The sequence below is a fragment of the Mercenaria mercenaria genome, chromosome 15 (genome assembly GCF_021730395.1).
Source record: "Mercenaria mercenaria strain notata chromosome 15, MADL_Memer_1, whole genome shotgun sequence".
Classification (NCBI taxonomy): Eukaryota; Metazoa; Mollusca; class Bivalvia; order Venerida; family Veneridae; genus Mercenaria; species Mercenaria mercenaria.
The window spans coordinates 21,742,272-21,858,080 of record NC_069375.1 but is presented as its reverse complement, the minus strand read 5'-3'; the positions used below and the strand labels follow the sequence as shown (position 1 = coordinate 21,858,080).

The 115,809-nt window shown below is 35.7% G+C and overlaps 3 protein-coding genes and 1 long non-coding RNA gene across 5 annotated transcripts; 2 read left to right on the top strand and 2 right to left on the bottom strand.

Moving 5' to 3' along the window:
* Positions 1-18,780: 18,780 nt before the first annotated feature.
* Positions 18,781-32,077, bottom strand: LOC123548065 (uncharacterized). The gene is made up of 11 exons (XM_053524761.1): positions 31,977-32,077; positions 31,593-31,607; positions 29,530-29,571; positions 28,909-29,039; positions 26,861-26,932; positions 26,427-26,488; positions 25,623-25,675; positions 24,978-25,087; positions 24,688-24,756; positions 19,981-20,170; positions 18,781-18,922 (listed from the first exon to the last, which is right to left on the bottom strand). The coding sequence occupies exons 2-11, from the start codon at positions 31,594-31,596 to the stop codon at positions 18,861-18,863; spliced, it is 795 nt and encodes a 264-aa protein (XP_053380736.1). The 5' UTR covers positions 31,597-31,607; positions 31,977-32,077; the 3' UTR covers positions 18,781-18,860.
* A 3,203-nt stretch (positions 32,078-35,280) lies between these two features.
* On the top strand, positions 35,281-56,101 carry LOC123548056 (serine/threonine-protein kinase Nek7-like). The gene is made up of 8 exons (XM_045335289.2): positions 35,281-35,404; positions 39,120-39,293; positions 41,049-41,111; positions 43,455-43,565; positions 45,452-45,668; positions 45,959-46,053; positions 46,703-46,816; positions 48,401-56,101. The coding sequence occupies exons 2-8, from the start codon at positions 39,120-39,122 to the stop codon at positions 48,791-48,793; spliced, it is 1,167 nt and encodes a 388-aa protein (XP_045191224.1). The 5' UTR covers positions 35,281-35,404; the 3' UTR covers positions 48,794-56,101.
* Positions 56,102-64,615: 8,514 nt separating this feature from the next.
* LOC123548038 (scavenger receptor cysteine-rich type 1 protein M130-like) lies at positions 64,616-83,954 on the bottom strand. The gene is made up of 10 exons (XM_053524117.1): positions 83,637-83,954; positions 82,609-82,783; positions 76,032-76,204; positions 75,021-75,195; positions 73,800-73,998; positions 72,506-72,654; positions 71,804-72,115; positions 70,360-70,665; positions 69,624-69,938; positions 64,616-64,913 (listed from the first exon to the last, which is right to left on the bottom strand). The coding sequence occupies exons 1-10, from the start codon at positions 83,952-83,954 to the stop codon at positions 64,906-64,908; spliced, it is 2,130 nt and encodes a 709-aa protein (XP_053380092.1). The 3' UTR covers positions 64,616-64,905.
* A 19,617-nt stretch (positions 83,955-103,571) lies between these two features.
* LOC123544837 (uncharacterized) lies at positions 103,572-108,697 on the top strand. 2 transcript variants are annotated; one of them, XR_008367382.1, is made up of 3 exons: positions 103,572-105,712; positions 106,762-106,942; positions 107,267-108,697. It is a non-coding gene; the product is annotated as an uncharacterized LOC123544837 (long non-coding RNA). The 2 variants fall into 2 exon arrangements; XR_008367381.1 differs by having other exon boundaries at positions 106,748-106,942.
* The last annotated feature ends 7,112 nt before the right edge of the window (positions 108,698-115,809 follow it).

Sequence of the window (115,809 nt, the reverse complement as noted above, 5' to 3'; positions counted from 1 at the left end):
ATTAATTCTTCTCATTTGGGCGCTGTTGAGGCATTATCTTGGTAATTATTTCATGTATTACAAAATGTAATGCAACGAAGTTCAAATAAGGCTTTTCAATTATCCAAGTTAGAAAGCTCCAGGATTAATTCAAAATGAAAAAGAATATATTTTTACACTGCATGCAAGGTGCAGCTCAGAAATCACTAAGATGTAAGCTTCACAAATGAACATTGCAGATAGTAAATCGCAAATTTTCAGTGTTCAGAATACCGGTAATCTGAACTATTCTATGCTATTAAGATAAAAGTTACTCGGAAATCAAGTTCTTGCTTCCAATAAAAAATAAAAAAATGTACAAATCCTTCCTGCATGAAGTGTACTTCAGACTTTTACCTAAAAAAATTCAAAGTATAAACACCAAAAGAAAATGAACAAGTCCCTCCCGCGTATATGAAGTTTACTTCAGACTTTAACTTATAAAAAAAAACTGAGTATAAATGCCAAAAGAAATTGTACAAGTCTTTCCCGCGTATATGAAGTGTACTGCACAAATTTCAAAGTATCTGCGGTGTACATGCAGTGTACTATTTTCTTGTACAAGTCCCTCCTGCGTACATGCAGTGTACTCCTTAAATTTTCAGAGTCTGTGCTGCGTACTTGAAGTGTACTAGTGACCTCCTGCGTACATGCTGTGTACTCGTCGAAATAGTACGCGGCATGTACGCGGCATGCGGTGCATGTAAAATGTACTCCTCTGGCGTACTACTGTGTTCGCGGCATATACACAGCAAATACGCAGCATGTACGCCACAGAGGCTTGCTTTTGTAAGGGGTCATACAAACGATGGTGTCTACTTGTAGCAGTGAGCACAATGCTCAACTTTATAGTGCTGCCTCACTGGAATATCACGCCATAGACACGTGGCATGATACCCCACCCAGTCACATTATACTGACACCGGGCTGACCAGTCCTAGCACTATCCTCTTAATGCCGAGCGCCAAGCGAGGAAGCTACTAGTACTATTTATTACGTCTTTGGTATGGTGCGGCCGGGGATCGAACGCACGACCTCCCGCACTCGAAGCGGACGCTCTACCACTAGACTATCGAGGCGGTTTTAACTACGGTTGGTTCGCCGGTTCCGACGTTTCGCCGGTTCCGAAGAATTCGGTATTAATATCGAGTAAACAATAAGATAGCCTGGGAAGCCGTTGATAATATTTGTGCTTTGTCAGAAGAAATCATACCTAATACCTATGCATTAAAGATCACTTAATTTGCGCTAATTAGTGTTAATTGGCATTCATCGAGTTTCTGATATTATCAACGCCTGGGGAAATCTGAAGGAGTTTCCGTGTTACTACTGATTATCGATTTTCTATAATTAGCCTAATTAACATGTGATCAGATTTGCTCTTGTTTGAAACGGAAACGAGGCAATGATGCCAAAAAATCGGCAATTTCCGTAGATCACTAGGTCTGCATTAATATAACTTCTTGACAGCTATGACGCAAATTTAAGTTTATACTGATACATTTAAAAGTTGTTACAACTTGCTGGAAAAGCTAAGGGAGGTACAAACTGATATTTGTCTATGTCCCGGAAATGTTCGGAAACCTTCGGAAGTACACGATTCCAACCTGTCTTTCCCGTGAGAATTCCGTTTCTATTTTTAGCCATGGTATATTGCTTTCAGAGGTTATCGTTCTTTATCAAACACCCGCATATTTCGGGTGTAATATAGGTGGCGCTGCGGTCGGAAAACAGGTTTCCCCAGGCTGTCAATTTGCAGGTATTAAAAAAGTTAGAAATTGTCAGACTGGATTCCCAGGCTAACAATAAGATATCAATGATCAAACTATTGCTTTTTTATCCTCAATTAACAAGTAACTATTCCTAGAAATTTCATCTCTCGAAGTTGTTTTTGACAAAATCTGACGCTTTGTCTTATATGGTACTGAAAATGCCGTAAAAACTTGGAAACTGGTGATATCAAGCTAAAACCTTGTATTTCTTCATGCATTTGGGTTTCTTGTACATTTCAAATGAAACTGGCACACTGTCAGAGAAAAAAGTTTTTCTTATAAGATGACATTGGTAAATCAAAGCCTTGAGATGTCTGGTGGTTGCGGGTTTTGCTAGGTTTATTTTCATTTTAAATGCCAATCTATAAATATACATGTATAAGAAACAAATACTAATATGCCTTGATCTAAGATAAACTCTGCCTGACCTTACATGAACAGCTGGAAGTCAGTGAGGTAACCATGGGCTGGAATACCCAATCATTGACAAATATTATATAATCTAAATGGCCAGTGTGAATGGATATAGGATGAATAAGAAATGCTTGATCATTGATAATTCATCCGCATTGTTCATGAATGGGACTACTTTGTGTAGCACATGAACAAATTCCTTTAGTTGTGATTTGGAATCAAATAAAGATGCTACATGATTGTCAGAATTACACTTAACTTTGTTTGCGGGATAAACCCGCAACCAAAAATGAAATCTGGCCAGATGATGGTGGGAATGGGCTAGTTTGATTAGAATTTGATAGAAAATGACAAATTAATTGCAATTTTGTTGAAAATGAGGATGAAACCCAAAAATATCACATTTTCACTGTTTTGGGTGTATTTTTTTCAAAAACTGCATATTTATAGGCTACTGATTGCTATTTTCTGGCCATCAGAGGTAAAAGTGAACATATATAACAGTTTAAATGTGTAATTTGCATGCAGGTCAGAGTAGAAAATGTCAAAACAGGGCAAAACAAGGCTGAATTTAGGGTAACTGCTTCCAAATTATGTCGCGACAGCTATTTTTGACAAAATCTGACGCTTTGTCTTATGGTACTGAAAATGCCGTAAAAACTTGGAAACTGGTGATATCAAGCTAAAACCTTGTATTTCTTCATGCATTTGGGTTTCTTGTACATTTCAAATGAAACTGGCACACTGTCAGAGAAAAAAGTTTTTCTTATATATAAAATATGAATTATATTGCGCCAAATGTGTGTAAATTGACGGTGTCCAAGTCAAGTGACGCGTTTTGAAAGAAAATTTTACACGAAGCAGTTATTTTTTGTAAGAAACAAATTCCATTTCTTTTTTTTATCAAATTGTACTTTTATTTTGTCTGTATTTAACACAGAAAAAAATCTTGGAAAAAAATCTTCAGAAGTTACTAAACATGTGTATCGATATTTTACAACGTATCTCTTTTCTCCAGTTCCGACGGATGTGTTGATGAAATGCCATATGGAAGAGGTATCCAGAAGGGGGATAAAAAAAACAGCTGATTCCATTATTCTTTGCAAAGCATATGTTAAAAACATTCACTTGCCTTCTTGAATTAAATACTAATGAGCCAGTCTGCTTTCAAGCTTGTCTGTTTGTCTGCCTGTGCAATATTTACAAATGTTAAAATTGTAATATCACCTGACATATATAAATAATATTTGCTATGCTACTATAGGCATTGTAACACATTTGTAATATTTTTAGTTTGTTTTAGATGTCATGTCCAATTGCAGCAGAACCCCTCACCCTCTACACTGGTCTGCACAGAGTATCATTATTAAAGCTACACAAAAGAAGCCATTAAAAGTGATAAAATCACATTGGAAGGCTGTCAGTATTGATTTTTAAAAACAAAGAAAAATATCAAACAGGGAATGCCACGCACCAAAAGCGCAGCCTCCTTAAAACGAACCCCTCAGCAAGCAAACGCGTGCAACATACACACACACACACACACACACTCAAAGCTTACACATCAGGACAAAACGAACAACACACACACACACACACACACACACACACACACACACACACACACACTCAAAGCCAACACATAAGGACAAGACGAACAAGAAGCATACACACACGCGCGCACACAAAGTCAACACACAAGGACAAAACGAACAAACAAAGGAACACAGTGGGGCACCGCCTTGGAACGGTCAGTGGCAAAAACACCACTGGGGAGCTTAAACCGGTTTATGGTGCGCACCCAACCTCACTCTTACCCCCACCATGTTCCAAAGACATGGGACAGTGTAAATAATAGACTAAGTAATCCCCTCCAGGTGAATCTCTAACACACGTAATGGAAACAAAAAGGCATGGCACGTAAAACACAAAAATGCTCGTGTATAAATATATAAAAAGCAAACCTTAAGAACCAAAAACGTATGTACTCAATGCCTTTTCAGAAGACAGAGCAACAAGAGAAACACCCTTAAGGGCCCGACGAAACAGGCCAGAAGACAAATATCAAAACAGTTCAGTCCTGGTAGGATTTAAAAAGTGCTCATCATAGAGTCCTCCCCTTCTTCCGTCAGACGCAATCAAAGAGGGAAGCGTAGTGTCCAACTGTAAACGGGTTGAACACTAAACATGCGGTATGTCTCAAAACAGTTGGGTCGTAACCTCTTTTAATAGAACGTTTGATAATCTTTTCAAATACATTTGGAAAATTACCATGACCCAATATCTTACGAAGTTTGTAAACCACATCCCCACAAAAAACGGGTTTAGAAATACCTTCTCGCAGAAGTGTCTTTAAATTACTATTGAATTTTAAAACTAAATCAGAATTACGATAATAAAATTTAGTAAAATATTTACGCAATCTGTAATAACGGTAACCTTGCTGAAGAAGTTTACTTGTAATATATTGATTACGTTCATTGAAATGCTTGACATTACTACACGCTCTGGCAAACCGAATTAATTGAGAAATATATACCCCATAAGATGTAGCCTGAGGTACATCCCCATCCAAATGGGGAAAATTTACAATACTAAAATTAAAATCATCCCTCTTGTCATATATTTTGGTATGTATAATATTGTCATAAATAGAGAGATGTAAATCTAAAAATGAAGCATCAGTATCCGAATTGTTAGTTTTAATTAACTGAAGCTCCCTAGGATAAATAGTACCCACCAAATGACCAAAAAACGGATTATCCATATTAAGAATATCATCCAGATAGCGTGATGTATTATTAAATGCAGTTATAATATCTGCTTGCATATCTGGAGAAAGGCTCAACATAAAGTCTCTTTCATAACAATATAAAAACAAATCTGCGACAAGGGGTGCACAATTTGTTCCCATGGGAATACCAACAACTTGTCTAAAAACTGCATTCCCAAACCTGATGTAAATGTTGTTCAATAAAAAGGAAAGGGCTTTACAAACTTCGTCACGGGTCCACATAGTATAAGTTATATATGAATAAATTTCATGATGGTAGTTTTGTAACTATAGCATCCAAGGATATAGACTTCCATGATTTGAGATTTCTGAGAAGACTAGGTCTAAATGATGAAGTATCAGTAGAAAATATAAATTGTCAAGGACCTGTATTTCAATGTTTTCTTGAAAGAAAGAAAAAATGACATTATATTTGTTGTTTCTCCATTTTATATATTACCATATAGGGATTTCCATTTAGATTGTGTTATTTCCATTTGTGATGACATTCTAGCCAAAGTTTGTTTCATACTACATTAAAAAAATTATTCATGCTCTATAATTTATACCAACTTTGCTTTATGTAAATGACACTGTCACAGGTAGAATTTTAAACATGTTTTGCTGTAAATGATATGTATGAAATAAAGGCATACACATGTAAAACAAGTGGTTTTTATTCTTGAAATACATAAAACATTGCATCCTCAGATTCCAAAAACAGCAGACTAAAGCCATCTTCATAGCCCCCATGTTCATGAGTATCTGGTTTATTATTAAACATACTTCAATTAGCATTTCATAGACCATGGATGAAAGCTCTGGTATGACTGTTGCTTCTCATTGGACCTTTTTTTACTGACAAAGCCACCATATCCTTATTTAATATATTAAAATTCACATTTGAACTGACAAACAGGAATTGAAGTGTTTAAAATTTTAAGCTTCAGCTGACAGTCTTTATTGAGCTTGGCCTTCCATGCATGCTTGATGTGAACCCTTTAATAGCTGGCATCCATACCAAAGCAAAACAGTATTATCTTCATACATATTTGTATTAGATATATTACAAAAAAAAACAAGGAAAAATATCAAACAGGGAATGCCACGCACCAAAAGCGCAGCCTCCTCAAAACAAACCCTCCAAACCTACCTTTCACAAAGTGTCCATTGTTGCTTTTATCTAATAATAGTCTTACTGTATATTCTTACAATTTTTATTGTCATCTCAAACATAACTTTCTATGGGGTTGTTTTTTTCCAAGATGATATAATAACAGAACAGGCTTTCATATATATTTTGATGTGTACTTTGATTTGTATTTTGCACTTCTGAACACTTAAGAGTGTTGAGCTATCTTAAATAATTTGTAAGTTTCCCTTCGGGTGCCCCTCGCTTAATTTACACGGAAGTATAAAAATACGAAAGAACCGGCGAACACACAACGGAACCGGATAAATCGGCTGCAAGTAACTTCTTCTGTTTTTTGTAAATACCGATATATTTGACAATAAATAAATATTGATTTTAATAAAGGACTTAACTATGGGCGGCGGTAACCGCCAGAATTAGTAAATATACAATCCGTTCATTAACAAGTCAGTCAGTGCAGTGCATTTCAACGCCGCCTAGTCTAAAACTCCATCCCGTCCAATAAATCTGCATTCAACGCATTGTATTTTGAAACCATTTAATACAAAACTTCATTCCATCCATCTAAACATGGAACGATGCATTGAAAAACTTGTTGCGATGCACCGTAATATGAAATCATCTAACAAAATATGATACCATGCAGCTCAATGTGAAGCCGTTTAACACAACATGAGTACGTGCAGTGTAAAATGAAATGATTTATTACAACTTGACGCCGTCTAATGCATATTGAAACCGCTTTGTGTAATTAAGAGCGGTGTATAAAAACTTGATGCCATGCAGTCCAGTATGGAATGATATTTAGGTAAATATTACACAATGCCTGCTGACTGTTACAATTTACTCACTGACACTCCCATTGTGCTTACTGGTATAGTAATCATGCATGCTGGCACCTTTAACACGCTTGTTGACAATGATACCACGCTTGTTGACAATGATACCATGCTTGCTGACAATGATCCCTTACAAAAGCAAGCCTCTGTGGCGTACCTGCTGCGTATTTGCTGTGTATATGCCGCGAACACAGTAGTACGCCAGAGGAGTACATTTTACATACACCGCATGCCGCGTACATGCCGCGTACTATTTCGACGAGTACACAGCATGTACGCAGGAGGTCACTAGTACACTTCAAGTACGCAGCACAGACTCTGAAAATTTAAGGAGTACACTGCATGTACGCAGGAGGGACTTGTACAAGAAAATAGTACACTGCATGTACACCGCAGATACTTTGAAATTTGTGCAGTACACTTCATATACGCGGGAAAGACTTGTACAATTTCTTTTGGCATTTATACTCAGTTTTTTTTTTATAAGTTAAAGTCTGAAGTAAACTTCATGTACGCGGGAGGGACTTGTTCATTTTCTTTTGGTGTTTATACTTTGAATTTTTTTAGGTAAAAGTCTGAAGTACACTTCATGCAGGAAGGATTTGTACATTTTTTTATTTTTTTTTGGAAGCAAGAACTCGATTTCCGAGTAACTTTTATCTTAATAGCATAGAATAGTTCAGATTACCGGTATTCTGAACACTGAAAATTTGCCATTTACTATCTGCAATGTTCATTTGTGAAGCTTACATCTTAGTGATTTCTGAGCTGCACCTTGCATGCAGTGTAAAAATATATTCTTTTTCATTTTGAATTAATCCTGGAGCTTTCTAACTTGGATAATTGAAAAGCCTTATTTGAATTTCGTTGCATTACATTTTGTAATACATGAAATAATTACCAAGATAATGCCTCAACAGCGCCCAAATGAGAAGAATTAATAGCTCTCACTGTTATTTGAATACTCTTAAGCAAAACACCATTCTATCATGTTTTATAAAGGCTTTAATGCTCATTATGTTAACTCATTAAGGCCTCACCAGATTAAAAAGTTACTCATCGGATTTGCCGCTCGTATATTTTCAGAACGTTTTTGGCTAATTGCGCTCGCCCCATTGGAAAAAATCAATCCACAATTTTTGGTGCGCTACTTTTTACGGACGTAAAAGTGTATAAATGCTTATATAATTCCAGTCCTAGATTGTTCTCAGATGGATTTTAATCAAAATAAATACATACTACGCACACATCGTCTATAATAAATCATAACACTTATATTTAGTTGCATTAAAGTTGTTTCCCCTTGATGCAGTTACGCCATTTTCTTCAAATGTTTACCAAATTACATGCTACAAAAATTGATTTATTTCATTGAAAAGTGGATGAAGAAAAGCATACTAATTTATTTGATAACATCAATCTACATTATTTTGGTAAGGGTAAATACTTATTGATGCATGTCACTTATCTTTTTTCTGTTTTTTTCTGTCCAAATGATCAGCATTTGCATACAAAAGTTGGTGGGGTAAGGAATTTACATTATCACAGCAGTTTCGCCACAGAGTACACAGCATGTATGCAGCAGGAGTACACAGCATGTACGCCGCAGGACTCGGGCCAGGAGTACACAGCATGTACGCCGCAGGAGTACACAGCATGTACGCCGCAGGGGTAGTACACCGCAGGCTCATTTGCATGTGAAAAGTGTATGTGCCGCGTACATGCTGCGTACTATTTCCCGCATACTAAATTCCTCCAGCGTACATCCTGTGTACTATGTAGTCCACAGCATGTACGCAGCAAGTAGTACGCGGCAGAGCTCATTTGCATGTCAAAAGTGTACTACAAACGTACTATCGGTGTATGTGCGGTGTATATCCTGCGTACTATTTAAAGCCCTTGATTTCAGTACACATCATGTACGCATCATATACGCTGTATGTACACAGCAAGAGTACGCAGCAGGCCTTTTTCTTCTGTAAGGGGATACCATGCGTGCTGGAAGTTACAACTACTTTGCTTAGACCCTGATGTCTATATCATAATTTCATTTGGCAAAATGACAGTGCCGTGTACCGTATTGGAATATTACAACATGCCGGGACTGTTTATAAGCAACATTGCACAGTTACAATGCTCACAGAAGAAAATACACGATGTGACCACACAATATGAAAGATGTAATCAGCCACTAAGCAAGTTGAAAGTAAGCATAATGCAAAGTGCAACATTGCACGTCACATTTTGATACCAGGGGGCGCAAGTTCGTAGTTTTCACGAAAGGTAACGGGAATATCCGGCCTATAACGGATTTTAATTAGCTCTTGGCTAAGTGTCAAAACAGTCATCACTGACTCAAGTTCATATTCTACATGTTCAAAATGACAGTTTGACACATTATTAGCAATCTGCAAAATTCTGTCCTTAACAGCCAGTTTAATTTGTGAAATCTCAGGAATTTCAAACTGTGAGTCTTCCATTTATATAACACGTCACCTGTAAATATACGCAACATTAAAAATAAATTAAGTTAAGACAAATGGCGATTTGCAAAAAGGGGAAGTAACTATACATATCTATACATATTCGGATATCCTCGATAATCTTTCCGGCAAATAATTATTCAAAGTACGGACAAGGCAGTCTAAAAGACAGCTAAATCCCCCGCCACTGCTATGGATAGCGAAAGGGTAAACCTTTGACCTTTAGCTGTGACCTTGACCTTGAACTGACATGGCTGACTCATGAATTCTGCACAACGTCTTAATGAGGTGATTATTTGACCCAAGTTTCATAAAAATCCTTCAAGGGGTTTAGGAGATACAGAGCTCAAACCTTTGACCCTGAGTTGTGACCTTGACCTTGAGTTGACATGGCTGACTATTGAGTTCTTGATGGGGTGATCATTTGACCCAAGTTTGATGAAAATCCTTCAAGGGGTTTAGGAGATACAGAGTGGACACAAAATGGAAGGCTCAAACCTTTGACCCTAAGTTATGACCTTGACCTTGAGCCGGCATGGCTGACTCATAAGTTCTGCACATCGATTTGATGAGGTGATCATTTCACCAAAGTTTTATAAAATTCCTTCAAGAGGTTTAAGAGATATAGAGTGGACACAAAATGGAAGGCTCAAACCTTTGACCTTGAGTTGTGACCCTGACCTTGAGCCAGCATGGCTGACTCATGAGTTCTGCACATCGCCATGATGAGGTGATCATTTGACCAAAGTTTAAAATGAATCCTTGAAGGGAATTAGGAGATACAGAGCAGAAACAAAATGGAAGGCTCAAACCTTTGACCTTCAGTTGTGACCTTGACCTTGAGCCGGCATGGCTGACTCATGAGTTCTGCACATTGCCTTGATAAGGTGATCATTTGACCCAAGTTGATGAAAATCCTTCAAGGGGTTTAGGAGATATAGAGCGGACACAAAATGGAAGGCTCTAACCTTTGACCCTAAGTTGTGTCCTTGACCTTGAGCCGGCATAGCTGACTAATGGGTTCTGCACATCATCTTGATGAGGTGATCATTTGACCCAAGTTTTATAAAATTCCTTCAAGGGGTTTAGGATATATAGAGCGGACACAAAATGGAAGGCTCAAACCTTTGACCTTGAGTTGTGACCTTGACCTTGGGTGGACAAGGCTGACTCATGGGTTCTGCACATCGTCTTGATGAGATGATCATTTGACCCAAGTTTCATGAAAATCCTTCAAGGGGTTTAGGAGATATGGAGCGGACACGAAAGTGTTACGGACAGACGGATGGACGGACAGAAGGACGGACGGAAGGACGGACGGAGACCATTCCTATAATCCCCACCACTTGTGGCGGGGGATTAAAAAACACGACCACTTGAACATAGCGCCCCCTGTTATCAAAATGTGACATATACTTTTGAAATGACATTATGCTTACTCCTATTTTGCCTAGTGCCTGATTACATTTTCCTTACTGGTTGATCACTTCGTGAATTTTTGTTCTTGGATGCATTACAGATTAACAAGTATAACCATAGCATATTGAAATATTCCAATACGGTACACGGCACTGTCATTTTGCCAAATGAAATTATGATACAGACATCAGGGTCTAAGCAGCAAAGAAGTTGTAACTTCCAGCACGCATGGTATCATTGTCAGCAAGCATGGTATCATTGTCAACAAGCGTGGTATCATTGTCAACAAGCGTGTTAAAGGTGCCAGCATGCATGATTACTATACCACTAAGCATAATGGGAGTGTCAGTGAGTAAATTGTAACAGTCAGCAGGCATTGTGTAATATTTACCTAAATATCATTCCATAGTCCAGTTTGAAGACGTTTAACGCAACATGAGTTCGTGCAGTGTAAAATGAAACGATTCATTAAAGCTTGGCACCGTCTAATGCATACTGAAACCGTGTTGTTTGATTTGGAGCGGCGTATCAAAATTTGATACCATGCAGCCAAATGTGAAGCCGTTTAACGAAACACGAGTACGTGCATTGTAAAAGGTTGTTAAGACTATCAGTTCATAAGTTTGCCCTGTTATAAATATAGGATCAGTTTTACATAAGAATATCTTAAAATTTGTCCTAAAACCGACCTTGTGGTAAAAGGGACCTTATTTTCGTGAAACATCTTTCTTCTTAGTTTAAACTTTGTCAGAAGTATATTTCGTGAAACAGACTCAGTAATAGAAATAATATGACAAAATTAACAAACACTAAAAATTTCCCGAGTTATTTATTAATCATATAAAATAAATGTTAACACGTTTATGTTTTTAGACAGTATGTGAAAATTACATGTACTTCACTGTACAGTGCAATGTTTGTTTTTGTTGTTGTTATTTTCGGGGGTGGGAGAGGGGGGAGGGGGGCGGAAGATCTTATGCCATTTTTAAACAGTATTTCATTTAAGCTGGACAGTCAGTTTCTTGGATTTCATACAAGTATTAACTTTATCTCCACAAGTATCTGCTACGCTCGCTCGGTTCACAAATCCCCTTACAGGTCGTATGAAGTCCAGGAAACTTACTGTCCATCTTAAATGAAATACTGTTTAAAAATGGCATAAGATCTCCCCCTCCCCGATCCCTCTCCACCCCCGAAAAAAAAACCAACAAACAAACATTGCACTGTACAGTGAAGTACATGTAATTTTGACATACTATCTAAAAACATAAACGTGTTAACATTTATTTTATATGATTAATAATTAACTCGAGAAATCTTTAGTGTTTGTTAATTTTGTCATATTATTTCTATTACTGAGTCTGTTTCACGAAGTATACTTTTGACAAAGTTTAAACTAAGAAGAAAGATGTTTTACGAAAATAAGGTCCCTTTTTGATATTCAGATAAATCACAGGAACAGTGTAAAATTAAATGTTAGAATTTTACCACAAGGTCGGTTTAAGGAAAAATTTTAAGATATTCATATGTAAAACTGATCCAGAATCTATATTTATAACAGGACAAACTTATGAACTAATAGTCTTAACAACCTTTTACAATGCACGTACTCGTGTTTCGTTAAACGGCTTCACATTTAGCTGCATGGCATCAAATTTTGATACGCCGCTCCAAATCACACAACACGGTTTCAGTATGCATTAGACGGCGCCAAGCTTTAATGAATCGTTTCATTTTACACTGCACGAACTCATGTTGCGTTAAACGTCTTCACATTGGACAGCATGGCATCAAGTTTTTACACACCGCTCTTAATTACACAAAGCGGTTTCAATATGCATTACACGGCATCAAGTTGTAATAAATCATTTCATTTTACACTGCACGTACTCATGTTGTGTTAAACGGCTTCACATTGAGCTGCATGATATCATATTTTGTTGGATGATTTCATATTATGGTGCATCGCAACAAGTTTTTCAATATATCGTTCCATGTTTAGATGGATGGAATGAAGTTTTGTATTAAATGGTTTCAAAATACAATGCGTTGAATGCATCGCAACAAGTTTTTCAATGCATCGTTCCATGTTTACTAATTTTGGCGGTAACCGCCGCCCATACTTAACAACTAATTAATATTTATTGTAATATTTACAGTGCAAATCGCTCTCATTAATTTACGCGCATTGTTATAAAATGTCCGTCGGAACTGGCGAACCAACTGTATAAGTGTTTGCTAATATGTGTATATGTAGCATAAACGTGCAATCCCTTACAAAAGCAAGCCTCTGTGGCGTACATGCTGCGTATTTGCTGTGTATATGCCGCGAACACAGTAGTACGCCAGAGGAGTACATTTTACATACACCGCATGCCGCGTACATGCCGCGTACTATTTCGACGAGTACACAGCATGTACGCAGGAGGTCACTAGTACACTTCAAGTACGCAGCACAGACTCTGAAAATTTAAGGAGTACACTGCATGTACGCAGGAGGGACTTGTACAAGAAAATAGTACACTACATGTACACCGCAGATACTTTGAAATTTGTGCAGTACACTTCATATACGCGGGAAAGACTTGTACAATTTCTTTTGGCATTTATACTCAGTTTTTTTTTATAAGTTAAAGTCTGAAGTAAACTTCATATACGCGGGAGGGACTTGTTCATTTTCTTTTGGTGTTTATACTTTGAATTTTTTTAGGTAAAAGTCTGAAGTACACTTCATGCAGGAAGGATTTGTACATTTTTAGCTCACCTGTCACATAGTGACAAGGTGAGCTTTTGTGATCACCCTTCGTCCGTCGTCCGTCGTGTGTCCGTCCGTCCGTCAGTCCGTCCGTCAACAACTTCTTGTCTGCACGATACTGGTTTCATTTATGATTTTATATTAACCAAACTTGCACACAACTTGTATCACCATAAGACCTCGGTTCCTTTCTTGAACTGGCCAGATCCCATTATGGGTTCCAGAGTTATGGCCCCTGAAAGGGCCAAAATCAGCTATTTTGACCTTGTCTGCACAATAGCAGCTTTATTTATGATTTGATTTTTACCAAACTGGCACACAACTTGTATCACCATAAAATCTTGGTTCCTTTCTTGAACTGGCCAGATTCCATTATGGGTTCCAGAGTTATGGCCCCTGAAAGGACCAGAATTAGCTATTTTGCCCTTGTCTGCACAATAGCAGCTTCATTTATGATTTGAATTTAATCAAACTTGCACAAAACTTGTGTTGCCATAAGATCTCAGTTCCTTTGTTGAACCGGCCAGATCCCCTTATGTGTTCCAGAGTTATGGCCCCTGAAAGGGCCAAAATTAGCTATTTTGACCTTGTCTGCACAATAGCAACTTCATTTATGATTTGATTGTAACCAAACTTGCACACAACTTGTATCACCACAAGATCTTGGTTCCTTTCTTAAACTGGCCAGATTCCTTCATGGATTCCAGAGTTATGGCCCCTTAAATGTCCAAAATTGGCTATTTTGGCTTTTGCAGCAATATAGAGACTTCATTTATGGTTTTATTTGATACAAACTTCCAAAATATCTTCAACAACAATAAATCTTGGATTCCATGACAAATCAGATCCAATTGTAGTTTCCAGAGTTATTTTATATCTGATTACCTCCCCTGATTGTAGTCAAAATGAATTTATATGAGTAAGTACTTACAGGACTTATTTGAAATTTCATTATTGTCATTAGTTGGACCGATCCAATCAGGGTAGATAACTATGGACTGATTTTATGTCAAATTACCTCCCTTTATTTCAAATTAAAATGGGTATATCTCCGTAACTAATGAAGATACTGATCTGAAATTTCATTTATGTCAACAAATTTATTTGGCAGATCCTTCTTTTGTTAACTTACAATAATTTTCTTTTGAATTACTTCCCTTTTACGTTACTATAAATAGCCTATTTTTAGTAACTTTTTTATTATTGGCCGTAGGGAAAAACCAAGTCCACTTTTCTGTGGTACAACATGGATGGTACCTCCAATTTTTATGTGTATTTTGACATATCTGTACCTTGTAAGAATTTTGTTTTTCTTTTTGGTTAAATTTCTTTCCTTTGTTGTTCCTGTCCTTTGGACTTAGATATTTTTTCTGAGGACCTTCTTGTCCTCAAGTGCAATGATAACAGGTGAGCGATATAGGGCCATCATGGCCCTCTTGTTTTATTTTTTTTGGAAGCAAGAACTTGATTTCCGAGTAACCTTTATCTTGATAGCATAGAATAGTTCAGATTACCGGTATTCTGAACACTGAAAATTTGCCATTTACTATCTGCAATGTTCATTTGTGAAGCTTACATCTTAGTGATTTCTGAGCTGCACCTTGCATGCAGTGTAAAAATATATTCTTTTTCATTTTGAATTAATCCTGGAGCTTTCTAACTTGGATAATTGAAAAGCCTTATTTGAACTTCGTTGCATTACATTTTGTAATACATGAAATAATTACCAAGATAATGCCTCAACAGCGCCCGAATGAGAAGAATTAATAGCTCTCACTGTTATTTGAATACTCTTAAGCAAAACACCATTCTATCATGTTTTATAAAGGCTTTAATGCTCATTATGTTAACTCATTAAGGCCTCACCAGATTAAAAAGTTATTCATCGGATTTGCCGCTCGTATATTTTCAGATCGTTTTTGGCTAATTGCGCTCGCCCCATTGGAAAAAATCAATCCACAATTTTTTGGTGCGCTACTTTTTACGGACGTAAAAGTGTATAAATGCTTATATAATTCCAGTCCTAGATTGTTCTCAGATGGATTTTAATCAAAATAAATACATACTACGCACACATCGTCTATAATAAATCATAACACTTATATTTAGTTGCATTAAAGTTGTTTCCCCTTGATGCAGTTACGCCATTTTCTTCAAATGTTTACCAAATTACATGCTACAAAAATTGATTTATTTCATTGAAAAGTGGATGAAGAAAAGCATACTAATTTATTTGATAACATCAATCTACATTATTTTGGTAAGGGTAAATACTTATTGATGCATGTCACTTATCTTTTTTCTGTTTTTTTTATGTCCAAATGATCAGCATTTTCATACAAAAGTTGGTGGGGTAAGGAATTTACATTATCACAGCAGTTTCGCCACAAGAGTACACAGCATGTATGCAGCAGGAGTACACAGCATGTACGCCGCAGGACTCGGGCCAGGAGTACACAGCATGTACGTCGCAGGAGTACACAGCATGTACGCCACAGGAGTACACAGCATGTACGCCGCAGGGGTAGTACACCGCAGGCTCATTTGCATGTGAAAAGTGTATGTGCCGCGTACATGCTGCGTACTATTTCCCGCATACTAAATTCCTCCAGCGTACATCCTGTGTACTATGTAGTCCACAGCATGTACGCAGCAAGTAGTACGCGGCAGAGCTCATTTGCATGTCAAAAGTGTACTACAAACGTACTATCGGTGTATGTGCGGTGTATATCCTGCGTACTATTTAAAGCCCTTGATTTCAGTACACATCATGTACGCATCATATACGCTGTATGTACACAGCAAGAGTACGCAGCAGGCCTTTTTCTTCTGTAAGGGTAGAGACTGTCATATCATGATTGATTTGGATGCAAGAGTTATAGGAACAAACGGCGAAACGTTATCACAAGTTACTTTATTAGTCCCCTACTGGTTGAAAACCAGTTTCGGGGACTATAGGAATGCGCTTTTCCATCATTTCGTCATTCTGTCATTCCGTCCGTCCGCAATTTTGTGTCCGGTCCAATACTCTTTTATCCATGAATTTTAATATTAATATTACTTGGCACAAATGTGTCCCATGATGAGACGACGTGTCATGCGCAAAATCTAGACCCCTAGCTTAAAGGTCAAGGTCACAACTGGAGGTCAAAGGTCAACAGGGCTTTTTTCCTGTCCGGTCCATAACTCTCCAATCCATGAAAGTATTTTAATATCACTTGGCACAATTGTACCTCATAATAAGATGATGTGTCATGCACAACTTTGAGACCCCTAGCTCAAAGGTCAAGGTCACACTTAGCAGTCAAATGTTAACATGGCATGAACAGGGTCTGTTTCGTGTCCGGTCCATAACTCTTTCATCCATGAAGGGATTTTAATATTACTTGGCACAAATGTTTCCCATGATGAGACGACGTGTCATGCGCAAAACCCGCACCCCTAGCTCAAAGGTCAAGGTTACAATTTGAGGTCAAAAGTCAACAGGGCTTTTTTCCTGTCCGGTCCATAATTCTCCCATCTATGAAGGGATTTTAATATCAGTTGGCACAATTGTACCTCTTAATAAGACGATGTGTCTTGCACAACTTTCAGACCCCTAGCTCAAAGGTCAAGGTCACACTTAGCAGTCAAATGTTAACATGGCATTGAACAGGGTCTGTTGCCTGTCCGATCCATAACTCTGTCATTCATTAAGGGATTTCAATATTACTTAACACAGATGTTCCCCATGATGAGACAACATGTCATGCACAAATGCCGGAGCCCTTGCTCAAAGGTCAAGGTCACCATTGGGGGTCAAATGTCAATAGGGCTTTTTTCCTGTCCGGTCCATAACTGTGCCATCCATGAAGGAATTTTGATATTACTTAGCACAAATGTGCATAATGATGAGGCAACATGTCATGCGCAAAACCCGGACCCCTAGCTCAAAGGTCAAGGTCACAATTGGAGGCCAAAGGTCAATAGGTTTTTTTTCCTGTCCGGTCCAGAACTTTGTCATCCATCAAGGAATTACAATATTACTAGGCATAAATGTTCCCCATGATGAGACGACGTGTCAAGCGCAACACCCAGAACCCTAGCTTAAAGGTCAAGGTCACACTTTGAGATCAAAGGTCAATAGGATTTTTTTCCTGTCCGGTGTATAACTTTGTCATGCAAAAAGGATTTGAATATCAGTTGGCACAAACATTTCCCTGGATGAGACAAGATGTTGTGCGCAAAGCCCCGGCTCTAGGTCTAAGGTCAAGGTCATACTAAGAGGTTAAAGGTCAAATTCAAGGATGACTTTGTCCGAACATTTCTTCTTCATGCATGGAGGGATTTTGATGTAACTAATTTAATGGCAGAAATGTTCACCACTATGAGGCACACCTTTTTTTAGAATTATGTCCCTTTGTTTTTACTATAAATAGATTATATTGTAACTTTTTTATTACTGGCCGTAGGGAAAAATTGAGACCACTTTTCTGTGGGACAACATGCACGGTACATCCAAATTTTAGGTGTATTTTGATCTATCTCTACCTGGTAAAGAGTTTTTTGTGGACTTATATTTTATAGATTTTTTTTTTAGGGTTAATTTCACTTTGTTGTTACTATAAATATCTTTTATGATAACTTTTTGTATAATCGGCCAAAAAAAAATTCCAAATGAAAACAACTGTACGTTTTTATATATGCAAATTTTAATCCAAGTGCTTTGTTATATTATATTGTATATATAGTACAATATTGTTTATACATCATTGACAGATATCAGTTCATTATGTTATACTGCAGAAGAGAAAATTAGGTGCCTTCCAGTAGGGGACTTTGTATTGCATGGCAATACTTCATTCACTTGTTATCTATATTAAAAGTAGTTTTACTATTAAAAGAATATGAACAAAGTAATAATATGTTTCAAGAATATGTGTGATGTTAAGAGCAGGTTAAAAACAGTCACGCCCCCTTCTGCATGCCATTGTACAACTATTGACCAATTACATGTATAATAATTATAGAAACCAAAGTTTGGAGACTAGGGTCTATGGTAAATAATTTTAGAGGAATGTAAAAAAAAAAACAAAAAAAAAAACCACACATTTATTTCTTATATAGTATTTTGTGGTAAAATTGACTATAATAAAAATTAAAAACTCCTTTCAGTACTATATGTACTACTTTATTTTCTTCTAGAAAAGAATGTCAATGACATGCATATACATGCAACAGCTCCTTTATGATATTTATGTAGGTTTCAGTGTGTTCAAGTCGAACTTCCCATTAAATGCCAGTGTAAATACCCGTTCTGAAAATGAAATGAAGATGTTGAAAACAGTATAATAAATTAATAATGCTCAAATTTAAAGTGTTTAGGCCGAAAAAAAAATCTGTTCCCGGTCACATGCTCAAAAAATCAGTGTTGGTATGTCAGTTATTTTTTTTTTTTTTTTTTTTTTTTTTGAATTTTTTTAATTAAGTGAGACTTTTCGGAAATTATTTTTGTGTAAAATAATGAATACAAATAATGGGGTTATGCCTTTAGAGCATCAATAAGTTGATTTCTAACATCACTGAACATGTTTAAAGCAAAATAAGTCCAGGTTTGCAATTTTTTGTTAAAAAAGTTGAGAAAAAAACATTCTCCAAGCCCATAAGAACATTAAGGGTCGGGCCAAAAATTTAGGGTAGTTCGGGATACCGGAAACAAACATTTTTTACGCCTTATACTATAAAAAAAAGTTACAAATCTTGGTTAGTCATCGTACTACAAAGAAATTTCCCAGTAATAGTTTTCTATTAGAAATATGTCCATACTGGCATAGCCTTAATTAAAACAAAACACAGCACGTACATTGCCATGAATGGACATATCATCAAATGATTATTTTCAAGTGAATTTACACCATGTTGTCTTTGGCCATTAAAAAGAAAAAGTCTATGCAATTACCATAAAAGACCATAAAATATTAATGCTAACCTCATACTAATAAATTTGATAATGTGGCAGTTGAGTCCAATATGTCCAGGGATGTTCAAAGATAATCCGTCATAGATCTATTGTAAAGCAAATATTGGATTTACCTGTATTGGAAAATATTCAGTGTCGATTGGATTTAGGTCAACTGCCACATTATCAAAGTTTATTAGTATTTACCACCATTTTTTAAAAATAAAATTCCAAATTCTTTTCCAATTGACGATTGTTCATACTTCATATCTCAGTAGTCAAGTTCGGTAAACAAAACGGGTTATTCCAGTTTATTTCAATTAAGAATAATTATCAAAGTTCACAACTACATCATGAAGAAAACGCCTGCATATCATCTTCAACACCACCTTAAGCAGAAAAAAGTATACATGTACCGTTTAATTCTCGACATGTTCCGTAGTTACAACCGCCGTAATCGCAGCAGGAATGACATAGATCTGTTGATCGTTTGCCAATGTTTCCACAATATTCAGCCTGTGTTGTTCCAGGCTGAAGCGGCGCAGTGTCGTTGGCCGTACAGACCCTATAATATTCGTATGCTTGTCGCATGAGAATTCCGCATCGCTGAAGATATTAAAATATATAAAAAGACGTGAGAAAACCATGAAACCGAATAAAAAGTTGTTAGTTATTCTGTAATTCTATTTCTGAATTCCGGACACTATGAAAATATCGCTCTTTCTGTATACTTGTATAACCATACAATATGAATTACAACTGAGCTGTTCATGTTTATTAGAGAATAAAATAAATTTTTGTGTCACTTGTGATCAAATAAATGCCTTATTTTTGTGTCCTCCCCCCCCCCCCCCCCCCCACCCTCTAAAAATGGTAGGGGTGGCACTTGGAATTGCCCCGGAATTGCCCTTGCCCGTCCGTCTGTCTGTCCATCCGCATTTTTGTCGTGCGTATCTCAAAAAGTATTCGAAACAGAGCCATCAAGTCTCACGGGTTTATCATTCAGCGCGAGAAGTTGTGTACCTGATGTTATAATTTGGATCTCGTATAGGCAGACCAGAGTTTTGGCCCTTGACTTCGTCACATATATGCATAACAAGAGGACCAAGATGGTGCTAGGTCGCTCACCTGAGTAACACACCATAACAGTGTAAACATGTTGACCTAGTGACCCAGTTTTTGACACCACATTACCCAGTTTCAAACTCCGATTTTTCAAAGAGATAAACATTCTGACCAAGTTTCATGAAGATTGGAGCAAAAATGTGGCCTTTAGAGTGTAACCAATATTTTTTTCGATTTGGCCTAGTGACCTTGTTTTTGAAACTGCATGGTCAAATTTTTAACCCCTCCGAGATTTCATGGAGTCAAATATTCTGACCAACTTTCATTAAAATTGGACCCAAAAAATGACCTCTTGAGTGTAAACAAACATTATTTTATTTGACCTAGTGACCTAGTTTTTAACCCCACATGACCCAGATTAGAACGCGTCTAAGATTTCATAGAAACAAATATTCTGACAAAGTTTCGTGAAGACTGGGGCAAAAAAATGGCCTCTAAAGTGTAAACAAGCTTTTCCTTTGATTTGACCTAGTGACATAGTTTTTGACATCACAAGACCCAGATTCAAAATCTTCTTAAACTTCACAATATCAAACATTCTGATCAAGTTTTATGAAGATTGAATAAAAAATGTGGCCCCTAGTATGTAAACCAGATTTTCCTTTGAACTGACCTGGTGATCATGTGACCCAGATTTCATGGAGACAAACATTCTGACCAAGTTTCATGCAATCAGATGAAAAATATAGCCCCTATTGGACACACCAATTTTTTCTTTGATTTGACCGAGTGACCTAGTTTTTCATTCCAGATGACCTATATTCGAATTTGACCTACATTTGATCAAGACAAACAATCTGATCAAATTCCAGTGAAAAATGCAGCCCTTATTGCGTACACAAAGTTTTTCTTTGATTTAACCTGGTGATCTAGTTTTTGACCTCAGATAAAACATATTCAATCATGACCTAGATTTTGTCAAGACAAACATTCTGATCAAATTTCATGAAGATCCAGCGAAAAATGCAGTCCCTATTGCATATACTAAGTACAAGGTTTTTCTTTAATTTGACCTAGTGACCTAGTTTTTTACCAAATAACCAATATTCAAACTCGACGTAAATTTCATCAAGGCAATCCTTAGGATCAAACTTGCAGGAAGATGAAGATCAAGTAAAAAAAATGCAGTCTCTATTGCATACATTATCTAAGTGTGAACAGACGACAGACGCTGGACGCCGGACATAGAGCGATCACAATAAGTCACCTAAGCAATACTCGGGTGAGCTAAAAAGGGCCTAAGTTTATGTCGCATGTATCTCAAAAAGTACTTGACCCAAGATTAAAACAGAACAGGCATATCATTGAGCATGTGAAGTTGTGCACCTGGGGTTTTGTTAGAGATATCACTCAGTCAGAGTTATGACCCTTGACATAGTCAAAATATGCATAAGAAAGCTTAAAGTTGTGTCGCACATATCTCAAAACGTTTTTGACTTAGAGTCATAAAATATTAGGGGATTGTTATATAGCATGTGAAATTGCGCACCTTGTGTTCTGTTGGGATTTTACACAGCCAAACCAGTGTAATAGACTTGGTGAAAATACACATAGAGTGCTAAAATGTTTATATTGTATATATCTTAAAACTATTTCACCTAGAGTCATAGAACCATATCGGAGTATTAATTTTCTGTACCTCAGTTTTTTTTTATTTCACTTTGCATGACCAGAGTTATGGCACTTGACTTAAGTCAAAAATTAAAAGATCGTACCCCATGTACATCAACATGTACTGATCTAGAGTCAGAAAACATTAGAGGATTAATATAAAGCAAGTAATAATAATGATAATAATAATAATAATAATAAAGCCTTTATTTAACGAGGAAAACTCATTTGACGAACAACATCAATCTTCCATGAGGCCCTCAAAACAATACATAACATATACATCTAAAATATTTACATGGTACATTGCAACATATAGAAGACAGACAAGTGCATTTAAATACCAGTATTTTGTTTATACTTTAACTATACGAAGTGCAATATTATAATTATTAAATATTATGATTGTGTGTTGCGCCAAGCTATGTATAGTGATTTGAATTGCCTTACTGATGATGCTCTTTTTATATGACTTGGTAAGGAATTCCAGATAGCAGCACCAGAATATGTAAAACTTTTTTTAAATAGTTCAGTTTTCGGTCGAGGAAGGTAAAGCTGCAAATTAGAATCTGACCTCAAAGTTCGAGCATGTATGTCATGTATATCACAGCTGAATGTAAATGAATTTCTGAGGTAAATAGGTGCTTGATCATTTAGACTTTTGTACATTAAAACTGCTTTTTGAAATATTACCCGCTCCGGAAAAGTCATCCAGTTTAATTCTCGTAATAATTCAGCAGAAGGGGTATCGAAGTCTTTATTAAGAATTAAGCGAGCTGCTCTTTTTTGAAACTTAACAATTTTGTCTTCTAATGAATTAGAACAGCTTCCCCATATTACACAACAGTAATCGAAGTGAGGCAGTATGTAAGAGTTATAGAACATTTTCCTCATATGTACAGAAAGATATACTTTGATGCGAGACAACAGGTATAAAAGTGAATTGCATTTTTTTCAAAATATTATCAACATGTGTATTCCAAGACAAATCATTTTCAATAGTAACGCCGAGTAACTTTTCTTTCGTACTGCAGTTTCATCTCTGAAATGAATAACTGGAGGATCGTCACATACTTGCTTGACTTTATGTTTTGATGCAACATACATTACTTTGGATTTTGCAGAGTTTATCTCCATTGCACAAATGAAGTTGTGCACCTGGTGTTCTCTTTGGGATGACACTCAGCTAGACCAGGGCTATGGTCCTTTACGTAGAGAAAAAATACACATAAAGTGCTTAAAAGTTTTGTGTTGCGTGATAACGATTTTGTAAAGTATAACATTATTTTCGAATGATGATAGTAGAGAAGAGTGTAACCTTGCAATTTGATTTACTCAAAGGTCACAATATCACACTTTACTGTACTTTAGAGCATTTCAATGATGTAAAAAGCATACCTAGTCAGTAAGTTTAACATGCCTTCGTATCAAAAATAAATAAAAAAAAATACTGAAATGTTTTGATATATACATTTGTATTTATAAGGAAATCTAATTAGAAAAAAACACCCTCTATGTGATACTTAACCTTTAGCCTGTCGACCGCAAGTGATTCTGTCTTTGCGACCAGTGCAGACCATGATCAGCCTGTTCGCTATTCAGTCAGCAAATTTTCCGTGAACACCTCTTTGAATAATAAATGGTATTGCCCAAATTGAATGATAGACCAGTCCATTTTAGAAATTTAGCAGGCTAAAGGTTTTACACACATACGAAGCTAAAGTTGGCCGAGCGTACCTACTTGTCGACGCTTATAGCTCTCTGCTCTTATGGGTCAATCACACTACACCGTATATAGTGTTAACGGACGTCCAACGTATAACACAATCCGTCCGTGTTCGTTCGCATGCGTTTCTTCTCCGTTTCTCATGCGGCGCCTGTGCTCCTTGTCCGGCGATGTTCGTTCTATCCGGTGGAAGGTTTTGAACGTGTTCAAAATTTGGAACGTACACCACCGGACAAAGTTGTCCGTTAGATGTACGGTAGCAATGCGCTGGTATGTGTTTTGTTTGTTACTCGTGCGTTCCAAGTTCTGTACTTGTCCTGTTCGCATCCGTTCTTGTCCGGTAAACCTGATTCACGGCCGGACTACTACCGGACATGCAACGGATGTAACGTATGTTCAACGGACGATAACTGACAATACTTGCGCTTACGTTTTACGCGTTACAAGTCCGTTTCTAGTACGGTGATGTCCGTTTATTGAACGTTGTTCGTGCTGTATATGGGTTGATCTTGCGGTCATTATGTGTTTTGTCCGTTTTATGCTCCCCATTTCGTCACCGGATCACTTTCTGTCGCAATTTTTCTATACGTTTGGAGTCCGTTAACGCTATACGATGTAGTGTGACTGACCCATTAAGAATGAACTAGAGTTAAAAACTTACCAGTTTGCTCATACAACCATAGAAGAACGAGTCTTTGCCGCCAATGTCGGCCTGGTTGGCGTAACACATCTGTAGTACAACTGAACACATTTATACACGAATACAAATTGTTTTTTTTTTTCTTTTGGAAAATAAACAACAGAAAAATGATATGTATTTTTATATTAAAAGTAAATTGCAAAATAAACAGTTTCCAAAACTTTCTTCAATCCTGATTAATGAGAATAGAATTAAAGAAACAAAGCAAACTATTTGATACTGGAATGGGTACGTCTACACTAAAACTATACCTCGTTGGGCTGGCACGTGTCTAATGTGACACATTTCTTGGGGTCCTTCACTTCAGATTGCTCGGAAGTTCTGTGATCGCAAGAATAACATTGAGACGAGTTTATAGTATCTGAAAAGAAGGCAGATTACTGCACAATCAAATGTAAAATAGAAAATCGATTTAAGTTTTTGTATTTTTACATTTTTTTCTTTCTGAATCGTATTCTTTCTGAAAGATTTGAGGTATATCTACTTTAAAACAACAAATATGTGCCAGTCCTATGCTGGTCGTGTTTCAAGTTTGTATATCCAATTGATACTGATTTCTTTCCAATAATTTGAAAAGCAGCTTGTTTACCCAACTGATCAGAACAGTCGACTTCGGTAACGCGACTCGACCCTATGATTTACCCTTCCGGAGTCATATTTTAACTTGTATATCAAGTAACTTATATATCAAGTAGTGAATGCGAAAGCGGTCTATTTAAAGTGCGTATAAATAAAGAAGCTATTTTTGCATTCAACCCTCGATTTAGAAAGTGACGTGCATTTGACTAACTTCTCAAACGCAGCTTCTTGAAGTTCTGTTAATGAATGATTTCACGTATGAAAATAAACCAGTTACAAGCGCGTTCAGGCGTTTGACAATAGGATACTTATCTTACCATCTTTTATGCCACAAAGACGTTTGTTACAGTCCTCGTCAAAATCACAACACCTGAAAAATGATTGTTGTTTTTTGTGGGTTTTTTTCAGTTTATTTTTGCTCTTACTGGTTTTATTACTTCAGTTTTTATCGCAAACTACTTCTTCATTTGATCTAACAAAATGCGCATTTACTCGTGGCCGAAACATGGAATAACTTCTTTATATTACTCGGGGTGTTCAGCAATAAAATGATTACTGCAGATAGTGTCTGAAAAAGTTATTTTGAAAAACTACCCGCAGACGTTTGGGGGAAAGTTTCGACACTGGGGGACACTTTGAACCAAGTACAATGTAAGCCTATTCATTCGTTGAACCTAATCTTGTCATAATCGCAGATACCTGGGGTTCTAATAGTTTGAGTTACTTTCCTTTGTTTCTAAGTCCTTGTAAACCTTCATAAACTTTACATATTTTTAATTTTTTTTTATACCAAAAAGTAAGTATAATTTTAGTTCAAATGAATTAAAACCTGATTTAAAAATACCTAAGAGGTTTAATGTGAGTCCATATAGATTATTTTTGTCGATAGAATAGAAATTACCAAATTTAGTTTGTTAAATTGCTACAAGATACCAAACCTTTCTTAAGCATCAACTTTTTGACTAGAACATTCTAGTTTAATTGGTCTGGACTGGTAAATAAGCTACAAAGCCGGGAATCACATATATACCCGAGTCGAAAGTTGATGCTTTTGAAGGGTTTGGTATCTTGTAGTAACTAACCATATATAGAATACACATTTATAAAAAAAAGTTGAGTACCTTGAGCAAGCTACTAGATCGCCTCTCCTCCCTCTCCTCTTTCTTCCCGACTGGTTACATACCTACAAAGTAATAATCACCTTGCGATTATAAGGAATTCAATGTCATGTGAATGTGTTACTACGTCATAAAACTGAGATAGTGTTCAATTTTATGAGAATTTCACATTTAACATTTTAAGTATTTGACAAAAAAAAAAATCACTGAAACAGTAATGTTTCTGTTCCAGCTTAATATCTGAAGATAGAGTTGGTTTTTTTTATCATATGACCTGGGTGAGACTACAGAATCAAAATTTACAACTCTCATTGTTCGCTAGATGTATATGATCTTGGCAAAAGTGCATTTATTTTCTCGGCTGCGTCTTAGAGAATTTAACTTTTAATAATTGTTTATTTTATATGGTCAAAAAATAAATGGAAAAGAAAACTTACGTCTTTCGCTCTGCAGCCACCTACGTACACCACCGTAAGCTGATCTGTAATCAACTCGTCCATAAAACAGTCCTAATGAAAAAGATACACATGTTACAGTCCTAATGAAAAAGAAACACTTGTTACAGTCCTAAGTAATTCTGAAGAAAATACATCAACATTAATTTTGTTTTTAAATTGGATCCATATGACACATGAGCTTATGTAAACCATCATATCCAAGACTCCGCGATACAATCACATCACACCAGTCCTGAAGGAGTTGCATTGGCTTCCGGTTTAGCACCGAATTGAGTTCAAAATCTTGGGCCATGAACAATGAATCTCCCAAGTACATTATTGATATGCTGAACGTGTACAAGCCTCGTAGGCAAATGGGCCAGTGTCTTTGGTTGTTCCGAGGTGTCGAACAGTAAAGTATGGTGACAGAAGTTTCAAGCAACTTTGGAATGCCCTCCCAGCAAGCATCAGAGATTCAAGCTCGCTGCGTGATTTTAAAAAATCTTTGAAAGTACATCTCTTTCACACATATTATATAAAATAACAAAATCTGAAATACTGTTGAAAAATGGCGTGGAACCCAAAACGAACAAACAAACAAAACTATAACAAAATCATAAAAGGTTTGTTTCGTGTTGAGAAAAGGATTGCTCTCCTTTAATAGTGTATGTAATGTGATTTAAGTTTTAATTTACTATTCCTTTTAATCTTTTACCAATGTAGTTACATGTATATATATATATATATATATATATATATATATATATATGTTTGTATGAGTTCTTTAATGTCTTTGTAAAGCACTTTTGAATGCACATATATTTTGTATGAAAAGAGTCCTATATAAATGTGGTATGATAATAATAGTAATAATAATAATAATAATAGTAATAATAATATTTTACAGACTGGACAGGAAAATATCATTTTCAGAGTTATGGACAAAAAAGGAAAAGAAATCCTATTGACCTTTGGCCTTTGACAATGACCTTGACTTTTGAGTTAGGGATACGACGTTGTCTCATTTAGTATGGAAACAATTATGCTAAGTGATATTAAAATCCCTTCATGGACGACAGAGTTATTGAACATACAGAAGAAAAAAACCTATCGACCTTTGACCTCCAAGTGTGACTTGACATCTGAGTTAGGGTCTGGGTGTTGCGCATGACACATTGACTTTTCAGCGGGTACATTTGTGCCAAGTAATATTAAAATCCCTATCAGGATTGTTGAGCTACAAACCGGACAGGAAAAAAAAGCCCTGTTGGCCTTTGACTTGTAAAAGTGACCTTGGCCTTTTAGCTAAGGATCCGGGTTTTGCGCAAGGCACGTTGTCTCATCCAGGGGAATATTTGTGCCAACTGATATTTAAATCCTTTTTGCACGACAAAATTATGGACCGGCCAGGAAAAAAAACACTTTTGACCTTTGATCTTCAAGTGTGACCTTGACCTTTAAGCTAGGGTTCTGGGTGTTGCGCTTGACACGTCATCTGGTTATTGGGAACATTTCTGCCAAGTAATATTGCAACCCCTTAATGGATGTTAGAGTTCTGGACCTGGCACGAAACAGACCTTATTCATGCCATGTTAACATTTCACTGCCAAGTGTGACATTGACCTTTAAGCTTGTGCATGGCACATTGTCTTATTATGGGGAAATTGTGGACGGACGGAAGGGCGGAAAAGCACAAGTCTATAGTCCCCGAAACTGGTTTTCAACCAGCAGGGGACTAATAAACAGATGCAACAATCGTTATGAAAATGAACACACGCAGCAGTTCCGATAAAAATCAAAATCTGTAACAGTCAGAAGAAGATAGAGTAGAAGAAGAAGGACCGGAAGACAGAAGAGAAAAAGATGGATCAGAAGACACATTAGACAATAATTGAAAGGAAAAGGTAGTAATGACGGGATATAAGATATAACTAAGGAAACAAAAAATAAAGAAAACGTAGTTGGACAAGACGAGAGGAGAAACAGGGATATGCAGGACGTGTAAGGAAAAGAATATGATTTTATCATTATGGATGCGCAACACTTACCTCCAGAGTACTATCACATGTGACAAGTTTGTTACAATCTGAAAGGGTGTTAGCTCTATTACATAGCCGACATCTTATTATATTAGAGGGTGTTGTGCCGCTGGATGCTGTTGTGGCGTTCTGAGCGTACGCTGATTTAAAGAAAAGTCAACAATAACAACATTAAATTCAACATCAAGAAAAAGCTTAAGCACGTGTGGAAATAAATCAGAGCAGCTGTATGTGATACCAGATTGTATTTTTTACAAGACTGTCACTTGGAAAAAGTGTGAAGATTTGAGCGTAAGTAAACACATTACCAGTTAAGTGTACATACACAGACGTATGCATGAATTTTCACTATAAGAGGGTGTTTTTTGTTGTTTTTTTTCACGCGGCTTTTTGCAAAATTCACCCAACTGTTGTCCTTAAATACTAGTTAAAAACTGTCGCTATAACAAGGTTATTTATTTCAATTTACTAAGATCATACATACAAGACATAATTTATTGAAAAAAAAATGTATATAGGTAATGGTTTTATTAGAATACTTTATAAGCATGCATTCAACAGCCAAAATTTGGAATTTAAAATGTGGATGAAAAGAAAAAAATGTTAAGAAGTATGGAAGTATTTACATACCTGAGAACGCACATACTGATATAACGAAGACTGTGAGTTTATCTAAAAAGAAAGAAAGACATAAAAGTGAATTGTCTGTTTCAGTCTTAAGATCGAAATGAGCCGCGCCATGAGAAAAACAACATAGCGCACAGTCTGGTCAGGATCCATGCTGTTCGCTTTCAAAGCCTATTGCAATTAGAGAAACCGTTAACGAACAGCATGGATCCATGCTGGTCGCAAACGCACTATGTTGGTTTTCTCATGGCGCGGCTCAGTCTTCCACCGATTGAATGTTAGATGTAATATTTTTACGAGTGGCGCATCAAACAGTATAAACATGAAAACCTGGGTTTTTACGAGTGAAAGATATTTCCATCTTACTAGTAAATATAAACAAGCAAACTTTCTATTTTTCATTTCATGTCATTTCAAGGTTTTTACTACATTATACTAATTTTTCTTTCGCAACTTCACACTCATGACGTAACGTCACAAGTAATAGCATTACATGAAAAAATCATTTTTATATCTCTTTTAAATTTTATACGACAGGGTGCATATCTGTATGTTCATTTAGTGTTTTCTCTACGTTTTGGAAAGCCTTGAATTTCCGATCAGTAATAACTCCTACTCTTTTGCGTACAATTGTACTTTCGTAATAGTTTTCACTGAAAATCTCACTGTTTGAAACAGTGAATGTTACAAATATAATCACAAGTCGAAAGATTTCCTGCGGCCAGAAGTTATACAGACAAGAAATTGTTATTGATGTTTGTGTGACCACAGTCTAAAAAGTAATATATGGGTGAATGCGAGGTTGGTTTTTTTTTTCATACCATTACGCTTTAATGTAGGAAATATTACTCCATCCTACATGTTTTACAAGTAGAATTATGAAATATGTATTTCCAAAGAAGTATGAAATACACAGAATCGCAACAGGACATAATATATTTTTAATCTAATCTAAATTTATTTTTATAGCTCTTTGGTATTTCCTAATTCTGACAGTCATATTTTTTTAGCAAAAATAACTATATTTCCCTTTCATGTACAACATAGCTTTTAGCTCAACTGGTCATCACATTCCTTGACTATTGAAACACTTTACTAGAGCTATCACAAATGTGATTCATGCCTTCACCAGGACGTCGTTGGCATATAGAGCAAAACAACACAAAACCATAATCCAGGAAATTAAAGGTCCATTACTAAGGGAAAGTGAGTTGGCAATTTTTTTCATAGCCAGTGCATAGACTTCTGCAAGACACTAAATAATGAAGATTGGCAGGTCAAATTTTACAGAAGGTCTTTGGAACTCAAAGAAATGTATGTGTATTATGTTGAAATTTCAATGAATCGACAGAATGACCCCCCAGGTCTTTTTAACTTTCTTCATACTTCATAGAAAAATAATTGTACATATACTGCGATTTATTACGAATTTCTACATACCAACTTTCATTTTCCAATAAAATGAAATAGTTTCTGTGCTTTTTAAAAGAAATTAAAATGTTCACTTTCCTTAGTATTGGACCTTTAAAGAGCATTTAAAACATCTCTTATGCACAACTAAGTATCAATATTGATCATTGCTAAAAGTTTGAATAAATTATATGAAAAAATGAATGAGGAATTCAGATCACAAGCATTTCTCTATATATCATATAGCTTGCCAGCTGCATTGCGAAAACGGCGTTCCATAAATGCGATAAACCAATCACATATCGGTAAAAAATCACGTGATATCACCCATATTCCCCATGTGCTACGCTATACTTGTTGCATTCAAATATACCTGCGGCCTTCAGGTAATTTAACTAGATAAAGTTGGAAAAACTTCATGATTCACGACGCAAATACCTAAAACTATGCTTTGAACTCTGGCGTAGGTGCGATGTCAAAGTTGGGGGAGAGGAGCAAGGGGAATGGGGCGGGGGCAACCAGCCAAGCCTACCCACATTTTCCTACAAAATGTTCTTGAAAACAGACATCATATACAGTTCATATATACCAGTATATTAAAATGCTGTCTTAAGTATCCTTTTTAAGTATGTGAAATTTAAATATTGTTTACTTACACATGTCAGCGATCCCTAAATGAAAGAGAAAAGACACTAAAGATATTCAAATGTATTTAAAAAAATAAACACTAGAAATATATATTACAGGATATATTTTCATTAATGTGACATAAGGTATGCATGCTTTTTACAAATATTCTTAAAAGCTACGAATGCGGACGATAGTGATAGTGTCCCTTGAAGTCGGAGATCTTGACTCTTAATTAATATTCCCTTATTTAAGCTATTCTTTACAATATGAATTTTTGTTCTTCAGTGCATTACATGAAACTTTCAATACATTTTTTCCATTTTTATGTATCCGTTTGATTCTGAAATACTGAATAATACTCTGTTTGTAACTTTTCTTGTTTTAAAACTATATTAATTATTTCTCTTTACCGTCTGTATTCCTGCAGTGTTACCAGTAAACTCCTTCTTATCTTGTATACGTAGTGTCTCCTAGTTATATATCTGAGGTAGAACATGTGTCTTTTCACATAGATAAGACAACAGTTCATGTAGAAGTCTGCATAAAAAGACGAAATTTTCTAAATTGGACATTTACGCAAAATCTTCATAATATGTCACACAAATACAGGTCAATTCCGTTAAAACTTCAAAACAACAGTGTGGTTCAGAGGCAAACAAGTGCAGTTTTGTAAAACCATGAATTTAAAGACAGTGTGTACTATTTTAAACCTAATGCATAGTACTGATAATACACATAAACTTGTTAATAACAATATGAAGTAATTGTTCATGTTTTTGAATTTGAAATTTGGATCTAATATACCTTTAAAAAAGAGCTGCACAATTTGGATGTAAATTAGGCAATAGCTATAAACTGTATTTATATACAGGCAACCCTTTTGATTAACTCCCTTTGTTATATGGCTGTATCTCCAAATTATGATGTTCTCAGTGTATTGGTTGAAACTGTATTTTGAATTAATCAATAATTTGATAATGATTCAATCTTTTTAAGTAAAAAAAAAAGTTATGAAAATAAATTTTCGATTCTATCATTTATCTATGTGGTGCGTTTTGAGATTCAATAAAAATGCGAAAATTATGCGAAAGTCCATTCTTAATTCTCTTGCAATTCTCGCATTTTTATTGTATGGCCATAAGGTAAATGGACGTTATGGCGATATTCCAAGCTAACAGGTATATCGTGTGATAATGCACGAAATTCCATTGCCATTTGTGGTGCGATTTTCGCATATTTATTGTAATGCCATAATGTAAAAGGCGAAGATCTAAATCTACATTTTTGTCTTTTGTGTTTTGGTGATTTTTTTTCACTGCATAAATTAATGCGACAATAAAATGGCTACGATTTCTGACAATTCTCCACCGAAATGTGTATTTAGTTTTCCCCCTATTTTTTAAATACTCGACCAGGCATTGATAATTGCTGCAAGCTTTCATCGAGTTTATGAAGTGCTGATATTCTCTACAAGGAAGTGTAAAATAAAGGATATTCAAGTATTAAAGTCTTTCAGATATGGTACTAAAGATAACTTATCTTCAGACACAATTTGACCCTTAGTCAGAAAGAAATATAACGACAGACCTTTGCCGAAATACATTTGGGGCAATATTACGGCTTTAGGGCGACATTGCGGCTTTTGGGCGCTCTCAAAATACCTGTCTTGCCAACCATTAATCATGTGGAAAACATTCAATTTTACTATGATAGGGTTCCGCTTAAGCTGGTGCTAGTGGGCGTGAGGATGATGCACATTTCGTTACCTCTCTTGAACAGACTCATTCAAACTGAGTCTGCTGTACTTGCCACTCTGATACGGAGAACGAGTCCCCAAGTCAGCTCGTCTCCATTTTGGTCATTTCGTATCCCTTGGCGATTTCAAAAATGGTCATTTCACACACACCCTTTCGGTTCTTCCTTTTTAGTCTTATTTTTTGTCAAAGTTTAATAGATTTATGATGTAAAATATTTGTTCTGTAAAAAAAGTTCTACATAAAAAAAAAACATGAAAATTTAACTTTAAAAACTACAGTCTTTGCTTTATAAATACCGATCGTATGTCAAAATGCAGAGTGCATGCACATTTTGTAGCTTTAAGTGTGCATTGACTAATGCGGCCGTGTATCTTTTTTAAAGATACTTCTTGTTACAAATTTAGCTAAGCTAATCATAGTAGAATGGTTTAGCTATTAGATTTGATTTGAATTATTTTGTTTGTTTTAGTACTCGTCATCTATTTGCGAAAATACCTGTAATGATTGCTTATGCTTCTATTGTTTACGGCTATAATGTGTACTCAGTGGATGTTTTGATTAACGTGTTTTTGAAATTGCTATGAATATTTTGTAACATTTGTAAACACGTTATTGCGACTGAGCTCAGGAAGATATACTAAGGAAAAAGAAGCGAGTTGGAGAGACATAGGGCAAGGTTTAGAGGTTCGCAGAGCGAGGAGTTCAGAAGTGGAGCTGAGATAAGAAGAATAGAACACTTAGATTGAACCTGCAGGAAAGCGGAAAATGTGTTACAGAAAAGGAAAAAGATAACTGAACGTATTGCTATACTAAATATAGTTCATATTGTAAATGTAGAGACTTACCCTAAGGCCTCTTTACACGAGGGAAACAATCTGTTATAGAGTGAAATTGTTGAGTGCTGATCTTTAAAGTAATTGCTACTAATTATTCATGATTTTTTCGTGCCTTATAGAGGTATAAAAAGTGCATGCTTTGCATATAGCCACTTAAGCCTACAATAAAGTTTTAGCGGAGTTGTCTCCATTTTTTCCAGATAGGCTATTGTAGGCCTACCCAGGATCATTATTTTCAGTGGGTGATTTATGTAGGGATAACGCATGTTTTTTTCGTGTTATAACATCTGTAGAATTCTGAGGGATTTGATGGTGCCCGAGCCCGGTAGGGCGAGGGTAACAACGTATTCCGAAGCATTCTGAAGATATTATAACACGAAATGAACTGCGCGGGAATGCCTGAGTTGTTTCTTCACGTTGACGGCATTTTCTTTTGAATTATCCGTTTTTAGGCCGTAATACGTTTACGCTTTGCCACGGAACGCGCATAATATAAATAAGGTGTTTTAACTGCACGTGCTCGTTAGAATCTCTGTTAAAACACGTTTTCTATCCTGTTAAAAGTTTAAACACCCAAGAAAACTGACAATTTAAGAACTACAGTTTTATGCTAGAATAGATAAAGGGAACAGGATGTGTCTAAAGGAAAGAAGGTCGGGGTGTTTTGTCTTTGTAGTGTGGAAGCAGTTCTCAGTCCAGAGGAGGGGGTATTTACAGATAAATGGGAGGCGATGGACGTTATTTGGAGGGGGATTTTTGAGGAAGGGGAGGTTTTTTTAAGGTAACGGGACGTGGAAGGGGAGAGGTAGGTAAAATGTCTCCGGGAGAGGGGGTAATTTTCTTTAAGAAAACCGCTTCCACAGGCGGGGGATATTTTCTGGAATAGCCCAAAGGTTGGTGTGGACATTGCGGAGACACTTGCTGTTTATCCTGCTTGACTGGCTCATATTTTCGTGGTTTCACGTTCTTTTAGCTGTTTATGGAATACATATATTTGTAAATGGCAGTTAATGTTTATATTCATATATATTTTGGCATAGCAGACTGTGTATTTTAAAAAGGTGCGTCGTCAGTAATTGAAAACGAAAATCGTAGAACCGGTCGTTGCCACGATCATCTGCGCATGTGCATTGAGTACTTCCGATAAGTGAAATATTTGCAGGAACAGAAAGAAAAGCAAGAAATTATTTCATTTGCTCAATCTTTATCTTTTTACACATTGTTAGTAAAAAGGAGCATAATCTGGTAAATCTGTTTCTGCAATATATGCTATGTTTATTGGTTTACCATAGATAAACCTGAAGGTCCGTGGGAGAAAATCACAAGGATCGGGTGGGTGGGGAAAGAGAACCTGTCAAAATTATTCCTGCACTGCCAGCAGTTTCAATAATGCAAATATTCTAATAGTACTTCATACCCACTTCATATTTTAAACACCAGTGCGGGCACTTAGGCCCCACGCAGTCATTCGCCACTTGACCAACTGGCGAATTTGCGATGAAAGTGGTGCATAAAAATCACGAGTTGCGAAATTGGAAATTTCAGAATATTTCTTCTGTCTATCTATCTGCCATTGATGTCAAACCCCTTGCAGGAACGTAGACGTTCTTTGTTCTAATTGTAACTTTTGTAGAATTTTGACTGGTTTAGGATAATTTGCCTTCGGTTCAGGTCGCAAAAAATCAATACTGATACCCACAAGCATACATTTTCAGGTATAACCAGATAAACAAAAAGCAAGAATTATTCAGTAATGCTGTTGCCTGAAGTTTATGGAGTGAGGGCCTCTCGATAACTACAGTTTTGGGAAAACGCGTCAAATTCTCGCAAACTTTTGGACAGATTAGTTGTTAGAACTTTGTTTGGTTGCCAACAAAAACGGGAGTCGAATAGTCTGTCAGTTAAAAACAAAAATCAAAAGCACAGAGAGATCAAGAGTACGATTCAAAAAGAGTCAGATAGTTTCAAGAGTCTTGATTTTCTGAATTCAGCTGGCTTCACACGGGCAATGTTTTGGCATGGCATTTTTAGCTCGACTATTCATAGAATAGTAGAACTATTGGACTCGCCCATGCGTCGGCGTCCACGTCCCGATTTGGTTAAGTTTTTGTATGTAAGCTGGTATCTCAGCAACCACTTGTGGGAATGGATTGAAACTTCACACACTTATTCACTGTGATAAACTGACTAATATTGCACAGGTTCCATAACTCTATTTTGCTTTTTTACAAAATTATGCCCCTTTTTTGACTTAGAAATTTTTGGTTAAGCTTTTGTATGTAAGCTGGTATCTCAGTAACCATTTGTGGGAATGAATTGAAACTTCACACACTTATTTACTGTGATAAACTGACTTACATTGCACAGGTTCCATAACTCTGTTTTGCTTTTTTACAAAATTATGCCCCTTTTTCGACTTAGAAGTTTTTGGTTAAGGTTTTGTATGTAAGCTGGTATCTCAGTACTCACTAATTGAATGGATTGAAACTTCACACACTTGTTCACTGTCATGATCTGACATGCACAAAGCAGGTCCCATAACTTTATTTTGCTTTTTTACAAAATTATGCCCCTTTTTCAACATAGAAATTTTTGGTTAAGTTTTTGTATGTAAGCTGGTATCTCAGTATCCACTAATGGGAAAGGATTGAAACTTCAAACACTTGTTCACTGTCATGATATGACATGCAGTGCAAAGGGTCAATAACTAAACTTCGCATTTTACAAAATTATGCCCCTTTTTCAGCTTAGGAGTTTTGGGTTAAATTCTTATATGTAAGCTGTATCTCAGTACCCACTAATGGGAATGGATTGAAACTTCACACACTTGTCCACTGTCATGAGCTGATAAGCACTATGCAGGTTCCATAACCCTATTTTGCTTTTTTACTATATTTTGCCCCTTTTTCGACAAGGCTGTTGAATAGTCCAGCGTTGCTGTCCTCTAACAGCTCTTGTTGTTATAAATACTGAATCTGTTGAAGGTTCTCCAGCCTCACGGATGCGATTTCAGCCTTGTATACAGGCAAAAGTGTTTATAGCTTTTATTGTCACATGTATAGGTAGAAACAAAATCAAACATACAATTTTTGTTGTTTTAGTTTATTGTCTGTAATAAAGGTACTAAAACTTGATATTAAGATATAAGAATTGTTCCTTTCTGGTGGGAAAAGGAAACCATTTGGTCGAATCATAACATAACGATTTTTGGAAAGAATGAATATTCTTTGTTTTTTGTCATTCACCGGAAATTCAAAGCGTGATACCACCTTAATGTTGATAATCCAGATGAGTGGATTTTGACTGTGGGCAATTGGTATTTTTGTCTTGCCAAAAATATTGGGAATTCCACACCCCTGCCAGGGTTTTTTTTTACCAGGAGGGGGAAGGGGCCCGGGCCTGTGAATTGGGGAAAAATAGCTCGGTATATGGGAAAAGGGGAATAAAAAACCTGATGTAAAGTCAATTTTTGGGGAAAACTGCATGATTTAAAAGAAATTTTGTGAGGGGAAGGGGCCTTTTAACGACCCCTATTATGAAGGGAAAAAAACCCTGCCTGCTCCTCCCACACCCTCCCCCCATATTGCCACTTCGCAGTTTGATATAGCCTTTTTACCAGCTGCCTCCATTTTACTAATGGAAATTACAAAAAAATATCAAAGCAGGAGGGAACACCCTTCCCCACACCTAACACACGACCGATCGCGTAAAAGTGGCTCAAACTTTTTTCAGCCCATTGTGGGCCCTGGGCACTGCTAAAATTTGATTCAGTAGTATGGCAACTATTTTATCAGAAAGACATAAATTGCTTGAAAATGAGCAGAAATATTGTTTATCAAACATTATTCCAAAGCTTAGAAGAAAACATAGAAAATGTGCTCTTGTGGAAACATATAATACTGGCATGGCACTGGATGTGGGTCTGATAACAGACCCTCAATATTATGCTTTTCCTCAGTATTTTGCACTTCCATTGTTCTTAAATTGCAAATGTTTGACCTATCAGCATGATAGTTCTGCAAGTTTTTTTTGCTAGTCATGTGGCAAGTCATACTATTATGTATGTAAATTTTAGTTAAATTTTTTTTGAAAAATTTTCCCAGTTTATCAGACCTCCATAGTGCCCATTAATTGACAATATATTGTATGATATTTTTAATACCCTTTGATAACTTAACAACTGGCAACAGCATGCCAATGATGCGATAATATGACTGTAATTGTATAACTTATAAAGACTTTATTAATTGAAATTACAAACTTCATATGAAAAGTTAAAAAACATAGAATTATGGTATAACAGTTAAGTAATAAAGGTATGCAGGTAAATGTTGTGGCCCTTTCTGGACTTGTAAATATACAACTACATCAGAACACTGTGTACTCAACTCCACATTATGTCAACTCCTACAGTTGCCTTCCCAATTGGTATAAGTTATCAACATGAAGCGGACATGCACATATTAGTGGGACTTTCATGACCGATTACTTTTTCTGGAGTTACGGTCCTGCTGTTGACTTTCTTTATTTTTCTATCAAGCATTTTCAGGGGGCTTGTGTCAAACAGTGTTGACATGATTCTTGTTCACCAAATTCATTCATTTAACTATTTTATGAGAAGGCTTTTGAAAGAATATACCGGTAGTTGTTATTTGCCAATTTTGACTATAAACATTTTTTTTTTACAACATGACAACATTTTTGATCAGGTTCTGCATAATAAGAGAAACTAATTTCAGTCATCAGTGATGAGATTAGGCTTTCTGTCAGGGAACAGTTGTCTGTCTTTCATTGCTTATATTTGAACAAGCCATAATTAAGCCAATTTAATCTTCATAGTTATCTAGAGACCTATAGAAACTTGGTGGTAATTATTCTTGTTAAGTATCTCGAGGATCAGACACTATTACAAAGACTCATTAACTTCATCAGTATGTACATGTATGTATTTTATGTATAGATGATGGCAGAGACAATGGATACAGAGGGAGGAGAGCAGGTTGACAGCAACAGTATGTATGGTACACTAGCCGCTTTCAACATTGACAAGAAGATTGGTAAAGGACAGTTCTCAGAAGTGTACAGAGTTATTTGTAAAGCAACAGGAAATGTTCTCGCTTTAAAGAAAGTTCAGGTACAGTTTGTTCAGTTCATATTCATGATGGGATCAAAATCTACTGCAAGGTCATTTTATACCAAAAATAACATATTTACCTTGTGCCTGCTGGCGGCAAGTGATTCTGCCTTTGCAACCAGTGCAGACCAAGATCAGCCTGCACATCCATGCAGTCTGATCATGGTCTGCACTGTTCGCTATTCAGTCAGTAAATTTTCAGTGAACACCCCTTCGAATAATAAATGGTATTGCCCAAATTGAATGATGGACAAGTCCATTATAGAAATTTAGCAGGGTAAGGGTTAACTAACATGTTAGATGGAATGTTAGTGAAAATTGTAACCATATACATGTATATTGACTCGGCATTGTTCTAAAGAGCATATAAACTGTTGAAGACTTGTTTTAGTTATGATTATAAGTAAAAGAAGAGAGGCTTATGCGCATAGCATTGACAGTATCATCTCAAGAATAGGATGCTTACAAACAACTTGTATTTTATTTGGCTTCATTGTATGTATTTAGAGCATGTTTGTTTTCCTTGTTGTACAATCAGTAGTCATGGTTCAGATATTCCTTACAAGTTTTATGCCATTATGAAAGGCATACCAAGCAGAATTCTTATTTAGTTGTAAAATATTATTACATACATGTATAAACTCACATTTTTAGCTCACCTGAGCACAAAGTGCTCAAGGTGAGCTTTTGTGATTGCCTTGTGTCCGTCATCAGTCGTCCGTCCGTCGTCAACAATTTGACTGTTAACACTCTAGAGGTCACAATTTTGGCCTAATCTTAATGAAACTTGATAAGAATCTTTCCCTCAATAAAATCTTGGACGAGTTCGATATTGGGTCATCTGGGGTCAAAAACTAGGTCACCAGGTCAGATCAAAGGAAAAGCTTGTTAACACTCTAGAGGTCACAATTTTGGCCCAATCTTAATGAAACTTGGTCAGAATGCTACCCTTAATAAAATCTTGGACGAGTTCGATATTGGGTCATCTGGGGTCAAAAACTAGGTTACCAGGTCAAATCAAAGGAAAAGCTTGTTAACACTCTAGAGGTCACAATTTTGGCCCAATCTTAATGAAACTTGGTCAGAATGTTACCCTCAATAAAATCTTGGACGAGTTCGATATTTGGTCATCTGGGGTCAAAAACTAAGTCACCAGGTCAAATCAAATGAAAAGCTTGTTAACACTCTAGAGGTCACATTTATGACTATATCTTCATGAAACTTGGTCAGAATGTTAGTCTTTATGATCTATAGGTCAAGTTTAAATCTGGGTCAGGTGAGGTCAAAAACTAGGTCACTAGGTCAAATCAAAGGAAAAGCTTGTTAACACTCTAGAGGCCACATTTATGACTGTATCTTCATGAAACTTAGTCAGAATGTTAATCTTGATGATCTTTAGGTCAAGTTCGAATCTGGGTCATGTGGAGTCAAAAACTAGGTCACCGGGTCAAATCAAAGGAAAAGCTAGTTAACACTTTAGAGGCCACATTTATGACCATATCTTAATGAAACTTGGTCAGAATGTTAATCTTGATGATCTTTAGGTCAAAAGGTCAGGTGAGCGATACAGGGCCTTCATGGCCCTCTTGTTTATAATAATTGTAGAACTCAAGTTTTCACAAAGCAAAGAAAAGAGTTATACTTGAGTAGATGAATGTAGTGCTATTTACATGTTTCACCTATATATTGCCATAGATTTTAGGGATAAAAACTTTTTGAAAATAATGTTTATAATCGTTTCTTTCATCTGCACAGATATTTGAAATGATGGATGCCAAAGCAAGACAGGATTGCAAGAAAGAAATTGATCTCTTAAAGGTAATATTTCTTCTAAGAATATTGATATTTTAGACAAAAGTTGATAAATAGGTCTAGTTGGTGTATTGGACAAGTTGATATGTAGGACAAGTTAATGTATAAGGCAAATCTGAATTTATGTTGAGCAAGGTAGATTATCAAAAGTACATGTAGCAAAATGTTTGGTTTATAAAGACTCAGAACAAGCTTTTATTTTCCTTCTTTGAATTTCATAAAAAAACATTCTGATAATAAGCATGTACAGAACTTTACAGTATGTTTCGTTTTTAGCTCGACTATTCGAAGAATAAGTAGAGCTATCCTACTCACCACGGCGTCGGTGTCGGCGTCGGCGTCACACCTTGGGTTAAGTTTTTCGTACCAGTCCACATTTTGACAAAGTCTTTTGAGATAAAGCTTTGAAACTTTCAACACTTGTTTACCATCATCATGGCCAGTTATAGGCAAGAGCACATAACTCCATCAAGGATTTTGGCTGAATTATGGCCCCTTTTGACTTAGAAATCATGGTTAAGTTTTTCGTACCAGTTCATATTTTGACAAAGTCTTTTGAAATAAAGCTTTGAAACTTTCAACACTTGTTTACCATCACCATGTCCAGTTATAGGCAAGAGCACATAACTCCATCAAGGATTTTGGCTGAATTATGGCCCTTTTTGACTTAGAAATCTGGGTTAATATTTCGTACCAGTCCACATCTTGACAAAGTCTTTTGAGATAAAGCTTTGAAACTTTCAACACTTGTTTACCATCACCATGTCCAGTTATAGGCAAGAGCACATAACTCCATCAAGGATTTTGACTGAATTATGGCCCCTTTTGACTTAGAAATCATGGTTAAGTTTTTCGTACCAGTTCATATTTTGACAAAGTCTTTTGAGATAAAGCTTTGAAACTTTCAACACTTGGTTACCATCACCATGTCCAGTTATAGGCAAGAGTACATAACTCCATCAAGGATTTTGGCTGAATTATGGCCCTTTTTTACTTAGAAATCTGGGTTAATATTTCGTACCAGTTCATATTTTGACAAAGTCTTTTGAGATAAAGCTTTGAAACTTTCAACATCTGTTTACCATCACCATGTCCAGTTATAGGCAAGAGTACATAACTCCATCAAGGATTTTGGCTGAATTATGGCCCTTTTTGACTGAGAAATCTTGGTTAAGTTTTTCATACCAGTTCATATTTTTTGTAAAGTGTTTGACATATGGCTTTGAAACTTTTATCACTTGTTTAGTATAATAGTCTCTATCTGTAGGAAAGAGAACATAACTCTGTCATCTATTTTGGCTGAATTATGGCCCATTTTGGACTTTGAAATTGGTTCTGTTTCCATACAAGTCCATGTTTTGTCAAAACTATTTGACATATGGCTTTTAAACTTTGAACACTTGTTTATCATTATGATTTCTATCTGTAGGCAAGAGTACATAACTATTTTGACTGAATTATGGCCCTTTTTGGACTTTGAAATTGACTCATATATTGCCATTTAGTGCAAGACTTATCGAAATAAAAGTAATACAGGAACATTGTTTGTCTAATCTATTTATTTCTTTTGTCTGAATATCCGTGGAAATATTTTGACACCATTCTTCAATCAATTCTTCGAATAGTCGAGCGCGCTGTCATCAGACAGCTCTTGTTAGCTCGACTATTCGAAGAATAGGGGAGCTATCCTACTCGCCCCGGCGTGAGCGTGAGCATCACACAAATGTTAAAGTTTGCGTACCACCCCAAATATTTTCAAAGTCCATTGAGATATTGCTTTCATATTTTGCATACTTGTTTATCATCATGAACCCAGTCTGTAAAAAGGAGTAGGCAACTCTATCAAGCATTTTGACTGAATTATGGCCCCTTTTCGACTTAGAATATGCTTATTGTAATGCTAAAGTTTTACTCATTGCTTATATTATACTATCAAGCACTGAGAATAGTCGAGCACACTGTCCACTGACAGCTCTTGTTAACACAATCCCTTCACCTTTAACCTGCTGGTGGCAATTGGTTTTGCCGTTGCGACCAGTGCAGACCAAGATCCGATCATGGTCTGCACTGTTTGCTATTCAGTCAGTTGATTTTCAGTGGACACACCTTTAAATTATAAGTGGTGCTGCCCAAATTGAATGATGGACCAGTCCATTTAAGAAATATAGCAGGATGAAGGTTAATTACATGTACTGTTATGGTTTATTTGTGTATGATAACAGGTTGAACATGTATAAAAAAAAAACTTATCAAAAAAGACTTTGTTTTGAAAGTAGTCGATATTATTATACAGCACTGAAAGTATTCTATATTATTTTACAGCAAATTAAAAAATTCTATATTTTACAGCAACTGAATCACCCCAATGTGATCAAATACCTGGAGTCGTTTATAGAGGATAATGAGCTTAATATAGTGTTAGAGCTGGCAGATGCTGGCGACCTCTCCAGGATGATCAAAGTAAGCTTTCTTCACCTATATATTGTTCGAAAGTTTTTTATACACCAGAAGGGACGTATTATGTTATACCCCCTGTGTCTGTCCGTCTTTGGATCTGTCCGTCCGTTAGCAATTTTTTGTCTGCTTTGTAACTCTTAGACCCCTTGATGGATTTAGAAGAAACTTGACACAAATGTTCACCACATCAAGACGACTTGCAAAGCGCATGTTTCTGATGGCTTGTGTTAAGGCCACACTTGGGGGTCAAAGGACTAATGACTTTGTTTCATGTCTGCTCTGTAACTCTTGAACTGCTTGAAGGATTTTAAAGAAACTTGGCACAAATGTTCGCCACATCAAGACAACATGCAGAGCACATGTTTCAGGTGGCTGGCTTCAAGGTCAAGGTCACACTTCGGAGTCAGATGTCATACCTGAACCCCTTGAAGGATTTTGAAGAAACTTGACAAAAATGTTCACCACATTGAGACAATGTGCAGAGTGCATGTTCTGGCTGGTTGCGTCAAGGTCACACTTAGGGGTCAAAGGTCATATGACTTTGTTTCGTGTCCGCTCTATATCGCTTGAACTGCTTGAAGGATTTAAAAAAAAAAAATTTACACAAAAGTTCACCACTCAAGACGACATGCAGAGCACGTGTTCTGGATGGCTCGCTTCAAGGTCAAGGTCACACTTTGGGGTCAAAGGTCATACCTTCTGGCATATATTGCTTTGCATAGTGGTGCTCTTGTTAAAGTTTTATGTTTAGTATCATTTATATGATACAGTGCAATGGCATGATACATTTCACTGGGTATTCCATATACAGTACTCATTTCACTGTGTCATCCAGATGCAGAACAATATCCAACTGTTGCTAACATTATTGTTAATGCTTTCCGCATTTTTATGTCTCCCACCAAACAATAGTGTGGGAGAAATATTGATTTACTCCTGTCTGTCTGTGAGTCTGTCACAAATCTTGTCCGCACTCTAAGTCGAACATTTCTCATTTGATCTTCACCAAACTTGGACAAAATGTGTTTGACCATAAGTCCTCAGCCAAGTTCAATAACTAGTCAAATCGGCTGAGGCACTTCGGAATTATGGCCCTTGAATTACCGAAAATTGGCCTGTTTACTCTTGTCCACGCTCTAAGACGAACATTTCTCATCGGATCTTCACCAAACTTGAACAAACTGTGTTTGACCATAAGTCCTCGGCCAAGTTCGCTAACTAGCCAAATCGGCCCAGGCACTTCGGAATTATGGCCCTTGAGTTACCGAAAATCGGCCTTTTTACTCTTGTCCGTGCTCTAAGTCGAACAGTTCTCATCCGATCTTCACCAAACTTGAACCAAATGTTTTTGAGCATACTCCCCGTCCAAGTTCACTAACTAGCCAATTCGCCTGAGGCACTTCAGAATTATGGCCCTTGAATTACCTAAAATCAGCCTTTTTACTCTTCAAAGGTGTATTTGTAGTGAGTAAACAGTATATAAAGACTGACTTACTATTTAGATGATTAGGCAGTTGTGGGAGACATGCGCTTTTCTCAAAAGCAGCTCTAGTTTTTAAATTGACTTTTATTTGGATAAATTGGGATGATGCCTAACAAAGGTATAAAACTGGGAGCATAAACAGTCATATCAACACAAGGGATTATCGTGTTGGGATCAGCTTATCTTACCAGTAAGTGAGTAGCAAATACAATATTTAAGTCCAGGATTATTGATTTAAGTGATGGCGAGTCAACCTCTGAGGAATCAGAACCGCTTCACTTTGGTAATTCTAATACTGTAAACAAAATATATTTGAAACCTCTGCTTAAATCAAAAATTGAAAAAATTTAAGCACATTCCTTGTTTGACCTGATTGTGACCCACGTCTATGTCTTAACTATTTCAGCATTTTAAGAGACAGAACCGACTGATTCCTGAGAAGACGATATGGAAATATTTCATTCAGATCTGTAGTGCACTGAATCACATGCATTCACGTCGGATCATGCACAGAGATATTAAACCAGCTAATGTGTTTATCACGGCACAAGGGGTCGTGAAACTTGGTGATCTCGGTCTTGGAAGATTTTTCAGCTCCAAAACAACAGCTGCTCACTCATTAGGTAGGTAATACATAATAAATACATGATAAATAATAATATGATACTTATCATAGCAAAATGTGCATGAAAAATTCTTTAAATACCATGTCTTACATAAATTTGAAGGTTGACTCACTGTTGATAGATTTGATAGATCTTTTACTATTCAGCAACAAATGTTGAAATACATTTTTCCAAGCTGCGTGTTTGCAAGAGGTGGCTGCAGCATCTTACAATAGTATTACCTGACTGGCATATTGTTTGTTTGAAAATATTGTCATGAGATGTTTTTTGGTGTGTTGTATTTTCAGTTGGTACCCCATACTACATGTCACCAGAAAGAATACATGAGAATGGATATAACTTCAAATCTGATATATGGTCACTTGGCTGTCTACTATATGAGGTGCTTAATTCTTAAAATTGTGAAATGTAGTATTTATTCTATTTAGAAGTTAGAGAAAATAAAGTCTGTATTTGTAAAACCTTACTAAATTTATGAACAAAACACGCCGCCAGAGTTTTGAAGTAAGAATAAACATTGATTATGAAATTCGGAAATAGATTTTAGTTTTGCGTGTTTTGTTGGCAAATAAAACACTTTTTTCGTTCAGATGCGTCTTAATTAATCATTCAGGCTGGCAAATAAAACATGGTTTTGAGTTCAGATGCGTCGTAATCTAATCCCGGAGGCCAAAGACCTGAGTGATTAATTACGACGCATCTGAATGAAAAAAGTGTTCTATTTGCCAACAAAGCATGCAAAACTAAAATCTACTTCCATTCTAACATGTTCAAATTACACCAGGAAGGGATACTAATCTGGAATCCTTTTTAAGGCAGAATAGTCAAAAAGTAGGTCATTTTGCGAAACGTGTTCTAATTGACAAGACAATACCCGGTAAAGTCACAGTTAGCAATTTATTAATTAATATCTTCTAGAGTTATATTAGAGAAGTGATACTTTAGGTATAAATGATAAATGTTGCTTGTCAATTCAGTTAACTTGCAGGAATTGCCTTATGATAGGACTTAAACGATTTGTTTATTTATAGATGGCAGCTTTACAATCACCGTTCTATGGAGACAAGATGAATCTGTACTCACTATGTAAGAAGATAGACAAATGTGATTACCCTCCACTACCCTCAGATGTCTACTCAGAACAGGTCAGTTAGTACTAATATATAAAAACCTACCATTTGTTAGGGGTTATTCTGTTGAATAAAGTGAAAACAGTGGAATGCCCCCTTGGAATTGTAAAAAAAATATGGGCAATTCCATGAAAAAACCTGTATAAGTCACATGATGTAATTATTGCATGATAACTAGCTTAAAATACTGGAAAATAACTGTTTTTTCTTATGTCATGCAGAAACTGGTATATTGTAATTTAGTTATCTAAGGCAAATTAAATTCTACAATATTTTACAAATAAATGTTATTTGTGTTGTCATGGCAAGTTGGCAACTGAAATTCCAAAGCACCCATGCAGCATGAGAATATAGAGGTGTATAGATATAAGGCCCTTGAAGAAACCAAAAATACATGGTTAAGCTATTTTTAATTTAAATCGATTTAAACAGTTTCTGAATGTTCAAATGTATGTTTATTTAATGATTTGCATATTTTGTCGCATAAATTACATGAATATACACACCATGTGCGACAACTTCATACTGCTTTCAAAACGTTCTTAACATAGTGTCTAATGCCTTTGACTTACTTAAAAGCATTGTAAGTCTTGAAAAACTGAAGATAATTGCTTCAAATTGTAAGATTTTAACAGTAAAAGAATGTTCTTCATGAGTATTTTGTTATCTCAATTTCATTATTTGTCACTAATACAGGTTTTGTCATGGAAAAGCTCATATGTTTTCAAAATTTAGCTAAAAGTATTAACTTCCAAACTGAATATTCTCTTAGGGAATGAATGTGTTATTTTGCAAGTACCTCAGTATAGAACAGTCAGTTACACTTATACAGACAAGAGGGATTTACTATTTACATTGTGGCAGATACTTTCTCTTCATATCATAAATTTATTTCGGACTTTTTTGGACATATTTGAACCTTGGACTATCCAAAGTAGATGACAGGTTTTGCACAGCCATTGAAAAGTCTTTGATGCTGATTCTTGAAAACTCCTAAGGACCTTGAAAATGACTAAACCCCTTAAAAAATTCCTGAAAAAAACTTGCAGTTTGAAATGTAGAGCTTGATCTTTAGCCAAAACTCCTTGAAAAAAAGTTCTGTCTTCAGTTGAACTTGCTTGTTAAAAGCCCAGGCTGAAGGCATTTAAACCTGACAAAAGTAAATGCATTTGTTACTCAGTTGACAAAACTGTTAACTTGACATATTATGGGGAGGGGAAATTGTACTGAAAAGACCAAAGCAGCAAAAATTTAATCAGTTTATAATGTATATATTAGTACCCGAATTTGTTAATCTTTTGAATTATATATATTTTACAATGGGTGATGAATGAAATCTTGTTGAAAAAGTTGTTGAATTTCAAGACATGCATTTGAGAAGAGTAGTCCTTGAAAATTTGCAAAAAGAAAAACATGCTTGAATTTTGCCTGACAGTCACATGATTGAAAACAAGTACATAGTATCCAGTCATAAAAAGCTTGTAATTGTGTATTTGAGAAATTATATATTAAAAGTGAGCATTCACTGTTTAGTCGGCATATTACCTATTGTATTGTTTAAATCATTTATTTTAATGTAGCTTAATATGTTTCTATTAGTTACGGAAGTTGGTGGCCATCTGTATCAACCCAATACCTGAACAGCGACCAGACATCTCCTATGTGTACAGTGTGGCACAACAGATGCATGCTCACTTCCAAGGACAAGTACAGCAGCAACAACAATTCTTGCAACAACAACAACAGCAACAGCAGCAGCAACAACAACAGTTCCAGCAGCTTACACCAGAACAACAACAACAATTGTTAGCTCAACAGCAACAGAACATTCAGGTTGTGAATGCACAACAACTTACACCACAACAACAACAGATGTTGCTTCAGCAACAGTTGCAACAGCAACAGCAATATCAGCAGCAGCAACAAGCCATGTTGCAGCAACAGTTATTGCAACAGCAACAACAGCAACCAGAACAACAACAAACTACATAAGAAAGTTTCAGTCAGTAATTGTGCCAAAAGATAGTGTTTAAATTAGTCAAAACCATGATTTTTCACATGAGAAATCCATGCGCTGCATAAAAACATGCAGTTAGCATCAAACCCTTGAGACGGGTACTTGCCCATAACGTAAGACAAAGTCTTCAGTTTGAAATGTATAGTGTGCATGCACATTTTGAACTTTTGTTAGGTGCACCAGCACTATTACAAAGCTTGATATACTGGTGGTCTGTTTAAGCTTTTTGAATACAGTAAGTATTTGTCTTACATTAAAGTTATTCAGGTATTTTTTTCACCAGATAAGATGCCTGGAATATTTATATTACCTTACTTGGTTAATTAAATCAGATAGAAATTTTGTCAAACAAAGTGACTTTCTAAAGATGTTTTATAATTATGTGATGTGTAAAATATTTCACATTTAATCATCCAACCCAAGATCTTACCATTAAAAACTAAAATTCTTGTTTTGTTGATAAAAGTTAGGTTCCAAAATGGAAGTGGGAAATTAAGCAGAATTATGGTTAAACACAAAGTTAATTGTTGTACAGCATAAGTTTAGCATGGTTGTGTAGAGGTTTTCTTAACTATTGTGTTGTTATATCACTGCACATGTGTTTTCATTACAGTCTAAACTTTCATACATGTATTAACCAGCATAATTTGTTTATTATATCAAAGATTTGATTAAAATACATGATCTGATATGGGCTGGCCTATATATCATCATCCTATCTGTTGTTTGTATTTGAGCACATTTAGTCATACTTTATATTGTGTGTTCACCAGGTTTAGGATTATATTTCCTGAATTAAGAATATAACTGTATTCTCACTTTTATTTGATTGTTTTGGTAAGTTTATTCATATCTTGAATGTGTTGATGTCATGCTACAGTAACTTTGCATATACTGATAGATATTGGAATAAGTCGAAGATAAACTGTACCCAGTTAGGCCTTTAGTGTTGTTAACATAAAAGTCAGTCGGTTTTGTAACTCTCAATCTCTTGAAAACATTGATCTGACAGTATTCCACATTTATTATTCAAGTTTCACATATCCTTGATGCAGGGCCACATGATATCATTATTACAGGGCCATGTAAGTTCATAGATACAGGGCCACATATCATTGTTACAGGGCCACATAATATGATTGTTTAAGGGCCATGTAAGTTCATAGATACAGGGCTACATAATATCATTGATACAAGGCCACATAATGTCAGAGGTAAGGGACCACATTATTTATTGTCTCAGTTTGATGTTTAACATCATTCTATTGTCATTGTATATGTTGTTTCTCATATTGTAACCGCCACACCTAGATCTGTCTGCAATAGATGTAAAATTACTGAGAAATAGAATAGTACATGAATATTTTTGTGAACATGAGTGTGAATTTAGTAGGAACAATGTGTTCTTTAATCAAACTGAGATTAATGGAGTTTTTCTTCCATAATAATGTTATATTCATTTCTAGTTTTGTGTAAAACATTATATCTGAAGTTTAGGTCATATATTTAACAACTTTTCTAATTCTATAACTTGGTTGTTTTGTTGTTGTCTTTGTCAGATGTTGACTTAATTCAATGAAAATTGGACATAGTATGTAATAACCTTTTTAAGGTAGAATTTAACAGCAATAACAGTCTGATATAGATTCATTGAACTGTGACAGTTGCAGCAAGGTCACTATAAAATAAAAATTCACAAAATGAATGCAACTATGTGCAGGCTGCTGGGAAAGAAGTCTTGCTGTCTGTCGGAGTAAACAATTTTGCTGCCAACCTTTAAGTTACACTCATCACCTTTAAAACACATCCTGATCTGGACATAGGATACTGTTCCTACATGTGTACAAAATTCTATAAAAATTGAAAAATGTCATCATTTATATACTTTTCAAGGCCACTGCATCTTTTAATGTCATGTCATTAGTGAAATTACATACCTGATCTGAAATTTATATGTTGATCTGAATGGTCCACTGCAACTTATAAACTGATACATAGTAACACTGCAACTTATAAACTGATACATAGTAATATTAATTACATAAATAACACACACTTATTCTAACTTTACTGCTCCCACTAAGGATTTACTGTTTTTGCGAGTTACTTTTGTGAAATTGTTACAGTTCAATGAATTTGCATCAAATTGTTATCTGGTCAACATATTGATGTACAACAAAACGCCAGGTGTTGACTTAGAAAACTTCTTAAGTATATTTGTATAAAATGGAACATTTTCAGTGTATTTCCCACTTAGAATAATGTACATATATTCTCATGACATTATTTTTAGAACTTCATAATAAGCAGTGGTAAAGAGTTGTGTAAATGATTTAGTTCAGTGAAGGAGAAATATGTTGTGTAAGGTAAAAGCCAGTGAATACAATCTCTGTGATAATAACTATGTATTTATTACTCACAACATTCCTATGTACATGTCTTGTGTAATAGTGTGTATGCAAGCATTAAGTGCTCAAACATTTCATAGGACAAAATGTCTCAAGATTGACAAGACTAGGAAACCATATATCATTATGCAACATATGTACACAATATTTTCTTTGCCCATATGCTACATGTAAATGTTTTAAATGAATTGAAACTTACTTTAATTCTAATCGAAGTTTTAGTACAAAAACTTTGGTTTGAGCTTTACACCTGGCTTATCTAACAGGTAGAGCACAAGATTGTGAAACGGGAGGTCTCAAGTTCGACCATTGGGTATGGTGTATGATCTTGGTAAGGATTTGATGGAAGATGATGTGTGTGAGGTTATTTGTTCATGTGGAGAAATTTCCTTGTGAAGTCAGTACAGGTGAAGAAGACTACTGTTACATTACTAAAATACTGTGTTAAACCAATAGAAAAGCAAGGAAACAGAAGTTCTATAACTGACACAGTTGGTGGTTTATTAAGTATATTTTGAGTGCATATTAGTCATAAATGTGTTTACTAAATTTGTCTTGTTTATTTAAGTGCAAACAATTCATGATTACATCATTGTCATTGAAGCATTTGAGCTGAAAATAGAAATGAGCAAAAAGATAACAAATACATGACTTAAGAATCGGTTTGTCATGGAGATAAGAAAGGGCAGGTTATTTTGAACAATCAGTTTTACCTGTATTTATATTTCTCATATAGAAAGCTCGTGTCAATCTGTTTTTGCAAGGTTTTTGGGTTTTTTTTTTTTTTTACAAAATCCAAGTTCATAAAAAATTCTTTTTTGTCCTATGTAAGAGATTCAAACTGAGTTTCTAGACTAATCAAATAAGTGCAGGCTTGAAGAAACGTTGTCATTGGTCTTTTACAAAAAAAAAAAAGTTTTGCAACAGCAAGACAAAATACCAGATTTTCAAGGTAGTCTGTGAACTTTTATAATTGCAGACCATACGATTCCCACTAATTGTAACTGCTTTTTGCTTTCTGCAGAAACATAGTGTGCCTTTATCTTAATTGAAATTTCTTATAAATTATATTTGAATTCTATACAGATATTTGTATCATAACATTGAAATAGAAAACGAGAACCACCACCTTTTTTTTCTATGAAGTACTGTTTCTCAAAATTTGTGAAATATACATTCTTGAAGTTTTGAAATTTTACAACTTGATGAAAATGTTATGGTTCACTCTTCTCAAAAGCAAATAATTGGTATCTTTTACGTTCACTAAATATACTTGGTTGAACATTGTCATTTATGATGTCTGTCCCTTATCTTCGGGCTGTTTTGAGTAAAAATCAGAGAGGGAGAGAGAGAAAGTAAATTATCCGTCCACAGGAGAATTTACATATCAACAAGGTTTTGTATCATTTTTTTTTATATAGATGATTTTGATTTTTACAGTCTTTTCTTTACACAAAAAGTGCTTTTGAAATCCATCATTTTTCTATTCTCCGTCCACGTTTTATTTATATATATCTTTATATATTGAATATGACAATAATTTTGTTGTGATGTAGATATACTATTAGGACAAGAGGTCAGTTAGTTACACAAATTATGATTCTACATGGTGTTTATCTATGTACCTGTTTGACACCTGTTGAACAGAATAATGATCTGCCTGTATAGTTAAACAATGGGTGATAAGTCATTCAATTTTTAAGTCTATTCTCTCAGTAAACTTTAGACAGGTTTTTTAGTGTATAATGTGTAATGTGTTGCAAGTAACATTATGTCTAAATTTAGTCTTAATCAGTGGACCAGAAATTGTTTAAATAGACATTAAAATATTTTCTAAAATCTTACAATTTACATGTATTTTTAGGTGGCTGCTTCACAGTCAGATACGGTCTTCTTAAAATGTTAAAATTTCAGTGGATCTGTTAAAAGAAAGGTAGAAAACAATCAAATTGAGATGTATGAATGTTGCATTTTAATTGGGGACAGGGGTGCATAATTACTCTGGTTGTCTTGTTTCATTGTAAAATTTATTGAAATTTTATACTCCACATTGTCATAAATATCATAATATTGGTGCCATGTAAAGTTTATGAGGTATTCTATGTTTGATCATTTCAAAAAACATCCATGAAATAACTGTTCAAATGCCAAATTAATTTCTTGAAGAAAACCTTTATATCTGAAACTTATTTAAGAAATAATATGAGCAAACACTAAATATATGATCTGGGTACTAGGTAAGTGGTGTACCTTGGGAGTGTTTTGCATATCTAGAGGGAAGTTAAAACTGTTCACTCTTTACACAGGATTGCTATGATTTGCAAGAAACAGTTGAAGATTATGAAGTATCATTTTATATACTAGATGATAAGGAAATAACGATTTTCTGGGCGATAGGGAAATGAAGATATTTATGTTAAAGTTTTTATTGATTTTATTAGTCCCCTAACGGTTGAAAACCAGTTTCGGGGAATATAGGAATGCGCTTTTCCAGCATTCCATCCTTTTGTCCGTCCGCAATTTTTTGTCCGGTCCATAGCTCTGTCATCCATGAAGGGATTTTAATATTACTTGGCACAAATGTTCCTCATGATGAGACGACATGTCATGCGCAAGACCAGGACCCCTAGCTCAAAGGTCAAGGTCACAATTGGAGGTCAAATGTCAACAGGGCTTTTTTCCTGTCCGGTCCATAACTCTGCCATCCATGAAGGGATTTTAATATTACTTGGCACAAATGTTCCCCATGATGAGACGACATGTCATGCGCAACACCCAGAACCCTGACTTAAAGGTCAAGGTCACACTGAGATCAAAGGTCAAAAGAATTTGTTTCCTGTCCGGTCTGTAACTTTGTCATGTAAGGCAGGATTTAGATATCAGTTGGCACAAATATTTCCCTGGATGAGACAACATGTCAAGCACAAAACCCGGGCCCTAAGTCTAAGGTCAAGGTCACACTTAGAGGCCAAAGGTCAGATACAAAAATGACTTTGTCGGGAGCATTTCTTCTTCATGCATGGAGGGATTTTGATTAAACTTGGCACAAATGTTCACCACTATGAGACGGATTGTCACGCGCAAGAACCAGGTCTCTAGGTTTAAGGTCAAGGTCATACTTAGAGGTCAAAGGTTAAATTTAAGAATGACTTTGTCCAGAGCATTTCTTCTCCATGCATTGAGGGATTTTGATGTAACTTGGCACAAATGTTCATTGCCATGAGGCACCCTTGTTTTAAGAATTACCTCCCTTTGTTTTACTATAAATAGATTATATTGTTACTTTTTTATTTTTGGCCATAGGGAAAAATCGAGACCACTTTTCTGTGGTACAACATGCATGTTACATTGAATTTTTAGATTTATTTTGACCTATCTTTACCAGGTAAAGAGTTTTGTGTGGACTTGTAATATATTTTTTTCTAATAGATTTTTAAAAAAAAAAATTTTTTTCTCATTAATTTCCCTTTGTTGTTACTATAGATAACTTACATGATAACTTTTTCATAATTGGCCAAAATAAATCCATATGAAAGCAACTATAGGTTTTTATGTATGCAAATTTGAATCCAAGTGTTTTGTTATAACATATTGTATATATAGTACAATATTGTTTATACATCATTGACATTATATCAGTTCATAATGTTATACTGCAGTAGAAACAATAAGGTGCCTTCCAGTAGGGGACTTTGTATTGCATGGCAATACTTCATTCACTTGTTATGTTATATATCCTGAAAATCTGTAAGTACACACACTGAAGGACTTTCTAAAAATTCTGTGGCATTATTTCTTATTTTGAGAAACCTTGTATAGATTGTTATGTTTGTTATTAATGATATGTTGCTGTTAGTGACTTGAAAATATAAGATATGTTAACGAATGAATGAATTATATATGTTAAAAGGTTAGTAAAGAATGTTTGATATATCTATTATATATATATATTATGTTAGTAGTTATTGCTTTGGTGTACCAGTTCTATAGGAAAAAACTGGGGCAACCATAGACTTACAATTACAATTTTTGACTTGTGATGAAAATGAAATTAATTTAAAGGTAAAAACTAGGCATAATGTAAAATTGAAGTTGTTAAGAGAGAATTTAGTTGCCCCGAATCAGTTAGCTGACAAAAGTTCTTGTTAGAAATTCAGGAAGGAGTCACCAAGATTAGTTAGCATAATAAGTATAAACTAGTATGAAATGCAAAATAAATGACGATGCTTTTTTAAAAGCATCATTTACTTGTAATATTTAACATAATCACTACAAATGATAGCAACATATACTGCTATTCGTTGATTTTTGTTGCAATTTTTCATTTATCCCAATCAAAATCAATTATGAGTATTTACATTATAGAAACATCTTTCATTCTGATTGTCACACAAAAACGTGTCTTGAACAAAATAGCCCCATGTGGTTCTTGGACGAGCTGTATATGAAAAGAATTTGAACCACTGCCTTACCCTTGCATGATCGTAAGAGGCGACTATTAGGGTCTTAACACTTGGTTTTGCAGTAACTCTGTGATTCCAGCAGGTATGCAGATTTTGATTCCATACCTCATGTTTTTATTTCGATGTAAATGAGATGTGGAACCAAAATTTGTAGTCCTGTTTGGCGCCATATAACCTATACCGTGTTGGTGCGCCGTAAAACCCAAATAAATAAATAAATTGAACAAAATAGTCTGTTCAGATAGTATGTCAGGAAATTCTGTTTCATGTGTATCAATTATTTCTTCCAGCCTCAACAAACACTTTGTTAAGCTCACCCTTTACTGGGAATGGTTCTCATGAACATCTTCACTATATATATTATAGACATTAGTCATTTTGTTTTATTTTGAATAAATATTGTTGTCACAAAGTCTTTGTTTTTTATGTTCATAATAATTTACAGTTATGAAGAAACCGTTAAGGTTATATGTCTACTAGAAGAAAAAACATGACTGGTATACAATGTATCACACTTAGACAACTCTAGGGAAAAACCAAAGCTGGTGCCATAAATCACACAAGATTGCTGCAGATAAACAAAAACCAGTGCTGGTGCCATGAATCACAATTAAGACTGCTCAAGATAATAGATCCGGTGCTGGTACCATAAATCACTATTAACTGCTGCTGAGTATTGGTGCCATAAATCACTAGACTACTGCTGATTAGAGTACCAGTGCCGGTGCCATAAATCACAAGACTGTTGCTGATGAAAGTACCTGTGCAGGTGTCATAAATCACAAGACTGCTGCTGATTAAAGTACCAGTGATGGTGCCATAAATCACAAGACTGCTGCTGATTAAAGTTCCAGTGCAGGTGCCATAAATCACAACTACTGCTGATAAAAGAACCAGTACTGATGCCATAAATCACAAGACTGTTGCTGATAAGTACCAGTGCAAGTGTCATAAATCACAAGACTGCTGCTGATTAAAGTACCAGTGACGGTGCCAAAAATCTCAAGACTGCTGCTGATGAAAGTACCAGTGCAGGTGCCATAAATCACAACTATTGCTGATAAAAGAACCAGTATTGGTGCCATAAATCATAAGGCTGCTGCTGATAAAAGTACCAGTGCTGGTACCATAAATCACAAGACTGGCTGGTGCCATAAATCAAGTTCATGGCAGCTCCAGGGAAAGTCAATGCTGGTGCCATAACTCACATTGACTGCTGCAGATAGGATCGCAATACTGGTGCCATAAATTGCACTTCAGATCACCCCAAATGAAAATCCAGTGCTTGTGCCATATTTCACACTTGAGATTGCTCCGGGGAAACATCCCATACTGGTGCCATAAATATTACTTAAGACCACTAGGGAAACACCAGTGTTGGTGTCATATAACAATATGAACCTGAGAGAAAGCTTTTGGGTGAGCAACTTTAACCTCCTGTAGTATTGTCATACAGTTACGCAGAGTCATACTTTATAGTACTTCTGGTCTCAATCTGGTAGATGGCCCTTCAAAAGTAATGTTCAAAAACTGATATACCACTTTCTCAACTTTTCTTTCCATACAGAAATACAGCAGGATAGTAAGTATTACAATTGTCAAAATATCTGGTATTGCAATCATTTCATACACCTACGAAAAAATAATAATTGTCTTCAGATGTCCAAAGTTGATGCATTTTTAGCTCACCTGAACTCTCTTCAAGGTGAGCTATTTGTATAGGTGGATGGTAAGGCATCTATCGTCCATTGTCCATCATCCTGAATAAACATTTTTTACTTTAACATCTCTGAAACTACTTTCAGAATTACACTAAATTTGTTGTGAACCATCCTGGCATGCTCCCATCTCAAATGTGTTTCAATGGTTCCGCTTGGCCCGTTTAAGAAGCCACCAGAGCTAAGAATAGAAACAAACTTTTAAATGACTTCTTCATCAAACTTGGTCTGTGTCATCATTATAAGGTTCTTTCGATTTTGTTCAAATTTGGGTTCTTGGCCCCTTACAGGTGCCATTAGAGTAAAACCCTTTGAACAACTTCTTCTCATGAACTGTTTGATGGATCTTCATGAAACTTGATCAGTAGCATCAGTGTAAGGTCCCATCTCAAGTTTAATTAAATTGAAGCACTTAGCTTCTTCTAGGGCCCGCTGGCGCTAAAAATGGAAATACACATGTACCTTTAAAAACGACTTCTCTTCATGAATCACTTGATAGATCTTCATCTAATTTGGTCTGTAGCATGATTAAAAGGTCCTCTGTCAAATTATTCAAAAGGGGGCACTTGGCCCCTTTTAGGGGCTGCTAGAGTTAAAAAAGAAAAACCTTAAAACAACTTTTTTTTCATGAATTGCTTGATGGATCGTCTGTAACATCATTGTAAGGTCCCCTCTCAAGTTTATACAGATGGAAGCACTTGGCCCTTTTAGGGGTCACTTAAGTTAAAAATAGAAATAACTTTAAATGACCTCCACATGAATCACGTAACAAATCTTCATCAAACTTATTCTGTAGCATCATTGTAAGGTCCTCTTTCCATTTATTCAAAATGAGACTATTGGCCCCTTTTAGGAGACACTAGAATTTAAACAACTTCTTTTCCTGAACCGCTAGATCATGTAGATGGATCTCCATCAAACTTGGTCTGTAGCATTATTGGAAGGTCCCCTCTTTGACTGTTCCAATGGGAGTACTTGGCCTATAGAACTTAAAATAGAAATACCTTTAAACAACTTCTCATAAACCATTTCAAGTTGATAGATCTTTTTGTAGTTTGTTTGTAGCATGATAAGGTCCTCTAAAGTTTGTTCAAATGGTTGCACATGTCCCCTATAGGGACCACAAGAGTTAAGAAAAGAAAAACTTTTAAACGACCTCTTCTAATGAACCAGATAATAGATCTTTATCAAACTTGGTCTGTAGAATCATTATCAGGTCGTCACTCAAATTTCTTCAGATGGGGGCACTTGGTCTCCATGTAGGTGTCGCTTTAGGTAAACATAGAAATACATTTAAACAATTTCTCTCATGAACTGTTCGATAGATCCTTATCAAAAATCGGTCTTTAGCATCTTATAGGGTCCTTTCTCAAGTTTGTTCAAATGGGGGAGTTTGGGCCATTATAGGTAAACATGGAAATACCATTAAATAACTTTTTCTTATTAACTGCTTGATAGATCCTCGTCAAATTTCATTTGTAGCAACATTATAAGGTTCTCTCTCAGTTTTTTATAAATGAGGTCATTTGGTCCCTTTCTGGGGCCACTAGGGCATTAATTAGGAAAGCCTTGAAACAAGTAGCTTGATGGATCTTTATCTGACTTGCAAACTTTGTCTGTAGCATCTTAGAAGGTCCTCCTTCATTGTAAGGTCCTCTTTCCAATTTATTCAAAATGAGACTATTGGCCCCTTTTAGGGGACACTAGAAATTAAACAACTTCTTTTCCTGAACCGCTAGATGGATCTCCATCAAACTTGGTCTGTAGCATTATTGGAAGGTCCCCTCTTTGATTGTTCCAATGGGAGTACTTGGTCAATAGAACTTAAAATAGAAATACCTTTAAACAACTTCTCATAAACCATTTCAAGTTGATAGATCTTCATCAAACTTGGTCTGTAGCATCATTATAAGGTCCTCTAAAGTTTGTTCAAATGGTTGCACATGTCCACTCTTAGGGACCACAAGAGTTAAGAAAAGAAAAACTTTTAAACGACCTCTTCTAATGAACCAGATAATAGATCTTCATCAAACTTGGTCTGTAGTATCATTGTCAGGTCGTCACTCAAATTTCTTCAGATGGGGGCACTTGATCTCCATGTAACGGTCGCTTTAGGTAAACATAGAAATACATTTAAACAATTTCTCTCATGAACTGTTTGATAGATCCTTATCAAAAATCGGTCTTTAGCATCTTATAGGGTCCTTTCTCAAGTTTGTTCAAATGGGGGAGTTTGGGCCATTATAGGTAAACTAGGAAATACCATTAAATAATTTTTTCTTATTAACTGCTTGATAGATCCTCGTCAAATTTCATTTATAGCAACATTATAAGGTTCTCTCTCAGTTTTATACAAATGAGGTCATTTGGTCGCTTTTTGGGGCCACTAGGGCATTAATTAGGAAAGCCTTGAAACAAGTAGCTTGATGGATCTTTATCTGACTTGCAAACTTTGTCTGTAGCATCTTAGAAGGTCCTCCTTTCTCAAATATTTTCAGATGGGTGAGCTTGTCCCTTTTTTCGGGCTGTTTGGTAAACATGGAAATACCATTAAATGACTTTTTCATGAACTGCGTGATAGATCCTCATCAAACTTCATTTGTAGCACCATTATAAGGTCTTCTCCCTGTTTTATTCAAATGGGGGCACTTGGTCCCTTCTAGGGGCCACTAAAGCGTTAATTAGAAAAAAACAACTGACATGATGGATCTTGATCAAACTTGGTCTGTAGCATTATTATGAGGTCCTCTTCCAAGCTTGTACAAATGGGAACATGATTTCTTTTAGGGGCTGCTAGAGCTAAAAATAGGAAAACCTTTAAATGATTTCTTCTCATGAAATGCTGAATGCATCCTCATCAAACTTGGTTTTTAGTATCATTATAAGGTCTTCTGTCAGTTATTCAAATGGAGGTGCTTAGCCTGTAGCATCATATTAAGGTCCACTCTTTATTTTGTTAAGATGGGAGTACTTAGAGCTGAAAATAGGAAAATAAGTTCTTCTCATGAATTGCTTGATGATCTTCATTAAACTTTGTACCGGGTATATAGAATCATTTTAAGATCATCCCTCAGAGTTCTTCAAATGAGGGCGCATGGCCTGTTTTATGCTTTTGGATACGAAGTACAGATGCTACCACTCATGATTCAGTGCGTCCTATAATTTTAAGTATATTCAAGGTCAAATAGTTAAGGTTGGGTGAGTGACTTAGGGCCGCTTTGGCCCTTTTGTCTGAAGATTTGCAGGTCAAATGACAGCAGAACACTACATCTCAGATCTTTCTCATTGGTTTAAAGTAATTCAGTTCTATGACCTAATAGGGACATTTGTACTAAGAGCACTTCGAGGACTTAATAACACTGTACATTATCATAGTACAGTTCGCCAGCATTTAGAACATTACTTCCTTATAAGTTAAAGTTACAAGTATGAGTTTTTTTCCAGCATAAGTGAAATTTTGGACTACACTATTCATGTACTGAACAAAGTGACGAGTAATTAAGATACTGTTTAGTTCATAAGCCCAAGATTTCATATAATATCCATTGCCAAGGTGTTCAGTTCATCTCCCATCCCTTACAGCTCAGCGTTTGAGCCTTGCCAAGATGAAATACGAGAAAGCAGCCGAGCAGGCTGGAGTAAGATCAGTAATTCTGTTAAGGTGTCTCCCTCTCCCTAGAATAATGCCTAAAAGGTCTCTGAAACTTATCATTGTGTTTACAACATTGTTTATAACTTTACGACATCTGTTAACCAAACCAAAATTAGCACTTTAAATGCTGTAAATCAGTACGTAGTCTCTCTATTTAAAGCTTATTATACAGCATGAGAATTGTAATCTCAAGTGCAGTTGGCCATATTTAGCTAGCCTAAAAGATTACAAAAATTGAAAAATAGGTATGCCCTCATTTAACCATACCAGGTTTTTTGTTTATTGATCATGCTGACCAATAAATTAATAAAGGCTTAAACTATTGTATAAAGTCCCTTTATACAGATTTTAAACAATTAAAAGCATAGTTATTAGAGTTATTATAGAATCGTTTTTAAAATTCCAAGCCTCCTAAATTTATCCTATAACAACAAGATCAGTGCAACGTCTAAATCTGTAGCAGTCATCGACTTTAGTTTAATGCTACTAAGGTTATACTCAATTATTTTAGCTTGATTGTGATGATAGCTAAAACCACACTCTTGAGTCCACTTCCTGCAAAATACAGTTCTGAGATGTACAAGGTGTGGTCGTGACCACAGTGGGGCTCGAGGCCCATATCCTCTGAGTTGAGCAGCCGACTACCTAACCACTAGACCAATTCATCCTTTTTGGAATCCATCTTCAAGCTAGGGGCAAATGCTCTATACATTAATATCCCTACTCCAAAAGCAGTAGGGGTCATTTATTCTCTGTAGGCAATCTGCCCCGATGTCTCATATTAGTAAGTCCTGGAATTGATCAGTTGTTAACCTTTACCTTGCTACATTTCTATAATGAACTTGTCCATCTTTCAATTTGCACAGTACCATTAACTGTACCTAAAAGATACTGACTGAAAAGGAACAGTGCAGATCATGATCAGACTGCACGGATGTGCAGGCTGATCATGATCTACACTGGTCGCAAAGGCAGAATCAATCATGTCCAGCATAATAAGGGTTAACTTACTGCAAATACGCTGTTTATTAAACCAGTGAGATCAAACAAGCTAACTCAAAGTCAACAGTGTTATACAAACACCATTAATTTCATTGACTCCAAAAGCTATAGGGTTTATAAAGTTGCCAAATGAAGAATTCATCCCTTTAAATTTCATGCCTGTGTGCCCACTAGTTTTCTACTGTTTGGAAACTACCTATCAGGTAAAGTTCAAACTGATCTTGTCCTCGGGGAGGGGAGAATGTTGGGCGTAAGAACATCAGCTGCAATGCCAACTTTAATGAACAACCTTCAATACATCATAAGTGAACACTGTTGATTTAAATTGGAGACAGTGCCTTTTATTTCAATAAATAAACACCCACAAAGAAACAAATGAGGTGCCATATCAAATTTTACACACAGGATTTCAGCTTGTAGAGGAACACTATCAAATCAAGCCTGGTCTATTTTAGGTAAAGTTTGCCATGCTATAGGACAAATGTAGTTTTCCCAGGGAAATAGAACTGCGTTACTTAATAAAAGGGTCAGAGGTATTACACTAATGGTTCAGATAAGGAAAGATGTCACAGAACTATATCTAGCATGTCATAATCTGTCATGACAGTAGTGTTGTCTAGGGCATTAAATGTGTCCTATTTTCTCAACAGAAGATTTTACATAGCAACTATTATGTCATATTTATGTAACTATGCCTATCATAAACAGTGAAATACTTCTTATTAGATTAGTCAAAATGCCGATATTGTGAGATTAAAACTCAATTAGCTCAGTATAAAGGATTTTTTGTTTCCTGCTTTTTATAAAGAATTTTGATATAATTTCATTTATACCATACATTTTGTTCAAAAGGTACTTGAATGATCCAGTTTATTTCATGTTATAAGCTTTACAACTATGAGGGGTGTTCGGAAAGTTTCGGGACTAGTGCCGTAACATTATTATTTTTTAATATTTTTTACACAATTCTTTAAACATACATTGCTCCATATACCTCTTACTCATTCTCATTTGCTTCTGAGAATGAGTAAGAGGTATATGTAGCAATGCATGTTTAAAGAATTGGGTAAAAAATATTAAAAAATAAGAATGTTACGGCACTTGTCCTGAAACTTTCCGAACACCCCTCCTATATTGCCAAGGAGATCAATACCATATATTCCCTCATTAACACCCCTAGAGGCTTTACATTTTGCGAAAGGGGGGCCTCATTTTATTTTTTGCTTTTTTGGTTAATAAAGATTAAAAAGCTAATTTAATAAATGAATTTTAATAATTAGATTCTATAAACACTTCCATAGAGCAGGTATACACCTAATGACTTAATGAACATAATTACCTTTTTTTCTTTGAAACTATTGTGGTGGTGAGTAACAGCAGAGGGTGTTGGTAAGAGAATCTATGGTAATATGATAGAATCCACGTGTATAATCCTACAAAGGGAATGGTCAAAGTGTCTTCAATAACATCATCAGTTCATTTTTAGCTGCCACAGCCCATGTGGGGGACTCATCCAGAACATTTTTAGCCATTTAAGGTGTTGAAAATGCCGAGTACAGAATTAAGGTACTCCAATTGTAACAACTTTCCCCTGCTTCTTAGCCTGATAAGATGGTAGTCTGGCATCTTACCACTGGACCAGCATCACTCTTAGAAGATCTTCAATAACTTCCAGAAACTGAACTTTTACTTTGGAAGAAAACAAACAAGTTTTTTTGAGCACAACACATTTATTTCTATCAAATTTTCTTCTTTTTTTATCATAAATATAATTTAATTATATTTCAGACAAAATTCAGGGTAAAATACAGAACGCCATGGCACATTCTTTTCTTGTTATTTGGTATTGGAATTCAGTGATTTCCTCACAGAACATTGACAGTCGGTAAAGGTTAAAGTTTGGGCCATTCAGAGGTCTTCAAAAAAGGGAATCCTGTCTTGAAAGATCTAGCACTAATTACATGAAAAGAATTTTCATGAAAATAGGTACTAGATCTATTAGTCCAGCAGAAAACTAGTCACGACAATTTTAGTAATTTTGGTATTTTGTAAGATGCCTGGTATTGTAACAGTATATTCCCCTTTGTTCTAAAGCTGGTGAAATTAACTTAAAAATTATTGATATCTAATATCTATGAAACATACATTTTGCTTCCACCAGTTGTTTGTACTGCAGCAATATGAAAGTCTGGAGGAATCTAATAAAGCTATACAATAAAGATTCTACCCTAGATTTATCTATGATTTACTTGTAACAAATGTCCAGGGTAAAAGGTTATAAAACAGAATTTGGAAACCAGTCTCAAAACCCAAATATCTGATTGGCTGGTTCTGAGCTCATTCTTGAAATTGACCAATGGCAAAGTAGCAGTCTCAGACTGGTCTCCACACTCAGTTTTGGAGAAAGGACAGGACTAAATTGACAGTAATTTTATGCAACAGAACAGAATCACTGGACCAGTCAGAGACAACTCTGTGAATGCTACAACATTTAGTTTAGTAAATGTTTCAAGCATTGCTTATGTGATTAAAATATGGATGACTAACAAGACAATAAGGTAAACAGCCTTTATTCAGTATGATATATCTAAAAATATACTGAATGATTCTTTTACCTTACACAGGCTGCTTATCATAAAGAGGGTGAGATAAATTATATTTTCAGGTGTATACTGAATACTGCCACAGTGCCGCTATATATGTACACAATATACAAAGACAACATACACACAAATGTCTTGCAGTATATTTGTTTAATGGAATGTAAAAATTTTACATAAACAGACTCATGTTTTTCCAAATACATTGTCACGGTAAGTCCTGTTATTCACATCTATGAAGAACTCAGTTCGCTGAAATAATAAAATAAAAAGTTGACACTTTTGTAGCATGTTAATTGAGAGGTATATGGTAAATCATACAAATATCTTGACGGCTGTACTCTGTACAGATACAGAATACTCTGTATCTGGAGGTTGCATGTTCAATCCCCTGACACAGCATATCTTCTCCAGCGCTATTTTACCATGATAGCTTGTAAGTCATCTTCCACCTCGGACACAAGTGAAGAAGTTGCCAATTACCTATGCTGAACAAGCAAGTGCTGGTAAAGAATCTCAGAACAATAGTTAAACTAACTTACAATTGTTAAGTTTCGTAACTAAAATACTGTTGAGAAATGTTGTTAAACTAATTAACATATAAACAATACAAACACAGAATACATCATATTAGATATTTTTGCTAGGCCAGAAGTTACTCATGCCACATAACTTTAGCCTTACTTGCCTTACTGTAAATTACTGGTCATTGTCAAGATACATATATACCGTCAAAATTGTTAAACTATATCTTTCTTTGTTACTGTACTCGATGTGTTTACAATTCTCATTTTAGCCATGAATTAGGCTAATATTAATGTATAATAGGAGTAAACATGTGTAAATGTAAGCAATAAATCTAGTATGGAAGCATGAGAGTATGTGATTTTTCCCAGAAAATGTATCAATACTTGGGTCATTATATATCTGTTTTGCATCATAGCCAATCATAAAGACCTGAGGTAGGAGGAAGACATGTTTATCTGTTACAGATGACACAGTCTACAATTAAACCAATTGTACATTATACACGTACCTAAAGAGTTTGGTTTTGAAACCCCTGCGATGTTAGTAGGAGAACTGAAGTTTAACCCACCCCTCTACCTACCCTTTTAGTGAATGGTATACAATTCATCCATGACAATACATGCAGCTATTATACAATACTTGCTGTATAATCAAATTATGCAAATATTCGAAATCAAAACATTTTTGTTGTTGATTGGTCTTTTCATATAATAGATACTTCCAGAGAATTAAGACCTGAAAAATCTGAGAACGTTTCTTTTCTTTATATATGAAAACAGTTGGCTGATGAATTCAACATCATATATCCCCATACATTTGACTGACATGGACTGGCAATAACTTTCCTTAACAGTCACATACAGTGGCATGACATTTGATAACATAATTTGGGTTTAAACTATTTTGGAGAATACTCCATTTTGAACCTTCATATTTTGTACTTTGTCTTTCATTGATTTAAAATCGTTATATTACAAAGTGCTTAGTTTGAGAAGACAGACTAAATTCTTTTCTCTGAAAAAGTCTGTCCAGAAAAATTTAAGAACATTTATAATCTAACAAAATCTAATAAAGCTACAAAAGTTTGGGATTTCGCATCAAATGTGAGCAGACAGCACTTTGAGCTATAGGTCTTACACTAATGTAAGACATTGTCTGATTGATATATTGTGCGCTTAAACTTGCACCAGTTCAGAAAACATTTTAATAAAGGAACATCTTCAAGTACTTTACAAAAGTACAGCATCAATTCAAAATAATATAATCAATTAAAATGCATGTCCTGAAAAATCATTTACATGTATAGAGGATTCATTTTCTTGGTTGTATAAATTGATGAAATTGAATCTTTAATGGACAAATAATTATCTATTAAATTTGAAATTAACAAATTCAAATTCATTGAAACCAAGAAACTTTAAGCCAACAGAATTAAACAGCAATTACATGCTTCAATAAAGATAAGCATTTGACAGTATAACATGAATGATTCATGTAACAATCATAAATCAAACTTGACCTTACAAGCATACACCATGCTGTACATGAGCGATTCATGTTAAATCGTAAATCATACTTGATCTTACAATCATACACCATGCTGTACATGAGTGATTCATGTTAAATCATAAATCAAACTTGACCTTATAAGCATACTCCATGCTGTACATGAGTGATTCATATTAAATCATAAATCAAACTTGACCTTATAAGCATACTCCATGCTGTTCATGAGTGATTCATGTTAAATCATAAATCAAACTTGACCTTATAAGCATACCCCATGCTGTACACGAGTGATACTTTTGTATACGATTTGTGAAAAGAGATGGGCGCTTGTGGTCGTCGCTTGCTTTAACATGTGTAATAATATTTGTCTGAGCTGTGAAACTCGGATTGTCGATCTAAAACCATCATCCTTTTGCTTTAAGACTTATTATCTCGAGCGCACGAAATCTATCTCGAGCGCACAAAATCTTATCTCCAGCGCTCGAAATCTTACCTCTATCGCACGATATCTTATCTCGAGCACACAATATCTTATCTGGAGTGCACGACATCTTATTTCAATCGAAAAATATCTTATCTCGAGATCATGACATCACCTCTCGAGTGCATGACTTCTTATCTCGAACGCTCGATATTTGATCGGAAAAAAGAAGTGTGTGTCCTAAACATACTACCGTATAAAAGGACATGTAAAGAATTTTTAACTTAAAGAAAGAGATATGGTGATTGTTCAGGTCCCATGTTCATCTACATTTGAAATTTAAAACTGAAGAAATTAAGTATTGCTAAAAATTATATTTGTTGATTTTACACGCGTGGCATGCGATACAACGCGCGACAATGCCAAACGACGTGTGACACGACTCTCGGTTCACGATACGACAGGCGACACGACGCGCGGCATTAATTTCCTATGAGCTAACAAGAGTGTCAGAATGTCACAATATACGCCCGTCACAGTAAATTCCTTTACTCTAGCACCTGTATTTGCAAATGGAATTTTAATTTTGTGGTTGTTTAGTAATTATTGTAATTCTTTTGTTTTTCTAAATCCACATAAAAACTCCTTACCAGAAAGAGATACCTTAAAATACACCTAAAACTTGAAAGAAACATATAGGTTGTACCACAGAAAAGTGGTCTTGGTTTTTCCCTACGGTCAATTATAAAAAAGTTACAATATAAGTTATTTATAGTAATACCTAAGGGAAGTTAATCTTAAAAAAAAAATTGTTAGTCCACACAAAATATATAGGTAGATATAAGGTAGAGGTTTGTCAAAATACACCTCAAAATTGGATGTAACATGTATGTTGTACTACAGAAAAGTGGTCTCGATTTTTCCCTACGACTAGTAATGAAAAAGTTACAATATAAGCTATTTATAGTTACAACAAAGGGAAGTAATTCTAAAGAAGGGACCTGCGCATGACACTTCGTTTCATGATGGTGTACAATTGTGCCAAGTTACATCAAAATCCCTCCATGCATGAAGAAGAAATGCTTCTGACAAAGTCATTCTTGTATCTGACCTTTGGCCTCTAAGTGTGACCTTGACCTTAGATCTAGGGACCTGGTTCTTGCGCACGACACTCCGTCTTGTGGTGGTGAACAATTGTGCCAAGTTATATCAAAATCCCTCCATGTATGAAGAAGAAATGCTCCGGACAAAGTTTTCATTCTTGTATCCTTTGAACTCTAAGTGTGACCTTGACCTTAGACCTAGGGACCTGGTTCTTGTGCATGACACTCCGTCTCATGATGGTGAACAATTGTGCCAAGTTTCATCAAAATCTCTCCATGCATGAAGAAGATATGCTCCAGACACAGTCATTCTTGAATTTGACCTTTGATCTCTAAGTGTGACTTTGACCTTAGACCTAGGGACCTGGTTCTTGCGCCTGACACTCCGTCTCATGATGGTGAACAACTGTGCCAAGTTTCATCAAAATCCCTCCATGCATGAAGAAGATATGCTCCGGACAAAGTCTGTGGACGCCGCCCGCCCGCCCATCCGCCCGCCAGGGGCGTTCCCATAATACGTCCCGTTTTTCAAACGGGCGTATAAAAAAGACTCCGTAGTATTCCGTAGTTTAGACCTAAAATACTTTTAGTACTGTGGAGAATATCGCATCGAGGCTCAAACCTTTAAATATCAAATCAATAACGTAGTATGGCGCGGCACCATTGAAAAGCAAACATGCAGTTCAGAACAGTATGTTTTTTTAAGCCCTTCCCATAATCCACACTATACATACTCACGCATGCACGCACGCACTCATCAATATAATGTTATCTCGGGTTCAAAATTATTGAAATGTAAGTTTTAAAGACAGTTGAATTTACCTTAAGTTAGTTATTTTTTTCTTCTTTTGCTGTGCGACATTTAGCGTTGGTTTTGCGACATAAAACGGTGGACAAATTCTTGCGACATTTAGCATTAAAGGTGCGACATATAGCAGCAGACGATTTTGCGACATTTAGCGGTGGCTGCGACATTTAACGTCTACCTTGCGACATTTAACGGTGGTTGCGACATTTAGCGGTGGTGCGACATTTAACGGTGCCACACATTTAACGGTGCTAACCTCCACTTTATTCAATTGTAACTGCTTTCTGCGCCGCACCAAAACGCTAGAGTTGTTTCTCATTGACAAGAACGGTCACATACCTGCATACCATTATTTCTTAAGTTAAAAACCGGATGTACATATGTGGATTTAATTTGTTTCATAAGGTGCAACTTTTTCAACAATATACATGCACTTCAAAACGTACGAAAAAAAGAATGGCATACCTTCCAACAAACAAGACTGGGAAAATCGTGTTTTCAACCGTTAAGTTTTGAAACTCTAGAAATGGGAGCAATAATTAATTGGTTGATGAGTTTTTCGCGTGTTTTACTTTATCCGGTGATATATCTACCTGATTCCTTGTAGCAGATGACACCAGCTCGTTGTGAGGTAAGGCATGTTGCGTAGTTCCCTATCACACAGTCTGTAAACGCTGTCTCATTTCCGTTGCACTTGACTTCAGTTACAAGCGTAGGCGTTCTTCGTCGCTTGTAATGATATAAGGCCACGCCCCTTTTGAAACCCCGCTCCAATGTTCGACAAAAGACGTCTGCTTCTGTATCAGTCCAGCCAGTCGCGCATATTTCCCCCCAGATGTGGTGTAAGTAGATGTCCACACTTCCGTACGTAGGGTCGGGGCTGTCGCCACCCAGCCGATACTGAGGACCTTGAAACAGAAACACATATCGAATTAAAATTCTACTAGACGAGCTCTGTGATGTGCTTCATAGATTGATTCTATGAATATGTTTTCATGACCTCATGTGTAACTTGCAAGAGTGCATCATTCAAGTGTACCCAATATAACGTTATGTCCCTGTTCAGTTTCGAGTGTTCTGAGTAACAAAATGTGTATGATATACAAAACGAATATAATTTCAGATGGTTTGGTTGATCTGCTTCAATCCGATCTTAAAGCTGGTTTCTGAACAATAATGTACAGTAGTCAGCAGTTCGACAATCTGAAAAAAAAACAACAGTGATAACAAATGGATATCATCCAAATCTCTACCTTTTTGTAAGAGTTGAGAATGCCAATAAAACAAATCTCTTGACATACATGGGTAGTGACAAAATAAAGCCCATACCGTTATCTCGTGTGTCGTCATGGCAACTGACCGCTACATACTGGGTGGCTCGGCATGCCTGGGTGTCATACTCGCAGTTCATAATGCTTGTATCATTAGGCTGACATTTAAGGTTCTTCCGACCAAGGGCCGATATATATGAACCGTATGCTCCGGGTGGCAATAAACTTCCGGTTTTGTGACCTGTTTCTTTACATACCAACACAGCGTACTCTGGCTCGAATCCTTCGCTACAAAACCCTGTCCAGGCATCTTTCTCGAAGTATTCAACAATTCCTGAATTTCCCTTTCCTCCACTTAATCGCACTATAAGAAAATATATATATGTCTTATCCAATTCTTTTCCTTCGGCATATATATAGAATTTTAATCTGTAATTAAACTATAGGAAGACATATGCCTCTTTCTTTTAATTCCGAGCATTCTCATTGACCCGAGCCTTTGGAAAATTTGCACTTGCAGCTATTTTCTGTTTCTTAATTTTATGCATGCTGTGGCAAACCATATGACAGTTATAAAAGAATAAGGTATGACGCCAAATAAATTGTCACAAAAAGGAAATCCCATTCTAGGTATAATGCCAAATAAATTGTCACAAAAAGGAAATCCCACTCTAGATATAACGCTAAATAAATTGTCACAAAAAGGAAATCCCAGTCTAGGTATAACGCCAAAATCAATTGGCACAATAAGGAAATCCCATCCTAGGTGTGATGCCAAATGAATTGTATTTTCTGTTTCTTAATTTTATGCATGCTGTGGCAAACCATATGACAGTTATAAAAGAATAAGGTATGACGCCAAATAAATTGTCACAAAAAGGAAATCCCATTCTAGGTATAATGCCAAATAAATTGTCACAAAAAGGAAATCCCACTCTAGATATAACGCTAAATATATTGTCACAAAAAGGAAATCCCAGTCTAGGTATAACGCCAAAATCAATTGGCACAATAAGGAAATCCCATCCTAGGTGTGATGCCAAATGAATTGTCACAATAAGGTAATTCCATTCTAGGTATGACGCCAAATAAATTGGCACAATAAGGAAATCCTATCCTAGGTGTGATGCCAAATAAAATGTCACAGTAAGCTAATCACATTCTAGGTATCACGCCAAATAAATTGTTACAAAAAGGAAATCCAATTCTAGGTATGATGCCAAATAAATTTGCACAATAAGGAACTCCTGTCCTAGGTATGACGCAAATTAAATTGGTACAATAAGAAAATCCCATCCTAGGTGTGATGCCAAATAAATTGTCACAATAAGGAAACCCCATCTTAGGTATGACGACAAAAAATGTCACAATAAAGAAATCCCATCCTAGGTATGACGCCAATTAAATTGCCGCAATAAGGAAATCCTATCCTAGGTATGACGCCAAATAAATTGTCACAATAACGAAATCCCATCCTAGGTGTGACGTCAAATCATCCTTACCTGTGGTCTTGTAGCACAGCACATAGGCAGCTTTGCAATCAAATTGAGGTTCACCCCACTGCGTGTAGTTACACTTCTCGATACTCGATTCTGTGCCCTTACAAGTAACGCCAACCAACCAGAACGGCAAGTCAGACGTTGTCACCGACCCAAAAGCCTCGCCCCCAATAAAGCCTTTCCCTAATTGCTTACACGTGACGTTGGCTGAAGCATCGCTCCATCTGTAGTCACAAAGTTGACCCCAAACACCGCTGTGGCGCACTTCTACCCGGCCCCAGTAATCCTGACCACCGGATAGCCGAATATCGAAACCTGTCACGGATTACAACAATTTCAATAATTCTGCATTTATTGATAAAAAGATATTACTGTCAGTAACTGAACGCTGCTACTTATCTACCACAAGTGTAAGCCAGTATCATACAAAAGAATCTCGACGCCAGCTATATCATATTGAATAAATTACAAGCGACGAAATTTATTTGCGTTGCATATGCTTTGTACTGATTTCTTACACCAACAAAGTTTTAGTGAAAGGTGACTTTAGTATCTTTAAAGAACGCAGTTAAAAGTCAAAGATTTTACCCGCACAGTTTTATTTTTCCACCATTCCTATCTCACCTTGGCAAATGGCCATTTTTATGAAATGGAAAGTTATAAAGTGGCCTGAGAGTGCCATAACTGTCTACAAACTATACTTACTCGTGTCAACATTGTCCGCGGTTGTATTGTGGCAGATGACGGATGCACGGTGAGAATAAGCACACTTTCCCCTGTAGCTCGTGTTCTTACAGTCGGTTAATTTGGACTCATTTCCGATGCACGTGTACTCGTATGATCGATCAACGATGCTGTAATAAATAATGTGTTACAGAAGACGTGCGAACGAGTATATGAAACAAATACATTATAGGCAGGTACAGTTTTCTTTTTTTTTCTTTTTTGAAGCTTTTCCTGCCGCCACTTCTCATAAAACATACAGAATGTTATGACGTTTGAGTGCATTTAATAGTTTTTTGTCCTCTTTGTTTTAAACAACACCAGTGCTTATGCAATGTGTGTCTGGTGTCAATAATCACAGCAAGATATGAAATACCGTTGCAAAATAAAATACAGTAACACAAACGTCCCGTACCAGTAGTGATTTATCTCACTGTTTTCTTTTTATTTACATAGATAATGTACATACTTTTCTAAAATTAATTATCGAAAAGTAATATTCGTGTCAGCTGTCAACGATTTCATTGCCATTATTTTTGGTATGTGCGATATCTTGATGTCTATGCTTAAGCATCAGATCGCTTAATTAACAGTATGAATTCTGTTTAAATAGTGCTAGATTCGATTACGATAACAGAAGCATCAATTACGTTCGCACTGTGGCATATTTCTGCAACGAGACAGCTTGGCACCTTTCGTGATACTTAAAAGCGAAACTTTCTAAATTTATTTATTTTGTTGGGTTTAACGTCGCACCGACACAATTATAGGTCATATGGCGACTTTCCAGCTTTGGTGGTGGAGGAAGACCCCAGGTGCCCCTCCGTGCATTATTTAATTACGAGCGGGCACCTGGGTAGAACCACCGACCTTCCGTAAGCCAGCTGGATGGCTTCCTCACATGAAGATTTTAACGCCCCGCGTGAGGCTCGAACCCACATCGATGAGGGGCGAAACTTTCTGAAAGATTATCACAAAAATACACATATTTCCCGGAAAGTTTGGAATACTATCGTCAGCTACTTAGCTATCTCGTTGTAGAAATATGCCACCATACGTTCGTATGTCTTTTTAATACAGTTAAGGTTGCAGAAAACCCCAGTCTTGACAGATTTCACATGCTAAAAGTTAAGAAGTCGGAAAATACATTTTAGAAGTGAGATGACAACTACTTGAAATCTTGTGATCTGTTACGTCATCTTAAAAAGACAGGGATATTTAGTGAAAGAGATGTGATGTATCTGATATCTGAAGGCACAAGAACCGAACAACATACCCTATCCTATTCTCAGACCACCCAGAAGGCCCAAGAGCCGAGCAGCATTTTGCTATACCGTACACAAAACCGAGCTCTTTACACACACTGGTAGCGGCATAATCGTTCCAGCCATCGTCACACGCTTCTCCCCATTTATAACTGTACATCACTTGCACCACTCCAACATTTGTCTGTTTTGAGTTGGTCTGTAATCGAACTGTAACATAACTAGAATATTTGAGTCTTGTCTCATCGGAAAGACGTTCATTTCTTCCATATTATTTTGAGTGAAATTTCATGCCAGCGAATTTAAATGATTTCACAGTATATGGCAGACTAACGTGGTTTATATTTATCAATTTTCAAGTCAAGTTTTGGCATCCGAAACAAAACTACGTCACTGTTAATGATTATTTCCTCCATCAAACAACAACAAAAATAAATATAATATATTTGGTGAAATCGCATATCTTAGATATTGAATATTTGTTCATGCTGCTACTTGGGCTGGAAATTCTGAGTAGGTATGTACATATTCTAACTAGCTGTACATAGGGTAAATGTGAGGTTGGCATGCCCAAAATACGTTTAACACTCCGCCTTCTTACGTACTCTCCCCTTCCCCGCCCCCCCCCCCCCCCCCCCCCCCCCCCCCCCCAATCACACACACATAATACCCTATCCGCTTATTTTTAATATAATATCACATAATTTAAATGTACTTGAAGCAACCTGTCCGCTAAATCTTTCCAATATATTTTCTTTCTGTGGTTGACCAAGCTCTGTTTTTAAGTTTCTAACTTCGGCAAATAAGTAGTAAACCCAGAAAAATGTAACGTTAATGGTTAATGGTGGTGACTGCAAGTTTCTGACTTTTTGCAAGTATAGCAGAAAACGAGTAAGCATTGAACAGTGTTTATATGAAAGATGGTCAGTTTACGGCTGGAAAGCATTAAGGAGCAATTTACGTGCACACAATATGACACATTAAAGGTCAATGTAAGGCTTTAATATTTGTTGTATACATTGTACAGACTAAATAGTGAGTATACACAATAGCTCTACTTTCATTTCTATACATGAACTTATACTGTCTGAGCCAAAAGGGGAGGTAATAAAATATATTTCATGTTTTGATTGCAACTGTTGCTGCCAGTACACCTTTCATATTCTTTAAAAAAGTGTCACATTGGCCATGAATAAGACACAGGCAAACATGTATATAGAAAAATAAGATACCTGTTGTATTGTGACATATGGCGCCGACATCCTGGTAATGGTAACAGTTATGTCGGCCCCAGCCGCTACTTCTGCACTGAGTAATAGACGTTTCCGATCCGTTACAGTCTAATTCGTCCAGGAATATTGGCATGTCAGTGGCGCCGGATAAAAACACATGATTTCGAGTTCCTTCCTATAAAATGGAACAAACAAGTTCTTTATTCAAAGTATCAACATATTAGTCCAAAATACAATAAAAGCCCGCCCGCTTAGCTCAATAGGGAGAGCGCAGATCTAAGGATCGCGGGGTCGCGAGTTCAAGCCCTGGGCGAGGCGTATGTTCTCCGTGACGATTTGATAAAAGACATTGTGCCTCAAATCATTCGTCTTCCACTGCTGATTCATGTGGAGAAGTTGGCAGTTACTTGCGGAGAACAGGTTTGTACTGGTACAGAATCCAGGAACACTGGTTAGGTTAACTGCCCGTCGTTACATAACTGATATACTGTTGAAAAACGGCCTCTTAAAACCCAAAACAAACAAACAAACACAGTAAAATAAAAGATTTACCCAAGAAAATCATAATGGTTCTAGCTCGCTCATCTGAGTGGGTAACTATTTGGAGGATTTGGGTCGGAAGTCATTTAAGACATTTAAGAAACATTTATGCCGCGGTCCTGCAGTTTCAGTTTATTGCAAAGTGAAGAAGAAGCACCGTCTGCGAGGTAACTAAGTCCTACTTATACCCCAACGAGCTCTCCCAAAGATAACTAAGTCATACTTACCACCACCGCGCTCTCCCAAAGGTCACTTAGTCATACTTACCCCCCCCCCCCCCCCCCCCCCCCCCACACACACACACTCCCCGAGGTAACTAAGTTGTATTTAACCACAACTCATCGCCCCGAGTTGTACTACCCTCACCCCCTTCTCAGATGTAACCAAATTGTATAGTTACAGCCCTAAGGAAATCATATTGTATTTACATCCACTCACACCGTTCCCAAAAGGTACCAAATTTGTACTTACCCCCCAGAGGTAACCAAGTTGCCGGCATATCACAGTAGCTGCTTTATTATCTTTCTTGTATTGGTCATCGCAAATAGTACCCCATGGATTATCGCCGGCGTTACCGTCGGCACTCTGGATTTCTATACGTCCCTGCGAAGGATCTTTCCCACCGACCAGCCGGATATTGATTGCTGGAAAAAATAAAACAATAAAATACAGTTTTGTAAGTGATAAATGCAATTTTACGCCAAATCTCTTGAAAACTATTAGAGGAATTACCCGGATAATGATCATTGGTATTGCACAAAACACCAATCTGTAATGAATCGAAGGGCCATAGCTCCTAAACCGAGCAAGGAACATTCTTACAATATTAACAACTGTACTTTAGGGTTATAATTTATATTTCTGCAAGTTTGCGACAAACCCATTCAAAACTGTACAAGTTATCCGGACAAAGAGTTCCGGACGATCGGATGGAATGTCTACCTACGGACACCAGTCTAGTGATCCTATGTCAACTGTATGGTCTTTCGAATCACAAAAAAAATAATGATAAATTTAATTTTGAAAAAAAAAGAGGCTATGACAAATACTATAACATTTTATCTCAAGCGCACGACATATTATGCCGATTGCTCGAGATAATTTAATCTAACAAAGTAGGTTTATGGCCTAAACATACCACTGGGCAATTGGATGGAAAATGAAGGAGTTGTTTATACAATAAAGTATGACGGACAGGCGGATGGACGGACGGACATTTCAAATACAATACGCCCCTCGTTGTATTGTATTTAATGCAAACATATTTCCCATTTGTATCAAATTATTACGATAACATTTTATTTCAATAAAGGAAAAAATAACAAAACAATAACATAACAAGAACTTGTAACAGAGTTACCAACGTCCCCAGCCTAGGGACATTTTTCATTAAGCATATTGCATGCCAATACAGCATCTTCTAAGAAATAGGGCAACATACTAACAATGTATATAATATAATTCATGAAGATGTTATGGAATTTGGAAATGTCTGGAAATCTATAATTGGTGCATACTTTCAAATTCTAATATGTGTATTTTAAGGATTTAATGTGATTTTATTTTTAAATTGGTAAGGAATAATAAATAAAATTATATATATTAAAGGGAGGTAATTTATAAACAAATGGAATGCATACCTGTCACTTATATGGTACTAAAAACTTTGTTTTTAAATTACACTGTTGGTCAATGCAGAGCTGCAGTACATATCAACCAAATGTATTGCAACCATAGTAATGTTGCATTTACCTATATATAAAATTAAGTTATAACTTGTCCCTGGGTTTGCATTCTACAAGTCTACAACTGCATTTGTAAATAACTTTTTATATCTATCAAAACCAGTCATTTTAATTACTTAACCATAACTTCATTTTTAAATTAGTGGGGAACTGGTATAAAGATACATGTCTTGTTCTTTATCATATGAAAGGGAGGTAATTGTATGTACCAAAAAAGAAAGTTCACTTGGGTGCCTGTGACATTGACCTTTGCACATGACACAATCTCTTGTAATGGTGAATTTTTATGCCAAGTTATTTAAATATACGCAAAAAAAGTTACATACAAGACAAAAAGAAATACCAAAAATGTTCTGTTTCGGAAGGTGACCTTGACCTTGGAGCTAGGGGTTTGGGTCTTGCACATGATACATCAACTCATTTTGGTGAACATTTGTGCCAAGTAATCTTAAATTTCCTTGACGAATGGCAGTTATAGACCGTACAAGAAACAGACAATGTTAACTTTTGACTTCTGACCTTGACCTTGGAGCTAGGGTTCCGGGTCTTGTGCCTGACACATCAACTCCTAATAGGGAACATTTGTGCCAAGCAATTTTAAAATCCCTTTGATGAATGGCAGAGTTATGGACCAGACAAGAAACAGACCATGTTAACATTTGACCTCTGAGTGTGACCTTGACCTTGGGACTAGGGGTCTTGGTTTTGCACACGATACGTCGTCTCATTATAGGGAACATTTATGCCAAGTTATTTCAAAATCCCTTCATGGATGGCAGAGTTATGGACCAGACACGAAATGTGACGGACGGACGGAAGGACGTACGGAAGGGCACAGCCTATTTGTATGTTCCCCTTTTTTCTTCGAAAAAGGCGGGAGACAAAAAGAAAATATATTTGATTGTACAATTTTCAATATTCATCTTTTTTTCCTTTGTAAAAAATTTCCAACCAATTTGTGCGGCAAGTATTTTCATTGACGAAAACAATACAGCCCGCGCTAAATTTGCGTAGGAGCAAAATTAATATTTTTTGTACCATGTCCCTGCTGCGCGCAAAATACACTATACTCAAACATTGCGTTATCTGCAGTTTGGTTCACATGAGGAAAGATCTGCTTTCGGACGGCGCAAATTTTGCTCATGCGAACGGCGTCAAAGGTATTGAATCACGCGGGTACCAGCACGTTCAGTATGTTTAGTCGAATAATTAAGTGGATCAAGTTAAAATGAAGTCAGAGATCTTCTACGACTTTGTTTTACATTTAACAAGGTGAAAGGCTATCCTGAAACAAATCTGTTACCTTACATAAAATAACCACTATCAGTCCGTACAAGGTAGGGTGGCTGACGAATACTAATTTTTGTCATAATATCATAAATGGAAATAAAATGTGCGGCAGACTGTTATATTTGAAACAGTATTAACTAGAAGTGTTCTTTAAAACAAATACGCTTATACTATTGTTTTATGACATTTATATTCTGAGTTATCAATTTGTACTTGAGTACTTCCAAAAAGCTTGAACCGTTTCGAAAGTCTATCCAATTTCTCTTTTTGGTATGCAAACTTCTGTACAAACTAAACACGTATGTCACACATAAAGGTAAGTTACTATTCAGTAAAACTGAGAAATCTTATTTAATATTCTAGAATCGTCCTACAAATCCAGCTAAATACGCCTTCTTCAGGCTGAAATGAAGTTTTAATTTAATGATTTCACTAGATATTGAATTCACAATTGGCCGAAATATTTCTGCAAACGACATTGTTTGAAAGTCTTCACTGTTGTATAGCGATTCAGTGTTTAAAATGGCCCAGCCTTGTAATTTATTTCTCGTTGCAGCTTTAAATAAGATTTAAATTAAGCTTTCAGAAACAGCACAATATTAACGATTCAAATAATCTAAAAACAATGAATATTACGCAGTTTTTTTATATATATTTGCGTAATTGCAGACAAGTTTAAATATAATTTAGACACAGGAGCTCGGAGTCATGATCGTACTTTTCCTGCGCGGTTTTGCCTTTATACCGTGACCGAAGGACCAAACTCAAAGAATGTGGTCTTATTTTGCCCAATTTGTAACTTTCATAAATTACCGTCAAGGTGCCGGTAGACTGAAAAAACATTCAGTATACCAGAGTTTGAGTAATTTTTAAAAGTTGATATTAGGGAAACTTTGGATCATTCGTAAAGGCCGTAAGCTCCGTCAATACATAAAGGCCGGATAAAGCCGAAAAATCCGCGTTCCTGACCTCGAGCGCCTGTGATTTTAGACACTAATTGACCTCACTGTAAAGAATAAAGAAGTTTTTAACGTAAAAATATCTCTGTAAGATAAAATACAACACCAGTTGCATGAACATTGTGTTCTTTTCTGCATGCGTTTCCATAGTTCATTTGTATATTGGTTAGATCAAGAAAGCTGAAAGATGAGGTCACCATAGACCTGAACCTTAACACTTACTCTGCTAAATTTCTATAATGAACTTGTCAACCTTTCAGTTTAGACAGTAATATTAACTGTTAAAAGGGGTGCATACCAAAGATACTGACTGAATGGCTAACAGTGCAGATCATGATCTGTACTAGTCGGAAAGGCTGAATCAATCGTGTCCAGTATGTTAAGGGTTAACCCCTGACTAGATATTATGTTTGGCAATTGACCATCAATATCACGTTCGGTATTATTCAAAATTTACAAAAACAAGTGAATGAAGTATTGCCATGCAATACAAAGTCCCCTACTGGAAGGCACCTTATTGTTTCTACTGCAGTATAACATAATGAATTGATAAATATCAATGATGTATAAAAAATATTGTACTATATATACAATATGTTATAACAAAACACTTGGATTAAAATTTGCATACATGAAAAACCTATAGTTGCTTTCATATGTATTTATTTTGGCCAATTATGAAAAAGTTATCATATAAGTTATCTATAGTAACAACAAAGGGAAATTAATAAAAAATGTTAAAAAAAAAAGATCTATTAGAAAAAAATATATTACAAGTTCACACAAAACTCTTTACCAGGTAGAGATAGGTCAAAATACATCTAAAAATTCAATGTAACATGCATGTTGTACCACAGAAAAGTACTCTCGATTTTTCCCTACGGCCAGTAATAAAAAAGTAACAATATAATCTATTTATAGTAAAACAAAGGGAGGTCATTCTTAATAAAAGGGTGCCTCATGGCAATGAACATTTGTGCCAAGTTACATCAAAATCTCTCCATTCATGGACAAGAAATGTTCTGGACAAAGTCATTCTTAAATTTAACATTTGACCTCTAAGTGTGACCTTGACCTTAAACCTAGAGACCTGGTTCTTGCGCACGACAATCCGTCTCATAGTGGTAAACATTTGTGCCAAGTTTCATCAAAATCCCTCCATGCATGAAGAAGAAATGCTCCAGACATTGTCATTTTTGTATCTGACCTTTGGCCTCTAAGTGTGACCTTGACCTTAGACTTAGGGCCCGGGTTTTGCGCATGACACGTTGTCTCATCCAGGGAAATATTTGTGCCAACTGATATTTAAATCATGCTTTGCAGGACAAAGTTATAGACCGGACAGGAAAAAAATCCTATTGACCTTTGATCTCAAAGTGTGATCTTGACCTTTAAGCCAGGGTTATGGGTGTTGCGTATGACACGTCATCTCATCATGGGGAACATTTGTGCCAAGTAATATTAAAATCCCTTCATGAATGGGAGAGTTATGGACCAGACAGGAGAAAAGTCCTGTTGACATTTGACCTCCAATTGTGACCTTGACCTTTGAGCTAGGCGTCCGGGTCTTGGGCGTGACACGTCGTCTCCTCATGGGGAACATTTGTGCCAAGTGATATTAAAATCCCTTAATGAATGACAGAGTTATGGACCGGACACGAAGCAGACCCTGTTCATGCCATGCTAACATTTGACTGCTAAGTGTGACCTTGACCTTTGAGCTAGGGGTCTGACACATCGTCTTATTATGAGGTACATTTGTGCCAAGTAATATTAAAATCCCTTCATGGATAGGAGAGTTATGGACCGGACAGGAGAAAAGCCCTGTTGACATTTGACCTCCAATTGTGACATTGACCTTTGAGGTAGGGGTCCGGGTCTTGCGCATGACACGTCGCCTCATCATGGGGAACATTTGTGCCAAGTAATATTAAAATCCCTTCATGGATGACAGAGTTATGGACCGGACAAAAAACTGCGGACGGACGGACGGACGGAATGACAGAATGACGGAAAAGCGCATTCCTATAGTCCCCAAAACTGGTTTATAACCAGTAGGGGACTAATAATGAACTCCTATTAAGAAATTAAGTTAAGAAACTCTCCCGCGTTGCTTTAATTTGTTTTAGCGCTTTAAGTGAAAGTTAAGATTTTGCAAAATTAAAAGATAAAATCCTTGTGGTTAAGGCATAATTTAAATTTATCTTATTATGGAAAATTAAAAAAAAAGGCAAAGCTTACTGAATGAACCGTACTTGTAAATAAAACAAAGAGGTTGCACTTAAATAAGGGAACTCTTGGGATATAAATCAGACGTGACACATATCCTGATGATGATGATGATTGATGATGATGATGATGATGATGATGATGATAACAGAAAATACAATTGTTAGCAGACTTGACTTTGTACTATATTCTTTATTATTATTTCTATTTTGACTAGGTCTAGTGGCGGATATTTATGCAACGGCATTACTGCATTTTAGAATTAAATCTATATTTATGGTTATTTCCACTGGTCATATCGAAGGACACTATAGTGCCTCTGTTCTCATTTTCTTTTTAGTAGGAATTACACTTTACAATTTACTCAGGCGAATACTAGTAAATATGACTAGCTTTTTCCTGTAATACTGAAAATGTTATTTGGGCCGTTTCATAACAAAATCTGCATTAATGACAAAACCAAACTGTTCTTAAAGAACATTCCAATTTACCTAAAGTTACAATTTCAAGAGTTACGATGCCCTTAATTAAGCCATCGAATGCTGGAAAGCATAAAGGAGCAATTTACGTGCACAAAATATGACACATTAAAGGTCCATGTAAGGCTTTTAATATATGTTGTATTGTACAGACTAAATAGTAAATATACACAATAAGCTCTACTTACATTTCTATACATGAACTTATACTGTCTGAGCCAAAAGGGGAGGTAATAAAATATATTTCATGTTGTGATTGCAACTGTTGCTGCCAGTACACCTTTCATATTCTTAAAAAAGTGTCACTTTGGACATGAATAAGACACAGGCAAACGTGTATAGATACCTGTTGTATTGTGACATATGGCGCCGACATCCTCGTGATGGTAACAGTTATGTCGGCCCCAGCCGCTACTTCTGCACTGAGTAATAGACGTTTCCGATCCGTTACAGTCTAATTCGTCCAGGAATATTGGCATGTCAGTGGCGCCGGATAAAAACACCCGATTTGCAGTTCCTTCCTACAAAATGGAACAAACAAGTTCTTTATTCAAAGTAACACAAACAGTATATCAACATATTAGTCCAAAATACAATAAAAGCCCGCCCGCTTAGCTCAATAGGGAGAGCGCAGATCTAAGGATCGCGGGGTCGCGAGTTCGAGCCCTGGGCGGGGCGTATGTTATCCGTGACGATTTGATAAAAGACATTGTGTCTCAAATCATTCGTCCTCCACTGCTGATTCATGTGGAGAAGTTGGCAGTTACTTGCGGAGAACAGGTTTGTACTGGTACAGAATCCAGGAACACTGGTTAGGTTAACTAGCTGCCCGCCGTCACATAACTGAAATTCTGTTGAAAAACGGTGTTAAACCCAAAACAAACAAACAAACCAAATAAAATAAAAGATTTACACAAGAAAATCATAATGGTTCTAGCTCGCTCACCTGAGTTGCTAACTATTTGGAGGATTTGTGTCGGAAGTCATTTAAGACATTTAAGAAACATTTATGCCGCGGTCCTGCTGTTTCAGTTTAATGCAAGGTGAAGAAGAAGCACCGTCTGCGAGGTAACTAAGTCCTACTTACCCCCATCGCGCTCTCCCAAAGATAACTAAGTTATACTACCCCCACCGCGCTCTCCCAAAGGTCACTAAGTCATACTTAGACCCCCTCCCCCACCCACACACACACACACACTCCCCGAGGTAACTAAGTTGTATTTAACCCCAACTCATCGCCCCGAGATGACAAAGTTGTACTACCCTCACCCCCTTCTCAGATGTAACCAAATTGTATAGTTACAGCCCTAAGGAAATCATATTGTATTTACATCCACTCACACCGTTCCCAAAAGGTACCAAATTTGTACTTACCCCCCAGAGGTAACCAAGTTGCCGGCATATCACAGTAGCTGCTTTATTATCTTCCTCGTATTGGTCATCGCAAATAGTACCCCATGGATCATCGCCGGCGTTACCGTCGGCACTCTGGATTTCTATACGTCCCTGCGAAGGATCTTTCCCACCGACCAGCCGGATATTGATTGCTGGAAAAATAAAACAATAAAATACAGTTTTGTAAGTGATAAATGCAATTTTACGCCAAATCTCTTGAAAACTATTAGAGGAATTACCCGGACAAGGATTATTGATATTGCACAAAACACCAATCTGTAATAATCGAAGGGCCATAGCTCCTAAACCGAGCAAGGAACATTCTTACAATAAGAACAACTGTACTTATGGGTTATAATTTATATTTCTGCAAGTTTGCGACAAACCCATTCCAAACAGTACAAGTTATCCGGACAAAGAGTTCCGGACGATCGGATGGAATGTCTACCTACGGACACCAGTTTAGTGATCCTATGTCAACTGTATGGTCTTTCGAATCACAAAAAAATGATACATTTAATTTTGAAAAAAAAGACTATAACAAATACTATAACACTTTATCTCAAGCGCACGGCATATTATGCCGATTGCTCGAGATAATTTAATCTAACAAAGTAGGTGTATGTCCTAAACATACCACTGGGCAATTGGATGGAAAACGAAGGAGTTGTTTATACAATAAAGTATAACTGACGGACGGACGGACATTTCAAACACTATACGCCCCTCGTTGTATTGTATTTAATGCAAACATCTTTCCCATTTATATCAAATTATTACGATAACATTTTATTTCAGTAAAGGAAAAAAAACAAAACAATAACATAACAAGAACTTGTAACAGAGTTACCAACGTTCCCAGCCTAGGGACATTTTTCATAAATCATATTGCATGCCAATACAGCATCTTCTAAGAAATAGGGCAACATACTAACAATGTATATAATATAATTCATGAAGATGTTATGGAATTTGGAAATGTCTGGAAATCTATAATTGGTGCATACTTTCAAATTCTAATATGTGTATTTTAAGGATTTAATGTGATTTTATTTTTAAATTGGTAAGGAATAATAAATAAAAATATATATATTAAAGGGAGGTAATTTATAAACAAATGAAATGCATGTCACTTATATGGTACTAAAAACTTTGTTTTTACATTAGGCTGTTGGTCAATGCAGAGCTGCAGTACATATCAACCAAATGTATTGCAACCATAGTAATGTTGCATTTACCTATATATAAAATTAAGTTATAACTTGTCCCTGGGTTTGCATTCTACAAGTCTACAACTACATTTGTCAATAACTTTTTATATCTATCAAAACCAATCATCTTAATTACTTAACCATAACTTCATTTTAAATTAGTGGGAAACTGGTATAAAAATACATGTCTTGTTCTTTATCATATAAAAGGGAGGTAATTGTATGTACAAAAAAGAAAGTTCACCCGGGTGCCTGTGACATTGTCCTTTGCACATGACACAATCTCTTGTTATGGTGAATATTTATGCCAAGTTATTTAAATATACGCAAATGCATAAAAAAGTTACATACAAGACAAAAAGAAATACCAAAAATGTTGTGTCTCGGAAGGTGACCTTGACCTTGGAGCTAGGGGTCTGGGTCTTGCACATGATACATCAACTCATTTTGGTGAACATTTGTGCCTAGTAATTTTAAATTTTCTTGATGAATGGCAGTTACACGGGTGGTAAACGCGCAATCCAATTCCCACTGGGAATACGCTAAAAATGGGTTGCGCGACTTCCGGTGCTGGTGTTGCGCATCAATATATACAAATCGAGGTAGGTGGGTTTTTGTTTTTGTAAATAATGACACATTTACGCGTGCTTTCGAAAAAAAGCAAAATGCTATTCGACACAAAAATGAATAAAGATCATATATGTGAAATACCAACTTATTAATTTAAGAAACAGCTCTGTTATCACGAAAACTCTGCTGGCTAGAACTGTCAAAAAAGCATAGAATCATGAAAAATGCAAATTTTCTAACTCTTGTGCCATATTTCTGGAAATGTGACGTTTCTAATGATCAAACATGTGTAAAACAGTCATGAATATTACATATACTTGAATGAAATGTTGCTTTTGGGGAAAAGATTGGCAAAAAAGTAATCGGGAATGGGGATGCGCCCCGGGAATGGAGTTGCGCGTATACATTATATACTTTATGATGTATACGAGCAACTCCATTCCCGGTGCGCAACCCCATTCCCGATGATTTTTTGTCAATTATGTCCCCATAAGCAGGATTTGAAGCAAATAATTTTGATATTCGTTACTTTATAACATTTGAGTTATCATAAAAAGCATTAGATGTCCTCAGATTAGGCATATGAGGTCAGAAACTTCCATCTTTGTTGATTTCATACTTTTAACAAGCTTCGTGTCGCCTGAGTTTTTGTAAGATTTGAGCCGAATCATAAATTACAAACCAGATATTTTACACATATGATGTATTATCATATTTGTGTCGAATAGCATTTTGCTTTTTTCGAGAAATTTTATTCTTGTCTCATACTAAGCAAAATCATAACTTCACATACCCCAGTTTCGTCTTTTTTTTACGCGCAACACCAGCACCGGACATTGCGCAACCCATTTTAAGCGTATTCCCAGCGGGAATTGGATTGCGCGTTTACCACCCGTGAGTTATAGACCGTACAAGAAACAGACAATGTTAACTTTTGACTTCTAAGTCTGACCTTGACCTTGGAGCTTGGGTTCCGGGTCTTGTGCCTGACACATCAACTCCTAATAAGGAACATTTGTGCTAAGTAATTTTAAAATCCCTTTGATAAATGGCAGAGTTATGAACCGGACAAGAAACAGATCATGTTAGCCTTTTGCCTCTGAGTGTGACCTTGACCTTGGGACTAGGGTTCTTGGTTTTGCGCACGACACGTCGTCTCATTATAGGCAACATTTACGCCAAGTTATTTCGAAGTCCCTTCATGGATGGCAGAGCTATGGACCGGACACGAAATGTGACGGACGAACGGAAGGACGCAGCCTATTTAAGAAATGATTTATAGCAAAAGAGTGTTTTAGAGACTTTATGTTGAGCCTCTCTCCAGATACGCAGGCAGATATTATAACTGCATTTAATAATACATCACGCTATCTGGATGATATTCTTAATATGGATAATCCGTTCTTTGGTCATTTGGTGGGTACTATTTATCCTAGGGAGCTTCAGTTAATTAAAACTAACAATTCGGATACTGATGCTTCATTTTTAGATTTACATCTCTCTATTTATGACAATATTATACATACCAAAATTTATGACAAGAGGGATGATTTTAATTTTAGTATTGTAAATTTTCCCCATTTGGATGGGGATGTACCTCAGGCTACATCTTATGGGGTATATATTTCTCAATTAATTCGGTTTGCCAGAGCGTGTAGTCATGTCAAGCATTTCAATGAACGTAATCAATATATTACAAGTAAACTTCTTCAGCAAGGCTACCGTTATTACAAATTGCGTAAATATTTTGCTAAATTTTACTATCGTAATTCTGATTTAGTTTTAAAATTCAATAGTAATTTAAAGACACTTCTGCGAGAAGGTATTTCTAAACCCGTTTTTTATGGGGATGTGGTTTACAAACTTCGTAAGATATTGGGTCATGGTAATTTTCCAAATGTATTTGGTAAAATTATAAAACGTTTTATTAAAAGAGGTTACGACCCAACTGTTTTGAGACATACCGCATGTTTAGTGTTCAACCCGTTTACAGTTGGACACTACGCTTCCCTCTTTGATTGTGTCTGACGGAAGAGGGGGAGGACTCTATGATAAGCAGTTTATAAATCCTACCAGGACTGAACTGTTTTGATATTTGTCTTCTGGCCTGTTTCGTCGGGCCCTTAAGGGTGTTTCTCTTGTTGCTCTGTCTTCTGAAAAGGCATTGAGTACATACGTTTTTGGTTCTTAAGGTTTGCTTTTTATATATTTATACACGAGCATTTTTGTGTTTTACATGCCATGCCTTTTTGTTTCCATTACGTGTGTAAGAGATTCACCTGGACGGGATTACTTTTATTTACACTGTCCCGTGTCTTTGGAACATGGCGGGGGTAAGAGTGAGGTTGGGTGCGCACTATAAACCGGTTTAAGCTCCCCAGTGGTGTTTTTGCCACTGACCGTCCCAAGGCGGTGCCCCACTGTGTTCCTTTGTTTGTTCGTTTTGTCCTGATGTGTTGGCTTTGTGTGTGTGTGTGTGTGTTCCTTTGTTTGTTCGTTTTGTCCTAATGTGTTGGCTGTGTGTGTGTGTGTGTGTGTGTGTGTGTGTGTGTGTGCGTGTGTGGTGCACGCGTCTGCGTGCTGTGGGTTTCGTTTTGAGGAGGCTGCGTTTTTGGTGCGTGTCATTCCCTGTTTGATATTTGTCTTTGTTTTTTATCACTATTTATGCACGATGGGCGGTTATACGTCGGGCTCAATAATTTCACGAAATTATTTGTACGACGTATTACCGCCCGAGTGTATAAATAGTGTTAAAACACGGTTTTGCTATAAATTATTTCGATTTTAATATGCCCTTAATCTAAAACAGTAGATAAAATATAGTAGCGCTCTTTTTTGGTCGCAACAAAAACATTGACGTCACCGCACGTTAACGTGACGTCATTTTAGCGTAAGAGTGTTTTTTCAGAGAAAAGCATATTAGAATTGTATGTCCCCCTTTTTTCTTCGAAAAAGGCGGGAGACAAAAAGAAAATATATTTGATTGTACAATTTTCAATATTCATCTTTTTTTCCTTTGTAAAATAATTCCAACCAATTTGTGCGACAAGTATTTTCATTGACGAAAACAATACAGCCCGCGCTAAATTTGCGTAGGAGCAAAATTAATATTTTTGTACCATGTCCTTGCTGCGCGCAAAATACACTATACTCAAACATTGCGTTATTTGTAGTTTGGTTCACATGAGGAAAGATCTGCTTTCGCACGGCGCAAATTTTGCTCATGCGAACGGCGTCAAAGGTATTGAATCACGCGAGTACCAACACGTTCAGTATGTTTAGTCTTGAAAAATTAAGTGGATCAAGTTAAAATGAAGTCAGAGATCTTCTACGACCTTGTTTTACCTTTGACAAGGTGAAAGGCTATCCTGAAACAAATCTGTAACCTTACATAAAATAACCACTATCAGTCCGTACAAGGTAGGGTGGCTGACTCGTCGTTTCGCTTGGTGGAGCCGCGGGCGAGACGGTGAAATGGCTCAAATAAGCCGCCATACAATGATCAGTTTAATATTAATGAAAAAAGGTGTAAACATGTGACCTCTAGGCAGCAGCGAATACTAATTTTTGTCATAATATCATAAATGGAAATAAAATGTACGGCAGACTGTTATATTTGAAACAGTATTAACTAGAAGTGTTCTTTAAAACAAATACGCTTATACAGTACTGAAGTTTTATGACATTTATATTCTGAGTTATCAATTTGTTCTTGAGTACTTCCAAAAAGCTTGAACCGTTTCGAAAGTCTGTCCACTTTCTCTTTTTGGCATGCAAACTTCTGTACAAGCTAAACACGTATATTACATATAAAGGTAAGTTACTATTCAATAAAACTGAGAAATCTTATTTAATATTCTAGAATCGTCCTACAAATCCAGCTAAATACGCCTTCTTCTGGCTAAAATGAAATTTCAATTTGATGATTTCACTGGATATTGAATTCACAATTGACCGAAATATTTCTGCAAACGACATTGTTTGCAAGTCTTCACAGTTGTATAGCGATTAGTGTTTAAAATGGCTCAGCCTTGTAATTTATTTCTCGTTGCAGCTTTAAATAAGATTTAAATTAAGCTTTCAGAAACAGCACAATATTAACGATTCAAATAATCTAAAAACAATGGATATTACGCAGTTGTTTTATATATATTTGCGTAATTGCAGACTAGTTTAAATATATTTTAGACACTAATTGACCACATCTGTAAAGAATAAAGAAGTACTTAACGTAAAAATATCTCTGTAAGAAAAATATCAACACCAGTTGCATGAACATTGTGTTCTTTTCTATATGTGTTTCCATAGTTCATTTGTATATTGGTTAGATCAAGAAAGCTGAAAGATGTGGTCACCATAGACCTGTACCTTAACATTTACCCTGCTAAATTTCTATAATAAACTTGTCCACCTTTCAGTTTAGACGGTAATATTAACTGTTAAAAGGGGTGCATACCAAAGATACTGACTGAATGGCGAACAGTGCAGATCATGTCAGACTACGTGGATGTGCAGGCTGATCATGATCTATACTGGTCGGAAAGGCTGAATCAATCGTGTCCAGTATGATAAGGGTTAACCCCTAACTAGATATTAAGTTTGGCAATCACGTTCGGTATTATAATAATGAACTCCTATTAAGAAACTCTCCCGCGTTGCTTTAACTGGTTTTAGCGCTATAAGTGAAAGTTAAGATTTTGCAAAATTGAAAGATTAAATCCTTGTGGTTAAGGCATAATTTAAATTTATCTTATTATGGAAAGTTTAAACAAAAGGCAAAGCTTACTGAATGAACCGTATTTGTAAATAAAACAAAGAGGTTGTACTTAAATAAGGGAACTCACGGGATATAAATCAGACGTGGCACATATCCTGATGGTGATGATGATGATGATGATGATGATGATTGGTGATTATGAAGATGATGATGATGATGATTGATGATGATGATGATGATGATGGTGATAAAAGAAAATACAATTGTTAACAGACTTGACTTTGTATTGTACTATATTCTTTATTATTATTTCTATTCTGACTAGGTCTAGTAGCGGATATTTATGCAACGGCATCACTGCATTTTAGAATTAAATCTATATTTATGGTTATTTCCACTGGTCATATCGAAGGACACTATAGTGTCTCTGTTCTCCTTTTCTTTTTAGTAGGAATTACAATTTACAATTTACTCAGGTGAATACTAGTAAACATGGCTAGCTTTTTCCTGTAATACTGAAAAAGTGATTTGGGCCGTTTCATAACAAAATCTGCATTAATGACAAAAACAATTGTTCTTAAAGAACATTCCAATTTACCTAAAGTTACAATTTCAAGAGTTACGATGCCCTTAAGTAAGCCACCGAACGCGTTAGTATATTACAATTTCGGCTCATTTTGTAAGCGAGGGGCTGACAACTTAATGGTCATTTATCGACTTTTCTTCATGCTATGGAAATCCCTCTTATTTGGTTTTCAAAGAAGGAACAAGAACCTGCTATATCCATTTACGGAAGAGCATTAGTGCCAGGTGCATTTTATTTATTAACTCGAAATTTCGATATACTAACACGTAATTTCGACTTACTAACTCGAAATTTCGACATAGTAACTCGAAATTGTTAGGTAACTCAAAATTTCGACTAAGTATCCCAAAATTTCGACTTATGTAACTCGAAATTTCGACTTACTAACTTGAAATTTCGGGTTTGAACGGACCGACCGACCCACCCACCCACAGACAGACCGACAAGCTCACTCCTATATACCCACAAACTTCGTTTGTTGGGGTATAATGATTTCACTTTCATAGTATGATCTAGTCTATCTGGTGTACCCCAGTTACTAAGTATGTGGTATACTTGGCCTTTGACCTCATGACAGCGGAATTCAACTGAGCACAGAATATCAAATAATCTATCTATGGTGTTTTTTTGGTTGAGTTGAACATCACACCCACACCAGTGTCACCGTGACGATTTGACGCTCTAATTCATACTGTGAAGTAACATGCAGGAAACGTGTTAATTCTAGTAAGGGTATCCAGGTACACTAAGAATGACTTCAAATATGTCGTTTCTGTCAGTTCGCCAACGGGAACACTTGCCTTTTTAGCTCGTCTGATTTTTGAAAAAGCATAGCTTGCATTAAGAGACCACCAAAGGGAAGAGTGAATAGTGGTCTCTGAATACAGTGGTCTCTGAATACAGTGGTCTCTGAATACAGTGGTCTTTTAATACAGTGGTCTCTTAATACAGTGGTCTCTGAATACAGTGGTCTCTGAATACAGTGGTCTCTTAATACAGTGGTCTCTGAATACAGTGGTCTCTTAATACAGTGGTCTCTTCTTAATACAGTGGTCTCTTAATACAGTGGTCTCTGAATACAGTGGTCTCTGAATACAGTGGTCTCTTAATACAGTGGTCTCTTAATACAGTGGTCTCTGAATACAGTGGTCTCTGAATACAGTGGTCTTTTAATACAGTGGTCTCTTAATACAGTGGTCTCTGAATACAGTGGTCTTTTAATACAACATAGTATGTTCTTTATCAATATAAAAGGGAACTGAAAAAGTGATCTCTTAATGCAAATGGTCTTTTAATAGACGTGGTCTCTTGTAATTTCAAAAACAAATATATCAAAAAACAGAGTTTATATAAGAGAGTTAGTACGCAAAATAACTGAGCTGACAGGTCAGACTGGACAAAGATAATAGCTAACTTATGCCAATATCAGCCGTAATTATAGGATACAATTACTTGGTTGAAAGATTTATTTAAATATGGGCTTATCTGGGTATAGGGACACTTTATCTGGCAACTAAATATACATGTACTTTAAAACCCAAGCACTGTCCAGAGGTTAACGAACGACAATCAAAATAGTATTAACAGCGCTTTATTACAAAATCTTCATAATATTTTTATATAATGTACTTACACTGATCTTAGGTCCTGTGGTTTAAGGTAGTTCTGCACGTTTGATAAACCGGAAGTGATGGCGTAACGTCATTTATCCGGAAATCGTAGAATAATGCCTGGATTCGGCGTACGGAAACGAAAATCAGTGAGTAAATGTATTAAAATGGCACTGTTACTATCTTTCTAAAGTTAAAATGTGATATTAAAACATCTTCCTTCCTTCCTGTACTCAATACACAGATTAACATGGACGGACAGATCAATAGGCCTTTGTTAATGCATCCGTTCATAAATGAATACAAACAAGACATTGTGGCGACTTTAAAGGGATTAACTTTGATAGTTGAATAGGCTATTGTTTACGTAATCCGCTCTTAAATAAATACACGCCAGGCATTGTGGCGAATTTAAGCGGGTTAACTTGGAAAACAAAATCGATCAGTGCTATCGCTTGACAAATTTCTGCTTCCTGGTTGGCTGTAGGTAGAGAAGTGTTATATATATACTTGAGTTCTACAGGTAAATATTATTCGGTTAAAGGATCTGCTAGGGTGCACATCACGGTTTATGCTGTATAAACAATTAAATTAGGTATTTCTGTTTCATTTTCGTATCATGTAAACAAAAGAAATTAATGATGTAAATTAAAGAAATTAATGACATTTCTATAATTATGTTTATGTCGCGATCATAAAGCGTTTACTGCGCTCTTTAAATTCAATATATATGTACACTATAGCGTGGAGTAGACGTAAAGCGATACAGGTCTTAACCTGTCAGGTTTACCTTAGTACTGGAAAAATCAATCCGTGTTACCGCTTGTCAAAATCACAGACACTCGGGGTTCGGACCTCCACACACCCCATTCTCCTCCGCCCCTGGTTAAGTTTAGCCAGCATATTTTAGCATTTTACTATGTATTGAGCATAGGTAGATATCATAAAACGCAATTTGTAACATTTTAGCGTGTTTTTTAAAAATGTATTTTTACCATCAATGACTGCATTCTGATTGCCTGTTGGTAGTGAAATGATATATATATATATATATATATTCAATCATCTAGAGTTTGATTCATTAGGCGGATTTGATATGGGAGAATGCACATCACTGGTACGTTGTATGAATAATTTAGTTTAGTTAATTTAAGTATTTTTTATTTTATTTCGTATCAGGTTTATTAAAGAAATTATAATCATTTCTATAATTATATTAATGTGCTCATAAATCGTATCCTGCGCTATATAAAATCATCATATTTGTACACTATAGCATGGTGTACAGGTTTAAGCCTGTCAAAATATTTTATGCTCTGATAAGTATTCAGACTATGATTACTGACTGTCATTTGACGGTAAGATGCAGAAGAGAACACGTGGCTTTTAACTGATTGAACAAGTTAATATTTTTTTACATTTCTTATTGATACTATATTTAACTAATAAATCATACTGTATAAAAGTGGCTGGTGTTGAATCTAGGATGTCGTAACACCAGCTTAGTACAAACGTCACGGCTAACTTGTACTAGGAAAGTCAGCTCTTCCGTGACAATAATGAATTGGAGCAACGCTAACTAGAGCCATGCCACATCCCGATCCGTAGAAATGAGTCCTTGATGTACGCGTTTTATGTGAGGGAGAGGTTAGATGTCTGCTCAATATCTAACATGGGAAGCTCTAGTTTATTGCGTTGTTTCAATTCTGCACATTTTTGTTTAGTTATAACGCTGATCAGATTACCTTGATTCTTCTGAGCCTTCTGAAATCGACGACTTGTATACTCCTCCTATAGTACACTGTCTCACTTCAAAGTTCAAAGCATCAAGCTGAATATAAAAGATATCTGACCTTTCATATGGAAGTCATTTTTGTGAAATAAGGATCTCTGCTTAATACAACTTTTTTTATAAAAAATACTTTATATATCTCCTTACCTGAGTTTCTTATGACTTCTCAAGCATTTTCTCTACATAAATCTAAAATGGCGGACAAGCATATTAACGTGACGTCATTTCGTTCAAATGAGTCCCATCCCGAAAATTGACGGCACCCAATCCAAAATGGCGGCTTTATATAGACAAAGAAGGGGAAAAGTGGTCTAGAGTCACGTCCTCTACTACTCTTGGTGGAAATAACATATTTAAAGATTTCCACCTAACTGTGGGTGAGAAGCTTTAAAAAATATATCCAGTAAAATACACGTCCAAACATGAAATGACATTGTGCTAAAACGTGTTTTCTTTATTAACAACGCTTCATTGACATTTTTAGTTTTTTATAATGTAATGCATATTCAGAGATTTTAAAGTGTAAGTAAGTATATTTTATTCTTAAAGTAAAATGACATCAATGACATGTTATATTTGTAGTAACTTGTTATCTAATCGTTGTTATATAATTCATATATAAAAATACAGACGTTACATTCACTTCTGGCTAGTTACCCTTCGAAAGCGATACATGGTATTTGTTCTTTTGTTTCTTCCATGTCTGCTTTTAAACGATACATTGTCTTTAAGATTTATTCTTTTTGTTGATTTTGGATCAGTCTGTGGTTTTGAAGGAGCACCGTACCAGATTTGTGCCTTTTATTTCGACATTTCAGAAAATTGTGTTCATTAATTATGTAAAGCAGTCTCAAGGCCGTAGTCAGGCATAATACCTTTTTGTAAGATAGAATGAATGTACCTGTTCATCATTTCATATTACTTTAAAAGATTAAGGTGTGGATTCTGATCGTTTATAGTTTAAACAATTTTTATATTTTTGTTTTGATATGGTTAACATTGTGATTATTCTAAATAGTTTTTTATTCTTAATGTAAAACAGAAAATGGATAAATAATTGGGCGAATGGACCGCCTACGAATTACAGTAGGGATTTATGAAAATTAGCTAAAATCCCGAAAATAGTACGGGTTCTTTTGGTGACCAAGTTTACTCTTAACTGTTTTAGGCATTCCTCATACAAAAATCAATTTGGTATTTGATATTTGTCATTATCTGCAGTTGATCCACATCGATTTCAAGCGTAAATATGGCACCAGATGTTGATCAAGCATAAACATGGTACTTGGTGTTGATCCCTGCACAATAAATTTCACAATACGCGATTATTAATATAACCTGAGCTTTTCTTATCGTTTTATTTATCCTTTCGGTTAGACATTTCAATTTTTCGAATATAGAAAGTGTCAGACAAATGTACAAAATGAATCCCATATAAATACCATTACAGACATTTCCCAAAACGCGAGGACAACAAATAGAGAGTCACTTTCAGGCGATTATTCCTACAGTCATCAGAGCATTGTTTTCAAGGATTCGAAAATGAAAGTAGAAGTATATATCTAACCTTAATATCTATATTTAGCCTGGATCACAGGAAAAACATTTTCATTTTCTTGAAAATAAAGCAAGGACAAAGAACGAAAGTCCAATATTCAAAAGCAATTAATCATACAGCACTGGAGTATACATTTGTTCACAAATTGTAAATACATTTGCACAAATAAAATATGAATGGAATATCTACAACACAAATGTAATAAACAGGTACATACATGAATTTTTGAACAAGTAAGTTTTTTTTTAAGATTTGTGAAAACAGTTATTACAGTTAATGAACTGATCCGGGAACGTACTTTGTACCATGAATTTAATTAAAAGGTTCAGTATAAAGCACATGGTTGACCGTTTAAAGCAGGTTGGTTTCAGGCATGTGGCTACGTGGGGTCAAACACTAGGTCACTCGCTCAAATCAAGTGAAAAGTTTGTTAAAACTCTATAGGTCACATTTTTACCCTATCTTTATGAAACTGGGTCATATGCCGTCAAAAACTAGGTCATCAAAAACAATCAAAGGAAAATCTTGTTAACACTCTTCATGTCACATTTATGTCCTTATCTTCTTGAAACTCGGTAAGAAACATTATACACTGATGACTCCTAGACGGTCATGTGGGGTCTAAAACTAGGTCACCCGCTCAAATCAAAGGTAACGCTTGTTAACACTCTAGTGGCCACATTTATGACCATATCTTTATGAATCTTGGTCAGAATGTTTATCATGTAGATTCCTATGCAAAGTCTGAAACATTTTGGGTAAAACATTAGATCAACCGTTCAAATCAAAAGAAAAGCTTGTTAACATTCTTCGAGTCCAAATTTATGACCCTATTTTCATTAACTCGGTCAGAATGTTTATCATGATGACGATTTGGCATAGTTCGAATCTTGGACATGTTGAGTAAAAAAACTAGAAAAACAACTTAAATCAAAGGAACGTTTGTTAACATTCTAGAGGCCACATTTATGACCCTAGTTCATGAAAATTTATCAGAATGTTTATCCTGATGATGCTTTGGCCAAGTCCGAATCTGGGTCATGTGGGGTAAAAACTAGAACACCGACTTAAATCAAAGGAACGTTTGTTAACATTCTAGAGGCCACATTTATGACCCTACCTTTATTAAAGTTGATAAGAATGTTTATCCTGATGATGCTTAGGCCAAGTTCGAAACTGGGTAATGTGGGGGCAAAATCTAGTTCAGCGACTCAAATTAGAGGAACGCTTCTTAACAGTCTAAAAGCCACATTTATTATCCTATCTTCATGAAACTTAAAGATCTGTATGACATGGTCGAATCTGGGTCATGTAAGGGTCAAAAACTAGGTTACCAAGTCAAATCGTAGGAAAAGCTTGTTCACACTGTAGATGCCACATTTCTTACCCTGTCTTCATCAAACTTTGTCAAAATGTTTATCTTGATGATTTCAACGCCAAAATGGAATCTGGGTGATGTGGATTTAAAAACTAGGTCACCGACTTAAATCAAAAGAAAAACTTGTTAACACTCTAGGGACCATCTTAATTAACTCGGTCAGAATGTTTATCCTGATGATGCTTAGGCCAAGTTCGAAACTAGGTCATGTGGGGGCAAAATCTAGGTCAACGACTCAAATTAAAGGAACGCTTCTTAACAGTCTAAATGCCACATTTATTATCCTATTTTCATGAAACTTGAAGATCGATATGCCATGGCCGAATCCGGACCATGTAAGTGTAAAAACAAAACTAGGTTACCCAGTCAAATCGAAGGAAAAGCTTGTTAACACTGTATATGCCATATTTCTGACCCTATCTTCATCAAACTTTGTCAAAATGTTTATCTTGATGATTTCAAGGCCAAAGTTGAATCCGAGTGATGTGGATTTAAAAACTAAGCCACCAACTCAAATCAAAGAAAAACTTGTTAACACTCTAGAGTCCAAATTTATGAGCCTGTCTTCATTACCTCGGTCAGAATGTTTATCCTGATGATGCTTTGGTCAAGTCTGAATCTAGGTCATGTAGGGTAAAAAACTAGAACACCGACTTAAATCAAAGGAACGTTTGTTAACATTCTAGAGGCCACATTTATGACCCTAGTTCATGAAAGTTGATCAGAATGTTTAGCCTGATGATGCTTAGGCCAAGTTCGAATCTGGGTCAAAACACTGACACTTAACACATGATATAAATTCCTTCTTGGTCTATTATTATTTCGCAAACGTCTGTTGCGATAGAAACGCAGAACATGAAAGCCATTTATATCAATACACTCCTAAGTGAGTGGTACATATTGTAACTTCTCAAGACTCTGAATCCAAATCGGTCTGGTGATAGCCCATGTTTATGTCTAATTTACGGAAAACCTGCTTTTGTTCAAGTTGTAAAGTACTTTATCCACAATAGGAATATGAAATTTAATCTTTTACACCGCATTATAGGCCTAACTCATGTTCATACATAACCGTATAACACTATCCGCTTTTGGGAAAATAATCGCTGGTGATATCCACTGGCGGACCACTTACTGCCTTTCTAATCTTTCACTCATCCGTAGAGGTTTTTATATACAGTCGCCGTATGGGGTATGAGGCAGACGTGTCTCTTTTTTTCTTTTACTAAAATAACTCTCTTATTTGGATATAATGGATATAAATGTACTTGCATGTTCCTGTGCTTCTATGTTGCTATATCTTCTGTGATTTGCATCCAGTGAAATTTTTTATAATTTTCTTCATGAGTTTACAACAGACAATACCTGTCGTGCACCTGTAAAGTATACCTACACTAGAGATCAATCATTAAATCTGTCGTTAACCTATAAAGTATACCTACACTAGAGATCAATCATTGAATACTAGTATTAAATATACCGTATTGAGCTGAAGGGGGTTAGGGAAAGTAGACCCTGTGGCATGTTGTAGGATTATAAACGTACAAAATTTAGTTTGTAGAAGTAAACGAGTTGGCAAAAGTAAAGTAATTCGTAAACCAGATTATGTGAACTTTAGAACTTTTGATATACCCTAAGAAATATGTAATCAGTACAAAAATATAAGCGAACATGTAACCTGCAATAATCTGAACTGCGGCTTTGTCGGGAACAAAGATGATTTTATGGGCCAATACCTAAGGGATGAGAAAATAGATTTCACTCTATTGACTAAAACTTGGTACTCGGGCGAGAAACAACATCAGTTTGAAACTTCTGACTTGGACCAGAAGGGATGTAAAATAAAAATCAAAAAGGTGGTGATGTTGAGATCTCTTGTAGAAACACGATCAATTTTTGAAGGGTAACTCACGGTACTGTTCAAGGCTTTAAATATGGTATTTTGGAAACTTATTTTCAAAGATTTGACCATACACGTAGTGTGTGTGTATAGACACCCGGCTCAGCCGACACGCAATGTTAAAGTTCATTTTTGAATTACTTGACTTCAGCGAAAACATGTCACCACATTATGAAAATTTGCTTATAATGGGTGATAAATTTAAGATCCTCACATGTGCACATTTTAAGATTACAATGAGAATTTCAAAGCATGGGTTAGATTTGATAATTGCAGTAATGAAAATTTATTGGTTTCTATATATTTAAAGGTCACAGCGAGAAATACGAAGATATGCAGGTAGCAGAAAAATGTGATCCTTGTATGATATTTAAAAAAAACATCATTTGCAAAACACATTTGGGTCGCCTGCGAAGAAAATTATGTGAAGAATGTGTGAAGGACCATGCGAGAAGAAAAGCTACTGCATTCTACACACCGATTGCAATTCCTAATATAACGGTAAGCATAGATAGAGAGAAGGTTTGTTTAAAGATATCCGAAGGCCATCTTCCACTAAAAAAATCTTTAGACATTTACTTCAAGTGTATAAATCCCTCATTTTATTAAATATATAAATTAATTCTGCACATTCGTGCAAGCTTATTATGGTCTGCACTGTTCGCTAGTCAGTCAGTAAATTTTAAATGAATACCCCTTTGAATAAGAAGTGGTACAATTTATATGGAATGATAAACCAGAAAAAAATCATAAGAGATACATTAACACTCAATTATGATGAAGGAGGTTTAAAAATGACGGATTTGAAGTATTTTCTGAATGCATTAAAAGCATGTTGGGTTAAACGAACAAATGATGAAAACAACAAAGGAGCATGGAAATTGTTTTATCAAAACATAATATGTAAAATGGGAGGATCTTTTATATTTGAAAGTAATCTTAACAAAAATGACATTGGAATGATATGCAAAGAAAATACTTTCTTAAAAGACATATTATTAGCATGGAAATCCATAAAAGATAATGAAAATGAAACAGAAGTAAGTCATCAAATCATATGGAACAACGGAACAACTCAGATATAAAAATAAAATAAAATAAAAAACATTTTTCTATAAAGAATGGTATGAAAAAGGCATTAAGTATATACAAGTATATACAACACTTCTTTGACTATAGGTCAAAGAGTTTCTATTCCTTCCAAAATTTCAAGTATATTTATGATTTGGAAAATATAGATTATTTAAAGTATCATCAGCTAGTTAAATGTATACCACAAAACATAAAGGTAAAGATGAAAGAGAGTAACATAGTATATGATAGAAATGAATTTTACAACACTGTCTAAAACAAAAGCACCAAATAAGTTTTTGTATGAAATGCAAAAGAAGAAAAAAGGAAAACAAAAATTAAAAAACGAAGCCAAATGGGAAGATGTTTTAGATAAAGAAGAAATAAAATGGAAAAATATATACCGACAAGTATTCAAATCAACCATAGACTCAAAACTGAGAAGTTTTCAATACAAATATATTCACCGTCATATTTCCACTAATAAGTATCTATTAAAGGTAAAATCAAGCAATTCAAGTCTATGCGATTTTTGTAACATGTATGTAGAAAGTCAAGAGCATTTATTTTGGGAATGCCAATATGCTCAACATATGTGGAATAGTTTAACTGATTTCCTAAGTGCCTTAAACATCTCAGCATACTTTAAGCTAGAAATAATCAGTTTTGGTTATTTAGTAAGCGGACAAAATAGAAATGTAATAAACTTTCTGATCTTTTTAATGAAATCCTATATTTTTCAGGTGAAAAATAGAAAATAGAAAACTTTTACCTGTCTTTGACAATTTTATCTTATATTTGAAACTACGAATTAAAATAGAACAGGAAATAGCCACAATACATAACAAAATAGAACAACACAGGCAAAAATGGTCAGTGTTTGATAGTACTGGAGAAATAATATGAGCTGTCTTAATAACATTTTGTATGAGCTAAAAAATGCATTTTTCAATCAGTAACAGTATATAAATTCTATCGAGAACACCCAAATCTTCATTTTATTTTTTTTTTTTTCATTCTTTTCCTTTCTCTTCTTTAATTTACTCTTTTTTTACCCTCCTCGTTTTTTATCACATTTTTCCAATATAATATAGACATAATTATATAATAGAAATAAAATGAATATTGAAGATTAATTAAGAAAGTACTTGTTTATCAATATTGAAAAGAAATAAACTGTCACTGATGTATTTGTTGTAAATGTGCTGTATTTATTGGAAATAAAAATATATTACAAAAAAGAAGTGGTACTGCCTAAATTGCAAGATGGGCCAGTCCATTTAATAAATATAGCAGGTAAGGATTAAGTTAATAACAGAAATGATTCTCTTAAAACGCAATAGAATGCAGGATTTAGTGTTTAAAATACTAAAATATTGCAGGATTTGGTCTCCCCCACTCTCCTACACCTGGTATACATATATGATACTGTGTATACACTATCTGATCCAGGAATATACCCAACGCACAATATTTCTTGGAAAAACTGCAAACATACATTTTTAAAGCCTAGACTTTAGATCTCAGAGCGTGTTAAAAGTACTTTTCTGTTCGTTGCGCTCGCAAATCTGGTATCAGTAATATTATATTAAGTTGAAGTCGAGGAGAGACCAGTAAACAGACACAATGTCTTCTACCCATCACAGTTCTTGTACCTTGTATTAGGTCTAGACAGTTATCATCTTATTTTAAAAGCAAATATTATCAAAAGATATGGGTGAACTATATCAAACATTTTTGTTTGCATTTATATCAGATTCGCCACACAGGTCCAGAGGCTAATGGATATACTAAGGATGCTCACATCTATAATTTATTATATCAAATCTCAAAATGCAAAAGATTAAGAGGGTATATCTCCAAATATACATCCAAAATGCATCAGAGCTGTTCTACAATTCTTTTTTTTTTCATGGATGAATTCCCCGAAATCCCCCTTATTTGTCAAGATCAACTTACATTTGGTTTAGTTCTGCCCATTGTTTTCTCGTTTGGGGCAAACCCTTTACTTTATCTGGGGACCAAACGCCGCTCTTCATGGAATTACACACCTCAACACGTGTATCATTGAAGGTTCCATGTTCACCGCCGTTTGAATACATCTGCGGATGTCTCTAAATTGCTTTTTGTACTTTTAGCATGTGTAAATGTTGAGTTCTGCTCAACCCGGGGCTAGAGGGCGTGGACGGTAGCATGCATTTCCACTACCGTCCATGAACAGGCTCAATCAAACCGAGCCTGCAACATTTTCGTTTTTGTCGTGTTGAGCGACCTGTGAAGTTTCCACTTTTCTCTATTTTACAGTTTTGACTGACTTTGCCCCTTTGGTTTCACCTATGTTATCAATTAAATAATCTATAAATATGAACATTTTAAAGCAATTTTACACCATTCTTGCTTGAGAAGGATATCATTGTGTTCATAATAAGGAACTGTTATTTGGTCATATTACTTCAGATCTAATTTAAAGATTTAACCAAAGAGACATGCATTTAGCCATTTCATTCACCCCCACCCCAACAACCCCACTACAGGAAGTTCAAATACCGGTCCCTAATTCATAGTACTGTTAATACCCATAAACTTGTTGATTTTATGTTTTCTAAAATAGAATCATACGGGGTATATGTACCTTCGTGATAAATCATTTTTCATTTGCGTAACAAGGTAATGTGATTCTACTTTGAGGGAATGAGGCCAGGTTAATGTTTTTAATTTAGATCTTCTTCCTAATTTTGACTTTAGTTTAGACTAAGAATAGAGTACACTTCAACTGAAGGAAAAGAACTCATGGTCAGTACGTGGTTTGATATAATGTAATTGGTGAACACTCATATTCTTAAATTTTCTTATTGTACACAGAAAGTGTATAAATCTATACATGTTTAGAATCACTTAACAGACAAAACAAAGCTTAATATATAGTGCATGACTACCAAGTGGCATAGGCAACAAAGGGGAACAAAATGGCTTACATCTAGAGCTGATTTTCTTTCTGTAACAAATTGGGAACAGTAAATCTAGGGGTATATGGAGTTATGCCTAGCTGTTAGCCATGTTCTTAAATGATGATGGATTAAACATTTATTCCTTTCATATCTTTCAGTAGTCTTTAAGCTGTATCATTTTTGTTTTCTCTGTTTAGAATATATAGATTGATATATTTTCTGTATGTGAAAAAAACTCAGTTTGAAAAAAAATATTCAGCTGAAAACATTACATAAAGCATAATAAGTCATTTTTATTCGTTGTTAAGGGGACGCATATTGCTACATTCACAGTTCATACAGCAATGCGGAAGGGGTGCATATTCAAGAAATCGATGGTGGGAAAATAAAAAACATATTCCTAAACTGATATAATACTGATGGACACCTGTAATATTCAGTATTTTGTGGATAAGGATGTGGTACTATGAATGTAATAGGAAAACAGAGGTCTTTGTGAAAGTACATTCAACACAAAATATTAAGCTTTTGTATAAGGAAAAAACAGGTTTTTTACAATAACAGTGTTCCAAATAATGTTGAAGGGATGAGATTTTCTTTCTAACACACCAGGTTTGCTTAAACATGTAAAAATTTAACGCCACGTCTGTTCATCTCGGGATGGACGCCATATTTCTCATTGATAAAAAATGTAAACAAAAAAATCAGAGTGGGATTAGCATTGCAAGGGCATAACATGACATTCTACACAATGAATACCTTAGAACAGATATCTAAGATGCTACACAGGTCAGGCGGGTTAAATGCATAATGTCGATCACTTGAAATTCATCTTGAAAAGGTGGTTAATTTTAGTTTGTTTACATGGTTTTTAATTTTCCCACGACTTCTCGGCGATTCACTGCAAATGTATTACTGCGCCGGACGAAAGGTAACTCTAATAAACAACGGGAGACAACTTAGGTGTCAGCACGTGTACGATTTTTAAAAAAAACATGTCGATGATTATAATTTCTTATCAAATAATGAATCCTATTCAGATATTCGTCTTTAATATTAGAAAATTATTAATTTCTGTGGACATTTGTCAAATAATATTACTTACAGTGGGCTACTTTGCGCATCAAACTGGTTTCCCCTTCAGTTGTGAGGCACTTCCGTTATACTTTTTGACAACAATAACAAAACACAAAATGAATCAATAAAGTCACTTATAAACCGACTGCTACTTAAATCAGTGTAAGTAAAGTTGTTGTTACAACATTATACATGTTCGTTACGTTATGAGATAAAGTTTATCTTGAACTGCATAATCCATTAATTACGTTTAGATGATATTGCATTTACAACTTATTTGACCCCGTTTTTTACGTGAATGACAGCATTCTCGTGCAACTCGTGCAAACAGAATTATGAAAAGTATGGTGGAGAATTCAAGGACAAATAATAAATGACATTAAAGTGAGGATAACTGTATATTCGTCCAGTTTTGATCATTGACATTCCTGCTGTTTATTAGTAACTTTTGTTAACAAGATTAGAATGTTGCTTTTGCACATATACACATTGATTGGACCTCTCAACCAAATTTCATACCTTATTTTAGGGATTTTTAAGACAATACAATTCAAAAGTTTGTTGAATGTGTTTTGATATTTAAGTGCATTGTAGTTCATGAATACCAAGTTAAAAATTAATAATGCCAACATTTCTAGGCCTTTATTGTAAGCCACTAGACTTCTGTAACGATAAATGTTTGATGTATTAAGGGGAATATACTCTTTTAGTTTTGTAATGTGGCATTCCTTGACCACCGTATCTTTTCTTATGCACTACTTTGTAAACAAACTAAATAATGTGTTTTAGCTCACATATGCGAAATGAAAAGCAAGACAGTGAACTTATTTCACATTCTTTCTTTAAATTAGAATCTGTAGGACATTGATAAATGTTTGGACAAAGTGAAGCACTATTATTTTCGCACCAAAAAGTCTTAATTGTTGACTTTGAATGTACACAAGAAGTATTAGGTAATTCAACAATAACTTTCTTGCTTCAGTTTTTCTCATTTTTATTTTAGTGAGCAATCCTTTGTGTACTTATAACAGTTGAAACAGTATTCATTTCATTTACCAAAACCTTGTACTTTTTTGCAGGTAAATTTTATAATACCCCACCCACTTTTTTCTAATTTCAAAGTATGCGTCCCCTTAATACATAGAAAATTATTTTTAATTTGCCTCAGTTTGACATTTCTGCTTTAGATAGTTTTAATAATCGGAAGGTATTGTATTTAGGATTGTCCAAGAAAACCTAGACCCTTAGACGTACTTTCTGATAATACACTTTGTCGTGGGACCCACCGTTAGTTTTCAGAGATGATGACTGTTATCAAATCAGCTACAAGGAAATTGACTGTGACAAAAGATGGAGATATTTTCCTGGCGAATACAAGAAAACAATCGCTACTTTGTCAAAATTGAAATCTAATGTCTCTTTCGTCTTTCGTGTAAGAGCTGTATATTTAGATAGAGAGGGGTCTTACAGCGCAGAGAGCGATGTTTTGACTATATGTCAATCTCCTGCATTTCGTTTTGCAACCGTTTCCACGAACGAATTGAATGCTGACTCCTCACCAACAATATTTCCAGTACCCAGGACCGAGGTAACGTCAGAAAGACATAAAGCCGGGAAAATACGGACATTTGAAATTGGTACGTGCACATATATGACTTTGATCCTTTTGTATCATGGAGTCGATTTACTTTTATTTTATCGCTTATGCTAGTGCTAGGAGGCGTGACGGGTGTTGTACATTTCAACACCTGTTATAGGCAGACTCAATCGAATGGTCTTTCTATGGATTTAAGTACAAACAAATAGACGTTTTAGTTCGTTGTGAGTGCGCAGTTTGCTTTTATTGTTCCTGATATTATAGTTTGGTAAGTCACACTTTACTGAGCTACTGATATCGAAAGCTGTTGTCATTACAAGCTGGCCAGTCAGACTCCGTGACCTTAGAAATAACCTCTGACGTTAAAAACTATTCTTTCCTAATTGAGGCGACTCTCTGACTGAACGCGTCCATGGATTACATATTACTAAACCCGAGGATGGTTAATTGATTCTTTTATTTCCTCCATTCTTGATGAACATAACTTATGTACAAATAGATAGGCATATATTGATCAGCAAATTTACATGTTTACATGTAAACAACTAAATATTATCGTTATCTTCAAATGCATGGTTAATATGTGAAAACAAACCCCATTGCGACCCTCTAATCATGTGCAACAAATTCACGCATCGAATCACAACGGATTGACCAGGTCAATGTCTTATTGCCGTATTTACTCAACTGAAAGTGGTAACAAATTTAATTTGTTGTTGGATTTAACAATTTATGTTAAATAATAACTAGCGTAAATACCTACTTGACATTTTTTGGCAGTATAAAACAGACATTGCAACCAAAATTTTACAAGATGATCATTATATATTTATATAGATGTGCCCTAGAAGGAACTTTTGCTAGGCTTAAACTTGTATCAATATGGGGTTCAAACATAAGCATACTTATCGGTTCCGTTTTGACTTCAGAGTCAAATAACACGATTTTCTACTGTAGCACATTAATCTATTGTCATACATTTTTAGTATAGCAGAATGTCATTTGATATTTGCTCCAGCATTTATGCAGTTATTTATTTGCTCCTAGAATACAATATTTTTACTTTTCTCTTTAGATTTACTACAAAAGGTGAACCTCTAGTAGGGATAGCCAAGTCCAAAACAATCATACTGGTTGGAGCTACGGGAAGTGGTAAGAGTACTCTCGTTGACGGATAATCAACTATGTGCTAGGCGTTAATTGGGACGATCCATACAGGTTTACCGTTAAAGTTGTTACTAAAGGGGACGCAGAGAGAAGGGAAAACAAGGTATGTTTAATAAACTTGACTACATCAAAGCAGTTTGTGCATATAAAACATAAATAATGGGCATATAAAACACAAATAATAATAATGACAACCTAACAAAGAGACATTTAAATATTTTACATACATATTTACGAGATTAAAAGCTAGCTACACCGTCATATTAATCAATACCAATGTTGAAAGAAGCAGTTAAAATTTATACCTACGCAATAATTTGCTGATACAAGATAAAACCAGAATTAATATGGATATTTGTCACTGAAACAAACATGTGCATACACGAATAATTATAGCTCATTTCTTTCAAATTATTCTCTATTTCAGGCCTTAAGCCAAGAAGACTGAATAACATGTTATACACTCAATCCCGAAAATGGTAGTCGCCTTAGCTATCAACTAAATATAATAGACACCCCTGGATTCGGTGACACACGTGGTGTGGGAAGAGATCAAGCAATGGTCGATCAAGTGCGAATATTGTTTTCCGAGGAAAACCCGGAAGGTATCTCAAATATTGACGCTGTCTGCTTTCTTTTAAAAGCACCTGATGCTAGGCTAACTTTACCTCAGATGTATATATTTCAGTCAGTGATGTCACTTTTCGGTAATGATGTAGAAAGGAATATATGTTCTTTAATTACGTTTGCCGATGGGAAAGAGCCCCCAGTATTGGCTGCAATGAAATGCCATTCGGCTGTACATTCCCTTTTAATAACTGTGCCCTCTACGCAAAAAAAATGTAAAGTTAAGTAATGCAAGTTTGTCGCCAATGTTCTGGGATATAAGTGTTTCAGGTTTCCGTAGTTTCTTTGAATACCTGGACGGAGTCGAAAGCTGCAGTCTTGAAAAAACTAGAGACGTTCTGCGTGAGCGGTCAAAATTAGATGCTGTTGCCAAGAAACTACAGCCGCTTATTGACTTCGGGCTTTTGAAAACAGGTCGCCTACGTCAAGAACAAAACGAAATATTAGAAACCAGGCGTTCACTTGAACGTAACAAAACTTTAAAATTGAGGTCATAGAAGAACAACAAAGAAAGCGTGATTTGCCGAGGGGACAGTATGTAACAAATTGTCTACACTGTAACATATCGTGTCATGTCAATTGCACATGTTCCATTGCGGATAAGGCTAAATGTAGTGTTATGAATGCTTATGGCTATTGTAAATTTTGTCCTGGTAAATGCCGTTGGCAACATCATGCTACTACTCCATATATATTTGAAAGGGTTACTGTAAAGTGAAGAAAACGTATCCTGAAATGCAACAAAAATATTTTGAACAAACTCAAAGACTGTGTTCGCAAGAAATTCTCGTCAAGAATCTAAAACAAGAACTGAACGATATATTTGATAACGCACAAGGTCTGATGGCTGAATTTCAAAAATGTACGAACAGACTGAAAGAAATAGCTTTGCAAGGAAACCCTTTCGTGATGTTAGAAGAGCATTTAGATGTATTACTTGAAAATGAGAAATTAGAAAGAAAAGAGGGTTTCATGCAGAGAATATCACTTTTAAAGGAAATGCAGAAAAGAGCATGCATGCTTCAGTATTTCGAACAGTTTCAAGAAGAGTCAAAAAAGTTGTAGTTACACTGCTGAATGGCATAGACGTTTATTTCAGTTTGAAAGAAAAACATGTGCGTGCAAAGGAACAAAAATTATCATATACCATTCAATCATATCAGAAAATTACCTTATTTTAGTAAAAGGTATTAAGATCTACAAGGGAGTTCAATAAATACCCAGAAAGGTTCTCTCATTTCTTCAGATGTCATCATAGATCTATAAAACTGTTATATAATGTAAATAAGGGAATTTTTAGTCATATTGTCTTGGAGAAATGGTAGATAAATGTTAGTCAACATGTCAATGTCATTTGACGCTCTCCGCCCCAATTTTCTCTTTTTTATTTTGCATTCGCTAAAACATTACTCGCCATTTGCTAATTTTTCAAGTTACATGTTTTAAAGACAGTGAATATTTTTGTAAACTGTAAGCATTTCGCCAATAACGTCAAATTTTAAACTTTAAGATGACACTATTAAAATATTTGGCTGGTATATTGTTTTGGTCATCGCGGTGTAACGGAATCTTTTATCTAATCATCACCGTCTTAATACGCGTATACATACGATTTTACACCCGAGGGTTGTTCAGTATAACGCCTTTCGGAATACATCATTATGTGTGCTTTATTTGAAAAACAGAGTAATAAAGTAATAGCAGACTCGGTTTAATTGCGTCTTTTCATTAGAGCTAATGGAAAGTGCAACACCTGTCACGTCCCTAAGCACCGGCTTAAGCGAAACTCTACACACTAATGAATGGACTCCATGATGTGAAATTACCAGAAATATAACAACACTGATTCCAATACGGGGACACATTTTACAGCCGCTGCACGGCTCTTAAATATTGCTTTGTGATAGTTAATAAAATCTGTATGAAGATCCTTTGGAAGCATAGAATGCAATCAAGCAAAATAATTGCAGTTTGATTGAGTCTATTCATGAGAGGTAATGGAAATTGCAACACCTCTCGCCTATATAGGCTGCCGATAAGCTTACATACACACACACAATGAAATGTGCATCCTCTTCCCTCATGCCCCTAAAATCCTTTGTGAAAAAAAAACCAGAAATATAATATTTCTTAGCGAGAAGTCCCCAGTTCGTGCGGGTATTTAAATCTCTTACATCAGAATTAAGGATATACAGGTTACAGAAGATAATCTTTGTTAATATCAATAGAACGACGTGCAGAGTCCACCCCTAAACTTTAACTGTAACAAAAATAATTATGTAAATCTAGATACAAAAGCAGCCGTTTCAGACTCTTACAACTCAAATAAGCATTTCCATTTGATAATGATCAAATATGTATTGAATATTTTAGCTTTTTCAAGTTTAAATGTCAGAATAAGATTACATGAGATACACGAAATAAAGAGATGTTGACCTTATTGGTTATTCATTACATGCCCTTAATTGGTATAATGTCACTAATCATTAAAATAATGTCTCACTAAATATTAGAATTTAGCAGTTCTCTCCTCAATCCTCTATCCCAAAACACACACACCCTATACAATTTGAACAACCTGTATTTGTTATATACTACCGAACACATGCCTAGAAATCATCATTTTCTTTGTTTTTCAAAAAATATCGGGATAATACCCATGATCCCAGTCCCTTCACATAAACAGGCCAAATAAAGTGTTGTTTCTTTTTCGCTGGATAGGCGTTTATAGATAAAAATTCAACAAGTTTGATGCACGTGTTGTCTTCTCCGCCGAGAGTTCCGGTTGGCCAAATACTTCCCTTGCTGTAAGACTGTTATATCTCTAAATAGCTCACGTTGATCAATTCTAAACCAATCATTGAATTTTGAAAACAGAAATATTTCCTATTGTCACCTGTTTACGTTTTTAAGAATGAAATTACATTCATCAAGTATTTAAACAGTAATTAACGGAATCTGGTTATGGTATATGTCAGTTGGTCATATTGTGAAATACTCTTTATGGGTTGATTTTACATATCTAACAGTAAAAATATTAAAGTTCATAGTAACAATTTCATTTGGATCCTATTTGCATGGTCTGTTGTGCATGATATCCTTTCTGCACCTGTAACGTAATAAAACGTATTAGCGTCTGATGGCCCTTTCACGCTTCCGTAGAAACAACATTTATTACACGAAATTCATTTTGAAAATATTTCTGAAATGTCTAGGTCTGTAGATCTCAAATACTGAAATATGTTACATCCGAGGCATATACTGACACTTTCAGACAACATCAAATAGGACCTTTTGAGCTATTTGACGAAGTTCCAAAAATCTGTATGTATCCTTGCTCCGTTACGGACCCCGGTGGGATTTGTGTTTATTCTGAGTTCAAATATGTTTTCATAGATGAAAAGCTGACAATCGTTAGAAAATGCCGAAAATTGACTCCCTATTAGCAAAAGAAAAAGAAAAAAGGTCCACGCGCATACATTTTGACGGGGTGAACCCTACGCGTGTGGCACGCCAATTGTCCAATAATTACGTGAACCCAGCTTCACGGTCGAAAAACTAGGATTAACGATAGATAAACAAGGTTTCTCGAACGTAAAACCAGGTTTTACGAATATTAACCGATATGTTTGAGCGAAAACATAGGATAACGCCGTAAACCATAGTTTACGCCCGTAAACGTAGGTTCACGCATGTAAACCCAAGTTTGCGGTAGTAAACATAGATTCACGTTCGTAAACTATGGTTTACGAGCGTAAACCGGGGTTCTCGAGGGTAAACATAGGATAACGACCGTATACATAGGATAACGACCGAAATTCGTAGTTCAATCGAGAAACCTAGTTTATCAAACGTGAACCATAGTTTACGGTCGATATATTAGGATTATAAAATCAACTATGAATTTTGGGCGTGAACATGGCTTTACGGCCGTGAACCTATGTTTACGAGCGTGAACCTACGTTTACGAACGTGAACCCATGTTTACGATCGTGAACCATAGTTTACGGACGTGAATCTATGTTTACGGACGTGACATGTATGGCAATGGTCCAGTAATTACATGAACCCAGGCTTAAATCGAAAAACTAGGTTTTTCGAACGTAAAAGCATGTTAACCTATTCTTTCGAGCGAAAACATAAGATAACGTCGTAAACCATAGTTCACGCTCGTAAACGTAGGTTCACGTTCGTAAACCCAAGTTTACGGTCGTAAACATAGGTTCACGTTCGTAAACTATGGTTCACGCCCGAACTGTAACTGTTACACTGTTTATATGAACTATGGTTTACGCCCGTTATCCTATGTTTTTGCTCGGAAATATAGGTTAGTATTCGATAATTCCAGTTTTTCGACCAAGAACGTAATTATTGGATAATTGGCTTGCCGTAAACTGCCGTAAACTATAGTGTACGGACGTGAACCTATGTTAACGAGCGTAAACTAGTGTTTACGACCGTGAACCTTGGTTTACGAGCGTGAACCATAGTTTACGAACGTGAACCTAGGTTTACGATCGATAAATTAGGTTTCTCCAACAAAACTATGATTTTCTGTCGTTATCCTATGTTCACGAGCGTGAACCTATGTTTACGGTCGTAAACCCTTGTTCACGGTCGTAAATATAGGTTCACGTTCGTAAATTATGGTTCACGATCGTGTACCCAAGTTTACGCCCGTAAACATAGGTTCACGCTCGTGATTTTAGGAGAACGTCCGAATTTCATAGTTCAATCGAGAAACCTAGTTTATCGAACGTAAACCTGGGTTTACGAGCGTAAACTATGGTTTACGCCCGTTATCTTATGTTTTCGCTCGAAAATATAGTTAGTATTCGAAAAACCTGGTTTTACATTCGAAAAACCTAGTTTATCGATCGTTAATCCTAATATTTCGACCGTGAACTTGGGTTTAGGTAATTATTGGACAATTGGCGTGCCATATGCGCGTGACCCCTGACAATCGACCAATGCAAAGGCGACTTTCGTTTTCAAGTTTAGCATGTCTACTTTCATTTTCTTTACTTCCGGAATTTTTTTTAAGGCCAAGTGACGTTATTTTCTGTGTTGTCAAAAAACATACATATTCCTGGCGAGATTGCATAAAAATGTGCCCGGTGTCCTAAGGATATAGTTTCTTTATTTATTTTGATAACTAAATTGTCTTAAAAATGTGAAGGCAACAACTGACAATTTGAGGGCTGTCCGGAAAAATGTAACTCTTCCATATTGTAATATGAATTACAACTGTTTTCTGTTCAGCCCTTGAATTATATTTTTAGATCATTCTAACAAGCTGATCAATGTACATGAAGCTTATGGACAAAATATGTCAGACTTTGCATATTATAATATATCAGTGATAAAGATCAGATACAACTGTTTATGTTTGTATGATGTCTAAATAAGACTTACTTAATATGGGGAAAACACATGCATGCTTGTAAGTTTACATGTTTATATATTCCTGATGGCAAGTAGTAAATGAACACCATCATGTGACTTGTCATATTTGTACATGTTCAACAACAAAGCAAATATAGTAATTTTTGATGACTGGTTTTCTTTACTGGGGGGAAATTACCATCCCAAAAAAGAAGCATTTGATGGTGTATCCTTCAATCTAATTAATACATTAAACTGCAGTGCTGTTTGTATTGACTATGGAGCAAATGCAGTAGATTCCTTCATTCTGTTCTATAAACCTCCATATATATTATGTTTTCCTTTATTCTTGTATTTTTAAATAGATATTCTATAAAGAGAGAAATTTGCAAGTTTTTGTCAGTTTGAGTACAACAGATTTTTTATTCCAACAATTCTCATAAAGTATTATATCGAACTAAGCCTGTAGTCAATATTAACAACTGAATTGAGTCAAGTTATATCTTTTTCTTAACATAAATGTGAGAACATATTAACCTGTTTATAGGAAGTGAATTGTCAGCCTTCCTATCCAATGTATTTCAGTGCAATAGAAAAGTAATGTATGCTAGCTTCTCTACCTGCAGAATAGGATAACGCATTCATGCCTCTTACAGTCTTCATATTGTTTTCTTTGATTATGTTAAAAGTACCTGGTCAGTCCTAAGCTTGCGTAGTTTGTCCAGGACAGCTTTTTTTCCAGAAAATTATCCTTTCATTATTTGTTTTTCAAGATTATTAACTTGATGCAGCTAATCACACACTTTTGTATCTAAATTAAGAACTGCATACCTAAAGTTTCTATTTTTAGTTCCAGTGTCTAATTTCGGTATTTTTAAGACTCGAAAACATCACCTACTATTGACTAAGATTGCTGTGCTTTCTTTTACCAGTCTCATTTTTGCGTGTAAAAGACATGAGACATGAGCTTAATTCGCATGTTTAATAATTTTCAGATAATGTCCGGAAATATTCATTTTGAGTATTTTTCAAAATCTGTAAGGAGATCCCTTGGAAGCAAAGAACGCAACTTAACAACAAATAATTACAGACTCGGTTTCATGAGAGGTAATGAAATGCGCACCACCCCTCACGACATATAGCACCAGCTTAAGTGGAAGCCTATTATTCATAAACTTTAAATGGACTCAGGGATCCTAAAAGGAGCAGACAATATAACAACATAGAGTCCAAGTATGGGGAGACCTTTTACAGCCGCCACACGGCACTTAAAAATTGTTTTATCAATAGTTAAAAATATTTAATAGGATCATTTGGAAGCATAGAACGCAACCAAGCAAATATAAAAGCTGACGTTGTTAATAATGTTAAAGGTAAGGGAAAGAACTCCTATAATATGTGGTGATATTCTTAAGGGTTTTTTCCCATGCCAGAAGAGTGGGGTGTACCCACGATTGACAGCATCCGTCAACTGCAATCCAACCACCACACATCATTAACCCTGCTATGTTAGTGAAAAAATCTAAAGTACAGTAAGAAACACTTTCCAACTAGAATAGATTTCGATGAAAAATCGGGTTTTTATTCCTGCACAGATATAAATTTCGTAGCTCTAACTAATTTAAGTTTGGGAAAATGTTGTTCTACCATCAATATAAAATGAGTACTTAATATAGTGTATTATATATTAGCTTTACACATGCGTGTTTGTACTACTGTATTTTTTTGTAAAGATACTTTTACGTTGATTACATCATATCTTATATCTAAATATTATATGACGCATATATATGCCGCACTACGCACATATATTGTAACTTCCTTTAATGAGTAGGAAACATCGTGTTCCACAGTAACAATTTTCCTCCATTTAGTAAACTGCATGTTATGTAATTGTGTACGTATATCAATGGATGTTGATAACACTTCAGGACGCTAGCGGACAATGGTATTACATTTATGGCTAGCGGATGTACCAACGTTTGTTGATACTGGGTAAAAGTTTGGCGTCATGTTGCGTTTGACATTCTTAGCGAACAAAGCCGACGTCCAAAGCTTGTCACTCTAGCTTTTGGGCTCCCAATGACAAAGAAACGTGTTATTGTTTATCAATCAACGTTTAAGCCAAAAATTCTATTACTTGATTAATGAACGCAGATTTAAAAGCCATCACGTATTTTACAACATCAGAGAAAAAACCGACGGCGTCCGTTTTGTATTTAATATAGTAAGAATTTATTTATTGTTATCTAAATATCTAAATGAAACTATATATTGTCGAGTTTAAAACTACATAGTTCTGCTCGTGTATAAATTACCATACCAAATCCAGATCATGTACTTAACCGGACAAACAAGAGAAAAAAAGGCACAGGTCACCGAACGCGTTTAAATTTTATAAGGCATTTTCTTCACCCACTGTTTAAGCATTTCTGAAGTTTGGTAAAATTGAAAAAAAATGGTGGTACTCAATAAAACATATAATATCCAACTTAATGTTATAGAGATTTCAGATCTTACAAATTACTATGAATACAAGGTGATATCAGTATTATATAAGCATAAATGTCACTAACAAATCTCTTTCATTTTACATGTTGACATTATTACCCCACCCACTTTATTTTGACAGGAAAAAGACGTATTTAAATCTAAAATAAATCTGCCGTTAAGATTTTAAAAATATTTTGTTCGAGTGAATTGATTGACAGCCAGGTCAGTGTTTCGGATACCATTTTACTGAGGATAACACTTAAATATTCCTGTAATACAACCAAAGACTGCTAAAAAGACCTAAAATACTCATACACGCATTACCAAATTGTCTAATATCCAGTACTAGTAGTATACTCTCTTTTACTATCATAGACAATAACATGGTGCCATATATTAGAAGCATAGCTTGTAGGGACTTCTTAGTATCCACTAGTTTACTTTCTTTCTGCTACTATCATAGAA

Excerpts from the sequence above, each read along its gene's own strand:
- LOC123548065 (XM_053524761.1), bottom strand. Across the intron at positions 25,676-26,426 it reads GATCTAGTAGCTTGCTCAAG|GTGTTGTGATTTTGACGAGG; the intron begins GTACTCAACTTT and ends ATCATTTTTCAG. Across the intron at positions 25,088-25,622 it reads TCTTTGTGGCATAAAAGATG|ATACTATAAACTCGTCTCAA; the intron begins GTAAGATAAGTA and ends CCTTCTTTTCAG.
- LOC123548038 (XM_053524117.1), bottom strand. The coding sequence starts at position 83,954 with ATGGCCCTTCGATTATTACAGATTGGTGTTTTGTGCAATATCAATAAT. Across the intron at positions 72,655-73,799 it reads TGGTCTGAGAATAGGATAGG|CATCGTTGATCGATCATACG; the intron begins GTATGTTGTTCG and ends TATTTATTACAG. Across the intron at positions 70,666-71,803 it reads GCTGTGCTACAAGACCACAG|TGCGATTAAGTGGAGGAAAG; the intron begins GTAAGGATGATT and ends ATTTTCTTATAG.
- LOC123548056 (XM_045335289.2), top strand. The coding sequence starts at position 39,120 with ATGATGGCAGAGACAATGGATACAGAGGGAGGAGAGCAGGTTGACAGC. Across the intron at positions 43,566-45,451 it reads ACCTCTCCAGGATGATCAAA|CATTTTAAGAGACAGAACCG; the intron begins GTAAGCTTTCTT and ends TAACTATTTCAG. Across the intron at positions 45,669-45,958 it reads AACAGCTGCTCACTCATTAG|TTGGTACCCCATACTACATG; the intron begins GTAGGTAATACA and ends TTGTATTTTCAG.